The sequence below is a fragment of the Pongo pygmaeus genome, chromosome 4, assembly GCF_028885625.2.
Source record: "Pongo pygmaeus isolate AG05252 chromosome 4, NHGRI_mPonPyg2-v2.0_pri, whole genome shotgun sequence".
NCBI classification, from domain to species: domain Eukaryota; kingdom Metazoa; phylum Chordata; class Mammalia; order Primates; family Hominidae; genus Pongo; species Pongo pygmaeus.
The window spans coordinates 6576991-6698886 of NC_072377.2; the positions used below are offsets into that span (position 1 = coordinate 6576991).

Genomic DNA, 121896 nt, shown 5'->3' on the forward strand with positions numbered 1-121896 from the left:
TCCAGGGCTGCACAGGGCAGAGTCAACCTTCTGGGATGCCAACGTGGAGCAGGGTTCTCTGGGCATCAGCATTGGTCTTTGGGCATCAGCGGTTTTCATGACCTCTGATCAGTGTCACCACCCAGGGAACTTATGAGCATTCCCTATCCCAGAGAACCCGGCTCCATGGGCCTGGGCATCAGCATGTAAAGGCTCCCTGGTGTGCAGTCAGGGTTAGAGGCCACAGGCTGGATGGGCTCTCCCGCTCCCCTAACTCCACAGTTGCAACGCTTCTACATTTTCTATCCAGAAAAATGAACACAATTCCCAAATAGCTGCTCTTGTCTGGCAAGGGAGAGAAGTCAATAAACGTATTCAATATTTATCCGCCATCTTCTGTGCGCAGAGCCCTGTGCCACCGTGGCGTGGGGACAGCAGGGAACTGGGCAGAGTGACAGGGCCAGTCCCAAGCAGCCACGGGCCGTGAATACCTGCACAGCTCTCCACTGCTACCCCGCCAGTAAATGACAGTTCGTAAATAAACATTAAGAAAAGTGTCATTCCAGAGGACTTGCCAAAAACGGAGAGAAGGCACTCATCTTCCCGAGACTCAAACCCTCCAGCACCTTTGGGCTGAGTGATGCTGTCATCCTGCGAGGGTCGAGGGAGGGAGACGGGGAGGGAAAGGAAAAGGATGAGAGCAGAAAGGGGATAAGAAGGGAGGCAGGAAGTCAGTAAGGGAGGGAATGAAGGAAACAGAGGGAGGGAGAGAGGCAGGGATCTTATGAATGTTGGTTGCGTTCATACCGACCGTGGATGCCGGTTGGCACTGGGGAGGGAGAAGGGGAGAGAAGCCAAGCTGAAAGGGAGATTTTTTTTTTTTGAGACAGTCTCCCTCTGTCACTCAGCATGGAGTTCAGTGGCACAATCTCAGCTCGCTGCAACCTCCGCCTCCCAGATTCCAGTGATTCTCATGCCTCGGCCTCCCCAGTATGCAGGATTACAGGCATGCGCCACCACACCTCGCTAATTGTTTGTATTTTTAGTGGAGATGAGGTTTTGCCATGTTGGCCAGGCTAGTCTTGAACTCCTGGCCTCCCAAAGTGTGAAAGGGAGATTTTGTGCACACACACACACACACTCCGATAAGTATAATGTGATCACGTTTATAAATCGGTATAGTATCACACAAACCTGTGTGCACATGTTAAAATAAGAATTCCAAGAAGGATGAGGGAGGGAGGTAACGAGATCAGGCCTGCTGGAAGGGTCCCCACAGGGACACCTGGCCTCACACAGCTCACAAGGAAGGACTGGGGTCTCTTCAAGGCTGAAGGAGGAGATGGCATGTCTGCATCCCACACCAGTGAGCAGAGCAGAGCTGCACGCTTAGATCTGCAGACGCTCCTGGCAGCCGGGCAAGACCCACCCCAGCCCAGTCCGGCGCCTGTCCTCCTCTCTGGCTGGGAAGCTTAGTGCTGTGAATGAATTAGACTATCCAGCTTCCCCAGGAGCGCTCCTCCGCTAGAAACTTGGGCGCCCACAAGTTCTGCTTCAGTTACAGATGCCCAACAGGTACCAGATGTTTTTCCCGCTTCCAGGGTGGGACCAGGGCCCACTTGGGGAGAGCTTGGCTGCTTTTCAGATCCAGGGGGTGGGAGAGGAGCCCAGGAACGCCAGATCTCCTAGGGGCAGCCGGGTCATACTGCCCCCCAGAGAACATCAGACGTGGAAAGCATGAATATACAAATTTCCATGGAAGAGATTGGGCTGTACTGAAAAAAGCCCCACCCAGCTTTCGGAATTGTCTTTCTCATTCTCCATTTCATTCATTTAAGTTTTATATTAATCCGGCCAGACGCGGTGGCTCACGCCTGTAATCCCAGCACTTTGGGAGGCCAAGTGGGGCGGATCACGAGGTCAGGAGATCGAGACCATCCTGGCTAACACGATGAAACCCCGTCTCTACTAAAAATACAAAAATTAGCTGGGCGTGGTGGCGGGCGCCTGTAGTCCCAGCTACTCGGGAGGCTGAGGCAGGAGAATGGCGTGAACCTGGGAGGCGGAGCTTGCAGTGAGCCGACATCTCACCACTGCACTCCAGCCTGGGCAACAGAGCGAGACTCTGTCTCAAAAAAAAAAAAAAAAAAAAAAAAGGTTTTATATTAATCCTCTCTCTTTCAATTTCTTAAGGTTTGCATTGTTATTTTGCAAAATTTGTGAAAAGAATTCTAAGTATTCTTATTTTTCCTCTTTCTTCTTTAATCATGAAGGCATTAGAGATGACACATTTCCTGAAAGTGTTATTCTCTCTGACTCACTGATTTTAGCAAGAATTTTTCTCTTTTTATAGTTTCTACATAGTAATTTTCCTTTTAATTCTTTTTTGACCTAAGCGGTATCAAGAAACGTGTTTCTTATTTCCAACTATCTTAAGTTATTTATCACTACCTATTTCCAGCTTCACTGGCTTATGATCAGAGACTGCAGCCTGTACGCTTTAATTTTTGGAATGTATTACAATCTTCTTTCTGGCAAAACACTGTTTTTATAAGTGTTCCTTGGACCTAGGGTGAGAAAATGTACATTGCCTTTCAACAGATCTGTGGCTCTTTTTTACTTAATACGTCAAGTTTACTAATTGCGTTCTTCAAATCCTTAGTATCCTGCTTATTTTTGGTATTAATTAGATGTAATTCTGAGAAAGGTAAATGGAAATTCTTCACTCTCCATTGTATTTTTTCATCAGGTTCTTTCTGCATCTTTAAGCATTTTTGCTTTATGTATTTCTGCCCTACTGTTCAGTATATGCAAATACATTATTATATCATTTCATGAGCTAAACCTTTTATCTTTATGTAACATTTAGTGTTTATCTTTGCATGTGTAGCACTTTTAACCTTAAATTTGATATTTTGGATTATCCATTGGTTATTAATGTTATCACTTCTGATTCCTTTCAGCTGGAATTCCCTAGTATTTTTTTGCTCATCTTTTTATCTCAAAACTTCCTCATTCTGTTTCGTTTTTTTTTTTTTTTTTTTTTTTTTGACAGGATCTCACTCTGTCACCCATGTGGGAGTGTGGTGATGTGATCACAGCCCACCACAGCCTCAAATTCCTGGGCTCAAGCAATCCTACCACCTGGAACCACAGGTGCATGCCACCACAACCAGTTAATTTTTGTATTTTTTTGTAGAGATGGGGTTTCACCATGTTGCCCAAGCTGGCCTTAAACTCCTGAGCTCAAGCGATCCTCCTGCCTTGGCCTCCCAGAGTGCACAGCATGAGCCACCATGTCTGGTCAAAACTTTATCATTCTAACTGTGTTTCTTGGGTTTTGTTTTTTAACTCAATCACATAATCTGTCCTCTAATGGCACCTTTAATGGTAGAAACCGCTCCACTCTCATTAATCGTAAAGGCTAATGTTCTTGATTTCATTACTTCAATCTTATTTCCTTAGTACTTACTTAGATTGTTGTTTTCCCTACCTGGGGAGTTTGGGGAGTGAGTCAGCACCTAGACCAGCTCCCTAAGCCTTCCAACCTGCATCTGCCATCTCCCTCTCATGCGCTGCAGGCTCTGGGTCTTGGCAAGCTGGCTGTCTAGACACTAGGGCTTTGGCCAAGATGAGCCTTTCAGAAACTGTTTTTCCAAAAGAGCTTGTGGTATTCTTGGCAAAGATGAAAAAGAATGGCCTTTCTGCAGCACAGCTCAGACATGCTCCGAAGAGCAATTGACATTGCAAACTCACTTCCAAGGGCTTCCCTCCAGCAGTCTTCAGAAGCTGGGTTTCCCTGGGAACCGTGCCTTGGCCTAGACAGTCCATGATGGCAACATATTGAAGAAGTGAAACCTACCTGGCTGCCAAACTTCCTCCACGACTGGTGCTGCACAAATAGACAGGGATGTTCTCAGGGGGCATCAGCTGCTTCACGGACCTTGGGCTGAAGCTCCCAACCTACGATAGCTTGGGTAGGCACCTGGTGGCATTCATGGTGGAACATGGCAAGCCTTGTTGCTCCTCCAAGGGGCTGCTCACGATGGAGTCAGCACCTCTCCCTCCCAGCTGCAGGGGCACTGGAAACACTCACTTTTTCACAGGACATTGTGTTGCCTCCGATGAAGTTGGGTGTCCATTTGTAAGGAAGGTGAGTGCATGCTGCACAGGCTTGTGGCAGTGTCTGCCCTGCCCATGAAGAGGCCCCCTCAGAAGGAGATGGGGACCCTTGATACTGCAATGGGGGCCAGGGGCGCTGGGCTGCATGAGCTAAGGAGTGAATGTGGCCAGGAAGGGTGGGTGGAAAAGTGGGTGATGCTCTCATGTTGCCAGGGGAAGAAGAGCAAGAGCTCGAGGACAGGGAGAAGCATTTTTCTTCTTAGGATGGTGAGGAGTGGGCACTGTAACTTGGTGAGGGGAGGAAGCTGGGGGAAGATACTTCAAAAGGGTTTGGGGACGTGGAACATTGATGAGTAAAATCCTGAGTACAGCGGGGCTGTTAAGCCCACACCCCAGAAGACAACGGGTGGCTGGGGAGGACCGAGGGTGTGGCCCACCTGCCTTCAGTTCCTGCCTGAGGAAGGGGTGAGTGCTGCTGAGTCACCTGGAGCTGGCGCCCCTTCCCGGTCTGTCCTCTGCAACCTCAGCTTGGTGGGGCTTGTTCTGGGCCCTGAGGAGTCCAGCTTCAGGTCAAAACCCTACGTGTGCTCTTACAGGCCCAACCACAGGCAGTGAAAAGGCTTCACCAGGAGCCTCCTGGGGGCAGCTGCCCTCTGCTTGTGGAGCTTGGTGCACAGTGAGTGCATTGCATTCTCCTGGGGGTCACTGCAGCCAAGGATTCAAGACCCCGGGGCCAGATGCACTCACACACAGACCCAAATTCCAAATTCCTCGACCGAACTCCTCCACCCAAAACCTCCTCCTAAGAGACCTCAGCTGAGGCACTTTCTCCAGGCTGACTCAGAACTTTTCCACTCCTAGCCCCTTCCCTTCCCTTCATCGGACACCAGGTCCATAAAGAGAGAGGAGTCCTTAGTGTGGGGTCCCTGGGCCGTGAGAAAATTTCCCCATCTGTGCTGGTCCCCCTGACCCTCACCTGGTGCATTTCTTTGGGGAAAAAAATGAACCCCAGGAGCCGGTGACTGTCAGAGTAAGTGCATAAAGGATTGGTGGTCACTTTCAGTGTAGCTCCTTGTCTTAACTGACCTCCTCAACACCCAATTGCATGACAGTCTCCTTGTTCCTACTGTCAACTAGGGGCCTCTGACCTCTCAGCAAGAGACAGGTGAGAGAGCTGGAGAGAAGGTGACTAGGAACCAGCCTCAAAAGGGGCAGGTGTGGCAGCTGACCCCCATGTCAGGCATTCAAGTCACTCAGCAGACAGAAGCAGAGGCCCCCTCACTGCCCACTTAAAAGCCACTTCCCACCTGAGACCTCATGGAAATGCTCATTCCCTGGAGTGCACTTGTTTCCTTCCTTCTGTGTTCACTGCCTGTCAAGGGAGCCATGGCATGACCTCTAGGGCCAGTTTTTAAGCCCAGGCCTTAAAAAAAAACAGGATTCCATTTCCTATACCTTGGGACCCAGCAGCCATTCTGTGAAAAAGACCAGGCTACATAGAGAGGCCACGCGGAAGTTCTCTGGACAACAGCCTCAGCTGAGGTCCTAACTAACAGCCAGCACCAGCCACCAGACGTGCAAGTGAGGACGCCTTTGAGACGGTGATTGCCCCTAATTATCATGTGACTGTAATCATGGAAGAGACCCCAAGCAGGGCCCAGCCAGCTGAGCTCAGTAAACTCCCTAAAAGAGGAAGAGGGGGAATAATATGAGTAAAAATAATGATAAAATTACTGTTTTGCTTTAAGACACTAAGTTTGGGGTGATGAGATATTCAGCAATAAGAAGTAGTATAAATGGTAGACTAATAAGCATTGTTGAAACTGAAATAGAGTTCATCACTTGTCCCTCTTTGAATAAGACTACTCAGGCATTCCACTTTCATACAAATAGGTTGTACCTGTTCTTAGGAAAACCACTATACTCTTTATAAAAAATCATTTTGAATCTCTTTTGAGAGATACCACTAGGTATCACCAATATTGTGTGCTAGAGTGGAAAGAAGTTAGACCATTTAAAAAGTCTTTAAATTTTAAAATGTCCATTTGCAAATACGCCCTAAAGGCCACTCATAATAAATATCTAATTGAGTCCATTCACTTTGTTCATTAATACAGTATTTTCCACCAGATTCTTTCTTTGAGCAACATAAAACTGTTTGCTCGAGGACCCAATATTTGAGCATGAACAGGGTTGCTTTAATAATTAATCATTAATTAACTTCAATATAGAATGTAAGTCAGAGTGAAACATACACAAATACAAACGAACTAGGTTAATAGCATCACTGTGGAAAAGACCTCCTGATGCTAAGAAGGTTACTGCTTGCATGGCAAGAAGTCAGTCACCTCAAAAACCCTTAAAGAGGGCCAAAACGTGTCACCCAATACCACGGAACAGGCAAAGGGCAGCTTAATTTTATGGAAAGGAACTTTTTTGCACGTCAGCAGTCTCTTGCTCAAACGGTGAGCATTTACAGAGCAAGAGCACTGGGCCTCAACTATACCAAGTTCTTGAGAATGCAATGTTCCTTCTTGTTGCCAGAAAGATAAAATTACAAGAGTTTCAAGGAAGTTGTTGACAGCTGCATGCTTTGTCTAGATTCTCTATCTAAACTTAGGAGTAGCATGGAACAAAAGATGTATTTGCTTGGGGTGGGGATAATCAAGATTGTTTAAAAGACTTACATAGCATTATATTGTAAGACCTTTAAAGCTTTTGTCATACATCCCATGAATCAAGAGTGGCTGTCAATCTTGGAAGATGGATTTTGAAAGTAAAGCCAGTTCACCAGATTAATAAACATTGCATCATTTACTGCTAAACTTCTTGACAGCTCTATTAAAATGAGGGGCTTTTTTTCTCTTTTATCTTCTTTTTTTTTAATTGGACCTCAGATGCACAGAATTGGGTAGACATAATCCTTAATTCAGGTTATGATATCATCATTGGTTCATTATTATTCTCTTTGGTATGTGCATCTGTCTGTCTGTATTATATAATGAATATTCTTGAACCCACCAGCCAATCCAAGAATGAGAACATTGCAGATAATTCACACCTATGTGCATTTTTCCCGTTGATCACTTAACCTCTTTACCCAGAGGCAACCACTATCTTGAATTAGGGGATTATTATTTCTTTTCTTTTTATAAAAGAAAGCATTATGATATACATATATATGCTTAAGCATATTTTGCTTATTAGCTGTGCATTTTCAAAAACATATATCCTAGCCAGAGCATTTAGGCAAGAAAAGGAAATTAAAGGCATCCACATCAGAAAGAAAGAAGTAATCTGTTTTTGCAAATGACACAATCTTATATGAAGAAAACCCTAATGACTGTGTGCACACACACACACACAAACTGCTAGTACTAATAAACAAATTTATTACAGAATACATAATCAACATACAAAAATCAGTTGAATGTCTGTACATTTACAGTAAACTATCTGAAAAGGAAATTTAGAAAATTCCGTTTACAATAGCACCAAAAAAGAATACAATACTTGAAATAAACATAACCAAGAAGGTAAAAGACTTGTATATTAGGCTAGGCGCAGTGGCTCATGCCTGTAATCCCAGCACTTTGGGAGGCCGAGGCAGGTGGATCATGAGGTCAGGAGATCGAGACCATCCTGGCTAACATGGTGAAATCCCGTCTCTACTAAAAATACAAAAAATTAGCCAGGCATGTTGATGGGCAACTGTAGTCCCAGCTACTCAGGAGGCTGAGGCAGGAGAATGGCATGAACCTGGGAGGCAGAGCTTGCAGTGAGCCGAGATTGCACCACTGCACTCCAGCCTGGGCAACAGAGTGAGACTCTGTCTCAAAAAAAAAAAAAAAAAAAACTTGTACATTGAAAACTACAAAACACTGATGAAAGAAATTAAAGACCAAATAAATGGGCGGGAATTTCATGTTCATGGGTTGAAAGGTTTAATATTGCTAAAACATGTATCCTACCCAAAATGATCTGCAAATTCAGTGCAACCCTATGGACACACCAATGGTATTTTTTACAGAAATAGAAAAAAAACTATAAATTCATTTGGAACAACAAGGGATCTTGAATAGCCAAAACAATCTTGAGAAAGAACAAAGTTGGCATCACACTTCCTAATTTCAAAATATGTTACAAAGTTACAGTAGTTCAAACAGTATAGTACTGGCATAAAGACAGACATATAAATCAATGGAACAGAGTAGAGAACCCCAAATAAACTCCACCTATACAGTCAACTGATCTTTGTCAAGAGTGTCCAAACTATACAATGGAGAAAGAATAGTCTCTTCAACAAATATGCTGGGAAAACTGCATAACTCAATGAAGAAGAATGAAATTAAACCATTGTCTTACTCCATTAAAAAAATCAATTCAAAATGAACTTAAGACTTAAATGTAAGACATGGAATTATAAAACTCCTAGAAGAAAACAGAGAAAAATTAGCTGGGCATGGTGGCATGTGTCTGTAGTCCCAGCTACTCTAGAGGCTGAGGCAGGAGAATCACTTGAACCTGGGAGGTGGAGATTGCAGTGAGCTTAGATCACGCCACTGCACTCCAGCCTGGCGACAGAGTGCAGTGCTTAAAACTTTATTACATGTGTCTTGGCAATAATTTCATGGGTATGACACCAAAAGTACAAGCAATGAAAGCAAAAATAGACAAATGGGACTACATCAAACTAGAAGTTTCTGCACAGCTAAGGAAACAACAAGTAAGAATGCAGCCTATGGAATTGGAGAACGTATTTGTAAACAGTTATATATGATAAAGATTAACATCCAAAATATATAAGAAACTCCTTCAACTCAATAGCAAAAACACAAATAATCCAATTTAAAACTGGGCAAAGGACTTGAATAGACATTTCTGCAAAGAAGATATACAAATGGCCAAGAGGCATATGAAAAGATGCTTAATGTCATTAATCATCAGGAAAATACAAATCAAAACCAGAATGAGATATCACCTCACACCTGTTTGAATGGCTGTTTTTTTTTTAATGAAAGATTACAAGTGTTGATGAGAATGTGGAGAAATTTGAACTTTTGTGTACTGCTGATGGGAATGTAAAATGGTGCAGCCACTATGGGAAACAGCATGGAGGCTTCTCAAAAAGTTAAAAACAGAAAAACAGAAATGCCATATGAAATCCCTTGATTGAGTATGTATCCAGAAGAATTGAAATCAAGATCTCAGAGAGATATTTACATTTTCACGTTCACTGCAGCATTACTCACAATAGCCATGATGTAGAAGCAACCTAAATGTTTATCAAAAAGAAATTATATGTATACACATACACACAATGGAATATTAGTCAGCCTTTTGAAAAACAAATCTTATCATATGAGACAACATGAAAGAAAGTTGATGTCTTTAAGCTAAGTGAAATAAGCCAGTCACAGAAGGACAAAAATTCCATGATTCTATTTATTTGAGGTATCTAAAATAGTCAAACACGTAGATGATTATAGCAGAATGGTGCTATGGTTTGAATATCCCCTCCAAAACTCATGCTGAAACTTAATACTGAGAGGTGGGGCCTTTAAAGGTAATTGGATCATGAGGGCTTGGCCCTCATGAAGGATTAACCCATTCATGATGAATGGATTTATGGGTTAATGAGTTACCATGTGAGGGAAACTGGTAGCTTTAAAACAAGAAGAAGAAAGACCTGAGATAGCACACTCAGCCCCTCGCCATGGGATTCTCTGTGCTGCCTCGGGACCCTGCAGAGCCCCCACCAGCAAGAAGCTCTTACCAGATATGACCCCTCGACCTTGGACTTCTCAGCCTCCATAACTCTGAGAAGTAAATTTTTTTCGTTATAAATTACCCAGTTTCAGGTATTCTGTTATAAGCAACAGAAAATATTCTAAGATAAATGGCAACCCCCAGGGGCTGGGGGAAGAGGGAAATGGGAAGTTGTTATTTGATGGTTATGAAGTTTGAGTTATACATGATGCCTAAGTTCTAGAGATCTGCAGTATGGAATTGTGCCTATAGTTAACAACATTGTATTGTACATTTAAGAATTTGTTAAGAGGATAGATCTCATTTTAAGTGTTCTTATCACAATTTTTGAAACTATATAAAAGAATATCATATTAAATAAGTCTTTTGAGACCTGCTTTCTCATGCAACGTTATGTTACTATGATGCATCCGTGTGTTGAATCTGGCTGTAGTTCATTCCTTTTCAATTCTGTATAATAGTTTATTGTATGAATAGGTTCAAATCTGTATGGGCCTTTGGGATGTTTCCAGGTTTTTGCTATTAAAATCAGAGCTGCTACAAGCATTCTTCTTCATAACTTACATGCATTTGCAAGCATTTCTCTTAGGTACATATACCTACAAATGGAATTGCCAGATTGCAGGGTATGCTAATATTCAAATTTACAAGATTAATTTGCAAAATGGTTGTACTAATTGAAGTTCCCACCAATAAAGTATAAAATATACTCTTGATCCATTCTTCTCTAATACTTGGTACTATCAGATTTCTTGGTTTTGCCAATCAAAATTTGGTATGCAATGCTATGTTAGTGTGTGACTAGAATGTCCCTGATTACTAATGATATGTATCATCTCTTCATAGCTTATTGGCTCCCTGTATTTTTTCTTCTTGGAAATGCTTGTTCATGTTTTTTACCCAATTTTTAAAAATTCGGTTGTCTTTTTTTGTTAATTTTTAGAAGTTTGTTTCATATAGTTTGTGTTGGTACTTTCTGCAGGAAATGTGTTTTCTTTAACTTGCAAAATTCATCAATGTTTCAGAGTTTAGGCTTTTTGTGCCTCTTTTAAGAAATATTTTCCTATCCCAGGGTCAGGAAAATAACCACCTATATTTTCCTCTAAAAATTTTATGCTTTTGCTTTTGATATTTCAAGTTTTTATCGTATATGTTGTGAGGTAGAGATCCAGTTTACTTTTTTCTACATAAGCAATGGAAAACTAGCTTTTCCCACACCATTGACTACACAGTCTCCCTTTCAGCCAGTGATCGATCTTTCATCCCACTGATGTCATATATCAAGTAGTCCTACTCTGTGGTTCTGTTTCTGGTATTCTATTCTGAGTCATTGCTCAATTTGTTATCCTTATACCAACACCACACTGTCTTAACTACTGCAGCTTAATAAATAGGTCTTAACTTTGATAGGCAAATCCTCCTTCTCCATATTTCATTTTTAGAAGATTGAAGGCTATTCTTATCCCTTTGATCTTCTCTAGACATGTTAAAATCCAGGTTTATGAGAACCCTGTTGTGATTTTTATTGGCACTGCATTAAATCTAGAGATTTATTGGAAGAGAATTATCTTTATGATACATAAAGTTTCCCTACTCATAAGCACAGGATATATATCCATTTATTTGGTACTTCTTTAAAGTCTTCGTGTATGCAGATTTTCTGTGTGGGTCTTACAAATGATTTCTTAGATTTATTGCAAGACAATCTGCAGCACTTTATTCTATAATTTTTTCTATAACTTTTTTGCTATTGACTTTTGTATATTGATTTTATATCCAGCCACCTTGCTAAACTATTTTTTTTTTTTTTTTTTTTTTTTTTTTTTTTTTTTTTTGAGATGGAGTCTTGCTCTGTCACCCAGGCTGGAGTGCAGCAGAGCAATCTCGGCTCACTGCAAGCTCCGCCTCCCAGGTTCACGCCATTCTCCTGCCTCAGCCTCCCGAGTAGCTAGGACTACAGGCGCCCGCCACCATGCCCGGCTTTTATTGTATTTTTAGGAGAGATGGGATTTCACCGTATTAGCCAGGATGGTCTCGATCTCCTGACCTCGTGATCCGCCCACCTCAGCCTCCCAAAGTGCTGGGATTACAAGCTTGAGCCACTGCGCCCAGCCTAAACATATTTTATTTATAATAATTTATAGAATTTTGGCTAATCTCTATAAATAATCATATCACCTGCAAATAATGACAAATTTCTCTGTTTTTCTATCATATGCTATTAATTCGTGTTCCTATATCATGTCAAAGAGAAGCATAGTAGTATAGGATATCCTTGTCTTGCTATTAAACTAGGTGCTTCCAATATTTTATCTTTATAATGATTATTTTTGTATATCTTTAGATAATTCTTTATCAGGTTAGGAACATTTACTGGTTGTTACTCCTAGTTTTAAAAGAAGGTTTTTATTTCTCATTTTGAATGGGTAATTTTATCAAACGCTTTTTCTATATCTACTGAGATGATTTCCTCTTTCAAAACAGTAATGATTTTTACATTTTCCAATATTAAATCATCTGAGTTCCTAGGCAATTTCTAGATATTAATTTTCATTTTTCTACACTGTGGGGTGCGGCTTGCTATTTTGTTAGGATCCTTCCATCCATCTTCATAAGTGAGATGGGCTTACAATTTGGTTTTCTTGTACTGTCCTTGTTCAGTTTTGGTTTTAAGGTCAGACCTGGCTCATCAAATGAGGGAGGAAAATTCTCTCAAATAAACTAACTTTTCTAAATCAGCTTATTGGCCTCCTCAAACAAACCTGTTCATCCCAGTGAGCAAGATGGGAAGGAATTCAAAATGGGACAAGAGGGGCATTTTGTAGTCATTAATATACACACAAGCAAGTATTTTTTGGAGACTGAGTATGTCAGTGTTCCTCAGCCGGGACACAAATTAAAATCACTTGGGGATCTTTTATAAAAATGCTTACAAGGGACCCACCAGCCCAATTAAATTTGAATCTCAGAGGGGTTGGGCCAAGCCGTTGTAATTATGAAGAGCCCCCTTGAGTAAGTCTAATCTGCAGCTAGGGTTAGAAATGTTTTTCCACGTAGCAATCTCACATGCTGTCTGTCATCTTATAGTGAACCAGTCCATCAGTTTATCAACAAACGAGCATTTGCCAACTGCTGGCATATTTCTGGAAACACAACAGGCTTAATTGAATTGGTATAATATGGTTCTTTTCTCCACGTACAGGCCCACTGGGAAGAAAGAGTGACCACCTTGGTTTCAGTTAGAAAACGATCGATTAAAACAATCTGTGTGTTAACAATGATGCTGATCACAGCATAAACACAGACAGTTGATAATATGCTATTGAATAAATTATGGCTCATTTATTCAATGAAACCTAGTCAACTACAAAAAGATGTTAATGATCTAGTGTTCATGCAGATGACAAAACTGTAGGTGCTAACATCACATTTTGTAACATATCTTGATATAGAAAAAAGTTAAATGAATAAAGAACAAATAACAGTATTAATTGCCATGTGTTAAAAAAGAAGAATTGTTCAAAGGGTACAAAGTTTTAGGCAGGTGGAATAAGTTTTAGTGATCTATTAATAATAATATATTGCATATTTCAAAATCGCTAAATGTTCTCACCACAAAAAAAGGTAAGTATGTGAGGTGATAGATATGTTAATTAGCTTGATTTATTTACTCCACAATGTATACATATATTTTAACATCACACTGAATCCCATAAATATATACAATTATTATTTGTCAATTTAAAATAAAATAAGAAAATAAGAATTATTTCATTTTGCTTTTATTTTTTCCCAGCCTCTTTGCAATGCATTGGAATTTCTTATGCAATAAAAAAATGCAAAATATAACAAGAGAGAGTTACACAGTGGTTTATTTTATTTAAGTCATTTTTGTTACAGAAAAAATTTTGCTCCTTTTGGCTCTAGCACAGAGGAGCAGGGGTTTTGTAGGGAACTTTCACATTAAGAACTGAGCAAGGTCCAGTTAGCCTAGAACTAGAACCCAGAAATTCAGGTGTAGTGCCTTCTCTGGGCTCCTCTCTTCAATAGCCTGCTCCTTCCTCAGTCTCCCTAGAAGTCTAGTTAGCTTGAGAGTGTAACTTGCCATGGAGTGACACAGACCATAGCCATGGCAACGTGATCTTTTGAATACAGTGCCCATCCCTTTAGGCAAGTTGCTCCATCTTCCCAAGCCTTAGTTTGTCATGTGCAAATAAAGACATAATAGAACAACATCCAACATATGTTTGAGAATGATATTTCTAGCAAAGTGCCTGTTGCATCAAAAACTTTCCCCAAATGTTCACTATAAAATGTTTGTGTCCTTTCTTGTTGAAGATGTGCAACCAAGCTTCAGCATGTCCATGTTATGAGGGCACAGGGAGCCCAGGACCAGGGCCCACCTGGGCATGAATGATGCCTGTGGACTTGCAGAGTCATTCTGGGTCAAGGGCAGCATGCAATAGAATATTACCTAGCCATAAAAAGAAATCAAATTCCAACACATGCGACAACATGAATGAACCTTGAGGACATTATGCTAAATGAAATAAGCCAATCACACAAACAAAAAACAAATATGGTGACTCCACTTATATAAGAGACCTAGAATAGGCAAATTCATGGAGACAGGAAGTAGAATAGCAGTGACCAGGGCTGGGCAGAGAGGGGAATGGGGAGTTATTGTTTAATAGCCTAGAGTTTCCGTTTAGGATGAGGAAAATATTTTGAAACGGTAATGATAGTTGCACATCATGAATGTACTTAACCCCACAGAATTGTACACTTAAAATGATTAAACAGCTCTGGGCATGGTGGCTCACGCCTGTAATCCAAGTACTTTGGGAGGCTGAGACAGGCAGGTCAGGAGGTCAGGAGGACCTGAGGTCAGGGGTTCAATACCAGACTGGCCAACATGGCAAAACCCCATCTCTACTAAAACTACAGCTACTCAGGAGGCTGAGACAGGAGAATCACTTGAACCCGGGAGGTGGAGATTGCAGTGAGTTGAGATTGTGCCACTGCATTCCAGCCTATGTGGGACAGAGTGAAATTCTGTCTCAAAAAAAAAAAAAGATTAAACTGATAAATTTTATATAATACGTGTGTGTGTATATATGTATAAAACTACAATAATAAAGCTAAAACAAACAAAAAAATCCCACAAATTTATTATCTCATGGTGTCTGTGGAGCCTGGGACTCAGGGGCTCACCAGGCTGAAATGAAGATTTCAATAAACTGTCCTTGTCTGGAGGCTTCCCTGGGGAAAGACCCACCTCCTATCTCTTTGGGATTACAGGGAATTTAGCAGGACTGAGGTCTCTGTTGTCTTTCTAGCTGCCAGCCAGGGACCACTCTCAGCTTCTAAAGGCCACCCGCAGGCCCCTGCCATATGGCCCCTGGCAAGGGTCCCTCACATGTGCCATCTCTTGCTCCAGGAAGGGATTGTCCCTTGTAAGCATTCACCTGATCAGGTCAGGCTTACCGGGGTAATCTCGCTTTTGATAACTCAGAGTCAACTGATTGGCAGCCTTCTCATGTGCATGATGTCCCATCACATTCTGAGGGGCTGCCTGCCAACCAGGGAAGGGGATTACCCAGGGCATACCCACCAGGGAACAGGAATCCTGAAGGCCATCTTAGAACTCTGCCCATCACACCTTCCCAAGCCCATTAGACGTTTCACTGCATCTCATTTACCCGAAAGTACCCAGGTGATAACAGGTGCACACTGAGGTTCTCCACTTTGTTTGTGGAGCCTCGGGGGAAAGAAGGTTTTAGTCTGGGCTGTTGAAGGAATAAAGATGAGTCTTGACTTTTCCGAAGGGCCCTGCCTGTGTGTAACACCTGGGGAGCATCACTTGTAAGACACGCGCATTTGGAAAGGCCAGCACGAGCTGCTCCATCTCACTGGACAATGAGGCCCCTAGTGGTTTCCAATTAGGCTGAGCTCATTGGCTTAATAGTCAGGCCCCAGCTGTTGCCTGGGCTTGAAAGAAAACTGGGTCAAGCAAATGATTTCAGGCATCCAGAGCAGTTATTTCCACTAACCAGCCTGTCTGCCCTCTGGATACTGTCAGTGCTTTGAGAATGGGCTGGGCTATAGTTTCTCCACCGTGGCTGCCCATCAAGACCACCCAGGGACCCACCTACCGAGACCTGTCATCTCAGGTTTTCTAAGGTGGGCCCAGGGTTTTCTCAAAGCCACTCGGGTGATTCTAACGGCCAGCCAGGGTGGAGAACCACTAGATTGGATAATCATTTGGGAAACAACTTCTCACAAGATGAAAATTAAAATACCAGTTGACTTTGTTGAAGGAGATTCAGTTTATTAGAGCAAGAAGTAGAGCCCTGCAGGGAGTGGAAATGCATTTTGGAAAGAAATTGGTTTCGTGCAAATGGGGAGGAAATGGCTTGTTTCAGGACATCCAGATGCATTCTATGAGTGCGCATCGAGTACTCCCTAGTGCAGGGTGCTAAGACACAGACAGTTGTGCACAAGATCAACAGGGGCCTTGCCTCCTGGAGCTGATAGTCTCCTGGAAATGTACAGTAGCAACACAATGTGTCCTTAAAGCTGCTAAGATTCTGAACTTGTTTTTAAACTGGAGCACAGCAGAATTCAGCTCTGCCTTGCACTTTCCTTTAGGTGAGAAAAATCACATCACATTTGTGTTAAGAGAAAACACATCCTGAAAATTTATGAATGAAATGATAGTGTCTCGTGTGTGTGTGTGTGTGTGTATGTGTGCATCAGGGGACCAGTCTGCATAGATATAACTAGATTAGACAAAGGTTGTCACTTGTTGGAGCTGGGTGACAGCTGTATGAGGAAGGGTCATTGTGCCATTCTCCCCACTTTTGTATGATTGAAATTTTCCATAACGGAAACTTAACTAAATTAAATTAATAAATCAAGAGACAAAAGAATCACATATTGTGATGGTTAATAAAGTGTCAACTTGATTGGACTGAAGGATGTAAAGTATTGATCCTGGGTGTGTCTGTGAGGGTGTTGCCAAAAGAGATTAACATTTGACTCAGTGGGCTGGGAAAGGCAGACCCACCCTTAATCTGGGTGGGCACCATCTAATCAGCTGGCAGTGTGGCTAGAATATAAAGCAGGCAGTAAAATATGAAAAGACTAGACTGGCCTAGCCTCCCAGCCTACATCTTTCTCTCATGCCAGATGCTTCCTGCCCTCGAACATTGGACTCCAAGTTCTTCAGTTTGGGGACTCAGACTGGCTCTCCTTGCTCCTCAACTTGCAGAGGGCCTGTTGTGGGACCTTGTGGTCATGTGGGTTAATACTTAATGAACTCCCCTTTATATGTGTGTGTGTGTGTGTGTGTGTGTGTGTATATACACATACATATATATACATATATATACATATATATGTATATATATATATATAAAGGAAACAGGGGATGAGCCATGTTACAGATGCACTGAAGACCCCTGCTGATATATATATACACACACACATATATCCTATTATATATATGTATCCTATTTTATATAGATACATATATATCCTATTATATATACATACATATCCCATTATATATAATATATAATATATATATATATCCTATTAGTTCTGTCCCTCTAGAGAACCCTAACACACATATCAATTAAAATTTTAAAGGTATATTTTTTTAAAAAAAGCTAAGAGTTCAAAGTGGAGCAGAGAACTGTTGTATAAAACCCTTAGCAATACTGAACTTTATAAAACCCTTAGCAATACTGAACTTTTCAAACTCTGCACATTACTACCTGGCACACGTGTAAGTCTAGAAAGCAGACTTCTGCAAAACCCCATGTCAAGCTGCAAGCCCTGCCACAGCCTGTTGGCTGATGACATGGAGATTGTCTGTTGTGGCGTGTGCCTCCCTTAGACAGAGCATGAGTGGGGAGCAGCCTCAGGGTCCACAGGCCTGAACCCCCAGCACTGGGTACAGTGTGCAGCCCAGAGAGGGCCTGAAAAATCAATGGCTATTTACAGAACAGAAATGAATTAACACAAGCACTCATTTTCTCCCCATACCAAGTCCGGTCAAGCCCTTGTGGAAAACGTTTCCTGTTTGGGGATCCACATTTCCAAAGAACACATTGGACAGAGTCGAGAAGAAAGTCCTTAGCCAAGGCTAACAGCAGAGGCACAGGCCGGGGAAGGGGAACAGTACAGGGCCGCGCTGCTTCTCCACAGCACACCCAAGGGAGGACAAGTGGGTTTCTCTTCTGGAAACAGGGGATAAACCACGTTAGAGATGCACTGAAGACCCCTGCTGAGTGACATCTTCACAGGCCCAGGTCCTGCCTGTTTTCTCACCAGCCGTCCTGAGCACACATCACAGTGCTAGGCTCACAAGGGTGAGTGGTGGAGGAAAGGAAGAGAGGGAGGAGGGAAGGAGGAAGGGAGGAAGGGAGGGAGGAGAGAAAGAGGGAGGGAAGAAGAGAGGGAGGAGAGAAGGAGGGAGGGAGGAAGAGAGGGAAGAGAGAAGGAAGGAGGGAGGAAGAGAGGGAGGAGGGAAGGAGGGAGGGAGGAAGGGAGGGAGGGAGGACAGAAGGAGGGAGGGAGGAGAGAAGGAGGGAGGGAGGAGGAAAGGAGGGAGGAGAGAAGGAGGGAGGAAGGAAGGGAAAGGGAGGAGGGAAGGAGGGTGGGAAGGAGGGAGGGAGGGAGAGAGGGAGGAAAAAGGCAGAGAAGGGGAAGGCAGAGAAGGGAGAGAGGGGAGAGGGAGAAAAAAAGGGAGCTGTCTGTCATTAAGGGAGGTTATGGCATATTCTCCATGGGAGAACTTTTATTCTTTTATTTTTGTACCTTTTTAATCTTTTTTTTTTTTTTTTTTTTTTTAGAGACAGGGGCAGAGTCTTCCTATGTTGCCTATGCTGGTCTCGAACTCCTGAGCTCAAGAGATCATCACAGGAGACTTTTTAAAGAAAACACAAAGCCTTTTGGGATTTGGACAATTGAATTGCAATATTGAAAATGCAGTACTCAGATCAGCGGGGAAGACCTGAGCCTTGAAGGGGGACGCCAAGACCCCAAGTTGGCAGTTCCAGGCTTCACGACTGGGTTATACACAGCGCCGGTTTCCTGGTCTCACAGGGAAACAGGTCTCGGCCTCCATCAGTCCCCAGGGTGTGCAGGGCGATCCCACACAGGAGAAGCCTGGGGTGATGGGTCTGTGGCCAGCAAGCTGGCTGGGCTGAACTACACTGCCCAAAATTCTGTCTCGTGTGGTCCTCGTGGAGCGGACAGCAAGGGATATGCTCTCCTGAGAGTTTTAGGAGAGGGAGTCAACCTCTTTGCAGCTTGTCTGCCTGGAGGGTCTGCTGCGTGAAACAGCAGCCGGATCTGCATCTGCTCCATCCTCGGCGCCCCTCCCCAGCGGCCTTCGGCTCTCCCACACCCGCGGCAGGCTGTGTGAGCCCCGGGATGAAGGCGCAGCCTCTGCAGGACACCCTCTCACCGAGGTCAGAGGCAGTGAGGACGGATGCGGGTCCCAGTCCATCCTCAGGAGGTCCTGGCTTGCGGGGCCCCAGCTCATCCTCGCGGAGTCTCACCGCGTGTTTAGGGGGTTCCCTTCCTGACGGCCTCCCTGTGGGCTTTATCACCAGCCTCTCAATGGCGTAGGCTCAGTCCCTGCGGCAAATTCCTACTCATGGTCGGCTTCTCTGGTGGAAGTCTGACTGAGAGCCACTAAATCAGGGGATCCCTGGGCCTAAGCTGACGTCAGTGGCTGAGGTCCTGGGTCGCCACACTCACCTGTCACTCCTGCGCTCCACCAAGGTCTGCCAGACTCAGTTGAGTAAGTGTGGGCAGCGTCCCCGGCTCAGGGCAGGTGGCCGTCCCAGAGTCTTTTTATTTAGCGATGCTCATCGCAATCCTAGTTTGCTGCACACCGCTTCTGCTCATAAGGGCTCCAAAGGCCTTGGAGAAACAGCTTGGATGGCTGGTTAAGGGTGTCACATTTTGAGATGGGGCATGAGTGGAGCCAGGATTCCCAATTCCTGACCTCCGAGCAGGTCTCTCACCCTGGGCACTGCTGCCACAGGTCCACTCTGCGCACTGGAGGACATTTAGAGGCATCCCTGGCCCTTGCCCACCTGATACCAAGAGTACCCTCCCCCACAAGTTGTAGCAACCAAAATGTCTCCAGACATTACCCTATCCCATGGGGCAAAATCGCCCCCAGTGGAGAACCACCGCCTTCGATGTGGACCAGATAAATAAAGACCGAGATACTTGAAGAGGAGGGCTGCACCCTGTCCTTCTTGGGGGAAGGTCTGCCCTGCATTTCCAGGTTAAGTACTTCTTACTCTCTTGGTGTTAAATGGCCCCTTCTCTCTTGAAGATCTTGATGGTACAGAAAAGCTGTGTTTCACGATCCTTCTTGGCAATCACATTTTGGTCCCCATGATTGCCTTTGAGAACTGTGTCGGTCTATGAAATCTGAATGCCTGAGATAGCTGCATGTGTCTCCACCCTGGCTGGTGGGCTTCTCTGCTGGTGTCCCCAGCGGGCCCCACAATGCCTCGTGTGTCACGTGCGATGCAGAGCGAGATGTGAGTCCACAGCATCCCTGGCGTGTCTGCTAAAACACAGGTGGTGGTGGCTGAGCCCTATCAACAGCGAGCTCTGCATCAGTAGCCTGAGCTCCTCTCTTGTGGTTGGTCTTCATTTATTTCCACAACTCTGCACCCTGGACTGCTCTCCTCCAGCCTTGCACATGCCAGTGGATGGCCCTGGCTGGCACTGCTCTGTCCTGCCCTCCTTGCTGCTCCTCCGAAGGTCACAGTGTCCTTTGACCCTGTGCCCCACGTCCCCACCCTGGGGAATCCTCTCAAAGCGCTTCTGTCCCTTTCTTTCTTCCCTGCTCCGGGGCTCTGGTCCCCTTTCTGCCCTTTTGTTCTGCAGGTGGGGATGTCAGATAAGATACAGCCTGGGCATTACATTTGGATTTCAGATAATGAATACTTTTTTAGCAAAATTGTACCCAGAATATTGCATGGGACATATTGTGCTCTAAAGCTATATTTGCATTGCCGATCTGCCAGTCACATGGAACTGGGGACCCTGTATTTGTATTTGCTAAATTTGACAACCCCTGTCTTCCTCAGCTGAACGTTTGCCACATCCAGACTCCTCTTGTCGGCGTCTCTGGCCCAGCCTTCTCTGCGCTTCACTCACAGTTACTCCTCCCGGCCCTGCTCTGGTTTCCTCATAGGCATGTTAAGAGCCACTGTTCACCCACAGGCCAGGGATGATGAAAGAATAGCTCCTGGCAGCAGGGCCACTATCCCCAAGATGTCAAAGCGGGAGCGGAGGGTCAGGGAGCTGCTGCAGTGCTCAGAGCGCACACGCACCACGAGCCACCAAAGGAGGGGCTGCAAGGGAAACCCAGCTCAAGAAGCTGGCAGGAAATGTGGACCACATCTGTGCTCTCCAAAAGCCACCGCAGCTGGAGACAGGTGTCCTGACCACTGCTTAAGGGTCCCACAGTCACATATGTCTCATGAATCAGATCTTCATAGCAATATCATGTGCTCCCCTTTCCTCCTCATTCCAGATGGGGAAGCTGAGGACACACAGCCGGGCTGGACCCACGCTCTTGCCACATCATTTGGTTGGGTGCTCCCCTTGTATGGCAGACTGAGTAAATTACAGACAGCAAGTGACTCTCTCCCCTCTCCTGTCCTGAGGCATCAAGGGCTGTGAGCTGAGAAGTCAGGGAGGGACATGCTGAGAATGACTCCAAGCTGGAAAACGCTGAATGTTGTTCGGCACACCTGCCAAGGGTGGTCTTTTGTGCTCAAGGAATGGTTTTGACTTGATCAGAGCCCACACTCTGTGATGACAGCTATTAACTTGATAAAGTGCAAATACATTTGTCCAGGAGAAAAGATGACCCCAGAGGCCACGCTGTTACTCTCGATAGGCGATGGCCCAATTTTGCATGTCTGTGGCCAAGATATCCCAGCGTCTCTTTTCTGATGGGCTGCATGAATCAAATGCCCATTAAACCAGCTCCACCATCCTGCTACTCCCCTCATTGCTGAGTGAAATGAATCTTCAACGAATCATTGGCCACACTTCACTATATTTTAAAATTATACTCAGGCCCCATAATAGCATGCTTGTGTTTACCATGTTCTGCAAACACTGCAAATCAAGCCATGTTTTAAAAAAAAAATTATTCAGTAAAAGTCTGGCATTATGATTTATCTATAGACTAGTATGTGCCTTGTCCTCTAATACCAACATTATGTCTTAAAAAAGAAAGTAGGCTGAGCGTGGTGGTTCATGCCTGTAATCCCAGCACTTTGGGAGGCCGAAGCAGGCAATCATGAGGTCAGGAGTTCGAGATCAGCCTGGCAAGCATGGTGAAACCCCGTCTGTACTAAAAATACAAAATATTAGCCATGTATGGTGGTGGGCGCCTGTAATCTCAGCTACTCGGGAGGCTGAGGCAGGAGAATTGCTTGAACCTGGGAGGCAAAGGTTGCAGTGAGCTGAGATTGTACCACTGTACTCCAGCCTGGGTGACAGAGCAAGATTCCATCTCAAAAAAAAAAAAAAAAAAGAGGCTGGGTGTGGTGGCTCAGGCCTGCAATCCCAGCACTTTGGGAGGCTGAGGCAGGCAGATCACGAGGTCAGGAGATCAAGACCGTCCTGGCTAACATGGTGAAACCCCGTCTCTACTAAAAATACAAAATAGCCGGGTGTGGTGGCGGGTGCCTGTAGTCCCAGCTACTTAGGAGGCTGAGGCAGGAGAATGGCGTGAACCTGGGAGGCCGAGCTGTCAGTGAGCTGAGATCGCGCCACTGCACTCCAGCCTGGGTGACAGAGCAAGACTCCATCTCAAAAAGAAAAAAGAAAAGAAAAGAAAGAAAAAAAACAAGGAAACAGCTTGTTGCAACAGGATTGAGGCAGCAGCTGGCTGGAACCCTGCCCTCTGGGAAGGCTGCCACCAACTTTGGTGTCCTGAGCGACACCACCAGGCTGACTGGGGGTATGTTTCACATTTCAAGTCCAGTGACAGTGCCATTTCCACATCTATAAAACCCAGAGGAGTCAGCGCTATTCTGGGGAGTAGCTGTGGCAGCAGGTCCTCTCAGGTAACCCTAATTTGGATGGGAAAGGAGGCAGCCCACAGGAGTGTCTCCAGGGAGGACCCGATGTGAGGGGAAGCCAGGCAGTCATCTCATGGAGAGTGCAGGGGACCTGGGCTCCGGCCTCACCTCAGCCCTCCCCCAACAGCAAAGCAGGTGGATAGAGGACCTGTAAGACCCAGCTGTGGGGGAGAGTCTACTGCAAAATTCCTAGAAGCAAAGCCATGTTGTCCCTCAAAACCATTAGTCAAAGAGCCCAACAGTGTTCCAAGAAAGTCCTGGTTTCTCACAGATCTTAGCCACCTGACATTCAATAGTAAAATTTCTTCCCAAAACCTCACCCAGTCGCTCCATCCTTTCCAGCCCTGGCATCCTTCAAGGGCCAGCATGCCCTGCAATGTTTCCTTTTCTCTACAATCACTTCCTCCTTGAGCAAAGTTTCTTCTGATTCATGGCAACAAGAAAAGAAAAGACATTTGCCCTTCCTATATCTCTCTCCACCTAAATGATGCCAAATGCTACACAAAGAAAAAAAAAGAAAGAAAAGAAATAAACAGGATGTGCCTTAAATTACAAGTGGATATTGAATGCTCATCAGTTTGGGAACACTCTATGATCCAGGGTTGCAGTGGAGAAACACAGGAAAGAACCCTTAAGACATGTAGAGAGAGAGAGACAGACAGAGAAACAGGGACAGAGAGGTTTGTTTAAAGGCATTGGTTTACTAGATTATCAAGGCTGGCAAGTTCAAATCCATAGGGCAGGCCATCCGGAATGCAGGCTGGAAACTCTGGAGCAGGAGCTGTTGCTGCCACCTTGAGGCAGAATTTCTTCTTTCTCTGGGAAAGTGTTTTGTTCGTAAGGTCTTCCATTGACGAGATCAGACCCACCCACATTTTTGAGGGTAGGCTTCCTGACTTAAAACCAATTGATTGCAGATGTTAACTGCAGCTACAAAATACCTTCAAGGCAACCCCTGAATTAGTGTTTGATTAAATAAGTGGATATGAGAACTTAGCCAAGTTGACCCATGAAACTGATGATCACAAAATACAGAATTAAACTTCCAGCACGGTGGTGCGCACCTGTAATCCCAGCTACTTGGGAGGCTGAGTGGGGAGGATTGCTTGCACCGAGGAGGTCAAGGCTGCAGTGAACTGTGACTGCACCATGGCACTCCAGCCTGGGCAACAGAGTGAGAACCTGTCTCAAAAAATAGAAAAGGAAAAATTAACCCTCCAACTAGAGTATGCATCATTCTCCCTGCCATTTTGGGCTGCCTAGACAAGCAACGCTGACTGGCATCTCAAGAGGCACAGGGCAGTAGTGTTTGAATCATCCCCAGACAGCAAGACACACACAGTGAGCTCTCAGCCCCTGCCCCATGGGCCCTCTGAATATGCATGGACAAAAAGGAAAACACTGTTTTCCAAGACTCCCAAACAAAGTAAGAGACCATAGGTTTAGAACTTCGACGGTTTCAGCTCTTCTCGCTCCTTGTCCAACCCCATGTATGGCTGCGAAATGGAGGCCTGAGCAGGAGTCCATGTTACTCTCCCAAGTAGCGGCGGATGCAGGACTGGCCGTCAGGCCCACATCATGTATTCTATTTGAAAATGCTGCTGTCCACATGACTACAAACCCCACGTGACTAGAGCCACTGGTTCCTCTTTACCCTGGTTCAGTTTGAAAAAAAAGGATTATTCAAATAACCCCCCAACTCCCTTCACCTCAAAACCTATCCATATCAAATCAAGAAAAAAGATCCATTGAACATCTCTCATGTGTTATAGCAGGGTATTGATTTCAGAGAAGTTGGGATTTGCAGTCCTCAGGAATGATGTCTCTGTGCACAGGTGGGGTGTACAGGGGAGTGACACAAGAGCCCCCAGATCTGCTGCGCCCCACCCTTCACTGGGGAGCCAGGTACCATGAGCTTTGGAAGGCGACCCAAGCGCGGGCTGCTGCCCTGCAGTCCCAGCTCTGTGACTCAGGATGAATGCCCTTCCCCATCCATAGTCTAAAATGAATACGGAGGGCTAATTGAGCCCTAAAATTCTGTGTGTTGGCAGATAATGATATTCTTCTGTGATTACAGAAATTTATAGTTGTTATATTTTTCTGTCCATGACATCTCTTTGGTTTTAGCCATGACTTATTTGCTGCCACGTCCTCAGTGTGACAGGCAATCCCCAATCACTTTATACCATCCATTACTTCCATTGTTCCTTTGGGAAAATGCTGCCTGCTTTCCAAAGCAGTTTCTAGAAATGTGTTGCACAATGCCTGCGGTGTCTGTGCCCTCATCCGTCCTGGTCGCCTGGTGAAAGAGCTTCTGTGACTGTCGGGAGGATCATCTGAGAGCTCTCTGCCGCCCGTAGTTCCCCACAGCAATGGTCCTGAATGTGCAGAGGTATGGAAGGGCTGGAGAAAGAAAGGTCCCGAAGTTACACTGCCTCCGAGTCACCTCCATGTCACCACAGATGCCATGGTGGGGAGGTGGGGGTGACCAAAGGGAGCATTCCAAATATTTGCAAGCACATCTCATAAACCACTGCACTCGCTTCCAAAGAAATCAGTCCTCTTGGTAGTTCCCGCGTGTCTTGGAAGCTTTTGGAATGTTGGAACGTGTTCATTCTTTGGAGAAATGCAAATTCCAGCCAAACAAAAAGTTACCTCCCACCATACAAAGGAAAGTCTCCTGAAAGTACTGGGCACATGGCACAAGCAGAGATCTTATGCAAGGGCAGGCAGCGACCATCGACAGGAGGATTGTGGGAATCACCTAAGTGGGCTGAAGCGGGGGCCGTGCCTTTGGAATGTGCAGGCTCTAGTCTCTCCAGTGGCATCCATCCACACTTTTCTCTTCAGGACAGTGTGTTACCAGTCTACAGTCTCACTGCGCAGGCGCCACCTCCACTTTTTGTGGATGACACCTCCTGCCGGGGCTGTGCAGGGAACTCAGAGGAGCCCTGAGGCATGTGGATAAATTTAGGCAGCTGTATTAGTCCGTTTTCATGCTGCTGATAAAGACGTACCCATAACTGGGCAATTTACAAAAGAAAGAGGTTTAATGGACTCACAGTTTCAAGTGGCTGGGGAGGCCTCACAATCATGGCAGAAGGTGAAAGGCACATCTCACATGGTGGCAGACAAGAGAAGAGAATGAGAATCAAGCAAAAGGGGTTTCCCCCCTATAAAACCATCAGGTCTCATGAGATTTATTCCTTACCATGAGAACAGTATGAGGGAAACCACCCCATGATTCAATTATCTCCCACTGGGTCCTTCCCACAACTCTTGGTAATTATGGGAACTACAGTTCAAGATGAGATTTGGGTGGGGACACAGCCAAACCATATGAGCAGCTCTGCTGCAAGCCAGGCCCAGGTGGCCAGAAGGTTGGTTCTTCAGGCGAGCTTGGTGAGGCCCAGATGGCATCATAGACACACACAACATGAATTTGACATGTACATTCAACATCCCTCTAAAAGGCATGGGAACCAGTTCCACAGCGCAGGCAATTCCCTCTACCATGGGACTCATGAGCAGGCCTCCATGGTGAGCGTGGCATAGGCAGCCTCAGCTGCTGTGCACGGGCCGTCTCGGTTCCCAGCCAGAGTTTGAGGACGGGTTTCCTCATTGCAAGCCACTCCTTCATCAGAGGCTAACATGGAGAAGGAGATCCACTCCAATTCCAGTGCAAAAGCCACCACACTTTCATTCTGACCACACAAATGTTCTCCCATAAGAGTTAACTTTACTGTTTTTAAGTGCCCTATTTATTTTTAACAAGTAATACACAGATGTGGAACAAAATTTAAAGGTACACAATGTGTTCACCTCTAATTGCCATCCACGAGGCACTCAGTCTCCTCTTGAGAGATGAGCCCTGGATCAGGCTCCCTGCATGTCTTTCCAGAGAGATCCATGTAAAGTAGACAGACGCCAGAGATTCTTCCCATCCACACCTTGCTTTTCTGCATTCACCAAGATATATTAGAAACACGCATTGGCAAATACAGAGCCGCCTGACTCTTTCAGCAAGTGCGCGATGCCATTCCCTTTTGTGGATACGTGGTAATTTATTCAATCAGTTCCCTATTAGCAGGTGGTTTCCCATCCTTCACTCTTGCGATGCTGTGTGATTAACTTTGCACGTCTGCCTCGAACACTTACCAAAAGATGTGTTGGATAAATTCTTGGAAGTACAATTCCTAAGTCAAAAGGTATGAGTGTTTTTAATTTGATAATTATTGCCAGCCAGTAGGTTTAATCAATGTATACCCTCATCTGCAATATATGAGGGTACCTGGTAAATACAGCTATGGGAGAAAGCTCATTGTTCAGCTTTGCACCTCCTAATGAAATGGGGCATATTTCAACATGTTTATTGGCCATTAGTGTATCTATAGAGAGATATATATTTTTGCCTCTTTCTCTGTTGATCTTTTTCTGTTTGATTTGGAGGCACTCTTTGTTTATTAAAGAATAAATTAGTCCCTTGATTTGGGATGCCTTTCCTTTTGTTTGTTTGTTTGTTTGTTTGTTTTTTGTCATGACTATTTTATGGGTCTTTTTTCATTCAGAAGATTTTTGTGTAGTTTTTTTTTTTTTTTTTAATGTATCTGGGTTTAGGGTCAAAATTTTAAAAGCCTTCCCCACTCCAAGACTGCAAGTCTGCTGACTTGAAATCCCCACACTTCCCCCTCACACATACACTGTATAAAATTTAACTCTATTGCAGCTGAACTGCTAAATACTGTCAGCCAAAATTAAGGCTATTGAGGCAGAAATAATTTGAGGAAGGTTTACTGCAAGCCAAATGTGAGGATTGTTCCAGGGTCGGAATAGTTCTATGAGAAAGTTTAGGAGCAGGCAGGGGAGGGCACTCCTTACATTGGAGTTGTCCTTTCCATCAGAGGGTACCAGGGTGTCCCAAAGAGGTTACAATCATTAGCTTCAGATTACAACACAAACACATGCTAAAGCATTCTATCTGCAAGACAACTGGCAAAACTTCGTGATTCAGAGACAAATCAGGGCCTGGTGCACTGGTTCATGCCTGTAATCCCAGAGATTTTCGAGGCTGAGGTGGGGGATCCCTTGAGGCCAGAAGTTTGAGGTTACAGTGAGCTATGATGGTGCCACTGCATTCCAACCTGGGCCACAGATCAAAGCCCCGTTTCCAAAAAATAAATAAGTAAAATAGAAATAAATCAGTGTCCTTTTTCACATTGATCTGTATGTTGACAGTTGGAGGAGGTTATGAGAAGATTTGAGGGATTCACGAGAAGACCCTTTACTCAGGGGACAGGACGAAAACCATGCATCACGAAACCTTCCCCAAGCAGGTAACTCGGAAGGCTGCCAAGTGGGACCTGTAGGCTCTCAGCACCTACCTGTGGAATGACAGATCCAAGCTGGAAGGGATTTGGACAATCCATAGGTCCTACCCGGCTGTTTGAGCAGTGAGAGAATTGAGACACCGTCGGGTGTCTCCTGAGGTCACCCAGCCAACTGGCCCCAAGGAGCACAGGCCCCAGGAGGCCCACCCTTTGTCTCCCCCAGATTCTGACCAACCCCCACATCATCTGCTTGCCTGGTTTTTCTGGGGGAACCAGGAAAAGAGCTGAAGAGTAGCTTCTGCTTTATAATGTTCACATTCCATTTCTAGTTGAAAATCAGTTGATTTTTAAGTAATGCATTGCCTTAGATTGTGAGTTTTGGCAGGAATTTCAAGATACAGATAAAATTCCAGAGAGTAAAAAAGAGAAACACGTTTACTGCCAATTCCTTTTGAGGGGAATAGAAAAACATATTTTTGAATAAGCTCATCCTGGGTTCAGCTTCCCCTGTGAGAAGGACACATATAACAATAAGAAATTAAGGGCTCGGGAAGGAGAGGGGCCACCCGGTGCTCACCCCCACGCAGCCCTGCAGGAAAACCCAGTGAAAGGTGCCCGGGTGCCTGGCTGACTCCTGGGCCGGGAGGGGACATGGAGGGACAGTGGCCATCAGGCTCTTTGTGGACACTGGGGATTAACTACTGCTCGTTCTCAGCTCACTGGTGTCCAGCCCATCAATAACCTCATCAATAACCTAACTTTGGTCAATTAGGTTGGAGTCCAAAGGTGACTGATTTGCTGGCAAGGTTTTCTTTCTTCCTCTGTAAAGTGGAGTCCTTCATCATCCATCGCAAGGAGACAACTCACTTCCTAATGCCTCTGCATCAAGGAGCCATGCGCTGTAGCTTTTTGGTACCTGATCTCAAATAGATTCATGCGTCCTTCTGCTGACAGGGTGGGTACCTCCTGGAATCCAGGACTCAGAGCATGGACACACCCTAACTCCAGCTAGGGGAGGGCCAAGCCACCTGCACCTGGGAGGCTGGCGCTGCCTAAGCGGGTCAGGCAAGTCCTCACCTTGGAGGGGAGAGTCGTTAGTGATTTTCCCTGGCTCTGCTCCCACCAACGGGACGGACTCAGGAGGGGCGAACGGTATGTGGGATGGGGACAGTTTGTTCAGATGGCGTCATCAACCCCAGGTCCGTCTAGTCCTTTTTTTTTTTTTTTAATTATTATTATACTTTAAGTTTTAGGGTACATGTGCACAATGTGCAGGTTAGTTACATATGTATACATGTGCCATGCTGGTGTGCTGCACCCATTAACTCGTCATTTAGCATTAGGTATATCTCCTAATGCTATCCCTCCCCACTCTCCACAACAGTCCCCAGAGTGCGATGTTCCCCTTCCTGTGTCCATGTGTTCTCATTGTTCAATTCCCATCTATGAGTGAGAATATGTGGTGTTTGGTTTTTTTGTCCTTGCCATAGTTTACTGAGAATGATGACTTCCAGTTTCATCCATGTCCCTACAAAGGACATGAACTCATCATTTTTTATGGCTGCATAGTATTCCATGGTGTATATATGCGTCTGGTCTTTTTTATTCAATGCATATTAAGGTGCATGCGGCCTGTGGCTGGTGCCTGTCCTGCACACCTGTATGGCCTGGACTAGGCCTGAGTGCCTCAAGGGCCGAGCTGGGTCCTCCCCACCCGCCGGATTCCCCAGCGCCCAGGCTGTCTCCAAAGAATCCCCCCGAGAGCAGGTCCCCGCTTCTCGGGCGTCGGGGCTCGCCGCAGTCACGCTGCACACCCTCCCGGCCTACGGCGGCGCCGGCCCGGGACTCACGTGTCTCCCCGCGGCACCGCGCAGGACCCGGGCCTCGGAGCCCGGCAGCATCCCCTGCTGGCCGCTGGGCTGAGGAGCCGCGGGAGGCGGGGAACGCGGGGCCCCGGCGGGCCGGAGTGCGCGGTAGAGGGGGCGGAGCTGCCGGGGTGCGCAGTAGAGATGGGGCAGCGCGGCCCGGGCTCGCCAGCACCAGCCCTGGAACCCCGCGGGGTCCTCGACAACAGCGCCTTGCGGCGTGTGCCCCATTTCTGCAGCTCCTCCACCGGCGCGCTGTCGGCTCCGGGGCACTGGGGCTTTGAAGGGCGCCAGTTCCCAGCCGCACTTGCACGCCTGGGAGGGCGCAGGCCGCGTGTCCCTGTGGGAGGAAAGCCCCGGCAACCTGCAAAGACCTCACGTCACAGAAACTTGCGGCGTTTGCCCTCGATGCGCGCGTCAGGTGCTCCGTCCCTTCCAGGTGGCAGAGAAGAGGGAAGGGTCCCGCCTGGTGGGGGCCTGAGAGCCACCGGGCTGCGGTGCGCGAGTGTGGACGCCGCCCCAGCCTTCTGCGTCTACAGCCCTGGGTTCTGGGACCTTTGGAAACCGCTTTGGACCAAGCTGAGCATCTCTCTCCCCACGCTCACCTCCCCCATAGACTCCGGATGGGGGTAAATGAGGGTCAGGGTGCCGTCACCGCAGGAGGTGGATTTTCTATGCTCCACAAGACAAAAAATCTGTTAAGTTTAATTTTCTGCAGTTTGTTATTTTTTCTAAGTTTGTAGTTTCCTCTTCCAAACGTAGAATTTATATTCATAATGCTAGAATTTATACTCATAATGCTAAATACATATGCTTTTAAACTCTACCCCCTAATAAAAGCACAAGGCAGTCTCTCCCCTGAGGAATTCGACCCCGCCGCACAGCCCCCACTCCTGAGGTCACATCGCAGCTAAAAATTTCAGCAGGGAGTGAGGGACTTGTCTTTCCGTGATATCATTGGATGTTACCTAACACATATACATATACATCACATACGTCATATGTGGTATAGTATGCACATGATACATGACATATTGATTTGAGAATTATTTTGATTACCCAGGGAGCCACTCCAGGGCAAGGCCTGTATTTAAGAATGTCGCCAGTATCCAGACTGTGTGTGCGGCAAGGGGGGGCTGTGGTAGACTAGAGGGAAGGACTGAGGGAGAGAAGAAGGGGGAAAGGGAAGAGGGAGGGAGTTTTTCCACGAAGCTGTTTCCCTGCAGTTCCCCTTGGTTGGTGAGCCCTTGGGGGGCTATGGCCGGTACCCCGGAACATGCTCGGTCAGCTGCTTCTTTCCAGGCCCAATTCTCTCTATGCTCTCCCTGGAAGGGGAAGATGAGAAGATGAGCTGGGGCTTTAATTTTTTCCTAATTATCAAATCTTTAGTCCAAACCACTCTGCCCAGCCTTAGTGATGGGAAGGCCAAGGGTATGGCAACAGTGAGTGTCTCTGTTTCCAGGTTGCAGTGAGGACCTGGAAGGTCAAGAGACAAGGTAGCCCAGCACCTGGCCCTCATGATATGCAATTTCTGCTTCGGGATGGTGAAAAAAAAAATCCCTGGCTCAGTTCCTTCTTGAGGTGCTGGGCTCATAGCTAACCTTGTCTTTTCCCCTCACTGCCGTCACCCAGCCTCCTGTGATCAAAGCATCACAACGGTCAGCATCACAAACCTCCATCAGCCCCGTGCAGTTGCAGTTGTGCTGGACCAGAGCCCATCAGCCTGGCCTTCAGGCTGTCCTCCACAGCGCCCCGCCCAGCTGCTCAGGATGGCCATGTCCATCTTCCATCTGACGCTGTGTGCTCCCTGCACCCGGCCCCAGGATGTGTGCAATGGGCTAAACTGTGTCCCTCTTGAAATACATGTGCTAAAGTCCTAATCCTGAGTACCTCAGAATGGGAGCTTATGTGGAGGGAGGGTCTTTACCAAGTTAAATCGAGTCATCAGGATGAGGCATCAGCCCATGTGACTGGTGTCCCTACAGAAAAAGGGAAATGTGGCAACAGACACACACACACACACAAGGAGAACACAGTGTGACCATGAACATGGCCATGGACAAGCCAAGGAGAGAGGCCTGGAACCTGTCCTCCCCACACAGCCCTCAGAGACGACCAGCCCTTCCCACACCTTGACTTTGGGCTTCCCACCTCAGGAACAGAGAAACAATCCATCTCGGTTCTTTAAGCCTCTAATTTGTGCTACTTTGTGATGGCAGCCCCAGGAAACCGAAACAATGGGCTAGCAGGCAATGAAAAGGGCAGGCCCACCCCAGGCCAGCTTCAAAGTGAGTCATCTTCCCCTCTCCTTTCCTGAGAGGTGGCCACCTTCGCCTGCTGCCCCAGCACACATGGGACACCGTGCCCAAACACTGGCCAGTCCCCAAAGGGCATGGGAGAAAAGTCATCCATCCCTGAAATTCACAGGGAAGGCAACCACATGGCACCCACTTCTCTTAGGAGCATTCTGAAAGGGGGTGCAATTAAGCCAGTTCAATTTGGAATTGCTTAAAAATGTGGACTTAAAGCAGAATGTAAAAAGGAATAATTTCCGACAGTGCTAGTGAGGTTTTATTTTTTTACTTTTTACAGCTCCTGGGAAATCCAGAAACTTCACTCTAGAGAAGCTTGTTTGCCAAACCTTGCTTTGGGCGGTGGAGACTGAATATCATGTCCCGGATCAGCGTGTGATGACTTTGGAGGCATTTACACACAGCGCACTCCAGCTCTGCCACTGGGCCGGCTGAAGTGGCTGCGGTACACGGTGCCCATCCTGAGCCCCAGGTTCCTCACATGTCAACAGCATGAAAAGTGCCTCTAAGACATCCACAGGTGTGCAGTGTTAGAGCGGGTGAGTGTCCTAGTGTAGACTCAGCAGAGTGGGTCTAGGGCTGTGGGTAGTGGATGTTCCGCCCCCGGCTTTCTACCCAGCGCTCCCTGTCCCTCAGACCTGGCCCCAACCCTCAGGCAGACCCGTGTCTTCTCTTCCACCCCCTCCCTCCTCCTCCCTGGCACTCAGCCTTGCTCCTCTACTCTCTACCCTCCCTCCCCAGGCAGTGCCTCAGCTTGGTCAGCTCCCTTAAGGACTGTGGCTCCCTTAGGACAAGGCTGTGTCCCTCAGAGCACTGAGTGCGATCTAATGCTGGCATCTTAGAGACATTGTATTCACCAGGTAAGATGGATTCACATCTGCTGGGCGCACGAACACTTCCTCCTTCCTTGCCACCAGCCAGCATCACAACCAGCCTGGCCAGGCTCCCGTCCCAGCCCAGCCTAGCAGCTAACCCCAGCTCCATCCCTGAGCAAGCCCCTCTGCCTGTGCCTCAGCTTCTTCATGGAAGACGAGTCAGGTCATGATGCCACCAGGGAGCATGTTTCCATGTTGAACTGAGACACTAAGCCCTTGACAAATGTTGGCCAAGAAAAAAAGGGGCTCCAAGAGGGGACCTGTGGCTCAGGTAGAAGGCGGTGAACGAGCATTGCCTGAATCAGAGTTAGCTACTCTGGTTACGCAGGTGTCCCCGGCGGGTTGGTCAAAAGCCCTTCCCTGAGTCCTGTGACAAGTGGGGGGAGGAGGCAAATCAAAGACCCCCACACACCTCCTGCATGGATGGCCAGAGCGCTGGTCCCACCTCCTTCCTTCCAAACTGCAACCCCCATCAGCACAGCAGAGAAGTCTCCTGTGGCAGGGACCAGTAATTCAGTGCTTCCCCTGGAGAGTCTGGGATCGCACAGAACACCAGAGGCTGGGGATTTATTTGTTCACCAACATTCATTCAACAAACACTTACTGAGGCCAACACTGGGAATGGAGACGAACTTCCCTGTCCTCATGGAGCTTGCTTTCAAAAGGGAAGGAGGCAGATAGTAAACAAAACAAGCAAGTCAATATAGAGCATGATGCAGAAAAGGTGTGATGCCACCCTCTTGCCTGAGTTTATAACAAGCAGATGATGTTGTCCTAAGAATTAATTTCAGCCGGTGAAAGAGTGCAGGCAAAAAACGTGGTCTCGGACTTTCCGGTGATGCTTAAGAACATAGTTGCAGTTTTTGTTCTGATTCTTTGTGCATCTCGTGCTAGTGAAGGATTCTGCCATGATTGCCACCTCTGGAGATGTCACAGCCAGCACAGCCATGACCAGGGATGAACTTGGCCATCGTCCAGCAGCACCATGGGAGGACCAGCTGCTGTAAGTGAAGGTCATCATCCATCTGATTTGCTGGCTTTTTGCCACTACTGAGGTGGATGTCTTAAGAGTAGCCACCTTCTCTGTACTCAGACCTTCACTTCGCCCGGATGTCAGCACAGCAGTGTCAGCAGCTTCGTCAAACACAAACACCACCACCTCTCTGGATCAGAAGCACATGGAAAGCCCACCTTCCAAGAAGACCCAGCTAATCCAAAAGTACCCATATCCCTGTAGCATCCTCTTAGCTGAATGTCTCTACTCCTTAAACTTGTACCACTTTGAAGAGTAAAACTTTAAATTCACTCATATTATCATTTTTTAGTTTTTAGTATAAGTGGAGCTGTTTATTGGCCATCTGTTTTTTTTGGTTTTTTTTTTTTTTGCAAATTACTCCCTTGCCAAATTTTCTCTCAAATGACTCATCTTTTTCTTATTGATTTGCAGAAGCTATTTACATATTATGGATGTGGGGTGTCTAACATACACAGCAAATACTTTCTCCCAGTGTGTCACTTTTTAAAAAAATTCTTATAATGTCTTTCATCCTTAAAAAATTATTAAGCTACTGTGAGCTTTTATGCCTTTTCAGTTTATTTTCTTATGTAAATAATTATCTGAAGTGCAAATAGGGGCAGTGTTAGTCTCATCTTCCCAAGGCTGCACCTCAGATGTGGGATGTTGACAGCAATATCTGTTACCTTGTTCCTGTTTTTAAGATTTTAGTGTTAAGGCCAGGCATAATGGCTCACGCCTGTAATTCCAGCACTTTGGGAGGCCAAGGTGGGTGGATCACTTGAAGCCAGGAGTTCAAGACCAGCCTGGCCAACATGGAGAAACTCTGTCTCTATTTTTAAATATATTTAAAATGTTAACAATTAAAACAAAATATTTTACCGTTAGTATGATGCTTGATACAGGATTTCTGGTACATACTCTTTATCAAATTAAATAAGTTTCCTTTTACTCTTGTTTATTGTTATTTTTAAAAATAAGGAATGAATCTTGGATTTTAGTGTATCAATAATTATATTTTATTCTTTAACTTCATAATATTCCTTATAATTCCTTATGTCATATTAAAGATGTAACTTCATATATATTTTATCATATAAATGATTCACAAATGTATAAGCATGTCATTATATGAGAGTATATTTCCTTATGTTTCATGAATGCATCGTGACAGGCTCATTTTTTTAATCACTGCTCAATTTGTGCCACTGATGTTTTATGAGGCCTGTTTATGTCGGCGATGGTAAGGGTGTTAGTGTTTCCTCTGTGGGTACCTTCATCTCCGTGAGTCTTCTGAATATGCTAGCATGACAGAATGGCAGGCGGAAATTTCCAGCTTTTCCTATAGAATGAGTTTAACACAGAAAATAGATCTTTCTTGAAAATGTGGTAACACTTACCTGGAAACCTCCCTGGCCTAGTGCCTCTTTTCTTGGGGATCAAGGGTATGAAAATGGGTAGATCTCCAAATGCCTTTTCCGTTTTTCTATGATTATTATTCCTACTCAGGCTTTTCTCTTCTTGGAACAATGCTGCTAACTTGTGCCTACTTGGATATTTCTACTTCTTGTAGATTTTCAAATCCATTGCTGTGCAAGTGGACTTAGTATGTTCTTGCAAGCGTAAGAGTCTCTCCATTAGTGTAATCACCTTCTCTCTTTCTTTTCATTTTCCTTGAGCAATTAACAAATATTTGTCTATTTTATTGGTCTTTTCAAAAGGATACTCTTTTGAGTTATTGATCACCTCTACTATGTGTTCTATCTCATTATTCTGTGTTTATTCAAGCTTGTTAATTGATACTCAAATCCCTGTATTTTGTCAATTTCTGTTAGATGCTAGTATTAAAATTTTTTTATATAATCGTAGATTTGTCTATTTCTTATATTGGTAATAGTTTTTGCTTTACCCAATATTTTGTTCTAAGGCGCTTTTTAAAGTTCTTTTTGAATTATTTAGTTTTTTTGTTATTGTTGTAAGGTGCTTTTTTAAGTTCTTTTTGAATTATTTAGGTTTTTTTGTTATTGTTGTAAGGTGTTTTTTAAGTTCTTTTTGAATTATTTAGTATTTTTTGGTTATTGTTGTAAGGTGCTTGTTTAAGCTCTTTTTGAATTATTTTGTATTTGTGGTGATTGTTGTAAGGTGCTTAAGTTCTTTTTGAATTATTTTGTATTTGTGGTGATTGTTGTAAGGTGCTTTTTTAAGTTCTTTTTGAATTATTTTGTATTTGTGGTGATTGCTATAAGATGCTTGTTTAAGTTCTTTTTGAATTATTTTGTATTTATGGTGATTGTTGTAAGATGCTTAAGTTCTTTTTGAATTATTTTGTGTTCGTGGTGATTGTTGTATGGTGCTTGTTTAAGTTCTTTTTGAATTATTTAGTATTTTTTGGTTATTGTTGTAAGGTGCTTGTTTAAGTTCTTTTCGAATTATTTTGTATTTGTGGTGATTGTTGTAAGGTTCTTAAGTTCTTTTTGAATTATTTTGTGTTTGTGGTGATTGTTGTAAGGTGCTTAAGTTCTTTTTGAATTATTTTGTGTTTGTGGTGATTGTTGTAAGGTGCTTAAGTTCTTTTTGAATTATTTTGTGTTTGTGGTGATTGTTGTAAGGTCCTTTAAAGTTAAGTGCTGTCACGTGTTCTTGACAGGTTATTCCTTTTATAAATGTCAAATGTAGAAAGTTTCCCTGTTCCCCCATTTACTGTGCCTTGCCATGAACTGTGTTTTTTGATATATTGACATACCTGATACCTATCATAATTTAAAACACACATACTCCTTGACCAATAAATATAACTCCTAGGAATTTATTCTAATGCACATACTTGTGCAATATTTGAAATGAAAGGTACAACGTTATTCATTGCAGGCTTTGTAGGTAATAACAAAGGATTGGAAGTAATCCACATATGTATTCACAGGGGTCTGGATAAACAAGGGACCCTCTGCCACTCTGGAAAGAATGACGCTCTTTATGTACTGATAGGAAATGATCTGTCAGACCTGTGATTAAACAAAAACAAATCCTAGGAATAAAACATTCTGAATAGATGTCAATATTTGTGTAACACGGCTGGGCAAGGTGGATCATGCCTATAATATCAGCACTTTGGGAGGCCAATGCAGGCAGATCATTTGAGGTCAGGAGTTTGAGAGCAGACTGGCCAACATGGTGAAACCCCATGTCTATGAAAAATACAAAATTAGCTGGGTGTCGTGGTGCATACCTGTAATCCCAGTTACTGGGGAGGCTGAGGCAGGATAATCACTTGAACTTGGGAGGTGGAGGTTGCAGTGAGCCAAGATCATGCCACTGCACTCCAGCCTGGGCGACAGAGTGACAACCTGTCTCAAAAAAAAAAAAAAAAAATGTTTAACAGGGGAAAATCGTATCTACCTATCTGCACAGAATGTCTCGAGGGATGGACAGGAAACTGTTACTGCTGGCTGCCCACAGAGGATGGCGCTGGGCAAGGGGAGGGGAGGGAGCATTTCACAGAGCTGAATCTCTCAAATATTGAACTCAGTGTTTAACTATTCAAAACATAATTAAAATTAAGTATCCACATCTGCATCTTGCATAAGCATTTGCCTATGTATGTCAGTCTTATTTCCATTTCATGAGCTATTTTGCATTTTCTGGTTAGTATGTTTTCTTGCTATTTCTATCTTTTTTTTTTTTTTTTTTTTTTGAAATGGAGTCTCGGTCTGTCGCCCAGGCTGGAGTGCAGTGGTGCGATCTTGGCTCACTGCAAGCTCCGCCTCCTGGGTTCACGCCATTCTCCTGCCTCAGCCTCCCTAGTAGCTGGGACTACAGGCACCAGCTAATGTTTTTTGTATTTTTAGTAGAGACGGGATTTCACCGTGTTAGCCAGGATGGTCTCATCTTGATCTCCTGACCTCGTGATCTGCCCGCCTTGGCCTCCCAAAGTGCTGGGATTACAGGCGTGAGCCACTGCACCCAATCTTCTATCCTTTTTTCTTCCTTTCTTCTCTTTCCTTAGACTGATGCAATTTTGTGACTTTTCTTTTCTAGTGATTTGGAGGTTATACTTCCTATTGCTGTCTTTATAATCGTTACTCAACCATGTGAACAGACGTATTGAAGTGGTGGAGCAGATAAGGAGGTATTCACGTCTGGAGCTGTCCAGGAGCTGAGACAGTCTCAGCTGGTAGCTGGGACATTCTTGGGGAGTTCCCCCAGCTGAAGAAAGTCTCACTGCCTAAGGTTGTGATCTTTCCCAGGGCAGCCCACACTCCACATCTAATGGCTGGTTGATGTTGGAGGTGCGGTGTCAACTCTCACCCCAACTCTGCCACGTCATGCAGCTCCAGAGCACCCCGTGGGACCCACTGGGGCCTGTCATGCCTGCAACACAGCCCCATGTCTCCTTGAGCCCCATCCACCCAACCCTGCTTCTTTCACTCAGCTGCAGGGAATGATCCAAACTTCCTGCACACAGATCTCTAGCGCAGAGTGTTTCCCAGGGAACCTGGCTTCCAAAGATTGATTTGTCTAACAAGTTCTAACACACACCGTAATACACATATGGGCAGGGCCGATTGTGAAAGGTGATCAGTCTTATGAAGAGGCTTATCTGTGTGTTGGTTCTGGTAATATCCCATTAGTACATTCTCTGGGCCCTTCATATTGTAGTTGTTTAAAATGGGTTGAAATTTTAGAGATGTTGATACTGGAAAATGTCATTTGTTGTAACCAAAATCCACCTGGAAAAGCACACCACAGATATTTCCATTTTAATTGTAAAAAGTGAAGTCATTCTCTTGATACCAACCATTATCTTATAAATAACCTAATGACCTAATTAGAACACAAATTTGCATCAGTTGCCAGGTGCTTGGATACTTGGAGTGCAGGGCCAATGTTTTCTAGTTTTTATTAGTTTTTCATAAGGTACTTTAAAATAATCTTTGATGCTGAAGCTTGGCATTGAGGATGTGAGAGGCAGGTAGCAGAAATTCGTGTTTGACATTAAAAAGCAGTCAGTTATGCAACTCTGTGTTTCCTGCTGCAACCAGCTCCAGGGTGCCCTGCCACTGACAGCTCAGCAGAAGGGCATGAGGCACCTCCTCCCCAGACCAATAAAAGGAAATTACAACAAGAATACATGAACTATGTGTTGCTCCTCGGTTCTCAGGGCTGTGATTCAGTGACTATGTTAGTTTCTGCTAGTACTGAAGATTTTGCAGCAGCCAAATATGTGAGCAAAGACGACATTTAAGTTCTATATGCTTCACCCACCTCATCTTTGTATCCCCCGGTCAAAAAGTTTTATTCACTAGCAAATAGATAAATAAATAATTATCAGTAAATGTGCTGTCTTAGCACCTCGCACCCCAACCAGTCCCCATCTTGAAACACTAGCTGTCAGGTGCTGTTCTCAGTGCACTGCACATATGTGGGGGTGATCAGACCCAACACCAGGTCATGGGGGCGATGAAGTCTGGCAGAGTCAAAGGATTGAGAAAAAGTTTGAGAAGTAAAGTGGGACCAGGGGACCATCGCGATTGTGGAGGCTGCAAAGGCCCCGAGCTCTGGGAGCCCACGCTATTTATTGGAAATCCAACAGAGAAAGAGGTGGCGAGAATGTGGGGGTCAAAAGGGCGTGTTGCATCAAGCACATGATTTATAGCTGTGATGGTTTAGCATTTGCTCTGCTACTTGAGATAATGGAGAGCAGGTTCTTTTAACTCAAGATACAATCGATCCTGGGAGAGCAAGGAGCAAGGAGTCAGCAAGCTTAGACACATTCCGGAGCCACAAGCCCTGGATTCTGTCCGAGCCACGAGGGATTTTATGCCCTGGGCTTAGATTAGGTGCGTCAGGGTAGGCTTCCACTCTTTAGCACAGAGCTTGGTGTGCCAGAGGCCACAAGGGGTTTTAGACCCTGGACCCCGGACATGTTCCAAGACTCTTCTACATTATGTCAGACATGCAAGCCCTGCCTCAGCTTCTTCCCAACACTCAGCTTTTTCCCAACACACATATTCACTAACTCAGGCCTCAGCACACCTTATTGGGTAGGTGCTACCATCTGCCCATTTTATAGATGAGGAAATAAAGGCCCAGAGATGTTAAGAAACTTGCCCAGGGTCATATAGTCAAGAAGTAAGTGACTGTATCAGTCATCTATGGGTTTGTAACAAATTACCCCAGGATGTAATGGCTTGAAACAATATTTAATCTCTCACAACTTCTGTAGGTCACAAATGCTGGCAGGGCTTAACTGGGTCTTCTGCTTCAAAGTCTCTGTAAACTAAAATAAACTTCTAAGCCCCCTGCTGACTGAATGGACTCCTTGTGGTCAAGAGGACCCCAGAAAAACCTTAAAACTAAGCTCCCAGCCATAGTGGGATGTGAGGTCAGACACACCTGTTTTTACCCCGTCCCTTTTGTGGTTTAGACACAACTGACCGACATTAATGTTAAAATAGAGATCATAAGACTGGCAAATAGACTCTCTGTGGCAGTAAGATACCAGATTGTAAACAGGACCCAAGGCCATGTCAGGCAAGGGTTACATCACACATCCCTAACCTTTCCTCTAACGGCCAAAGGTTTTTTTCTCTAGCAACTAAACAAGCACTGGCCTCGAGATACGTTAAACAATTCCAGCTCATCCAGCTCAGAGACGTTAACTAACTGACCCCGTTCCACCAGCCATAACTGCAGCTTTGACTTGAACTTACTGAAATCTCTTTGTAGTACTACAAAGAGTTGTTGTACAAAGCGATTGATTCCAGTAACTTTCTCCTGACCATGAACTGGTCCTGGCTGGCTGTACACTTGGACACCTTCATGTCCTGAAGACGTTTTGACATACAGGGTCTAACTGTAGTACATTTATATGTTAAGTCTCCATCCCAAAGTGAACATGGGTGGTATGTTACACGAACATTTGTTCCATACACATGTGCCAGGACCATCATGAATATTCATAGCTCCTGTCACCTGTTGAAAATGCACGTTTAGCCAACCAGTTCAGCATAAAGCTCCTGTCCCAGCTTCTCTTCCTCCATGGTGTTTGTCTCTGGTCTTGGCTGGAGGCTGTGCTTCCCAGGCTGCAGGGTGGCCTCCTTGCAGGCTGAAACCTTTACAGAAATAAAGTCTCCTCTGCTTTCTAAATGTATTAATTGTGGTTGATATGATATCTGATCTTGAATTGTAGCTCTCATCATTCCCATGTATTGTGGGCGGGACTTGGTGGGAGGTAATTGAATCATGGGGGTGGTGATTTCTCATACTGGTCTCATGGTAGTGAATAAGTCTCACAAGATCTGATGGTTTTGTAAGTGGGAGTTCCCCTGAACAAGCTCTCTTGCCTGCCACCATGTAAGACGTGACTTTGCTCCTCATTCACCTTCCACCATGATTGTGAGGCCTCTCCAGTCATGCGGAACCATGGGTCAATTAAACCTCTTTCCTTTATAAATTACCCAGTCTCAGGTATGTCTTTATTAGCAGCATGAGAACAGACTAATACAGTGCTTTTGTATTTTTAAAGTTAACATCTCTCAAGAAGTGGGTTGACTCAAGCCTCAACTAGGGCAGGATCTGTTTCCAAGCTCATATATGGGGTTGTTGGCTGGATTAGGGTCCAAGGCAGTTGCTGGACTAAGGGCCTCCGTTTCTTGCTTTTCCAATGCTGCACTTAATTCATTGCAGTAAGGCAGGTGTGAGGACTTTACCCAGCAGGCCCAAGGCCACGCTCCCTAAAAAGGCCTGAATGCAAGACTGGCCCTTAGTTGGCCTCTGGGAACCTGGATTTTGGGAGTGTTCCCAACATCCCAACGGGTAAGAGTGGTTCAATGTGCCTAAACTGTTTATGCAAACAATACACTGAGTGCCTGCTTTCCCTGCGAGAGTCTGGAATGTTGGAGGTGCCAGACAGGTGCCCACATGACTCCTGTAAGCTCCCTGAGCACTGAGTCTTTAATGAGCTTCCCTAAAAGACAACATTTTGCATGTGTAATCACAACTCACTGGGTCAATCAAGTCTGTCCTGTTTGATTCCTCTGGGAGAGGACTCTCGGAAGCCTGCACCTGTTTTTTTCTAGATGTTACCCCATGTGCTTTTCCCTCTGCTGCAGTCACAAGTCTTTTGTGTAATAAATCATAGCAGAGTAGGACTACGTGCTGAGTCCTGGAGTCCTCACCAAACCCAGGGGTGGGTCTTGGGAACCCTGACACAGCACAGGAGTATCACCAATAAGATGGAAGTCACAGTCTTCTATATAATCTTATTTGAAGTTTTGCCCCATCGTCATTCTATGCATCAGAAGCAAGTCACAAGGTGCAGCCCACACACACAGGAGAATGCACCAGGACATGAACCCCAGAGGTGGGGGTCAAAGGGCCTGTTGTGGAGGCACGCAGGCCACCACGGCAGAGCCAGGAGTCAAGCCCCTCACCCTCCACCCCAGGCTGCTCAGCAATCGTTGAAGTGAGAACAGAGACGTCCCAAACTCACTTCCTGAGAAGTGCTCTGGAAATGGAGTGCCATTTGCTAGAGTGAAGCGTGTCTATACAGAATCCCAGACTTGCAGATGACCATTAAGAATTTTGTCCTCTGGGCTCAGAGAGACACAAATATATCTTTCGCAGCACTTATTCACTACTCACTTGTTAACTGAATAGATGTAAGATTACCATGTTTTAATAGAGAGGGCCCCTGACTTACAATTCTCAACTCATGATTTTTTGGCTTTATGATGGTAGGAAAGCAACACATATTCAATAGAAACTGTACTTTGGATTTTGATCTCTACCTGGGCTGGTGATCTGTAGTCGATATCCTTGTGATGTTGGGCAATGGCCGAGTTGCTCCATCAGCCATGCGATCACAAAGGTAAACAGCCAACCCTCTGCAGGGGACTGTGTTGCCAGATGATTTTCCCAACTGTAGCATGGAAGTGTTCTGAGCATGCTGAAGGTAGTCTAGGTGTACTTAATGCACTTTGAGGTAGGACATTTTCAACTTATGCTGGGCTTATCAAGACATAATCCCATCCTAAGTTGAAGAGCATCTGTATTTAAAATCTTGTTAACACTGGCCGGCCCACATAGATGCCCTCCTCAGAGGCAACCAATACTGTCAATTCCTTCTGTATCCTTCCAGTTACTTTACATAAATTCAAAAGCACATGTCTGTCTCCAAGCCTGTGTATTTTCCCCCTTTACACAATGGCAGCAGAATGCACATTCTTCTCTACACCTTGCGTTTCTTTCTTGGTGGTCAATGGACTCCAGGACACAGCAAGCTGCTTCAGCCCCTTTGCTAGCCACAGTGTCCACTTGGGGGCTCTGCACCATTTGTGTCCCAGTGCCTCCTCATCGATGCTGAGGGCTTCCAGGTTTCTGCTATTAACAACATTGCATCAAATGACTGCAGACACATTTGACTCATCTGTGGGCCTGTGAAGTGGACTCCCTGGCTCAAAGTTGTCCTTTTTTTTAGGAAATTTATTTTATTCATCTACTCAACAGGTACGTCAAAGTTCAAAGGAAACAAAGAGTTTTCAGTAAAAAATTTTTCTCCCATTTAAGCACCCCCACCAGAAGGCAACCACTATTCCCAGCCTATGGGGCTGGCTACTTCAGAGAGGCCCTCATCAGAGACAACCCTGCTGGGTGGAAGCGAAAAATCCTTCTTCAGCCGATGTCCTTTCTTCTGCAGTGCATTCTTTGGGAATCGGAAGACCCTTACCAAAATGCTGATTAAAGTTAGAGAAAGAAAATCTTTCATGTCAGGAACGGTCTTCTCTTGAATGTTTCCTCAGGCTTATCCATACACCATAATAACTGTCCACCTTATCAATTTTTAAGTTTTCTTCTCCCTGTGTGGTCTGTACTTGCTAGTTGCTGTTCTGTTGTCTTTGACTCCTACATCCATCCAATGCTGGAGGCTGCTCTCAGTGTCTGGTTACCCGGGGTTGCCTATTCTGACAAGGCAAGGTGCTCACAGGCAGTGCTGAGTGCGGGAGCGACTCCTCGCTTTCAGCCTCGCTACAGGGTGATAAGAGTGGGCTACTTCCCAGGAACCCTAAGGCCGCTATCTTTACGGCTTCTTTGGAGCTAGACAGTTTCCCCAGAGAAGCATCTTTCAACAATCCCCTTCTGTAGACCAAGATCTCACTGCCCTAAAAGTTCTGGGGGCTGAGGGAGGAGAAAGATGCTGAGAGCACTAACCCCATCCCCACACACCTGTGTGGCCCCCAGGTCCCCACCATGCCCGGTGTCCCCAGCATGGACCAGCAAGTAGGATAAAGCACTGAAAGTGACTGGAAACAGTTCCCATTGGCCAATGCCAGGACAATCTGAGAACCAAAATAAATGACAGTAGAAATAAATAACTGAATAAAACAGAATCCTTGAATCCACACTGATAATGAATCAAGAAGTAAACAAAGGAGAGAGGAGTGCTTATTCTATGTAGAATGAAAACTAATAATGTAGAAGTGATGAAAATGGGGAAAAATCATTTGTAGCTATCACAGTAAAAACTGGCTCAGGCAAATTATCAAGAAATACTAAAGCTGGCAGTTAAAAGTTTGATGAGAGGAATATAGTCTTGAAATATCTCCTTGCAAAATACTTACAAATTTTTCAGTGGAGAAACTTGGCAGGCAGATACCATATTAATAATAATAAAAAAAACTTCACCACCACCGTAAAGAGAAAACCCAACATCGTCAGCCTCCTGACATGATGCAGTGAAAAGAACACAGCGCCACCTCTGTGGTGCTCCTGTCAAAAACGCCACAACACAGGGACACTTCAGACCAACCACAACTGAAGCACATTCAGACTACCTGAGCGGTACCCTGCAAGACTGTCTCAATCAGAAAAGACAGACTGGGAACTGTTTCTGACTGGAGTGAACTCGAGACAAGACAGCCAAAGGCAACTGGTGTCACCCCAGACAAAACTGGACATTGTGACTGCAAAGGACATTAATCGGGCGCTGGAGCGAGCTTGCTGATTAGCGGGTGACCTGCATCCGCGTTTCTGACGCCTATGCTGCGAGCTGTAAAGAGGGCCTCTGTTTTTAGGAAACACCATAGGAGCAAGGGGGTAACGGAACACGTCTGTAACTTACTGTCAAAGGGTTCAGAAAACAATGAGTGACATGCAAGCACACCAGAAGATGCAAATGCAAATGTAGAGAAATGTTCAGTGGAGAATGTGGGCGAAAGGGAAACAGGAGCTCTTCACGCCACAGAGCTTGAAAGTATTTCAGAGTGGAGACTCCACAGACAAATCCACCAAAGGCAGTGTGTGGTCGGTGTTTGTACAGACCAACACACAAAATGAGGTAGACAGGGAGACAGCAGCCTTCACAGTAAAACTGCTTTCACTGGAGAAAATAACGATGTATTCTAACACTGCCATTTAGCCAAAAGTAAGTTTGTTCTTTCTGCTTCCTAAGAGCAAAAACAAGAATCACACATGTATATATTTTATCAACTTTATTTAAATATTCCAAGGATCCCAACCCCATTTAAAAATAAAAATTGTAAAGCACTCCATTCAATAAAAGCACATAAGTCCCCCTCAATAATTAGTATGACAATTCACGATACAGCTCTTACTCTGGGAGAGTTTATTTTACCCTTTATTCCAAAAGGCACAAAGTCACCTGAGGCCTCAGATATTAACCCCACTGCATGTTAATGTCACACATGTGCAACTCAATGTAATTATTAAAGCTTATAACACACTTCCCCAAGAATTTATAGATTCTTTCTATAAATAATAATTTAAAAAATACTGGACCTTAAGACCAATACAGGCTTAACAAAAGACCTGAAATTTCTGCAAGGGCAATTTTGTTTCTTGATAGAAGTATGACTTTTGAAAGTCTATTCCCAGCAAAAGAAACACTAGACCCAGCTTGGCCAAAGAAACAAAATAAAACGAGTGATTTCTAACACGCTAAAAGAATACGTTTTCATCAGCTCCAAAGAAAGCAGTCCTGGTCATTCTGAAGGCTCCTATGATCCCAGCAGTCTGCAGTTGTTACAAATATATGCTTTACAGGCCACAGGCTGCTCTGGATTTGGTTTCAGTGACCAGAAGAAGCCAGTTTTGCGTGTGAGGGGTGTGGGCCCCCACTGCCTTGGGCCTGCTCACCGGGGTGGGTGGACCCCCGCTGGGTCACAGCCTGCTGTCACGTCTGGACTGTTGGCCTCTTCTGCGTCCGGGCTGTTGGGCTCTCCTGCTCTCTGTCCCTCAGTCACCTCATTCTCTGGCTGTCCGGTGCTGGCTGCACTCTCATTTGTGAGGATAACCCCTTCCTTCTTCTTTTCTCCCAATACCTCCAGCCCCATCATCCTGAGATAATGAAGCCGTTCATTCTTGGGCACAAAAGTTCGAATGGAGGCCTTTCCCCGCCATCCGCATAAGACGATGGGACACTGCAAAGCGTCTGGATTCCTACAAGTGGAAGTGGCTTCATGTAAACATTAAACATTCCCATAACTAAATCGAATGAGATATAATATGCAACTACTTAAAAAAGAAAACCACAGAAAACCCACACCCACAAAACCCCCAAAACCACTGGGAGGACATTTCATCTGTGATCCGAGGGGTAGGTTTTCTCAAAGGACTTCCTTCTTCATGTCCCGGTTAAAATTCTCACCCTCACTTTTGCCTTGCCTCTTGAAGTTCACAATAGAGGAGACCCCAAATCTACAGATTTCACACACTTTCTACATACTTCCTTCTCAAACTTAACTTACCGTCCCCGCCGCCCCATGTCACCTCACCCCACTAAATGAGAAGCGTTTCTCCACAGGCTCCTTGCAGCTCACCTCAAGTTTCCTAAGTGGACTGAAGCTCCTGAGAGGCTGGGAGACTCTGCCCTTAGCAGACCTGCCAGAGCAGGACCCAGGACCACCAGGAGACTCTGCCCTTAGCAGGGCTGCCAGAGCAGGATCCAGGACCACCCATCCTTTTGATACTCAGTGTTTTGCGTGATTTATTCTCTAGGGACCCCACATGGCAGTCTGAGCCCTGCTGGGCACACAGTGCTCATTTCCGTTCCCAGCATGCAGTGTTACCCACAGACAAAAACATCCCTGCCTCTCTGAACATGCTCCGAGCCTCCCTACCTTCCAGGCTCCACCTGTCCAGCCAGGTGGCATCGACATCCCAGCAGAGATGGACGCCACCATTTCCAACCTGCACACGCCCTCTCTCAACTTATCTAATTTCTTTCATATGGGACTCTGACCTAGATTTTAGGCTCCTAACGGCCATGTTTAATCACCTTTCCATTTTTCCTAATGTAAAGCAGGGGCACTAACGTGGTTTTAAGAAGTGAGAGGAAAATATAAGAAATTCCCAACTCCCATCTTCTTAAAAAAAAAAAAAATCATTATTCCTGAAGTTGACTTATCACCTGTGTATTTCACCAAGTAGAAACAAGTGTTTAAATATGGAAAAGTGAATCCACACCTTAAAATATCCCAATATTTTCTATGTGGGCCACATGGGACTGTTACTTTAAAAACCATTTCTGAGTCTTTATTCAAACTCTCGTAAAAACACCCAGAAGCCATCAATCATTAGACGCTCCTGCCCGTTCACCGTCCAGACACCATCAGCCTCCAGCAGGTCCCCAGGGTGCCCATGCGCTCAGCCTCGCTGACCTCCCCAGCCCATCCATCTGTTGTTCCCTCACCAAGTGCCTGCCCCTCCCACCTCAGCCCCCACCTGTCCTCTCTCCACATGGCAGCCGGACAGCCTGAACCCTGAGGATATGCGGCCCCTCGGCCTCCCTGCCAACCTCTTACCTGTCCCCACTCCTTCCCTACTTGGCTGGGCCCGCCCCAACCCCCAGCTTGCACCTGCCTCAGGATCTGCGCTTTGGTGGTTCCTTCAAGTTAGCACTGGATCCCTGGTCCAACACTAACTTCCTAAAGAAATCTGTACAGTGGTTCTACCTATTCACTCCCCCAAATCCCAGTCAGCCGTGGACCCCATTCTATTTCCTCCTCTCAGAAATGGTGTTCCATGTCACCAAGATGGAGCTGTTGCAGGTGAGATCCAAATTCTGCCACTCGTGAGCTGAGGAGCTCTGGGCAAGCCACGTAACTTTCTGTCTCGGCTTCCTCCTCTGGCAAGTGCTGCCAAAACCAGCACCTGCTACCCCAAGGCCCCCCACGAGGATGCAGTATGAATACATGCAAGCAGCGTGGAGCAGTGGTCCCGTGGGGACCGTGAGGGCAAGTGTGAGCAAATCCCATGCTCCGGCCCTAGCACTCCTGATGCAATAACATGTCAGCAACACACATGGCTGAACCAGCCATGAGGACAAAGAACGGAACCTCACTCAACTGTCCAATCTTTACACTTACTCTGTACAAGACAGAAATTTTCATTGGTTTCTAATGCTTAAAAAATAAGTACTATGCATTTTATTCTCTGTCAGTAAAAATTCACTTAGCCTGAGCTGAGTGTTCTATGAAACAGTACCTTCATGATGACCTACAGGAGTATTTTGGTTCTGAAGTTTTCACAAGGCTACTTCTGAGGAACAATCACAAAAGGCCTGAAGAAGGTTCCCACCTTCCCAAGTCACTTTCCTCACCAACGAGAACACTGTAGCTAATGACAAGGCATGTGCATCTAAGGGCAGGGCGTGTACTGACTTACGCAGAATCTGGTTCATACTTCAGCACAATGCTTCCCTTTGCTGGAAAAGAAACAGACACACATTTGCCAAGTTTTCCAGGTAGTGGATGCATGCGCTGAGCACATTTCTGCACCTAGTGATGTGTTAAGTATTCTGAAGAGAACAACAAATAATCTACATTCTTGGCTTCAAGGATCTAGATGGTGAAAAGACGTCGTCTGGATACATGAACAAAGTCCAAATGACGCAGTAGGGACGATCTGGAAGAGGACCCAGGCAAAAGCCATTCAGGGACTTCAAGGGATGTCACCTGACAATCCACTCTGAGAAGCAAGGAGGCTGGGGATTAACTGCTGGTTAATTCTTCAAAATTCAAGATTAAATAAACTATAACACCAACTCCCAGAATGGCATGAAATACATAAAAATTGTCTAAAACAATACTGCAATCATCTAAGTGCAGGACTAAAAGAAAACCAGTATAAACAGTTCCTTTATCCTTTACAAGAATCTCTACTTTTAAATTGTGGTTCTTGCCTGGAGACGGCAGTGGGAGACAGACTCCATAGAGCATATTTTATATCCCGAAGGAACACACAAGCAAGTTTTAAATGCAAGTAAGAAACATAACTGCAAGAAGTGATTCATGTACTTTTGATCAAATTGAGCCAAAAATATTAAACAGCAAGTTATTTAAAAAAATAAACAAGAATGAAGACAACAGAAAAAAAATTAGAACAGCTTGGAGAAATGATTTTTATGCTTAGGGGAAAACGTCACTGGAGTGATGTGAAGTGGAAGTTGATGAAATATAAAAGCAGCAATATGACCAATAATCTACTCCAGGTGGCTAGCAGAAAAGTCAGAACTGCTGGCAAGACTCTTATTTTGCTCTAACACAGGTGATTAAAATCTGCATGCTAGCCAGTCTCGTGAGGCTGCGTACCTTAAAAAACAAATTTACTGGCTGTGCGCGGTGGCTCACGCCTGTAATCCCAGCACTTTGGGAGGCTGAGACGGGCAGATCACGAGGTCAAGAGATCGAGACCATCCTGGCTAACACGGTGAAACCCCGACTCTACTAAAAATACAAAAAATTATCTGGGCATGGTGGCAGGCACTTGTAGTCCCAGCTACTCAGGAGGCTGAAGCAGGAGAATGGCTGAACCTGGGAGGCGGAGCTTGCAGTGAGCCGAGATCGCGCCACTGCACTCCAGCCTGGGTGACAGAGCGAGACTCCGTCTCAAAACAAAAAAAGAAAAAAACAAATTTGCCCATGCACAGAGACCTGCTTCCACCCACCCCCAACCTGCTGACAGGCAAGTGGGTCAAGAGCTCTGGCTGGGGGGCTTGCCAGGGCTGCTCACAGGCTGACCCCTCCTCTCCCCGGACTCTCTGGCCCAGCAAGGTGAGCAAAGGCCAGCCCTGCACGCCACACAGACACACCACAGACTGCTGGGCAGCAGCGGGGCACCACCAGAGCCTGGGGAAGTACAGCAACCCCAAGATGCCTTTGACCCTTAGCATTCTGAACTGTCAATCAGGGATCTACAGAGCCCTCTGGAAATTGATGTAGCCATAAATAAACTGAAAACTATGATGGATAAATATGCCCCAACGCACACCACCTGCATTTCTGCCGTCCTTGTAAAGGGAATACAAGTTATGTCTCTATGCATTTCCAACTACTCACCCAGGTCCTTCGCTTGACTGTAGGTCTCACTGCTGAGTTTTCTAAAAAAGGGATTTTCCTGGGTCAACAGTATCTTAACATCTTCCATTGATACAGTAATAATTCTTGAGTTAATAAATGGATACAATGTATATATTCCCTGTGTGAATAAAGAGAATGAGAGAACGGATACCATGATGTCATTCATGAACGACAACAGCCTGCTCTCAGGGGCTATGCTCTTAGCGGCTATGGTGGTCAAGCCCTCACTATGGCCCCTCCCCTTGGACAGGTGTGGAACCCACCCCCCTAGGAGGGGAAACCAGCACCCTGGGAGAGCTCTAGAACTTGTGAGGGTCAAGTGGCTGGTAGGTGCCAGCCAAGCCCTGAGCCACTCAGACCATGTGGCTGACCAGAAAGCCCATCTACTCCCGACTGCTTCAGTCATTTGTGGCTACTGCTGTTCAAATCCACTTCCAAAATTACCTCCTGTGCCAGCCGGAAAGCACAGTCAAACTCTTCACCGCTGTTATTTCTACACCAGACTTTGATCCCCGTGTTAATAACCTGTAAGTAAAAAAATAAGATGAAACACACAGAGATGAACACAGGACCATCTCCTGTAAGGACGCCAGGCCACATGGAGCAACCGCCACGGAGTAGGAAAGGAGAGGAGAAGCAGAAACCCACCAAGAAACCCCGCTAAGAACCAACTGATACTCACAACTTGTGTTTACGTCGTTTGGAGGACAGTAAAGCAAATGAAAGAAGGGCCCCCAAATGTCCAAATTCTAAGGGAAGTATCTCAAAGGACAAATCCCAAGGGTCGGGGCAGCAGTACTTGCAGCCTCTACACCCTTAGTACCTTCTCTGCCCAGGAGGGCGAGCTGTGAGAACTATACCACGGCTCACCCAGCTGCGGGAATGGGGCACAGAAAAGACACAGGCCACCAGATACGGGACTCTGGCAGGAACCACTCAGCCCCATGCCCGTCAACAGCTCTGAAATCAAAGGGCAGGCTCAGGGGCCCGCAGCCAACGCTACAGGTGGGGAGGGCAGATGCCACGGTCTGCTCCAAATGAAATCTAAGCCGCTGTGAAAAGCCACACGCATCCCGAATCACACAGCACTCAGGGTCTGTGCGGCTGGCACCTTCATCTTCTCGCTGTTATTCAGCAGCACATTCCGCAACTCCTTAGAAACCATGTAGAGCTGCCTTTTCTTCCCTTCTGTAGTCCGAGTTAACAAATTCATCCTTGGGAATGAAGGATCCAAAGCATAAAATTTCCTGTATATAAAAACAGTGTTGTTTATACACAGTGAGTTCAAAATCTGGTAGACTGTTTCTAAACATCTTATTCTCCTCCTCCAGAATTCAATCCCTAAAACTGCAGTGTGGTTCAAGGGCACTGGGCTCTGTTCTGGACTCCAGCTTCTAAACTTCATCCACTTCCACCTGAAACCTCCACGCAACATTTATTTGGGGCACAACTCCATCAGAAACGTAAATTAACAAGTGCAGCTTCTCTCCCTCAGCTGCTACTCCAATGATAATGACCTGTTAACACTACTTTTGAGACTTTTTTTTTTTTTGATATGGAGTCTTGCTCTGTCGCCCAAGCTGGAGTGCAGTGGCGCAGTCTCAGCTCACTGCAACCTCTGCCTCCTGGGTTGAAGCGGTTCTCCTGCCTCAGCCTGAGTAGCTGTGATTATAGGTGCACACCACCACACCTGACTAATTTTTGTTTGTATTTTTAGTAAAGACGGGGTTTCACCACATTGGTCAGGCTGGTCTCAAACTCCTGACCTCATGATCTGCCTGCCTCAGCCTCCCCAAGTGCTGGGATGTGCCCGGCTGAGACTTTAGACTTTTACAAATGTATGCAAAGGACCAGTTATTAAAAAAAGACAGTAACTGACCGCCCTGGTACATAGATTCTAAAATTCAATGAATAAGAAACAGATGAATGTCAGACTTGTCCTAAACCCTTTTCCTCTATGTTCTGTCTATGTCGTCCCTAATCAGCCCTCACACACACTGCTCTTCATTTCTTCTACAGAAACTGAACTAAGACAACCTTGGCCACTGGTCTATATACTCAATTGAGTAATTTAGGTTCAGGATCACAACTGAGTAATTAATTTAGATTCATAATCACAGTCCAGCTTTTTTTTTTTTTTTTGAGGAGTCTCACTCTGTCGCCCAGGCTGGAGTGCAGTGGCGCGATCTCGGCTCACTGCAAGCTCCGCCTCCCAGGTTCACGCCATTCTCCTGCCTCAGCCTCCCGAGTAGCTGGGACTACAGGTGCCCGCCACCACGCCCAGCTAATTTTTTTGTATTTTTAGTAGAGACGGGGTTTCACCGTGCCAGCCAGGAGGGTCTCAATCTCCTGACCTGGTGATCTGCCCATCTCGGCCTCCCAAAGTGCTGGGATTACAGGCGTGAGCCACCGTGCCCGGTCCAGTTTTTTTTAATTTATCATGTTCACAAAGTAAAAGTTTACTTTCTCCTTAAATTAAAAGATTGAGTAACCTCTAAAGTTTCATCCTGCTCTAACATGCAGTTAAAAAGGTTAAAAAAAAAAAACTAGACAGAACTACACACAAAACAATGGTTACATGTGATCAGTTGTACATTTGATACTCTATAGTAAATTTCTTTAAATGAATAATTAAAAAGGCTGAATCCTTACTCAATAGGTGGAAATAATGGGTCATCTTCAGGAATAAACACAAATGGGTCTTCTTTAAATCCAAATAACTTCATTTTCTTTGATGGAGGAGGACTAAAAAGGGAATCAGGATGAGACAAATCAATCTGTAACGTGTGGTAACCTTCAATACCAAAAGCACATTCTTCCTTTCTCTCAGTTCCGTGCAACATGGTGTTCGCGGCAGATGTGGAAACCTTCCAGCTTCCACAGAGTCCAGCCCTCACACTGCATGTGCCTGATACCACACATGTACTGCCCCCTCAAACCGACCAAGAAGTGGCTCTGGGATCCCATTTAATCCAAAAGGACTGTGAAGACACCAGAGTGTTAGAGCAAGACATAACCCCTTTTCTTACCCACACACGCCATCTTTCTTACTGCCATTATTCTCTAAATCCTCAGTTGCATGAGCTATTTCTGTGTCACCAGTTCCTGTGAATGATGGACTTTCCAGCTTGGAGGGATCTGTGGGCTTCCCTTCTGTGGGATCTGCAGGACTCAGCTGTGTGCTTTCTCTGGTCTCCGCAGATTTACCCTGAAGCTGTCATAGAGAACAATTTCATTGACACACAAAGAGGAGCATTCTTTGTGCTGCTACGAAAAGTTAAAAATACCAAGTTCACAAAATCCATCAGTTATATTTTTCTACAGCATTACATGTAGAGAAAGACAACAGAATTTTTTTAAAGTGTCATTTTAAATCTACTTGCTATTATAAACAAAATTCATGGACAGTTTCTTTGGAGTTAAAGCTGATTCTACCTTAATCCCACAAAGAGAAGATACAGCCTGTTCCTTAGCAGAGGCCTACACCACCAGCTTGTTCTCATGTAAAAATGCTTATCGTGCATCTGCTCTGGGTAAGGCACACTGAAGGACACAAAGTGCACCAAGCACGATTTCTACAATACCCAGCAGGGGCAAAAAGACAAGTATATAAATAACAAGAAAGGAGGGTACGAACTGTTCCTGGGCACCTGGACAAACTGCCACAGCAACTGGGAGAAAGAGAGAGTGCCCCAGGCACCAAGGAAACACCTGCCAAAGAATGAACTTCTGAATTAGGGCCACGGTATAATTTAAATTTGGCTTTGGGAATGAGCAAAATGTTTTACTTAAAGATCTTTAAAAAATACATGTCCTTTTTAATAAGTCACAAAATTGATAAAAGTCGTAATTCCTCAGTCCCTATGAAGTAAGTTTAAAAATTAGGATATTTCAGCACAGGCAAGTTCATTTTATTCAGAGCCACAAAGCTACTGAGCAGAGAAGCCAGGAGCATCCCAGGGAACACATTTTATTTCCATGTTAATATAACGTAAAAAAGCAAAAAACAGAACAGATAAACCCCAAGCCTGTGAGCAGGCAGTGAGGGCACACGCCCTTCCTGTCCAACCTCAGCTTCTCCCAGAGGGGCCTTCTTGTTGAGTCCAGCTCCACGGGCACGTTCTCCCATCTCTGTTCTACCTCAACAACCTCATTCTGTGTCCTTCAAATACCAAGGTCAGTGTGAGCTTCCCTGGCCTAACTTCTAGCCGAGTGCTTACAGGCCTCAGCACCACAACAGATCACGGCATCCTGACCATGGAGACTCTACCTGCGTTCCCAGCAGGACCAACAGCAGCACAGGCCATGCTAGCACTAGATCTGTTGAACTAAATGAATAAGACACTGACATAGTAACAGAAAGAGAAGTATTCATATTATTTAAACGAGAAAATGACAATAAGTTGTTCTAAAAAGTAAGACTATACATAACGGGCTAACTGAAAAGATGTCAAAACCTTTCTACGTAAGTATTAACACGTCAGAAACATCAATGTAAGCCCCAATGCAGGCCAACCTAAAGCACACGTCTCTAAGACAGGCCCCTCTGTGACTGCACTGTGCTGTGCAGCTGGGCAGCCACGAGCCTGTGGCCACTGACCACTTAAAATGTGACAAGTGCAAAGTCTAAAACACAAGCTACTGAAACCTAGTATGAATGAATGCAAAGTATCTAATACTTTACAATATAATTTCTTATACTGATTCCATGAAAATAACATTCCATCAGAGTTAAGATACCTTGTGAGACTTTTAGCCTCAAAGTGAAACACTTTCTAACCTGACAGAAAAATGCTGGTGGCGGCAGAAGTGCAGTCGCCCCCTTTGCCTGTCTGAGGCTGTACATTCCAATGTTAATCTGCACAAACCGTGCCCCAGAAAAAGGCTGGAGCTCTTTGCGGAACTGTTTCCTTTTTGTTCCTCCAAAGCTAAGCGGTTTTTGTTCTAATTTTCAAGCATGGATCTTAAAGAAATAGAGACTTCCAGACTTTGATTCCAGGCCAGGTTCTATCATCATGGAAGGCTGATTTATGAACTAATAAATAATGCTGGCGTGATACAGGTGAGACAGCACACATTACAAAGGACTGCGTGTTAGGATGAAGGCAACACTCCTTCACCACTCTGTTTCCTGGCCCGCCTTGGAAAGGAACCAGCAGGCAGTTTAGATCCATCGCAAACAGGCCAGGCTGCATCTTTCTAGCCAGGTCTGGACAAGGCTGTCATCATTCCTCGCAGCCAAGGTGAACCCGGGCTGGCTTGGGGTCAGCAGAGCTCTGCTATCTGTAATCGATGAAATGAACCACTCACAAGGAACTAGAGCACAGAAACCTGGGGCTTCTGATTGAGAGCCACAGAGCAATCTTTCGTGTCTTTTCAATTTTTATTAAATAACTGGATTTACGGTGTGGCAGGAATACATTCCCCCAAACACTGACTTCTCCACTTACCTATCACCTATGAGAAATTTCTGCTTTTTGGAAAACTTGGTATTTAAATGAAATTCCCCCTCATTCAGGGTCAGCTCTCCTGCTGCCCACAGCAAGAAGCTCCTCTTTCCTCTGTACTTCTACTAAACTCCAGTTAGTTTTTGTCTTAAATGTACAAGATCAAATGTTATGTCATTTTGGAAAAAGAAAAACTCACCTTTGGCTGACGTTTATTCCACGGCATTGAAGATTTTTTCACCAATACTGCCACAAAAAACCCTCCAGTATTCTGATGATGGGGTAATATCCTAAGGCTAAATATATATATATATATAATTCACACCTCTGAACTAATCGAAAATGCATTCTTGTACTATTAAGACAAATACTGCAAAGATGACACAAGAGAAAAATCATGTCTTCAACCCTCACTCATAGAATGGCCATAGAATGGCCAATATGTAAACTTAATTTTTTTTTTTTTTTTGAGACAAGGTCTGGCTCTGTTGCCTAGGCTGGAGTGCAGTGGCGTGATCTCAGCTCACTGTAGACTCTACCTCCTGGGCTCAGGCAATCCTCCTGCCTCGGCCTCCCAAGGAGCTGGGACTACAGACATGCAACACTCTGCCTGGCCAGTTTTTGTATTTTTCTTTTTTTTTTTTTCTGTAGAGATGGGGTCTTGCCACGTCGCCCAGGCTGGTCTCAAACTTTTGAGCTCAAGTGATCCATCAGCCTTGGCCTCCCAAAGTGCTAGGGATTATAAGATTGGGCCACTGCACCTGGCCCACTTTGTAATCTTTAAAAAGTTCATGAAGGCTGGGCACAGTGGCTCATGCCTCAAACCCAGCACTTTGGGAGGCCAAGGTGGGCAGATAACCTGAGGTTGGGAGTTCAATACCAGCCTGGCCCACGTGGTGAAACCCCGTCTCTACTAATAAAAAGACAAAAATTAGCCAGGCATGCACCTGTAATCCCAGCTACTTGGGAGGCTGAGGCACGAGAATTGCTTGAACCCAGGAGGCAGACGTTGCAGTGAGCCGAGATCGAGCTATTGCACTCCAGCCCAGGTGACACAGTGAGACTCTCTCAAAAAAAAAAAAAAAAAAAAAAAAAAAAGTTCATGAAGTACCCTAAGCATTACCATTTAGATTCTAGCCAATTTCACTATTAATAAATGCTCAATGCCAGCAACTAACAGGCACAAGAGTCATACTGGCTGGGAAGTTCACACACATGGGGCTGACCCTGGCATAACCCAAGCCTCACAGCAATGTCACCTGCTGCCTCCAACTCACCCCAACAAGACTCACCAGCTCACCAGGGACGGGGCTTAACCTTCCCCCCTCCCCACACCTGGAGGCCCCACCAGCTCACCATCGCTCCAGGTGCATGGCCTGCAGCTTTTCTGGGTCCTTCAGAGGGAACATGGTGGGTCGGATCTGGGTGTGTCTGCTGTGAGGAACAGCATCCCAGTCTGTAAACCACTGCCCATCTTTCGTCATTACCTGCAGAACCACAGGGTACATTCCAGATTACTAGCACTATCCAATAACAACAGAAATCACAGGGCGGGAGTATCCATTCTCTCAAAGGTGACAAATGGTGATTCTCATTCACTCCAAAGATAGGAAGATTATTTGCCAAGACAAAACAAAACAATCTTTACAGAAAATCCCCAAATTATTAATACATAAATTCTGCTAAAAACAAAGATGAAATACATTTATTCTAAAAACCAGGACAAGCATTATAAAATAACATTTTCCATCTAGTTTTTTTCTTTTTAAACAAGCCTCAGGCTGTTTCTGGCCTAAAATTGTAATGAATTACTTCATATTGGAAACAAGGCTTGAATCCCAGCCCAATTAAAAGAAAAAAAAAAAAAAAAAAAGCAAAGCTACCCTTACAGGGATAAGGGTAAAAGAGTTTATTTCTGTACGTGGAGAAAAAAAAACTTTTCCACTGCCAGGAATAAACATGCCACTTGTCATGAAATGTGTCATGAAATAACACTCCAAAACTGATTCTACTTGGCATAACCAGATGTAGTATTTTTTCAAGTTACCCACACGTGAATGCTTTGAAACTTGACTCTACTTCAGTGATGCTGCACCTACTCTTTAGAATGAAACTTCTCGAGGAAAGGTTACCTTCCACTGTGTGATTCCAGGCATCCACTTCAGCCCTGGCAGTTCATTAGACACATCAGCAAGCTCCAAAGCACCTGTGCAGCAAAAGCATGGACGTCTTTTGTTTTTCAAAAAAGTATAACACACTATGCTCAGTGAAAAAAACCAGACACAGATCACATATTATATGATTCCATGTACAGAAAATGTCCAGGGAAGGCAAACCCATCGACAGAAAGTGGATGAGTGGCTGACGGGGCTCAGCTGGAATGGGGAGCAAGTGCTGTTGGGCAGGAAGGGTCTGCTAGGGTGATGGGAATGGCCTAAAGCTGGACTGTGGTAAGGGGCTGCCAACTGGGTGAACTTACTAAAAATCACTGAACTGTGCACTTAAAATGAGCAAACGTTAACAATATATAAATGACAGCTCAATAAAGTTGTTCCAATGACAGGGCATTGAGGAGTCCTGCCACGGACGTGAGACTAACTCCGCAAGAAGACAACCAGGAGGCTGGGCTGCAGGATGCCTGCTCCACCTCCCCATTCCAATGCACAGCAGGGCGATGCTGCAGGTCTTCACGCAGGCATGTCTAACAAACATCCCAGAACAATGCTGAAAATGAACTGTGGGAATTTTTAAACCTCAAGTTTGTGGTCCCAGGAAGTTTCCTAAAATTGCCCATCGGGACACAGTCAGCCCAAGTTTAAAAACAATGCGATAAGAGCTGTGAAAACACACTGGCCTTAAGTGTCCATACCAGTGACACAATAAGAAGCTATAAGGTGAGGCCATTACAGGAAACCGGTGAGACCAGCCACTAGCACAGATAGTGATGTGACAGCCTCTCAGCAGAGGAAAATTCAACAAATCTCCCAGAAAACATGAAAATGGGACAATTACAAAAACAAAGGAAAAGAATCCCCAAGGTGGAGGAATGGCAGTAAGAAACCTTTGAAGCAAGCATCGTACTGACTTCTGCCATCATTTCTGAATCCTCTTCCTTTTAAAAGCTAACACTAAATGACAGTGCAGGCAAACATGACGGGCTTCTCCATCAAACACTGTCCAGGGGCCTCACAGATGAGCAGGGCAGGCATCAGGTGTTACCTCCACACCCCAGCACCTGGACTGGAAGCTGCCAATGCTACCCCATGTTGCCCTTTCTCCAGTAAAGTTGTTGAGCACTTTCAGGTGGGGAACGCACACCCCTTCCAGTCAAAATCACCAGCAACCACCCACTCTAAGGCTCAGCCAAGGTCTGCTCCTTCCTGGATAGAGCCATATCCATGCACACCGCCTCTGACAGAGGAAAGGGAGGAAGCATCTACAATATGGTCTGAAGCCACCCACATGCAAAAAGTTGGCTATGACATCATACTGTACACAGGTCCATGCTGGAAACCCACCTGTCCAGTAAGAAAATGACTAAAGAATAGGAGACTCACCGAACGAATTAATTCATTTTTGACACTTGCTAATGGGAAAAACTACTATGACATATTGGAATGTCAGAGGTGAAAAAGCAGGGTATTTAAGATAGGCACAACACAATCAAAACTATTCAACACAGTGAAGACTAGAGGAAAAGTTGCAAAAAGCAATGCAGTTACTTGAAGGAAAAGAATCCATGTACTTTTTTTCTAAATATGAATGCCCTTATACATAAAACCCACTGACTAAATGGTGCTGGCTGTTCTTTGAAATCTCCTATGTGGAGGCAGAAGCCAGCCCCTGACCAAGAACGCCCTCCACCCTCAAGGTATCTCCCCTGGCATCTCAGAAAGCTAAAATGATTCCAAAATTTGAATAAAGAACCTGAGCACACTTTCTCCTTTCTTGCCGTGCAGTAAAGCTTGCCCTTAGAATGAAGTTCAACTGTATGCCACGGTCTAACACCTTCTGTGACCCGTGACAATGAGGAGATCAGCCTCATTTTAAAGGTAAATATTTGAAAGCATATCATCTGCTCTACTGGTAATAAAGGTGCGATTCTGGCCTTGGTCTGCCTTGCTCCATTACCTTATTTGTCAATTGGCTCAGAACCTGGACAGGGAAAGAGGGCGTTATTTACTGGGCTTTCAAAAGAAAGCCTGCTAGGCCGGGCATGGTGGCTCACACCTGTAATCCCAGCACTTTGGGAGGCCGAGGTGGGCAGACTGCCTGAGGTCAGGAGTTTGAGACCAGCCTGGCCAACATGGTGAAACTCCGTCTCTACTAAAAATACAAAAATTGGCTGGGCGTGGTGGCACATGCCTGTAGTCCCAGCTACTTGGGAGGCTGAGGCAGAAGAATCACTTAACCCGGGAGATGGAGGTTGCAGTGAGCCAAGATGGCGCCACTGCACTCCAGCCTGGGGAACAGAGCAAGACTGTCTCAAAAAAAAAAAAAAAAAAAAAAAAAAAAAAAAAAAGCCTCCCACCTCACAAACACACATATAGACAGACATAAAGCCAGCTAGAGCCACAAATTTGGTGAAGTCTGAAAAGATTTGCAAGCGTTCACTCAGAAAACCAGCAGTAACATTCTAAATACAAGAAAAAGAACCAGCCAGCCAGTCTGAAAATCAGAAAGACCAATGAAAATCCACAATCAAGAAAGGTTTCAGACCGGATAAAGACGAACCCATCAGTACCCTAGGACAATCCCACATCTGCTCGTCCCTCCTCACAATCCTGATCACCAGCATTCCCGTTTTCTTTTTCACCCTGCAGCTCTTCCTCACTCCCCCATGCCTGGGTCACGCTTGCTCATTCTTAACTTTCAAACACGGTGCACTGTGTGTGAGGTTCTGTCCACTCTTCCCCTAGAGATCAGTGGGTTTTCAGGGGAATGATGTTTCCCCACTGCTGCTGTAAAGAGAGACCCATGGGAATGAGAACTAGAACTTGGATTCAACCTGCTTTCGGATGACAATCCCTCACGAAGCCACTCCTTCAAACGTTGGCACGTTCAGGAAATGGGTGAGGGTGGCAGAAAGCATCCAGAGCTCCAGGCAAGTAACCCGGTCTGACAGCACAGCCAGCCCACAGAGCACACAGCATGTTCTCTGAGCAGGGACAATTTTGTGGTAATGAGACAGGCAAACGGCAAGTATCTCCAATGTGAGGAAAGAAAGCCCGGTGGACTCAGGTCAGAAGTCCTGCCTGCAAAGGATGACTCCAGCCACGAGTGAGGACAGGCTTGTGCGGACAAGAGCATCTCTCACCTGAGAACTCAGGAGACCTGGCTTTTGGTCCCAGCCACAAGCTTACAATAGAAAAAGGAGCAAAATTAACCACCTAGAGTACTTAACTAGGCAACACAGACTTAGGAGAGTAGCAAATGCTTAAAGAATCTACAAACATTTTAAGCTAAGCAGCACAAGATGGGGCTGTTACCACTCACGCCAAGTTAAGAAAGCTGCTCACCAAGAAACCGGGGGAAGCTGTCTTTACAAAAGACAAAGAACACCAGCCAAGAATGCAGTGAGCGCGCCCAGGAACTGGGGCTCACCCTCAAGTCTGAGTCGTAAATGGCAACTAGGCATGCAAATTAATAAATGCAGTCCCTTTTCTTTCTCAGGGATCTGAAAGCAGACTGTGGCAAGGGAAACAGGAGGTGTTTGTGCTGCGCAAGCTGCCTGGAATCATGGTTTCCTAAATTCCTAGCTAATGAACACAAAAATCTGAGCAGGATTCAACAGTCCTAACAACTGACCCCAAATCACACTTGAAGGTGTAATTTCACTACAACTAAACAATTATGTCCCCCATACTCCCCCTCACACACCTTTTGGAATAAAGTATCACCAACACCATGGCAATTATGACCATGCAAGAAAACATCATCCAGAAATGACATCTTTACAGAGGTCTACATAAGCACAGGAAAATCAACACAACATTACATTCCAGCTTCAAGGACTGTGAAGGCATCAACAACCGCAGGGCTGAGGGTACAACCCAGACCAGCCAGTCGCCAAGGGGAGCCTCACTGGAAGGACAGCAGTGGGTGGGCACTGCCCAGGAAATGCCTCTCTCACTGGCTACGCACCAACTGACTTCACACACGTGGGTGCAGGAAACATGTTAAGTTTGAAATTTCTCATTATTGGCTCTAAGGAAAATATGATGGGAAAAGTTAACATTTTGGCAAAACATAAAAGGAGAAATATTTTATATCAATACACTGTAGAAATACATTGCTGTTTCAGAATATTCTGTACTATCTGTCAGTTCCTCAGTATAAAACTGCATGAGGTGACCTCACACCCATTAGGATGGCTACTAACAACAATGAGCTCCAGATAATAAGTGTCCCTGAATGTGTAGAGAAATTGGAACCCTTGTGCACTGGGGGTAGAAATATAAAATGACACAGCCACTGTGAAAAAGAGCATGGTGGGGTCCCCCCAAAATTAAACACAGAATTACTATATGATCGTATGATCCAGCCATTCGACTTCTGAGTGTATATCCAAAGAATCGTAACCAGGGTCTTGGAGAGGTATTTGTAGACCATGCTCACAGCAGCATTGCTCACAACAGCCAAAAAGTGGAAGAAACCCAGATGTCCACCAACAGATGGATGGGTAAACAAAATGCGGTTTATATGAACAACAGAATAGTGTTCAGCCTTAATAAGAAATGCAATTTTGACACAGACAACAACACAAGTGAGCCTCGAGGACACTGCAGTAAGTTAAATAAGCCAGACACAAAAAGACAAATACAGTATGATTCCACTTCTGTGAGATCTAGAGTAGTCAAATTCATATAAACAAAAAATAGAATGGTGGTGTGAGGCGCAGGGAAGAGAGAGAGATGGGAGCTACTGTTTAAAGGAGTTCAGAGTTTCAGTTTTGCAAGGTGAAGATTTCTGGAGATGGATGGTGGTGGTGATTAACATGGGAATATACCTAACGGGACTGAACTGCAGGCTCAAAAATGATTAAGATGGTAAGCCTCATGTTATGTGTATTGTACCACAATTAAAAATTTTAAAAAACAGTGATAAGGATCTGACAATCTTTCAAACTTAGAAAAAAAATAGCCAAAGCTCCTTTTGTTTCCAAACCTCCAAATACCAATCAATTCACAAAACACAGCAAATCCACATATCCACATGTTTTTAACTAGGACATCTCCTTAACCCATAACCCTAAGTTATAGGCTCATCATATAAACAAATTCCCAGGAAGAGGTCTACATGAATACAAAACACAAAGAAAAACAGTGTTTCTGAAAAGCATATGCTGTTCATAAAAGATCCATCAAGCGTGCTTACCTTCACTCTTTTCCAGTAAAGATGCTATGACTGCTTCATCCTCAATAGGGTTTAGTGAACACGTGGAATACACCATCCTTCCACCTTCAGCCAGCTGCTCAGCCCCGCGTGTTGCAATCCGCAGCTGTAAGCTAAGGGGAGATATCAGACGACTGTGAGGCCAAACGTATCCATGAAGCGCACATATCAGAAGCACCTACTTATGTCACATATTCATTACAAGTTTTTATAACACAATTATACTTAAAAAAAAAACCTTCTAGGAATCTAAGTGAAGTTAGAGTAAACTTATATAAAGTGTTTCATGTTAATAAAAAAAAGTATTATATAAATATTCTTACTGCTCTGTTAACCTTTCCCAATATGTCAACTAGCAGAGCATAAAGTTCAGTAACAACAGAATTCAACATATCAGATGAAATTTCTCTATTTAAAAAACCTCCATACTTCCTAAATATGTGGTTTTTCTATGAAAAATTGGTATCATACATTCCAGTCCTAACTTTTGTCTCTGTGTCACAAAACAGTAGACAGTATTTTATGGAGACGAGGCCTCCTGCTATAGTTGGTTGTGGTGGATGCTAATTAGTATTCTTTGGCTCAGGCACAGTACACAGTCCTGCATGCAAGACTATGGCATTTGTCATGTCAAATGAAAAAAAGAATACACAGCTCTGCAGACAGCATAATCAAAAGTATTTGGAAAAAGTACTTAAAAAATCCCTATAAACAGAAAAACAATACAATACACCAAACATCAACAGACGTGATCATCATGTTGTGAGATTTGTCTTTAAGAATTTTTCAATTGTTCTTTAATGAATAGTTCCCCATCATAAAAAGCCAACCGAAAAATATTTCTAAGAGATCAAAATGTCTCTTAGCAAAACAATGATACAAAAGAACAAAAACAGAGAGAAAAGATTAGTAATGCATACATCAAGAGGTAAACGGTCATTTCATGAAAAAATACATATTTGAAGTGTTGCAAGAAATTTTTATAGAAGGCATTTTTAATAAATGTGTTATCTGAAATGTATACAATTTGCAGTTATTGCTCTTGAAAAGTTTTCAAATAACTTCTGATAAAACTGTTGAAGTTGGCCACTGACCATCCTCTGATGCTTACAGCTCTCTAATTAAAGATCGGATGCTCAGTTGCATAACAATAAATCTCTGCTAATCTACTTGTCACACAGTGTTAGCAGTGATGAAGTTTTACTTACCCATGTAGCTGCAAGCTATTTAAGGTGGTCCACTTTTTCCAAACATCAATGTTTTTTCTCATAGTGCCGTCTCCACTGGAAAAAAAGATATTTATGAGTGTAAAGCTCCCTACAGGTGGATGACCGCACTTTAACAGATATGTCACATGCAAGCTAAGTTACAAAACAAGTGTTACAAATATCAGTTAGGAAACAATCTCCATTTTCACCAACTACAATCAACTTTCGGTTTTCGTTTTAGGGATTTTCTAACGTATTATACTTTTAAATTATACTTCAATTTTCAAGCAGAAAATGATGGATTTGAACAGGAAATCCATTCACTATCTAAGGAGATATTAATGTGCTTCCATTTGGAAAAAACACTAGTAAGACTAATTTGCAGACCTAGGACACAGAACCTAAAATACTGCTGAAAATCTCATGTTAATCAACAATGACACTTTAATCAGAATTACGTGAATAATGACTAATAAGAAATTTTCCACAGTTAAGCTAATATATTAGCTAAATTTTTCCTACAATCACAGTTAAACATTTCTTTCTACTTTTATTTAATGAAAGTCATTTTCATGTTTTTCAGAACCTAAAATACTATTGAAAAACTCAGTTAATCAACAATGGCATTTTAATCAGAATTACATGAATAATGACTAATAAATTTTCCACAGTAATTTCAATTAAGCTAACATAGTAGCTAAATTTTTCTTACAATCACGGGTTAAATTTCTGACTTTCTACTTTTATTTAATGGAAGTTATTTTCATGTTTTTGCTAATGGAAGCTCTTTCCATGTATATTTTATAATAAAGACTGGATTTGTTACTTTCTGTGTCTAATTTTATCTACCCTGTTTTCCCAGAAGGTAACGCCTGTTTTTGTTGGCTTTCTCTGTAAATGCTGATTTTCCTTGGTGGTCTAGCCGCGTGTACAGGAGGGACCAGGTCTGCAGGATGGAAGTATCCCATGAGGTGTAATCCCCACTTTGCAATGGCATTCCTGGCTGTACACTAGTTGCTTGCATGGTAGAAATCTCACCACAATTTCAGAAATTTCCCCAGCTTGCAACCTCTTGCTCGTAAGGTCACTGTGTTCTCAGATCTCAGAATATGATACAAGGAACGAGTTATCTCTCTGATCAAAAAACAGGGGTGGGAAAACATGAGACCCCAAGGAATACTGAAAAACTGCAACCTAGAGGAAAAAAAAACTTCAGTTCATGACCTATTTTAAATTTGACTTGAAAGAGGGCTTTTTCCAGATTATTTTAACACTCAGCTATATTCAGAGCCACCAGCTGCAAGTTTCATACTGAGTTCTGCCATGAGCAGTAACTCTGCCACTTACTGAAACAAAATGGCATTCTTCCATAATGTGGTATCATATCTAAAGCTTGCATTCTGTGCTAACAAGTTTTGTGGCAGCTTTTGAATTCTGGTCTTGACAAACTTATGTCATTCAGAAGTCATTATCACCTGGGATCATCATCCTTGTGCCTCCTATGGGAACGGAACAGATGATGTCTTTAGTTTTGTTTCCTTCCTTTTAAAAAAACTTGTTACTCAGTTATACCATGACTATTATTTTCTATCTAAACTCTAAATATCTAAAATGTTGACGTATTATCTCAAGAAAGGTATAAAAACACAAGTAAAACGAATTTCTTAAGGGCTTGAACTCCGAAATTTCTTTCATTCAACTAAATAACATAAAATCCAATGTGATTACCTATTATTTTACGACAAAGTTTTTTATATACTGTACTCACTGGAAGAACTAATACAAAATAGTTGGGGTGCACAAATTGTTCCAAGCAATAACATCCTAAAACACACCACAATGAGAGTCTACGATTCTATTTTCCTCTTACGTATTTTCTGTTTTGTATTTTTTTCTCTTTATCTTTCTGCAGGCTATCACAACCACCCCTTCCTGTTCTTTATCCAACATCTGCTGTGCTGCTTCTCATTAAGACTCCACGTGTCCATCTTTTGGTTTAGGCTCACGCTATCTTTCTCCGCACCTCAAGACTTATGTACAATTGTGTCATATTCATGCACAACTTCCATTTTAGTCTCTATTTGACTTGATTTCTTTAGTGGATTTGGGCTTTCTGGCCAATAAGATAAATACCTGCAAGGGACATCACATAAAATTCGATCATAGAAGAGGATCTCTTTCCTGCCGTCCACATCTATCTGGAGCCTGGGTATGCTGGAGGCATCATGGTTGACCACCATGATGCAGGGGCTGCTCAGCCTCTTGGCTTGATGGACGAGCAGGTAGCAGCGCTTGTTGTCCACATCATTCGCAATAACAAATCCCTCTGAAGGCACAGAATTGCAGCGTCAGGTGAAATGGAGCCTAAGTGGAGTCACATCCTGAAATATGCGACCTCCAAAGGTCAGCCAGTGAGAAGCAGCAATCCACCAAACTTAAGACCCACAGTCAAGCTTTTCTAGAATTACGTTAAGTGGTTCAAAAAAAAGGAACCAGGTGGCTCTGGATGGATTTTATGGACACTCGAATTTTGAAAGCCTCAGAAGTCATCTATTCAACAATTATTCACTTTGTGCCAATTACCACGCCAAAAATGTCTATTATTAGTAAAGATTAACTACAATTAAAAAGGTGAGGAGAAAGGTACAGAAACAACAAAATCACCTTACAAATGTTTCAAAATCCTGAACACAAGCCGGGACCCTGCTCTGACTGTGAGTCAGGCTTCTAGGGTGGGGACCCAAGCACCTGAATGCAGAAGCTCTTCCGGGGAGGCTCTGCGGGCTGGGAATTCTACTGGGTGTGCCTCTGCTCACTTCTGGTTCTTCTCACACCCCCAGCAAAAAGGCAAATATACTGACAACATTTATGATCAAAGCCACTCTTCAAAACAGTATGAAAAAATGCAAAACATCCACAATACAAAGAGGAGAACCTGCTGCTGCTGGGACACCAAGGCTCTTTACTGCCAATGTGGAGAAAATAACTAAAAACAGGGAAAAGTGAAGCAGGCTTTTTAGCCAAGGCATTATCTTTAAACAATGTAAAAAAGAGGACTTAAAAAACAGACCTAACAAACATGCCTATTAAAACAGAACTAGAGAAGTCTGCCTGAACAAAGGTAGGACGAGATGAAAAGCTGACTCTAAAACATCACGAGAGGTATTTGTTTCCACTTAAGAGAAAGGGGCATGGTGTCACTATAACAGCTGCCATTTCCTGAGCACCTCGCAAGCTACATACTGATGCGTCCCATTTGATATGGGATGTCTAACACTGTAAGTAACTTGCCGATTAGGATTTGAACCCAGGGAGTCTGACAGCAGCTTTTAACTACACACTATTACCCTTCATGTAAGGCAGTAAGTAAGAATAATAATAATAATAATAATAATAATAATAATAGTAATAATAATGAACAAAGGTGGGGGAAAGGGGAAATTGTTACTAAAAATTCAAACAGTGAATTCTATCTTCTGTAAGTAGGCTTGATAAAGAAACACCATCTGCGGCCGGGCGTAGTGGCTCACGACTGTAATCCCAGCACTTTGGAAGGCCAAGGCGGGCGGATCATGAGGTCAGGAGATCGAGACCATCCTGGCTAACATGGTGAAACCCCGTCTCTACTAAAAATACAAAAAATTAGCAGGGCATGGTGGCGGGCACCTGTAGTCCCAGCTACTTGGGAGGCTGAGGCAGGAGAATGGCGTGAACCCGGGAGGCAGAGCTTGCAGTGAGCCAACATCACGCCACTGCACTCCAGCCTGGGTAACAGAGCGAGACTCTGTCTCAAAAAAAAAAAAAAAAAGAAACACCATTCGTTTTTATAGAAAACACACATAATTCTAAAATAAAGCTCCCCCAAGGTATGAGTGTGTTGGTTTGAGTACTACTGACGGTGGTAGGCAAGATGTCCAGTTCTACTTCCGGTAGACAGAAAACCCATCTGCTTGTCACAGGAGACTTTAGAGCCAAATTATCAGGCAAAGTTAGAGTCTTTTCCTTGTCTACAATCTGCCAAAGTGGCATTCCTACCCTTCTGAACACAAGTCCAATGCATACCTGGAAAGGGGACATTCATGTCGGCATGTAGCATTTCAATTAACTGTGTGGTCTTTGAGCCAGGTGCTGCACACATATCTAAGATCTATTAACAAAGCAAGAAACTGTTTCATGTTTTTAAAAAACCAAATATTCTACATTTAATTTAAAGCAATTCTAGTTTTTCAATTTCTAGTCCAAGATCTAAATATACTTCTTTACAGAGTCTATAACATGACATAGTTTACTTTTAGGGATTCCACACTGCCCCAAAATCACAGAATGATATAGGTACAGTCTCCAAAGAGGATGGGAGGAGAATGAAACTGGAAGCCAGTGAGACTAAATATAGAGATGAACGAGTAAGAATCATGAGAACATAATGCTAAGGAACGAGCTACCTAGGCTCAAATCTCAGCTCAGCCACTTATCAGCTCCATAACCTCAGGTCAATTACTTCTCCTTGCTTCCTTTTCTTCATCTGGAAAAATGGAGATGGTGACAGTATCCGCCCTTAGAGGGCTGTGTGAATGATAAAGCCAACTAATTCACCTAAAAAACACAGAGCAAGGCCAGGCGCAGTGGCTCACGCCTGTAATCCCAGCACTTTGGAAGGCCAAGGCAGGCGGATCGCCTGAGGTCGGGAGTTCGAGACCAGCCTGACCAACATGGAGAAACCCCGTCTCTACCAAAAATACAAAATTAGCCGGGTGTGGTGGTGCGCACCTGTTATCCCGGCTACTCGGGAGACTGAGGCAGGAGAATTGCCTGAACTCGGGAGGCAGAGGTTGCAGTGAGCCAAGATCGCGCCACTGCCCTCCAGCCTGGACAACGAGAGTGAAACTCCGTCTCAAAAAAAAAAGGAAAGAAAAGAAAAAAGAGCACAGAGCAATGCTTGCCATACAATGAGCTCTCAATACATGTTCAATATCATTTTCAACCTTATTTAGCCAATCACCATCACTGAAGACAATCCATACAGTAAACAAATCAGTAAAACTAAAGGGGAGAAAATAGTTTTCTAAACCATAAAAATTAAGTAGGACAAAAATAAAAAAAAAAAAGAAACTAAGATATGTATGTATCACTCTCTATCTAAAGTGAAAAGAAGAAAAAAAGTACTAATTATATTAAGAAAAAATGGTTTCATCAAAACAAACAGGCACGACACTGGTAACAAGCTGCCCACCCACACGTTTCTAGCTGCTCTATGCTACCTTATGATGAGGCCGGACGTTGAGGAGCAGTGGTGGGATCATGCTAACAGCTTCTTGACGACTGATATTTCCCTTGAGGAAAAAAAAATCAGCAACAATTACAAAAAAAAAAAAAAAAAAAAAGCAGAGAATTTCAATCTTTGGCATTGTTTCAAAGGCAACAGGAAAACAGCACATAATCTTACACAGAACAAGAGAACTCGTACTATTACACAGAACACTAAATGAGATGGATCTGTACACTAGCAGACAAATGGTTGCTATACCATTCAAATATTAGAAATTCAGGTATAATACCAACTTTCATGAAAGAAAAGGAACTTGAAGCTTACAGAGCCCCAACTCCCCGTCGCAGTAGAGCACAGAAGCTAGAGGGGCAGCTCTCAAAGACAGAAATGCTATTAAATATTTAAACAAATACCTTCAACAGACAGCATCAACTTAGGACAGAAAGTGACTGTCAGATGGTTTTTCCTTCTTGCCTAAAATTCTATTTCTTAGTCCTCCACTATTTTCAGACATAGCCCACGTCCACTTTCTATTTCTCAAAACTAGCTTTCAAAGAGATGAATACATCAACCACTGGTTCCATCTTTCCATCTTTAGACCATCAATATCTAAAATCCCTCACCACACTCCCTGCCCTCTGTCTTCTCTAGTGGGCCAGGACATCTGTTACAAGGCAGAACTATTCAGGTGCAGACAAAATCCTCCTGCCTTGGCCCAGCACTAGCCTCAACCACACCTCTATTTTAACCGCCTTGAAGCTGAGGCTTCTGCTCCAACACAACCCTACAAAAGCTGGGACTTCTGGAAATGAACAGCCACCCAGGCATCCATCATTCACCTTAAACTCAGGCACGTGACTGTCAAGAGCCTTAAATACAGGCTTTTACACTGATGGCTGCTAATTTTCACCTCATGGGTTTCTGGCCAGCATGAGTCTGTGGTGATTCACTCACTAGGCACACTGATTCCAAGCTTTTGACTTATACATGTGATCCTAATATGCCTGCCTTCTGTATCCATCCAAGGTTTTGATTAAAGCATTAAGTAAGATGGGGACATCCCGGCAGACAGTCACCAGATTCATGATCACCCTGTGTAGATGTTTTGTGGCCAGCTTTCCATAACCCAGAGGTTATTGCCATTCATCTCAAGAGCTCTCATCACGCTGACTCCTAATCAAAAACCTATACTAGTTCCCTACAACATTTGCTACCCACCCTAAACTCCCATCTCCTCCATCTTCCAAACATGCCAAAACCTGGCTCTTCCAACCTATCCATGTGTATCACACCCCACAAACCCCATGCTTTCTTCCAAGTGCAAACCTTAGCTGTTCTCTAGCAGCTTACTGATCTTTATTTGGCCTTCCATCTAGATTAAAAGTTGAGCAAGAGAATCCTTTCCTGCACTGGTCTCAAGTACGAAATTGGGTATGTGGCAGCACTTAGTTCCTGGTTCTTGTTACTATTCAGGAAGGAAAAGCCAGGCAGACACAAGCCTAGTTCAGTCGGTTACTTAGATGACAGAAGGCCAAAGTGAAAAAGAACCATAATCTGGTGACACACAGATTTACTAGAAAGTACTAGTTTAGAAAATAGGAAGGACGAAACCTCTGATTTTAAATGTGAGACTAAGAATTCCAAAAAAAAAAAAAAACAAATACCCAAACTTTATGGGCATTCATTGAATTATTTAGTACATAAGCAAATAGCTATTTTGCTGGGGATGGTCTGATGCTAAAGGTAAAAAGCTCAGCACCTGAACTGCACTCAAGGAATGTGGGTGGCAACAGAGAATGTGAAGACAGATGCCGTCCTGTGAGGACCAAAGCTGTGCTTAGGGGTTTTGTGGTTCTTAGGTGTTTTGTGGTTACCAAGAGCAATGTGTGGTAAGAAAAAAAAATACAGGAAAAAGTAAAATCAAAAGCTTCATTTTTAGTAAAATAAATCGATTTTAAAAAACAAAACCAAAAACCTATTCGCCACCAAGATGGCCTTAAAAACATATTACTTTTTATGTACAACAGGCATCTGAAATGTGTACCTAAGAAGGAAATGAGAGTGCAGTGCTCACCCCAACCCTATAGCCATCCAAATACACGAGCAAGAGGAAACAAGAAATTAACTAGCTGGCATTGATATCCTTACTAAATGTCATGACTAGATAAACCAAACAAGGCAACGGATATACAAATAATCAAAATCACAGGTGGTGCACACACTGCGCTTATCTTTACTGTGTGTGATGTCCACCTATTGCTTCTAGTGACAAGAACCTAAAAACAGAACTACACTACATCTATGCATTTACAGCTTTAAGGAAACTAGCAAATCTAAAGAAATCAACTTACAGATTCAGTTTCACTAACTAGAAACTGATGAAACTTTTCCAACTGTGGTGATTTTCTCAAGATTTTTCGACTTAAATTTGTGTGCCAGGCAAGTTCTTCAGGATACCTGACCAAAAAGAAAGCAAAACATTTATGGATTATAAATACTAAAGTCCTCTGTTGACAACTTTGTGCTTCTATCAATCAGTCATATGCCAAATGAGACTTCGAATGTTGTTCTCCCTGTTCCTATTCACAATCCTCTACGGACAGTCAGCAACACTCAGAGATGTCACTGTAGACTTAGGGAACATGGCTCTAGCTACACCGTGGCCCAATCAGAAACAGAAGAGCCATGGGGGGGTTATAAGATTATGCAAATTACTGTAAAATTATAATGATGAAACGTTCGAGATCAGATGAAAAAGTGGACACTCCTCGGCTCTTCACCATTATAAGGTAACAATGGTAAGGTCATCAGCAAAAAAAGATACAAGATGACTTACTTAATTTGCAGATCGCACAGAATCAAAATAATGCAGTGTCAGAGTGTCCCACAAATACCTGATTAGTTTTTTTAAAAATATATTTTTCATTATTTCTAACACCAGTTCAATAATGCACTAAAATATTTTACATACCAAAAAAATCCTACCTTGGAAACCACTAATGCATTAATTTGAGCTCCTAGGCTGTTACCTATATATAACTAAGAATAAAGCATTTCCTGCCATCATTTCTGTGAATATATTTGAACTTTCTATAAATGATGACATCAATGTTATTTTTTTTTTTTAATTAGGGGAGAAATGGGTGATACTAACAACACTGCCTTTTTTTTTTTTTTTTGAGACAGTCTCACTGTCACCTAGGCTGGATTGTAGTGGTGTAATATCAGCTCACTGCAACTTCTGCCTCCCGGATTCAAGCAATTCTCATGCCTCAGTCAGTCACCTGAGTAGCTGGGATTACAGACGTCTATTTTCAGTAGAGATGGGGTTTCGCCGTTTTGGCCAGGCTGGTCTCGAACTCCCGGCCTCGAGTGATCTGCCCGCATCAGTCTCCCAAAGTGTTGGGATTACAGGCATGAGCCACTGTACCCAACCCAGGATGTGCTTTTAAACTTGGCCTGCACCTATATAGGCATCTGCACCATACAAATGAGCACACTGATGTCACACGGCACCATGCTCAATCCAATGCCAAACCAAGTGTAACATGTCACGTGGCCATAAATCTTACTGTAGTTTCAGCAATTCTCACTAAACCTGAGATGCAGTAATACACTCAATTTAACAATGCAGGCTCACAATGGTTCCATGTGTCAAATTGTAGCTAGAGTGAAAACCATGAAAATAAAACTGGAATGTTTGGAAAACACAAACATATTTGACTGCTTTTAAACTCTGATTTTTGATGGAAACAAACTCGGGACTTAAAAGCCTGACACTGCTCAAGTCATAATATTACAAGATATATCTGAAAAGCATTTCTACCAAATAATGAAGATGAAACTGGCTGAATCTGTCCATGGCCACCCTCCAAAGGTCCCCAGTGCTTTGATTCTATCTCATACGGCCCAGTTCCCTCCTCGACATTTAATGTGTTCAAAAATATAAAGCCAAAATAAAATCATATTCATAAGGCAATTTAAAAAAGAATTGTTTTAAATATCTTTTGGACTCATTAGAGGAGAAATAGTAGGTTACATGCAAATTTGGCATTTGCTATAGTATTGGGCAAATATCTGCTGTGCCACTGTAACCTCTACTTGCAAACAGCCAAATGCCAGCTCACATAGTATCTGGTCTTCCTGAACTTGTCTGTCTCAAAGCTAGTACGATCATGTAAGTTACTACCTTACCAAATCACTAAAACATCAATATGAACACCACATGCCATTTAGACTTATTGTAAAGAGCTGAATTTTCATTTTCAAATATAGATAAGCAGTCTAGATATACTTTGAACAAATACAGTCTTATATGTCTTATTCGTCAAATTTCTGATAGTCAAAATGTAAACGTACTATTACAAGATGAAAATTCTACAGTATTTATAATTGTGAAGGCTGTTGATCTCATGTAAAGAAACATTTAGGAATTCTGAAATATTTGAATACAAACAGAAACTAACAGATAAATGCTTATTTCCTCTGGGTACTGAGAACAGCCTGGGCAACAAAGCAAGGCCCTGTTTCTACAAGAAATGTTTTTAAATTATGTTTCTTATATAGCTTTAGGAATAGCATCATCTTTTTATGAACCAAAAAATGTTTATTGAATCTTTGTAGATTTTAACATCAAACAAAATGAGAGGTATATTTAATTTTTAGTTACTTAATTCCAATTTAGCTTGTGTCTTTTAAGAAAAAATCCTATTTGGGCTTTTTAGAGGATAAGTTAAAAGGACTACTGTCATCTTGGCATATCAAAAATTCTCAAGTGGTAAGAACTCTGTAAATATATACAACATCTATGACAAACCATCCTCAATCTAGACACTAAAAAGCAGGTAAATACGCGAGGTGCAGTGGCTCATGCCTGTAACACCAGCACTTTGGGAGACCAAGGTAGGCGGATCACTTGAGGTCAGGAGTTCAAGATTAGCCTGTCCAACATGGCAAAACCCCATCTATACAAAAAATACAAAAAATAGCTGGGTATGGTGATGGGGGCATGTAATCCCAGCTATCTGGGACGCTGAGGTGGATCACCTTAGCCCAGGAGGTGGAGGTTGCAGTGAGCTGAGATCATGCCACTGCACTCCAACCTGGGCAACAGAGACCTTGTCTCAAAAAAAATAAGTAAACAGTACATAAATAGAATGACAATAAGGCGCACTCTGAACAACTGGTTGTCAAAACAATGCTTTTATAAGAATGTTTTAGGATAATTTCTCATTGTTCTGAGTCTATGGAAAGTAAGAAAAAAATGAAATTGGCCCAAGCTATGGTCCTATACATAACTTTCCTTCTAGAAAATGTAGTTCCAAAAAACGTTTTCCTAAATTATATTTCACTATGTACCAGAGGATTGGGAAAAATATTACATGATCTATTTCTGCATCTTGAGCAATACAGAAAACTACCAGAAGTCCTGGAAAGCTTCTGCTTTACTTGCTTGCTGAGAGATTTAGTATCCTAAAACTGACAGATGAATTTGAATAAATAAATGTTTAGAGAATACAGCTGCCAAGAAACTAGCATTGGCCAGGAATGGTGGTTCATGTCTGTAATCCCAGCAGTTTGGGAAACCAAGGCAGGAGGATCGCTTGAGCCCTGGAATGCAAGACCAGCCTGGGTAACAAGGTGAAACTCCATCTCTACAAAAAATAAAAAAAATTAGCCAGGCGTGGTGGCATGCAGCTGTAGTCCGAGCTACTCACGAGGCTGAGATGGGAGGATCACTTGGGCCTGGGATGTCAAGGCTGCAGTGAACCGTCATGACATCACTGCACTCCAGCCTGGGTGACAGAGTGAGACCCTGTCTCAAAATACAATAGAGAAACCATCATTGATAATGGAAAAAGCCAAGTATTAGAAACCCAGATCTACAATGTTTTGTTCATACCCTTCAGCTGTGTGTTCAGAAAATTAAAGCAAACAAAAACATAGCTGGCTGTTGGCAGAGAGCAATTCACTTTCATTCTTCAACTATAGACAACCTGCAGATTCTAAGAGTTTGGTAATTACCTTGTCATATACCCAGACACGTTGTTACACAAGGTGGAAAAGCAGCTATTAAATGTTAAAAGGGCTGATCAAATCAAAGTGTAACTGTAGTTTGCAGAGAATAAAAAAAAACTAGCAAGTCTTATTAACATCGTATGGTTTCTCCTAGTTTGTTGGAGCCTGCAGAAGAAAATGCCCACGTTGACGTGCCTTAAGAGCACACCTCTTCCCTACAGACGCATGCTGAAACGTTCCTCCTGGACAGCAACTTCTTCATCTTAAAAGCACTTCTTATCCCATCTCTGTGCTTCTAAACACAAGGTTTTAGAAACAAATGTTTCCAGGTGATTGTGTGAAGCAGCACATACATGCATCACTGCTAAAAATACAAACGTGCCCTAGGAGAATCGTAATCCTGTCTTCTTAAAACATTTTAGATGGTTTGGCTCCGTGTTCCCACCCCAATTTCACCTCGAATTGTAATATTCCCCACGTGTCAAGGACAGGACCAAGTGGAGATAATTAAATCCCAGGGCCGTTTCCCTCATGTTATTCCCACGATGGTGAGTTCGTTCTCAGGGGGAGATCTGATGGTTTATAAGGGGCTTCTTCCTTTGCTCAGCACTCATTCTCTCTCCTGCCACCCTGTGCAGAGAGATCAATCTTCCGCCATGATTTTAAGCTTCCTGAGGCCTCCCGGGCCACGTGGAAATGTGAGTCAATTAAGCCTCTTTCCTTTATCTATACATTACTCGGGTATGTCCTTATAACAGCGTGAAAACGGAACACTACAGTATCAGACCTCTACTTCAAGTAGAACACAATCAGTGTTGTCAATCAAATCTTCAAACCAAACGACTTGAGGAAAGTCTACAACCTAGTTATTGGGAGGAAAAAAGCTTGATCTCATGAAGGCTACCTCATCTCAGCAATGCCACAACCAGAGGCTGAAAAACATCTACCTTTTCCACTGACCTCACTACAGTGGACAATTAGTGACCACTAACAGCAACCTAGCACGCGTATCATTTTCCTATACTGTACCCTTCAAGATTTTAAAAATCTAAGATTTGGCATATCTATTCTTTTTTTTCTTTTTTGAGACGGGGTCTCGCTCTGTGGCCCAGGCTGGAGTGCAATGGCATGATCTTGGCTCACTGCAACCTCCACCTCCTGGGTTCAAGCGATTCTCATGCCTCAGCTCCCAGTGGCTGGGATTATAGGTGTGTGCCACCATGCCTGTCTAATTTTTGTATTTTTAGTAGAGATGGGGTTTCACGACGTTGGTCATATTTATTCCTATATACCAGCAACACATTCCATGATGGTGATATTCGGTCTTGATACTGGTTGAATATTGACTTAATGTTTGGCCAGTCAGCATTCATTGTGATTGTATATGCTTATCTGTGATACGGACAATGAAAATCCAAATAGCCAATGAAAGAAAAACAAGCAAATCTGTACCCCATGATTAATGAAAATCTGACCTCGATTTGCAAACACTAAAGGTTATCCAAAAAGGAAAGATAACACTATATACTGGAATAGTCAAAACCTCAAAAGTTGATGCAAAACGCTTTATTCGGCAGGGCGCAGTGGCTCACACCTGTAATCCCAGCACTTTGGGAGGCCGAGGTGGGCGGATCATGAGGTCAGGAGATGAGACCATCCTGGCTAAAACGGTGAAACCCTGTCTCTACTAAAAATACAAAAAATTGGCCGGCCGTGGTGGCGGGCGCCTGTAGTCCCAGCTACTCGGGCAGCTGAGGCGAGAGAATGGCGTGAACCAGGGAGGTGGAGCTTGCAGTGAGCCAAGATCGTGCCACTGCACTCCAGCCTGAGCGACGGAGTGAGACTCCATCTCAAAACAAACAGACAAAAAACGGCTTAATTCATCTTTTCATGCATTACTTTTCTTTTCTGAGAACTCAATACCTCAAAGTTTATAATAACGACTTTTCCACTTATAAGTTAACTGAAGGACTGGCGCCTCTGGAGTTGTCCAAGCATCTTTACAAGATGCTGTCAGCACAAGGGATCACCTTCACACAACTGAGACTAGAACTGAGCCATGAGGAATAGGTAACCCAGAGGGCACCTCCAGGACAGGTCAACAAAGAGGTAGCTCCCAGAGTAGTAGTACGCTTGGGTGCTGAGACTCGGAAATGCTCCACTGGCTGGTGCAGTCTGTACTGGGAAGTACCAGGAGACAACCTGACAGCAAACAGTGGTAACCTGTCTGTAATGGAAAATACTAGGAGACCACCTACCAGGAGACTGTTGTCAAGCTAAGTCCGTCCTTTTTCTGAAGGCAAAGAAGCCACTCTGCAACAGTTTTGATGTGAGAAAACAAGGGCTGTAACATGGAGCTGGCGGAAGAGTGACATAAAGAGGCTGGATGTACTAGGAAGAGCTGGCTGAACTCAGTGACTCAGAAAGCTGCAAATCGCAAATCGCATGAAAACTTGCATAGCAATGTAATGTTGATAAAAGCACCAGGTACTAGAACACTAGGATGTTTGCAAAGTATACCCAGGCTCTTTCATGTTAACAGCAAATGCAGTACCAAGAAATATAATTCAAGTGATAGAGATTAATATCCCAAATAAATATTCAGCATGAAGCACTGTGGTACCTACCAACTCAGTGGCTGTGGAACTTCAACTTTCTGACCGTCCACCTCCAGGTCCTCCAATTCCTTGAAATATTTGTTCTTTAAGCAATGGAGAATCTCTTTTGCGTGGCTATTGAAAAATAAGAAAGTTTCAAACTGATCTAAAAAGTTAAGTTAATACATTGTATCTTCTTAAATTTAAGACTACAAGTGTTTTAAAACTAAAACCAAATTTTGCATAGAGAGTAAACATTCTTTGGTCACCACTTTTACACTGTATGCCTTCAAAATTTAAGCAATCCACACTGAGCCCTAAGAGCAGCACTGCATTCCTTCTCTTCTAAGCATACCTACAGTTATAGTTTTATTTGCGACTCATTTAGAAAGATGTAACTACAAAAATGGGGGGGCGGGGCGCGGAGGGGGGAGGACCAAGGGGTTTTATACATTCTCTATAAATTCTCTTACGTTCCAAAAGGTAAGACCCTCAGCTTCCCTCCTGGAAGATTCCCCAGGAGCCGAATCTTCCTCAGATCTCATTTTCATTTCCTCTTCTAACCTTGCACCTCCAATACCTCCGCGACCATTTCATTGGACCCTGTGCTCCCCACTTCAATGCTTCCTGAATCCAAACCGCTGAAACGCCACGGTTCTCTGGCACTGTAACACTAGTCGGAAAAAACACCGTCGCCTTTAACCTCCAACATCCTGGCCCCCACTCCCAAAAAATCAGGCACTGCCTCCCTACCTTTTGTAACCAGTAATTCTTAAAGTGGCCGGGAGCGGCTCCCTGAGAGCGTCCATGAACTGGCCCCACTCGCCCTCGGGCACGATCTTCAGCTCCTGGTAGTAGTGCTCGAACAGCTTGTTCTCCTTGACGATCTCGGGGTAGCCTCCTTCCCAGCCCTGAGGAAGGAAAGAGACGTCTACCCCGAGGCCCGAGGAGCCGCCCCCTCGCCGCCGCCTCGCAGGCCTCGGGGTCCGGGAAGCCCAGGAGGAGCCCCTGGCCCGCCCGCCGCGTCCCGGCTCCTACCGCCTCGCCGCGCTTTCCACCGCCCTCGGCGCCATCCTCCGCGTCCTCCGGCCGCTGCTGTTGCTGGAGCCGCCGGCCCCGCGACCGCCGCCCCATAGCCCACGCGACCGCGCACGCAGCACGCAGAAACCGGCCCGCCACGGCTAGAACTCGTAGCCCTACAGCTCCCGGGACTTCCGGCCGGAAACCAAGGCCCCACGTGTCCGGGCCTGGTCCTTTCGGGGACCTTTGGGGACCGTCCAGGAATAAGCCCAAAGCGCACAACCCGTCTTCCAGAAAAGCAACGTGAGAGGGAAAACCGCGGACAGCTCTAAGGGGAAAAAACGCTCCAGGAAGCAGCCACAGAGGCGTCTCCGCGCGAAGCGCCCGGGTTTCCCACGCGGGCTCAGGAAGCTCCGTGGACAGCCTGAAGCCGCGCGTGCGCAGAGCGGCGCGGGGTTACGGCGGCCCGGCGTGGGCGGGGCGTTTGCAGGTCCCTCCCCGCGCAGGTGCTCGCCCCGCCCCCGGGGCCGTGCCCACAGCCCCGGCAGCCTTGGAGAAGCCTGAATTAAGAACCCTTTCTGCAGTGTCCCGGCAGTGTAGGACTCCGGTAGCCGCCCCTCCGGTAGCCGCCCCTCCTGCCCCCGCGCCGCCGCCCTATATGTTGCCCGCCGCGGCCTCTGGGGCATGGAGCACGCTGCCCAGCCCTGGCGATGGCAACGGCGACGGGGGTGGCGGAGGAGCGCCTGCTGGCCGCGCTCGCCTACCTGCAGTGCGCCGCGGGCTGCGCGGTCTTCGCGCGGAATCGTCAGACGAACTCGGTGTACGGCCGCCACGCGCTGCCCAGCCACAGGCTCCGAGTGCCGGCGCGGGCCGCCTGGGTGGTGCAGGAGCTGCCCTCGCTGGCCCTGCCGCTCTACCAGTACGCCAGCGAGTCCGCCCCGCGCCTCCGCAGCGCGCCCAACTGCATCCTCCTGGCCATGTTCCTCGTCCACTACGGGCATCGGTAACGTCCCCGGCCCCCGGCCCCCGGCCCCCTACCCTACCCCCGGCCCGGCGTCCTCTCCGACCCTCCCCTCACTGCCCGGTGCCCTCTCCCCGAAGCCTCCCGTACCCAGATGCCCTCTCCCTGCCAGATCCCCCGGGGCGTCCCCCATCTGCACGGGCCCCCTTCCCCTGCCGCCCCTGGGGTCCCCTCCCCGAGTCTCCCGGCCCCGGGAGTTTGGAAACCAGAAGGGATTCGTCTAGAAAGGGCGGGAAACAAAGGAGTGGAAGGGAGTGATGGAAAAAAAACATGATGAAACTATCTGGAAAGAGCCACTCAGTGGTCCTAGGTTTGGTTTCCTTAGCCGGGCGCGGTGGCGCCTGTCTGTAATCCCAGTTACTCGGGGTCTGAGATGGGAGAATCGCTTGAACCGGAGAGGCGGAGGTTACAGTGAGCCGAGATCTCGCCACTGCCCTCCAGCCTGGGTGACAGAAGGAGACTGTGTCTCAAAATTAAATAAATAAAAATAAAGAATTAAAAAGTAAAAATGTAAAATAAAAATGAAGACTAGATTTTGTTCCCTTAGATCACGACTGTGGGGGCGGGGGAGGGGGGTGGCCTAGAGTCTAATGCTGATGGTCTTCTGTCTTGAGGGCACTGGTTTCTACTCCTTTCTGCCGGTTCCCCTTTTGGTATCTTTGGTGATGGTGGAGCTGTTTTCTCCCAGCCAAGTGATCAGCTGCAACTGGAAACTTGGTGTCCTAAAACTGCGTAGCAGTTTCTCCATGTAGACTTGATCACTTTCAGAGACTTTCATGTCCACCTTATGCAAGGGACCCCAGGATTGTGGGGGTGGCTTTCCAGGCAGCAACCTTAAACCTTAAACAAACAAAGTCTTAAAGATGACTTCTAAATCTTTCAAAGTTTTTGTTTTTTTGAATATTTGAAAACTGGCTGTGTCTGAAATCTTCAAGTCTTCTAATAAGTTGGGGTTCTCTCCAGGTCTTATCTTTTGGCTTTTACACAGCCAAAGCAAACCGCAGGTCCAAAGTTCAAAATCAAATTTTAAACGTTTTCATTCAGGCTTCACAGTTAAAAAGGATGTCTCTACACCCAAGGAAGTTGAACTCACTGGCTGTGTGACTATGGGCAGTTTACCCAACCTTTCTGATTTGGGGTCCCACCTTAAAACACCCACTTCCCAGAGAGACAGGAAGAACTCAGTATGTGTTTATAAGCCTCTCTTCTTTCTCCTGGTGTCATGCATTCCAGCGAAGAGAAAGTACACAGCTCCACTGCTTGGAACCAGTGTTGTACCCAGCACAGTTTTTGGTACCTGAGTTCCCTGAAAACCAGCACCTTACCCTGTAACTGGTGCAGTCTGTGTCCTCAGTGTGCTTTGATGACTTGCACTTTAAACAGGGGCAAATCAACATTCATCAGAGGCTTAGTAAGTACTGTATGCCTGAAACTCTTTGCCATTAGACAAAGTTGCCTAATTTTTGGGGGGGGGGGAATGGGATCAACCATTGCTACAATTCGAATATTAGTCAGACTTTGCTGTTTGTATATACTTTTCCATAAATATACCAGAAGCTGTATGTCTGTTTCTTTATGGCTAAAAGCAATCTCAGGTCAGAGTATTCGGTGCTATCCTAGACCCATCACTCATGACCCCGGATGAGTTACCCCGGAAACCTTGCCCCACAGCAAGGTTTCCCCACCTGTAGAATGGGCATAGTGATGGAACCCCCCTGTGGGATCCCGTGAATTTTAAGCAAAGGCAACTCCCTAAAATGCTTGCATGGTGCTGGCGCATCTGAGTGCTCAGTACACGATACCTAGCACTATTTTGCATTGCTGTGAATGCATATCCAGATATGTACTCTGTGTGTCATTCATGTGCACTGCTGCCAGCCTCATGTGCCAGCAAAACTGTGGTGTTGGAAATCAAGGGAACACTTTACAAAGTTTTGCCTGACATCCCAAGTGGAAGCTTTTTAACTTGAGACATCATGTTTCATTGTAGCTACATTCACTCAAGCAGAGAAATGAATGCAGCCTCCCAAAGGGCCAGAGTCACCTTGAATGATAGAACTTGAACAGCTCATTCACACAGAGTAGAACACGGAGACACAGCATGCTGCTATCTTCCCTGAGGCTGTTGGATGAGGAGCTGCTGGGACGAAAGCCCACTTCCTATACTAATAGTTTAAAAGCTGCTCCAGGAGGATTGGCTGGGTCAGGTATAGTTTTTTTTAAACTGCTAGGCTATTTTTTTTTTTTGAGTTGTACGTGTTATTGTGTACATAGTCTATGTGGTTTGGGGACATTTACGTTTTCCAAATAGAAAAGATAAACATTTTCCATTCTACCCAAGCAACTAATTTATTAAACAGTCACTTGATCTAAGTCATGAGCACTTGGAAGAGAACCAGAGTGGAAACAGCATTTAGCACTGAACACAAACCATCCCAGCAGCCCCTGGAAGCGTCCTGGACCCCTTATTTGCACAGGGCCCTGCAGAGAACAGAGAACACCACACCCAGTGAGAGGAGGCTGTGGGTACAAGGATGACTCTTATGAAAGGCAGGAGAAAAGTGAGCCTGAGGAGGAGCTGGCCAGGCACAGCGAGTAGCACCTTACACATCCTGACAGGTGTGCACACAGGCCCTGTGCTGACCTGTGAGGTTTCGCTGGAGTGAGGTTGGGCCCTGCCTTGGGGAGCTAGAGCCTCTTTTGGGAGTGGCAAGGACCAGAGCCAGGTCCAGGGACTTTCCACAGTCCGTGAGGCCTGAAGGCAGCAGCAGAGCTACAGCTCTTCCCAGAGCAACTGACAGTTCTGGGAACAATGAGTACAGGACAGTCAGGTCAAGCAGGGAGGAAAGGTGAAGGAAGGGATAGAGGGAATGGTGCGCTTTCATGTATTTATTCAGCAAACACTTACGGAAGACTTAATGTGCCAGTGAGGATTTCTGGACCTGGCGTTGTGCTGGGGATATAGTGACAAGACATTCCCTTTGAGTTGAGGAGTAAAAGACAGGTTATGGAGAATCTATGGGGTCTTTTGGACACAAACACCAGGGAGGGAAGGACAGGCTGCCTGGAAGGGGACAGGGCTGGGGTGGAGGGATAGCCGTGACTCAGGACAAGCTGTGGTCCTGACCAGTTCCCCCAGGAGGGCAAAGGACATTTTCAGGAACATCTTTAGGGCTCGCGGTAGCGACAAGGATTGCCTGCCTCCTATCTGTGCTGAAGCCTCCTTCTGATCCCAGGGCGCTTGGGTTCTCGGGTGCAGGGGAGGCAGCGTCTCACTAGGGCCCTAGTCATGTAGAGCATGGAGTGGCGTCTGGCAAGGTGGCAGCCCCTGGAGGCAGGTGCCTTCCCCAGCCTCCTGGCAGGCCTCCCTAGGGCCCTCCGAAGCCTGTGCCTATTCCTATCACCTTTGTCCTCCACTCTGTGGCTACAGTGACGCCCCGCTGCATTTACCCTGTTCTCTGGCCCTCTATTTTGTCTCCCTGGGCTGGTGCTGTAACTCAGGTCCTCATCACCTGTGTTGGTTCTTGCTGGGCTTCTTCACTCTTCCCCACTGGTCTTTCTCTACCCTCATTTGTAAATCCTGCTTTGCTAGACACAGCAAAAGTCTCCCGGAGTCAAGGGCATTAGCTCTGAACTGTGTCGGAGTCGCTGAGGGGCTTTGTAGACTGTGCCTGACCTCAGGCTCTTTCTCTCCACCCACGCAGCTTTGTTCAGTATTCCCTGAACCCAGGCTGCTTTGCTCATGGATTTTCCTTCCCTGCTATTAGCAGTGAATTAGTCAGGGGATTGTCTCTTCATTGCACATTCATTTAACAAATAACTCCGAGGAGCCTGAGCAGGAGGTGCTGCTTGCCACAGGAGTCCTCAGTGACTGCCTTTGTTAGGACTGGTGGCCAAATGGTGCCCAGAGTGCACACAGTCAGATGCCCTGAGGCCTCCTCTTTCTGACACCTGTCCCAGGTTTGTACTCAGCCAGGTCCATGACCTTGTGGGACTTTGATTCTGTCTTTTTCTCTGACAATGGTGCCTTAAAAAATTGCACCTACTTTGATTCCTTGTTTCTCTCATGTAATTCTATTAATGGGCTCTTGTGGGGAGCCTAGCCCAGCTTCACTTTTAAATGTGTCATGGGTAATGTTAAAACACAGCAGGGAACTTTGAGGGTGAAGTATGTTAAAAGATAAACTCAGGTGCATTAAAATTATAGTTTTTTAGGCTGGGCGCAGTGGCTCATGCCTGTAATCCCAGCACGTTGGGAGGCCGAGGAAGGTGGATCACACGAGGTCAGGAGTTCGAGACCATCCTGACCAACATGCTGAAACCCTGTCTCTACTAAAAATACAAAATTTAGCTGGGTGTGGTGGCGCATGCCTGTAATCCCAGCTACTTGGGAGGCTGAGGCAGGAGACTCTCTTGAACCCAGAGGTGGAGGTGCAATCCAGCCTGGGCAACAAGCGCTAAACTCCATCTTAAAAAAAAAAAAAAAAAAAAAGAAGTCATAGCGTTTTTTGGAGCAGACCAATTCATGAATCAGCACCAAACCACAAGCAGTATGAGCTCCACCTAGAAGGTGTGTGGGAAAGCAATTTTGTAAGACGTGTTTGCACAAGCAAGACAAAGGAAGCATTTGATTGGTCAGAGTGGAAAGTTCCAGAGGTTAGTGGGTGGTTTCTGCTTGGCACAATCTCTCATTAGAAGTCACTTGGCAGTTTCTGATTGGTTTAAGTTTCCTTCCACTGTTGGGTTTCCGTGTGCTTATGTAAGACACAAGACACCATCTCAGCCTAATGGCCTTCTAAATAATTTGTTTTAATAAGGGCATACTGAATCCTTGGCCCTTGCCTCATAGATTGGAATAATCTGAGAAAAGAAAAACTTCTATTCAAAAGTGTAGAATGATGAAAAGTGAAATAATGATAGCCAAGCGCTTATTTTAAGCATGCTTTGTTGGCAGCTGTGCAATTTGGCCATCATTTCAAAAGGCTTTTACAGAAGGAAAGGCTAGGCGAAAGGAACAGACCCAAATCTAGGAAGTGCTATAGATTTCAATGGTCTCAAGTTGTTAGGGGAAAAAAGCAATAAAGTCAATTATTAAAATTAACCACTCTCAGTTTTAAACATTTAAAAATGATTAAATCCACCATGGCCTAAATTACTCCCATATAACCAAATTCTCTATTTCATTGTTCCCAAACTTGGGGGTACAACATTATAGATTGTCCTGAAAGATGATGTCCAGTTGCTTTGAGAGTCAAATCGTATGCTCAATAAATGTCTTGTTGTTATAAGTAAACCAAGGGATTATTATTCCAGTTTGTTGGGAAAATATTTCAAGGCATACTTCTTTAGTTCACTGTGTGAATTAAACAGGCATAGAACTTGCTTGTAAGACAACAAAACCCAAAAATCTTACTTTAAACGCTTTAAAAAACAGTTATTCCAAGTAGTTGCTTGCATTTTCATCCACTGGAATGCATACTGTATTATATTTTGAGTCTTTCCCCTTTGGAGCAGATCACGTCGAGCAGATGAGTATGAACTGTATGGGTAATTCTGCTGGTTTGAATAGCTGGATAAATCACTCAAGTGCTGCTTAGGAGCAGACGTTTGAGAAGCTCGGAGTTCTCAGTGCCCTTGTGTGGGTGCCACCCCACAGCCCTCGCAGACAGTAAGAATGGACACGGAGGCAGCCCCGATGATTTTGTTCTTTTCAATAATCCATTTTTCTTCCTGGGTACTTATAGGGTACTTTCTTTTTCCTTAGATGGATAATCTGTGTTTGCTTGTTTATTAATTTTGCCTGATTTTCTCCGAGCCTTTTTAGGAAATTGAATTTAGCCCAGGAAATTGAATTTCTCCATGTCTCTCATTCTGTCTGTTCTGAATGTTAGGTGCCAGGACTTAAGATACTTGTCAATATGGTATGTGAACAAACTTACAGGTGAAATACATGCTTGTTATGGAAAACTTAGAAAATAATTCAAGGAAAGAAATAAAAGCCGCCTATAATTTCATCTTAGAGATAAAGCTGACAGTATTGTGGTATTATCTTTTTCCCATATCTTTCATTGTTTTTAATAAGTTTTTTTCTAAGCAGTAGAGATACGCACATACAAACACATACAACATCTTGTAACCTACTTTTAGCAGTTGGTAAGTATTTCTTCTGACTTAACAGATTTATGACACATAACGTTCTTTTTAATCCAAGTGCTTCATAGTTTCTCTTAAAAATGGTTTCCATCTTAAGAGACTTACCTTAAGGGACTCACCTTCCTGTTCAATCCTTTATTTTCTCAAAGAGAGGGAATAGTTGTTTCCCATTGTTCCTCTATGGAAGGGTGATTTTGTGTGCAAATGGGATGGTGTAGGAGAAGGGGCTGTGAGTACCCAAGCCTGTCCTAACTGGGGTAGTCTGGGCCGCAGACTGATGTGCTGTGAGTTCCATGAGTAATTTATGTCCAGGCAGGTGCACCCACCTTCCTTGCTATCTGAAATTGGCCCCATGGCCCTAAGTAGGACCCTGTCATTTATGTCTGGGGTCCGCTGCGCTCTCTCAAGTGCTGTTGTCCCTCTAGAGTCTAGACAAGACTCAGGTAAAAGCCATGCCCAGACGCCTTCTTCCCGACCCCACCCCACGCGAGTTCCAAATTGGCCACAGTCAAAGGAAAATCTTTGCCGACAACAATGGATTTCCAAGGAAGAAAACTGAATAAAGCTAAAGGGAATGGCCCGCAAGAAGAAAAGCCTTCCAGGAGGTGCTGAGAGGGGCAGAGCGCTTCCTTGGAGCAGAGTCCCTAGGTCCAAGTCAGAGCTCTCTAGAGGAAGGGAAGTCAGGGAGGAAGATCTCACCTTCTCCTAGCGGTTGGAGGCAGAGGCAGCATTCCCCTCCTCTCCCCTACCACTCTGTTGACTTTAGCGGTTTTATGACAGGCCTATAGGCATCAGAGTTACTGGTGTCCCCTTCCAGGGCAGGAATCAGAGAACACCAGAAGAGACTGGTGTCGATCTTTGTGAGGCTCGGTTTCCAGTCCTTGCAGTTCTCAGACATTCACATGAGACAAAAAAGAGGGACAAATCTTATCCTGAGGTTCTTTGTGAATGTCTTATCCAGGGCATGTGCTAGAGCAGAAGTCATTCAAAAATGCAGATACACAGAAGCACATCCTCACTCCCAGAGCACAGCCAAACCTAGACCGCAGCAGCTGCAGCCATGTAGCACCAGTGCCCTGAGCAAAAGTACTTTCTAAGGAAGTCAAGTTGATGTCTCCAAAATATAACACACTTGTGCTAATTCAGACTAATCGTCAGCAGGCTTTTCTGGAAAGAGCCAGGTAGTGCATATCTTAGGCTTTGTGGGCCAAGATACTGGGTAGGTATTTACGATGAGAGAAAACACATTTTCACAAAAGTTTCAGTGGTAAATTCAAAATATATTATCTTAGTGCATTTTTTGTAATATATGTCTAATGAGAAGAATGGAATTCTTTTCTTGGTGAGGGATAACATTTCACTTATTGGGATTCAAAGTTAGTGTTTCCTATTATCAACATCTGTTGTAAATGTTCCTCTCTTAGTGTTGATCTGTCATGAGATTTTACGTATTTTATCTCTGTAAATGGAAGCGTTGACCTCAGTCCACATGTGTATGATTTTAATTGTGCATGATCATCACTTGGAAGGCACTCATGGAATCCTGTTAGATTCTTCCCTTGATGTTTGCCTTTCCGTATGGTATTACATTGCAGATTCATATCTTCCTATGGAGGATTAGATGGCAACTCTTCCACTGCACAGCTAAATGGATTTTGAAATATGGAAATCCAGGTTCACAAACACACTGTATTTAAACTTAGAATTTATATCCACTGCAAACTTATGTGAGCATGGAGAGCTCACTTCTTTTAATTTTAATAGCATGAAAAGTACAGAACGCAGTTTGATTGGAACAATGTCAGTTGTCATCAAAATGACTTTAACACAGGATGAGTTTTGCACACGAGTGCTGTTTTGCCTTGCAGCTTTAGGTTGAATTTATTATCAAGTCTGCAGTCAAAGCACTTAAGCCCTTCAGAACTCAATAATGGTGGTGAGGGTAGTTCTTGCTCAGAAAAGTTTCAGTCCCAGCTCTGAGCTCAAAATAATGTGATGAAACTTTATTAAGCCATCAAACTGGCGTATTGACCTGGGACAAATCGGCCTAGTCAGCTTATTTGTGACAAAAAGAGAACTGATGATGGTTGAGTCCATGAGAGGGATTGTCATTCGCTGTTAACACTATGGGCTCAATCACACACAATAGATTTTCTGCAAAAGACCTGCTGATACAAAGAATAGCATGAAACACCTTACATTTTTAGAAGCTTTGTAAGTTTGTAATTTGTTTGTTTTTTTTGTCCCATACGTTTTTATCACCATCAGTTGTAACAGCTTAGCAGATTCCACTTTGGATTCTACTAAATTCGTGTTTTCTCAACATCTTTGAAAATATTCTCACCGGTAGTTGTTCTACACAGACTGTATAAAGAGCTTAAACCTTCATTCACTTCGGCCTTGATGTGAACTCCTCAAATAAACAACTGAGCCATATCAGTAACATCCGTAGACTCACCCAGAGCCGACAAAGACTGCTCATCATCTGCCTTGCTTTTTTGTTTTTAATTATTATTTTGAGACAGGATCTCACTCTGTCACCCAAGCTGGAGTGCAGTGGCATGATTCTCAGCTCACTGCAGCCTCCACCTCCCAGGCTCCGATGATCCTCCCACCTCAGTCTCCCGAGTAGCTGGGACTACAGGCATGTACCACCACACCCAGCTAATTTTTGTATTTTTTGTAGAGAGGGGGTTTCGCCATGTTGCCCAGGCTAGTCACAGCAATCTACCTGCCTCAGCCTCCTGAAGTGCTGGGATTACAGGCATGAGCCACTGCATCCGGTCCTGCCTTGTTTAAATTGACTGTCAAGGTTGCTCCCAGTGTCCTTAACTCCTCTAGCAAGCGTTCTCCCCGAAAGGCTAATTGTGAGAAACAAGTGTGTATTCTCTGGACATGCCTCTTTGGCTGCCGCTGTTGATTAACTCACCATTGATGCGCAGCTTTCCTTGCTTCACTAACCAATGAGCTGCCCGATAACCTAGTTTGGTTGCAGCCTCGTTTTCCTTTGTTTTGTGAAAAAATCGTGCTGCCTCGGCCTCCCTGTCTTAAATGTTCTAATTCTCTGACCGGTGCTTTTCTGTGAGTTGGGAATAGGCTGGTGAGTGCAGAGTCTGGTAATATTATCCTCTATTATATTCTTTTGACACAGTTCTAGTGTCATTGCCAGCTGACGTTTTTCAGGTCAGAATTCAACCCACAACTTGGATGCAAATTGGGAGAAATGGATTGAGGTTCGCTGGATGTGATTCTCACATCCCAGAGGGAACGTCCACCCCATATGCAGAATGTTTCCTGGGAGTTGCTTCTCTCACACTGCATTTGTCCATTGTTTAAATGGGTGACATCCAATGCAGAAGTGTCTTAGACCATTTTCAATTCTGTGTATTTCAAGCTTGCTAATATTTTCCCTTCCTGTTTTTCACCTTGCCTTCCTGTTATCCAGTATTGAATTTAGGATGGATTTTTTTCAGGTCCAGGGCCCGACCTCTTATGAACTGAGTCCTTTCTATTTTAATAGACATCTTTCTAAACCAAATCCAGGCCTTGTATTCTCCTTTTTATGTCTTGCTCTTTTTTTGTGTATTTCTTCAAACTTAGAATTTGAACACTTTCTCACCTCTATCCTGCAGTTTGCCTACTGGGAAATAACTTGAGGCTGTAACTGTCAGGGAAGTTTTCTCTCAACTTTCTCATACCGGTGTCCCTTTTGCTCTTTGCCACATTGAGAATCTCCTAAGCTGACTTCAGAAGTGGGCTGCCTGCTCTTGGTGCTTCTCAACTTGGTACACTGAGGGGTAGAGTGAGAGCCACTCTGTCTTCTGTCATTAATTCTGTCCATCCGGGTCTAACACAAGGCCTCCTATTCTGGTTGACAAATGGGCCGAGGCAGGAAGGATGTCTGATCACAAGTCAAGATTGCCTCCTATTTTTAAGGGAGCCTATGACAGTCCAAGAAGCACACACTTATCTCCATCAAAACCAAATTCTGCTTGTTCCACAGGAAATGTTGGTATGCAAGCACTTGCAGTGTGCTTACATCCCAAATGCCAGCCCATGGTACCCATTGTCTGTCCAGATCTGAATCATGATTCCAAGACGCAGAGAGAAATTGCTGGGATTCCCTGTTCTTATTCATTGCTTGGCAACACTACAGCTTCCAGGAGAATACCCACCTCACCGATGACACAACATTTGAATGCACACTTACTGGCCAACACGTGCGTTGCCGTAAATCAGTATGAAGTCTTCCTAGGGGTCCTGGCCTGAATGAAATGAGAACCTTGGAGGCTGCTTTTGACTCACATGAATGTCTTCCCCAGGAGTTAAGTGGGAGTGCTGGGGAGAGAGTGGCTTGAGGATGCACAGCCAGCATGACACTACTATTATGTGATTACTGTCGATGTTCATAACCATAACTAATGACTAATTATGACTTTACCCTGGCGCAAATGGTCAGAATGGAAACAAATAACAAGCTTTAAAGTTTTTCCTGCTCTATTAAGGTATAATTTACAAATAATAAAATTCACCCATTTTAAGTCTGTAATTTGGGCTGGGCGCAGTGGCTCAGGCCTGTAATTCCAACACTTTGGGAGGTAGAGGCGGGTGGATCACCTGAGGTCAGGAATTCGACACCAGCCTGACCAACATGGAGAAACCCCATCTCTACTAAAAATACAAAATTAGCTGGGTGTGGTAACACATGCCTGTAATCCCAGCTACTCGGGAGGCTGAGGCAGGAGAATCGCTTCAACCCAGGAGGTGGAGGTTGCGGTGAACCGAGATCACGCCACTGCACTCCAGCCTAGACCACAAGAGCGAAACTCCATCTCAAAAAAAAAAGAAGAGTCTGTAGTTTGATGAATTTTGGCGATTGCATATAGTTGTGTAATCATCACTGCAAATCAAGAGGTAGAGCAGTTGTATTCCTCTAAAAAGTTCCCTTTGTGTCTTTGCAGCCAGTCTCCACCCTGACTCTATTTTTGTCTTGTCTGGATTTCATAAGTCTAAACTCAGTTTCACAGTCTATTTTTTTAAATTTTTTTTTGTTATTATACTTGAAGTTCTAGGGTATATATGCAGAACGTGCAGGTTTGTTACATAGGTATACGCATGCCATGGTGGTTTGCTGCACCCATTAACCCGTGATTACATTAGGTATTTCTCCTAATGCTATCCCTCCCCCCATCCCCCACCCCCCAACAGGCCCCAGTGTGTGATGTCCCCCTCCCTGTGTCCATGTGTTCTCATTGTTCAACTCCCACTTATGAGTGAGAACATGCGGTATTTGGTTTTCTGTTCTTGTGTTAGTTTGCTGAGAATGATAGTTTCGAGCATCATCCATGTCCCTGCAAAGGATATGAACTCATCATTTTTTATGGCTTCATAGTATTCCATGGTGTATATTTGCCACATTTTCTTTATCCAGACTATCATTGATGGGCATTTGGGTTGGTTCCAAGTCTTTGCTATTGTGAACAGTGCCACAATAAACTTACGTGTACATGTGTCTTTATGGTAGAATGATTTATAATCCTTTGGGTATATACCCAGTAATGGGATTGCTGAGGCAAATGGTATTTCTAGTTCTAGATGCTTGAGGAATTGCCACACTGTCTTCCACAATGGTTGAACTAATTTACAGTCCCACCAACAGTGTAAAAGCGTTCCTATTTCTCCACATCTTCTCCAGCATCTGTTGTTTCCTGACTTTTTAATGATCACCATTCTACCTGGCATGACATGGTATGTCATTGTGGTTTTGATTTGCATTTCTCTAATTACCAGTGATGATGAGCATTTTTTCATATGTTTGTTGGCTGCATAAATGTCTTCTTTTCAGAAGTGTCTGTTCATATCCGTTGCCCACTTTTTGATGGGTTTTTTTTTTCTTGTAAATTTGTTTAAGTTCTTTGTAGATTCTGGATATTAGCCCTTTGTCAGATGGATACATTGTAAAAATTTTCTCCCATTCTGTAGGTTGCCTGTTCATTCTGATGATCGTTTCTTTTTCTGTGCAGAAGCTCTTTAGTTTAATTAGATCCCATTTGTCAATTTTGGCTTTTGTTGCCATTGCTTTTGGTGTTTTAGTCATGAAGTCTTTGCCCATGCCTATGTCCTGAATGGTATTACCTAGGATTTCTTCTAGGGTTTTTATGGTTTTAGGTCTTATATTTAAGTCTTTAATCCATCTTGAGTTAATTTTTGTAGAAGGTGTAAGGAGGGGATCCAGTTTCAGCTTTCTACATATGGCTAGCCAATTTTCCCACCACCATTTATTAAATAGAGAATCCTTTCCCCTTTGCTTGTTTTTGTCAGGTTCGTCAAAGATTAGATGGTTGTAGATGTGTGGTGTTATTTCTGAGGCCTCTGCTCTGTTCCATTGGTTTGTATATCTGTTTTGGTACCAGTACCATGCTGTTTTGGTTACTGTAGCCTTGTAGTATAGTTTAAAGTCAGGTAGCATGATGCCTCCAGGTTTGTTCTTTTTGCTTAGGATTGTCTTGGCTATGCGGGCTCTTTTTTGGTTCCATATGACCAAGTAGTTTTTTCCAATTCTGTGAAGAAAGTCAATGGTAACTTGATGGGGATAGCATTGAATTTATAAATTACTTTGGGCAGTATGGCCATTTTCACAATATTGATTCTTCCTATTCATGAGCATGGAATGTTTTTCCATTTGTTTGTGTCTCTCTGACTTCCTTTAGCAGTGGTTTGTAGTTCTCCTTGAAGAGGTCTTTCACATCCCTTGTAAGTTGTATTCCTAGGTATTTTATTCTCTTTGAAGCAATTGTGAATGGGAATTCACTCATGATTTGGCTGTTTGTCTGTTATTGGTGTATAGGAATGCTTGTGATTTTTGCACATTGATTTTGTATCCTGAGACTGCTGAATTTGCTTATCAGCTTAAGGATATTTTGGGCTGAGACAATGGGGTTTTCTAAGTATGCAGTCATGTCATCTGCAAACAGAGACAATTTGACTTCCTCTTTTCCTAATTCAATGCCCTTTATTTCTTTCTCTTGCCTGACTGCCCTGGCCAGAACTTCCAATACTATGTTGAGTAGGAGTGGTGAGAGAGGGCATCTTTGTCTTGTGCCAGTTTTCAAAGGGAATGCTTCCAGTTTTTGTTCATTCAGTATGATATTGGCTGTGGGTTTGTCATAAATAGCTGTTATTATTTTGAGATGCGTTCCATCAATACCTAGTTTATTGAGAGTTTTTAGCATGAAGGGCTGTTGAATTTTGTTGAAGGCCTTTTCTGCATCTATTGAGATAATCATGTGGTTTTTGTCATTGGTTCTGTTGATGTGATGGATTACATTTATTGATTTGCATATGCTGAACCAGACTTGCATCCCAGGGATGAAACAGACTTGATTGTGGTGGATAAGCTTTTTGATGTGCTGCTGGGTTCGGTTTGCCAGTATTTATTGAGGATTTTCCCATCAAGGTTCATCAGGGATATTGCCCTGGAATTTTCTTTGTTTGTTGTTTCTCTGCCAGGTTTTGGTATCAGGATGATGCTTGCCTCATAAAATGAGTTAGGGAGGATTCCCTCTTTTTCTATTGTTTGGAATAGTTTCACAAGGAATGGTAACAGCTCCTCTTTGTACCTCTGGTAGAATTCGGCTATGAATCCATCTGGTCCTGGATGTTTTTTGGTTGGTAGGCTATTAATTACTGCCTCAATTTCAGAATTTGTTATTGGTGTATTCAGGTATTCGACTTCTTCCTGGTTTAGCCTTGGGAGGGTGTATGTGTCCAGGAATTTATTTATTTCTTCTAGATTTTCTAGTTTATTTGCATAGAGGTGTTTATAGTATTCTCTGATGGTGGTTTGTATTTCTGTGGGACTGGTGGTGATATCCTCTTTATCATTTTTTTATTGCGTCTATTTGATTCTTCTCTCTTTTCTTCTTTATTAGTCTGGCTAGCAGTCTATCTATTTGTTGATCTTTCCAAAAAACCAACTCCTGGATTCACTGATTTTTTTGAAGGGTTTTTCATGTCTCTCTCTCCTTCAGTTCTGCTCTGATCTTAGTTATTTCTTGTCTTCTGTTAGCTTTTGAATTTGTTTGTTCTTGCTTCTCTAGTTCTTTTAATTGTGATGTTAGGGTGTCGATTTTAGATCTTTCCTGCTTTCTCTTGCGGGCATTTAGTGCTATAAATTTCCCTCTACACACTGCTTTAAATTTGTCCCAAAGATTCTGGTATGTTGTATCTTTGTTCTTATTAGTTTTAAAGAACATCTTTATTTCTGCTTTCATTTTGTTATTTACCCAGTAGTCATTCAGGAGCAGGTTGTTCAGTTTCCATGTAGTTGTGTGGTTTTGAGTGAGTTTCTTAATCTTTAGTTCTAATTTGATTCCACTGTGATCTAAGAGACTGTTTGTTATGATTTCCATTCTTTTGCATTTGTTGAGGAGTGTTTTACTTCCAACTATGTGGTCAGTTTTAGAATAAGTGCGATGTGGTGCTGAGAAGAATGTATATTCTGTTGATTTGGGGTGGAGAGTTCTGTAGATGTCTACTAGGTCCTCTTGATCCAGAGCTGAGTTCAAGTCCTGGATATCCTTGTTAATTTTCTGTCTCATTGATCTAATATTGACAGTGGGGTGTTAAAGTCTCCCACTATTATTGTGTGGGAGTCTAAGTCTCTTTGTAGGTCTTTAAGAACTTGCTTTATGAATCTGGGTGCTCCTGTATTGGATGCATGTATATTTAAGATAGTTACCTCTGCTTGTTGCATTGATCACTTTACCATTATGCCCTTCTTTGTCTCTTTTGACCTTTTTGGTTTAAAATCTGTTTTCTCAGAGACTAGGATTGCAACCCATGCTTTTTGCTTTCCCTTTGCTTGGTAAATATTCCTCCATCCCTTTATTTTGAGCCTATGTGTGTCTTTGCACGTGAGATGGGTCTCCTGAATACAGCACACTGATGGGTCTTGTCTCTTTATCCAATTTGCCAGTCTGTTTCTTTCAATTGGGGCATTTAGCCTGTTTACATTTAAGGTTAGTATTGCTATCTGTGAATTTGATCCTTTCATTATGATGCTAGCTGGTTATTTTGCCCGTTTATGCAGTTTCTTCACAGTGTCGATGATCTTTACAATTTGGTATATTTTTGCAGTGGCTGGTACCGGTTGTTCCTTTCCATGTTTAGCGCTTCCTTCAGGAGCTCTTGTAAGGCAGGCTCCTGATGGTGACAAAATCTCTCAGCATTTGCTTGTCTGTAAAAGATTTAATTTCTCCTTCACTTATGAAGCTTAGTTTGGCTGGATATGAAATTCCAGATATGAAAGAAAAGAAAATTATTTTCTTTCAGAATGTTGAATATTGGCCCCCACTCTCTTCTGGCTTGTAAGGTTTCTGCCAAGAGATCTGCCGTTAGTCTGATGGGCTTCCCTTTGTGGGTAACCAGACCTTTCTCTCTGGCTGCCCGTAACATTTTTTCCTTCATTTCAACCTGTGTCTTGGGGTTGCTCTCCTCGAGGAGTATCTTTGTGGTGTTCTCTGTATTTCCTGAATTTGAATGTTGGCCTCCCTTGCTACGTTGGGGAAGTTCTCCTGGATAATATTCTGAAGAGTGTTTTCCAACTTGGTTCCATTCTTCCCATCACTTTCGGGTACAAGAGTCAAACGTAGATTTGGTCTTTTCACATAGTCCCCTATTTCTTGGAGGCTTTGTTCCTTTTCACTCTAATCTTGTCTTCTTGTTTTATTTCATTGAGTTGATCTTCAATGACTGATATCCTTTTTCCACTTGATCGATTTGGCTATTGATACTTGTGTATGCTTCACGAAGTTTTTGTGCTGTGTTTTTCAGCTGCATCAGGTCATTTATGTTCTTTTCTAAGCAGGTTATTCTAGTTAGCAATTCGTCTAAGCTTTTTTCCAGGTTCTTATCTTCTTGCATTGGGTTAGAACATGCTCCTTTGGCTCAGAGGAGTTTGTTATTACCCACCTTCTGAAGCCTACTTCTGTCAGTTTGTCAAACTGATTCTCTGTCCAGTTTTGTTCCCTTGCTGGCAAGGAATTGTGATCCTTTGGAGGAGAAGAGGCATTCTGGTTTTTTGAATTTTCAGCCTTTTTGCACTGGTTTTTCCCCATCTTTGTGGATTTATCTCCCTTTGGTCTTTGATGTTGGTGATATTGATACTATTTTTTTTCTGTTTGTTAGTTTTCCTTCTAACAGGCCACTCTGCTGCAAGTCTGCCTGAGTTTGCTGGAGGTCCACTCCAGACCCTGTTTGCCTGGGTATCACCAGTGGAGGCTGCAGAACAGCAAACATTGCTGCCTGTTCCTACCTCTGGAAGCTTCATCCCAGAGGGGCACCCACCAGATGCCAGCCAGAGCTCTCCAGTATGAGGTGTCTATTGGCCCCTACTGGGAGGAGTCTTCCAGTGTGGATACACGGGGGGTCAGGACACACTTGAGGAGGTTGTCCCTTATCAGAGCTCCAGCTCTGTGCTGGGAGAACCACTGCTCTCTTCAGAGCTGTCAGGCAGAGATGTTTAAGTCTGCTGAAGCCGCGTCCAGAGCCGCCCCCTCTCCCAGGTGCTCTGTCCCAGGGAGCTGCGGTTGGCTCTGCCCAGTTCAAACTTCCTGGGGCTTTGTTTACACTGTGAGGGTAAAACCGTCTACTTAAGCCTCAGCAATGGCAGATGCCCATCCCCCCACCAAGCTCTAGCATCCCAGGTCAACCTCAAACTGGTCTGGAGCAGCGAGAATTTCAAGCCAGTGGATCTTAGCTTGCTGGGCTCCATCGGCGTGGGACCCACTGAGCCAGGCACTGGAGAGAATCTCCTGGTCTGCTGGTTGCGAAGACTATGGGAAAAGCATAATGTCTGGGCCAGAATGCACCGTTCCTCCTGGTACAGTCTCTCACGGCTTCCCTTGGCTAGGAAAGGGAAATCCCTCGACCCCTTGCACTTCCTGGGTGAGGCGATGCCCCACCCTGCTTCGGCTCGACCTCCGTGGGCTGCACCCACTGTCCAACCAGTCCCAGTGAGATAAGCCAGTTACCTCAGTTGGAAATGCAGGAATCACCCACCTTCTGTGTCGATCTCGCTGGGAGCTGCAAGACCGAAGCTGTTCCTATTCAGCCATCTTGCCCGCCCACCCGTCACAATCTATTAATATATAGAGAGCAGTAATATTGCCCAAAAAGGGAAAGTTAATCTTTGTGGTTAATCCTCTCCCCTGAGTCTCATTTTGCCTTTTCTATAATTACATAAGTCTAAATTGGATTTATTTCATTGGTAACAGTGCTATTCATGTTGTCTTTCTTTCTTCTTGGGTCAGTTTTGGTCATATGTGTCTTTTAAGGACTTTGTCTATTTCATCAAGTTGTTAAATTTATTGGTATAAGGTTGTTCATAATAGTTCCTTATTGTCTGGGTGGATCACGTGAGCCCAGGAGTTCAAGACCAGAACTAGAGATCAGACATAGAGAGACCCCGTCTCTACAAAAAAAAGTTTTGAAATTAGCCAGGTGTGGTGGTGTGTGCCTGAGGTCCCAGCTACTCAGGAAGCTGAGGCAGGAGGATCACTTGAGCCTAGGATGTTGAGGCTGCAGTGAGCCATGATTGCCGCACTGCACTCTAGCCTGGGTGACAGAGCAAGACCCTGTCTTGAAAAAAAAAAGAGTTCCTTATTATCCTCTTAAGGTCTGTAGGATATGTAGTGATGTCCCCTCTTTCAATGTGTTATACACTTATATTAAAAAGAAAATTCAAACAGCGAATAACATTTTGCATTCTCTTTATAATTTTCTAATTTCTTGTCCTTTTATTTTCACTCATTAAACCTTTAGTAAAGTTCACCTAAGCCAGTGTAGTACAACAGAACATGATCTTTCAATTGCCCTGATTTACATTTAAGCTCAGCCACTCACTAGCCCATGGCCTTGAGCAGCTTACTTAACCACTCTGAGTCTTAATTTTATCCTCTATCAAATGTGGATAAGAGTGCCTCTGCCTAGTTAGCTGAGGGGGGGGCCGGGAGTCGTGGGGGGAGTTGGGGGTAGGGCTAGCAGGTGAAAGTGCTCAGTGAATGGGAGCCATTGCAATGGTGATGGATGATGTGATGATGTGTTCCAAATCTTATTGCTTAGACTAGGACTAGTTAATGGTTTTAGGATAGTGGAAATCTTGAGAGCCTCTTGAAGCCCCTAGTTTTCTCAAATTCAGCGTATTCTGTTTTATATTGTATGTAAGTAGAATCTGGAGTTTGTACACTGTGGTAAACATGATTGAAACGTGGTAATGCTTTATGTAAAAATCTGCTTTTTGGCTGGATACAGTGACTCACACCTATAATCCCAACATTTTGGGAGGACAAGGCAAGAAGATCACTTGAGGCCGAAGTTTGAGACCAGCCTGAGCAACAGAGTGATACCTGGTCTTTACAAAATAATAATAATAATAATAATAACAAGTGTGGTGGCACATGCTTGTAGTCCCAGCTACTCGAGAGGCTGGGACAGGAAGATCGCTTAAGCCCTGGAACTCAAGGCTGCAGTGAGCCATGATCATGCCACTGCACTGCAGCCTGGGCAACACAGCAAGAACCTGTCTCGAAAAATAAAATTAAAATCAAAATCCACTTTTAGCTTAGAAATAATAAATCAGTATGAATGTTACTGAGGATGACATTTGTACAAGAAAGTAAGATTTAAAAGCCAAATCATTTAAGATAGGATTACGGAAATTATCATCTTTAATTTTTTAAAAAGTTTTGCCTGTTTCTTGTTTCCTAAGGTGCTTAATTTACCCATTTCTGATGCGAGGAGGAAAGCCTATGCCACTGTTGGCATGTACAATGGCGATTATGTTCTGTACCTGTAACGGCTATTTGCAAAGCAGATACTTGAGCCATTGTGCAGTGTATGCTGATGACTGGGTAACAGATCCCCGTTTTCTAATAGGTGAGTGTCCACAGCAGTGAACTCCGCCTTGTTCACATCATTGCTTTTATGTTGATGTCCCAGTGGTTTCCAATGAGAAAGTCCAAGCTTCCTGTGAGAACAAAGACTCACAACAGAGAGAGCAGCAGGACCCCGGAGTCCCCATGGGAGAGCCCAGCTGTCTCAGCACAGCTGGAGGCAGGGAGGTGATACAGGTGCTGGGTGCCTTCCCCCGCACGGGCAGGCGCTGAAGCACAGGTGCCTGGTCAGGCCAAGAACCCAAAAATAGCAGCGTGCCGTAGCAGAATGAGCAGGGACTAAAGATTGAGACCCTTTGGCCACTCACTGACCACATAATCTCCTGCGGTTCCTTCCTACAGTGCAGACTGTAGGAGGACTGGGTTATCTTCCTACAGTGCAGCTTCTGTGATTCTATGAACTTGAATCAACTTTTAGGTTTATGAAGTTGTTGAATTTTTTTATTTGTATCAGTTAATGTGAATTAATGTACATTTTCAACCTCTAATTATAACTTTATAAGTTCTAAGCAAGAATGAAAATAAAACAGCCATCAAAAATATTTGCAAGAGCATTAAAAATTAACAATCTGGCTGGGTGCAGTGGCTCACACTGTAATCCTAGCAGTTTGGGAGGCTGAGGTGGGCAGATTACTTGAATCCAGGAGTTCAAGACCAGCCTGGGTAACATGGCGAAACTCCAGCTCTACAAAAAATACAAAAATGTAGCTGGGCATGGTGACATGCACCTGTGGTCCCAGCTTACTCAGAGGTACTAAGGTGGGAGGATCACCTGAGGCCAGGACATCAAGGCTGCAGTGAGCCATAATTGTGCCACTGCGTTCCAGCCCAGGTGACAGAGTGAGACTCTGTCTAAAGAAGAAAAAAAAAAAACAACTCAGGAATCTTATATATAAGAAAGGTTCTTCTATATATTTGTTTAGTCTATCCTAACATTTAGATATTAAACCATACTGAGGTGTAGCTTACAACGGTAGCATGCTAAAAGTCTGAAGTCAGTCTGTCAGATTTGCAAACTACCCTGCAGTACTTCACCTTAAGCTACATAAAGTGACCTTACATTGCATTTTGCTTTTTCTCCATGTGTATTAATTTATAATCATAGAAATAAACTAACACTTGGATAGTACTTTGTTGCTGAGAGATCATTTTTACATTTCTCAGCCATGTTTTCTCATCAGTGAATTAGAATTTTATTCCAAGGTTTCATCGTGCCTGAGGATCGTTACAGTGAGACACCCGTCCCTCCTCTACAAAAGGAGGGTTGGCTGAGAAGGCGTTTCAAGATCCTTTTCTAGCCCCAGAAATCTGTGCCTCCATGAACTGCTAGACTAAATTGTCTGGTACTAAATTGTTGTACAGTATCCCCAAATATCTTCTTGGTTTACCTGCTTTTTGACTACTTTATTTTCTTCTGCCCTACCTGTCAAAAGGAAGAACAGGCTTTTGAGTTCCTGTGCAGATGACACGATTTATGCCTCCCCATGTTCTCTGAGGCAGAAAGGATGCCCATAAGACGTGAAAGGTCAGAAGAGTTACACAGCTGGCCCAAGACATCTACACGCAGTGAATGGCAGAGCGGTGATTTCCACCGCCTCACCAAGCTGAGTGTCCACAAGTGGCAACAAGGAATAAGAGGAAGGGGAATTTCTTTCTTTTTCCTTTTTAACTAAAGATATAGGTTTTAAATGTTTGCTAGAGAGTCTCATGGGACTCACTTCTATGATGAACAACAACAAAAGAACCCTCCTATTTAAAGTAGCTCCGCAGATGGTTCGCATCACGTAGAGGTGACCGTGAAGCTGGTCAGAGATTCCAGACACCAATCAATTGTAGACAGACCTCTTGACTTCTCTGCAATTAAACAGGATTTGAAAAGGAAAAAATATGCCAATTGGAAGACAATCTAGGTTACCTTTTGTGTGTTATATTTATTGCCTAGAGTTTATTGTTTTGTGAGGAAACAGACATGAAATTACATAAATAAGTAATTATGCCTACTGTAGTTACCATGAAGTAATAAGCGAATAATAATAATAAATTTTTTTTTGAGATGGACTCTCACTCTATCACCTAGGCTGGAGTGCAGAGGTGCAATCTCGGCTCACTGCAACCTCTGCCTCCTGGGTTCAAGAGATTCTCCTGCCTCAGCCTCCCAAGTAGCTGGGACTATAGGTGCATGCCACTATGCCCAGCTAATTTTTCTATTTTTTTTAGTAAAGACAGGGTTTCATCATGTTGGCCCGACTGGTCTTGGACTCCTGACCTCAGGTGATTCACCCGCCTCAGCCTCCCAAAGTGGTTGGATTACAGGTGTGAGCCACTGTGCCCAGCAAATTTCTAACAAAAGGTTTTCCAAAACAGCAAAAGTGGTTAATCTAAAATATTTTTATAGAAAGATTTTAAGTTTTTTTGTTTGTTTGTTTGTTTTTTAGGCAGCCTATCATCCAGGCTGGAGTGCAGTGGTGCGATCTTGGCTCATGGCAACATGTGCCTCCCAGGTTCAAGCAATTCTTATGCCTCAGCCTCAGAGTAGCTGGGATTACGGGTGTGCGCCATCTTACCTGGTTAATTTTTGTATTTTCAGTAGAGATGGGGTTTCACCATGTTGGCCAGGCCAGTCTTGAACTCCTAGCCTGAAGTGATCTGCCCATCTTGGCCTCCCAAAGTGCTGGGATTATAGGTGTGAGCCACTGTGCCCAGCCAGATTTTAAGATTCTTATAAATGGAATTAAATATTTAGCTTAGATGAACACAAGTACTAGTTTTCTTCCAATCTAAGCAATAAAGGGAGCTTGTCTCCTAGAAGAAACATAAAGTAGCTATGTTATTTAAACAACATGATTTCTTTCTAGAACCTCATATTGGAAGCCAAATTACCTAGGAGTGAAATACTAAAATCCCAAAAAGGTAGCAAATCAACTATAAATGTATGGATCCAATAAATGACTTATAAAACCTATTATAAAACTTGGTATGAACTGCTTTGCTTAGAAAAAAAAAAAAAAAAAGCTGATTACAGTGGCAAAATCAGAAGGAAGAAATCTTGAAACCCTTGCTATAGACCAGAAGGTTTTCCATGTCCTTTTTCTAACTGTGAAAAAGTATTCAATTTCACTGATGTGATGACTCAAATAATAATGATACCCCACGTGTACATTGATTTAATATTGAACTGAGAGTCAGCATTAAGCAGCATCTGTCTTTCACATTTTAAAAAAGTATATCAAAACCATCAGGTTAACCTCTTTTTATCAATATTTCTTTTATAAAACACTGTTTTGGCCTTTTGCCTTTTCTTGATGGAATTAATTGATGTGATACTAACAACTCTCCTTTAAGCGATGAAAAAATCCCTGCAGATTTGTAAGAATAGGAGAGAAAACTGGGGATACCGTGGGATTCTGGGGAGAACTGTGCAGCCGGCCACGGGAGACTCTTGTCAAGAACCGAAGAGGAAGGACTGACCGAGGAATGCTGATTGATGAGCCTGCAGGAATTCTGCAGTGGGGGAAATGTAGATGTGCATTAATTTGTTTAAATGAGGTTGTAAATAAGAGCAGAAGACCAGAGATCTGCTCCTAGGAACTGCCACCCCTCAAGGGGTGGCATACAGCCAGTGGTGACAGAGCAGCACAGGAGCATCACCCCTCCTGGTTCATGTGGTGGAGATGGTAGCATTGCCTCATGCAGATTTTGTGAGAAATAATTGGGGTGAGTCTGTCTGGTGGGCTGACTCCCTGATGCTCCCTGGAAAGGAGCCGTGTGCCCAAGTCAGATTTCGGTCCATACTTGTCATCCTGAAAATGTAGATTGTGATGATCAGGTCAAAGTATTTTGAGTATATTAGAAGATGTATTTGTATTATTAGAAAAACAAAGCCCTGCTTGGCATACCTGACAACAGTGCTTAGTGGTTTTTACTACCAGTTACGGCTAATATGTTACACTAACAATGGTAATATGAAGGGTTGCAATAATACTGTTCAGTCAGGCTGGGGCTCGTAGTGAAATTTTATGGTTTATTAGCCATAATCATATTGCAATGTTTTTCCTTTAGGTTTTGGCTTGTGGTTAACGGGCATGTTGATAAACATCCATTCAGATCATATCCTAAGGAATCTCAGAAAACCAGGAGACACTGGATACAAAATACCAAGGGGTACGTACTGAAAGTGAAGAATTTCTGTGAAAGTTGTGTGCCATGGTTCCTGGCTATTTTAGTGTTGCCAGCTCTAAGAAGTAGTAGCATAGTATTAGCTACAAGTTTTCAGTGTAAGTCATCATTAATAACAAGTGCTATTGTTATTGTCTTATTAGAACAACAAAAGAATCAAATCTGGCTAACTGAACAGTTATTAAAGCAGAAACTCCAGTTATATCTGTGCTTGGAAAGAGAGGATGAGGAAGAATTTATGATTTATGAGGAGTGTCTGACACTTCTGTTTCTAGCAGTATAATGGAATAGATACTTTGACCCTCCTCTGAAAGCAGTTTAAAATGTTGGAATATTGTGAAAATCTTCTTAAATGCATCAGTATACTATCAAGAAAGGAAGTAATCATCAGAGGACAAGATCTAGGTGAATGGTGGAATCTGGAGCATGTCTTTTGAGAATTTGTGACGAGGCGCCGACCCTCATGCTGGTTTATAGCCCAGATTCGCACTACTTGTATAGTATGAAAAATCTCAAGCCATAAATTAATTTCCATAGCCTAGGGTGGTGGTGGACTCTCCTGGCCAGCAAAAGCCCAGATGCCCAAGGGGATCTGCATTCAACCTGAGTCTCAAAGAACCCAATGTGCCACGTTCCACAGAGTAAGAGGCACGGTCACAAGGTACAGAACCCACAAGGAAGTACAGCACCATGAGGGAGAGCGTAATTCAACATGAAAGATTTCAGATGTTAGAATTAATGGAAACACTATAAAGTGAGTATTTGAAATGCTTTTTAAAAGGAGTAGATTACAATTAGGAGTAAAGAAGCAATGTACCATAAAAAGGACTAGAAACCAATAGAGCTTCAGAAAAAATTTTTTAAAGTACATAAATCTAAAACTTTAATAGAGAAAGGGTGTGACATCACTTAGTTTGAACTTCTTCCACTTAAGTTCCTAGAAACCATATGACAATAGCAACAAAAACAAACAATGCTACAAATCTCAAATTACTTAAACTGTGACCCTGAGAACCTGGAATCAGCAAAGCCAGCTCCAAACGTGATGGTAGTGTGATAAAAGTGGCAGAGAAGAGAAAACATGACAGAGTCCTAGACAGGCTGCTGATCACCCATTCAGCCCCTGGGTGGATTGGGAAAGAATCCCCTGTTTGGTGTTGGGCTTATGAGCAAACTGCACCCTCATGGGGTCATCCCAAGGAGCCGCTTCCTCTGGCAGGTACAGTGGCTGGGAGAGCACAATGTAAGCTGGATGCTGGCCCCCTCGCTTCCTGCCCAGCACCCTTGCATGGGGAACAGCAAGATTCCAAATTCATCGGCAAGTGTTCATCCCCTGAAGGAGAGGGCCCTGTCCTGAGGAGGGGCTGCCATGAGCCACACTAAGAAGGGACAGGACACAGTCCTGGGGGAGGCAGAATGAAAAGGTGCAGAAGATGCCAGAAGCCACAGACTGGCAGATTTGAGAAACACCACTTCCAAAAGAAAGGGTATCCCCAGAGACGGCAGGATCCCATGCGAGGGCCCTCCTGGGCCGGGTTGGTTACGGAAAGGCCTGAGGTGCCTCATACAGAGGGTCCTGTCTGCTGTCCCACAGTAGTTGAGATGCCACAAAAACTTTTCAGCCACTCTCCCTCCATTTCCTACTCTCAGTGTCTGGTCCTTCTTCTAATCCAACATATTCAGACCTGAAGAACAAAAAAGGTACGATCCCCAAATCTGTGCAGTTATAACATTGGGACAGCCAAAAAGCAGCAAAACTTACCTGAGCAGAAACATGTTTCACAAAGCAGGGGAAAATTGTAATCAAAATTCCAACATGAATTTTAAAATGTGAATGGAGGCCAGGCGTGGTGGCTGACACCTGTAATCCCCGCACGTTGAGAAGCCGAGGTGGGCAGATCACATGAGGTCCAGAGTTCAAGACCAACCTGGCCAACATGGTAAAACCCCATCCCTACTAAAAACACAAAAATTAGCTGGGCGTGGTGGCACGTGCCTGTAATCCCAGCTACTTTGGAGGCTGAGACACGAGAATCACTTGAGCCTGGGAGGCAGAGGGTGCAGTTAGCCGAGATCATGCCACTCACTCCAGCCTGGGTGACAGAGTCAGACTCTGTCTCGAAAAAATAAAAAATAAAAATAAAATGTGAATGGAGCAGTTCCTTGGTCTATACCTATCAGCTAAAGAATACCTGCAACAAATCCGTAATCTACAAACTTAATCTACAAACTTAGCTTATTACCTGTCACAGTAAAGGGAGACCCCTCCCTGCCATGTTTCCCGACAGTGCGTAGCCTCCTTCCTGCAGCTAGTAATCAACCCAGCTTCCTGACGGCCTGTGGCCATCAATGGCATCTCTGTGAACAGACAGGCCAAAGGAAATGCAGAAGCTTGGCTGCAACTCTCAGGCAGCAGGAGGTGACACCAGACATCGGTGCAGATGACATGGGACACATGAGACTTAGGGAAGAAAATGCTTCTAAAATTCTTAATTCCTCCTATCCAAGTACTAACCAGGCTCGACCTTGCTTAGCTTCCAAGATCAGACAAGATCAAAATTCTTTATTTCTAATCATTAAAAAAAAAAAAAAAAACACAGAAGCATGTTAGAAGATAGAAATGGAAAAGCAAAGAATATGAAACCTAGACTGGGTGCAGTGGCTCACACCTGTAATCCCAGCACTTTGGGAGGCTGAGGCAGGAGGATCACTTGAGGCCAGGAGTTCGAGACCAGCCTAGGCAAAATAGCCAGACCCCCATCTCCACAAAAAAATTGAAAGAAAATTAGCCAGGCATGGTGGTGCACACCTGTAGTCCCAGCCACTCAGGAGGCTGAGATGGGAGGATCACTTGAACCCAGGAGTTTGTGGCTGCAGTGAGCCTCGATCATACCACTGCACTCCAGAGGGAGACCCTGTCTCAAAAAAAACAAAATCTTTTTTTTTTTTTTTTTTGAGACAGGGTCTCACTCTGTCCTCCAGGCTGGAGTGCAGTGGCTCAATCTCAGCTCACCACAAGCTCTGCCTCCCAGGTTCACGCCATTCTCCTGCCTCAGCCCCCCGAGTAGCTGGGACTACAGGCGCCCGCCACCACGCCTGGCTAATTTTTTGTATTTTTAGTAAGAGATGGGGTTTAACTGTGTTAGCCAGGATGGACTCGATCTCCTGACCTCGTGATCTGCCCGCCTCGGCCTCCCAACATGCTGGGATTACAGGCGTGAGCCACCGCGCCCGGCCAAAAAAGGTCGTTCTTATTGTGAATGACGTTTTTGGTGATAGCTGGAGAAGGTAGGGAAAATATATCCATCCTAGGCACATTGAAGTCCATGAAGAAGAAATCCAAGGCATTGGAACAGAATATATTTTAAAAACTAATTCAAGAAAGCTTTTGTGAAGTAAAACAAGACACAAGAGCATCTGCCGTTTGCAAGTGCACACCCTATACTGGAGGAAGTTGACAGGAAACAGTGATGATCATCTGCACGTGCCATGAGTGGCTTGTAAGGGAAAGTTTGTTAGATTCTTCAGGGCAACATTCCATGCCAAGGCCTTAGAGGCAGCACCATGAGGGGCCCGAGGAACGTGGAAGCCAAAATATTATCCTAGCTTTGGAGACCCTCATGTAAAATCTGTCAGGTTTTGAAGACTCAGGTGTAGGGAGTCTGAGTGCTGTGCCCCATGAGGACGCCACTATGGTCGGCTTTGTGACCGGCGCCCTTCACTGCAGACTCTTAATTTTGCGGGGTGTTTTCATGTGACACATTGATGGTTTCTAATACACAGGTGTGCCGTCTACATCCAGTGACTAAGTGAGGTCTTTCAGAAACGCTTCGCAGGACTCTGTTAATAATGGTGCCATAACTGGTTAGGGTCAAAGGAGCAAGTGACAAAATGAACAAATAAAGAGATAAAGAGAGGTGCACAGGTGTGACGTCCATAGTCAGTACATACAGGCTGAACTAGGGCTTAGGACAAGTGCTGTGGGCAGTGTGTGACAACCAGTTTGTGGTTTTGTAATGCGGTACCTGTAAGCAGCCTGTGTCTCAAGAGGACATTTTTTAGCAGATTGACATTTATAGGTTTTCCAGTCTAATTACATGCTTACCAGTCCACTCATACGGTTCCACCAAATAGTGTGCCCCACATCGGACACTTAGAGAGAAGGTTCACTGAGCAGGCTGCACGCAGGAAGGCATCATGGCCCCAGCCCTGCCCACAGGCTGTCTGCCCTTTGGGTGACTGGCATCTGCAGGGTGGGGTGCAAAGATCCTTCCACGTCTGGGATTCAGCTGCCCAGGGCTCTGATGAAATACAGATGATCATTAATGTAATCTTGTAGAAAGTTGAAGCAGTTACAGAAATGGGTGAATAAGAAAGTGAAAGTGACTAAGCTCCATGGCTCAGAGGAAACAGCGCTGTGAATGCTTTGGGTCCATTCTTGCAGGCACTTCTGCAGGTGCACATGCCCACACATGGTGAATGACATTCTATTTATTGGGCATTAAGTTTGATATTTTTATGTTTTATATTGTCATTAAAAAGTTTACTTGTCAATGAATATTGATATTTGTATTAGTCTGTTTTCATTCTGCTATAAAGAACTACCTGAGACTGGGTAATTTATGAAGAAAAAAGGTTTAATTGACTCACAATTCCACATGGCTGGGGAGGACTCAGGAGACTTACAATCATGGCAGAATGTGAAGAGGAAGCAAAAACCTTCACATGGCAGCAGGAGAGAGAGCGAGTGAGGGGGGACCTGCTTCACCCTTTCAAACCATTACATCTCATGAGAATTCGCTATCACAAGAAACCGTCCCCATGATCCAGTCACCTCCCGCTGGGTCCCTCCCTTGTCCTGTTCAAGATGAGATTGGGTGGGGACACAAAATTAAACCATATCAGTATTATTTTACAATTATGAATTATTTCAAGCTTACAGAAAAGTAGTAGAGAGCTCAATATTGCAAACATCTACACACCCCACCTTCCTTAAATAAGGAAAAGAAAAGCACTTTGCTGTCTTGGGCTCAGCAAAACCATTTTCTTTCTTTTTAAAAAATAGACCATCTCAGGCCGGGCACCGTGGCTCACGCCTGTAATCCCAGCACTTTGGGAGGCCGAGACAGGTGGATCACCTGAGGTCAGGAATTCCACACCAGCCTAGCCAGCATAGTGAAACCCCGTCCCTACTAAAAATACAAAACTCCAAAAAAAAAAAAAGTAGACCATCTCAGCTCCGGCCAAAGCCCTCATGCATGTAAGTTGCAGTGTGCTCAGAGATGTAGTCTCTACCCTATGCTGCAGTATTTGTTGAAATTGATGACTTAGGGTGTAATCGGTTTGTCTCTTTTTTTTTTTTTTTTTTTTTTTTTTGGAGACAGAGTCTAGCTCTGTCACCCAGGCTGGAGTGCAGTGGCACGATCTTGGCTCATTGCAACCTCTGCCTCCTGGGTTCAAGTGATTCTCATGCATCAGCCTCCCGAGTAGCCAGGACTACAGGTGTGTGCCATCACACCTGGCTGATTTTTGTATTTTCAGTATAGACAAGGTTTCATCATGTTGGCCAGGCTGGTCTCGAACTTCTGACCTCACATGATCCACCTGCCTCAGCCTCCCAAAGTTCTGGGATTAGAGGCGTGAGCCACTGCGCCCAACCTAATTTTTTTAAAAAAATGCTCTGTCCTTATATGCCTTCAGAAGTTTCTCAGCTCTGCAGACATAGTGTCCAGTTGGAACCTGGGGCAGATCACACCAGGCCTCTCTCTAGACACACTTGAGTAACCACAAAGCTACAGCCTAAGGATGAGTCCCAAGTCCCAAGGAGGGGCCTCCTGCCCTCCCTCTCTGCTGGGACCCCTCTCCCCGCCCCTCATCTGGTCCTTGGAGTGTGCCAGCCATTGCTCTCCGCCTCAGGGCCTTTGCTGCATCTCTTCTCCTGCCTGGAGCACTCCTGAGAGCACTCCAGCACCTGCCAGGCTGGCCCTCACCTGCAAGCCTTGAATTGACCCTCACCTTCCCTGTGAGGCCTGTTCCCAGCCACTCTGTGATGGTGACCTCCTCCACCCCGTCCCAGCTCCGGGGCCCCCTCACTCTGCCCTGCCCCTCGCTACTCCTCCCCCTCCATGTGCTGTGTGCTCTCCTTGTTAATGACACTGGAGTTTATGGTTCTAGATGTGGGGAGGGGGTCTGTCCAAGTACCTGGGCAGGGCATGGCCCATAATACTGACTCAGTGCATTTGTGAAGATGTGATGAATGAATGAATCTGTGCTTGAAAATGAATATCTTTGTTACTCATTGCTCTAGGGTTCTATCTAGATCCATTTTACATGGTTTACTCTGTATTCTCTGCTTGCATGATCCATCAACAGGTGCACTGGTTTATTGGTGTCTTCCACTGTAACTGTATGTGTGTGTATTCACATAGACAGGTATTGATATACATATGTAGTTGACGATGAGAAGTTGTGATGTGAATTAGTAAGCCATGTAACGCTGGATATGTCTTATTGATTAGCATTCTGTAAGGGCAATATTTTTCCGTTCTTGAATTTGTGTTCTCCAGGTAAGTATTCAATAGCATCTCTGAAGTCCGTATTTCATTTTGTAGTAAATGCACTACTTTGGTCTGTGTTTTCTTTTAGGAGGCTTATTTGAATACGTAACTGCAGCCAACTATTTTGGAGAAATCATGGAGTGGTGTGGCTATGCCCTGGCCAGCTGGTCTGTCCAAGGCGCAGCTTTTGCTTTCTTCACGTTTTGTTTTTTATCTGGTAGAGCAAAAGAGCATCATGAGTAAGTTTTAAAACTCTTTTACCATTTGTAATTTGTTCTTTGACTATATTATTACCATTTTTCAGGCTAGATTTTTGAAGTGTTAATTTAAATTGCTGAATTCCAGTTTATTCTGTGCCTTGGCCAAATAAGTACAAAACCAAATAGCTGTAGAATCACCCAGCTCTAGGGAATAATCAGATCCACATCAGCACAGTTGTTCTCTATGCCACATCCTTAGCCTCTCTGAACTGACATTGCTGAATTCAGTGGTCAAGTTAGACACCAAGCAGGGGATTCAGGGCTCTGAATGGGAAATACTGATTAAAACAGATCCCTGATGGAGCAATAGCCAATGGCCAGCTTGTGAATGCTGTAGGTTGAGGAAGTCCTGAAGAAGGTGAATCTCAGAGCCCAGCGACACTGGCAGAACTCATGCACACAAGAGCTCTCCAGCTATGTGGTGGCTTAGGCCATGGCTCTGAACCTGGGGTCCTTGATGGGCTACAGAAGCTCTGCATGCCCCCTAAAATGACATCATTTTCCAGAGACCGGGTCCTTAGCTTTTATCTGATCCCCCAAAGGGCTTGCGAGCCATTTGACCAACACACTCTTAAAGAAATCAAAGGGACTGGGCGCGGTGGCTCCCGCCTGTAATTCAAGACTTTGGGAGGCCAAGGCTGGTGGATCATTTGAGGTCAGGAGTTCAAGACTAGCCTGGCCAACATGGTGAAACCCCATCTCTACTAAAAATACAAAAATTAGCCAGGCATGGTGGCGGGCACCTGTAATCCCAGCTACTCGGGAGGCTGAGGCACAAGAATCACTTGAACCTGGGAAGTGGAGGCTGCAGTGAGCCGATATCGCACCACTGCACTCCAGCCTGGTTGATAGAGTGAGACTCAGTCTCAAAAAAGAAAAAAAAAAAAAGAAAGAAAAAAAAGGAAAAGAAATTGAAGAATGTCAAGGCTGAAGTGAATTTAGAGAACATCTTTCTAATCCAATGGATGAGGAAACTGAGGTTCAAGGATCAGAGTCTGAGGCCAGCCAGGAGCCCCATCTCATTGACAGGAAGAGATCTCAGCAGCAGCGTGGGATCTTTACCTGCCCTGACATTGGCGCGTGTCCCTGACAATAAATGATGGAGACTGGGCTTAGCAAGCGGCCAGCCTGGTATGCAGATTTACTGTGTCCCCTGAGCCACCCACTTCATCCACTCAAAACATCTAATCGAAATCTCCAATGCTGCTGATGCTATGAGGTGTGCAAAAATGTATAACTCTGTCCTACTTCATGGAGTTTATCATCTTTTTTGGGACTAAGGACAGAGAGAAAAAGCTAAAAGAAGAATATATTGATATCATGGTATAGTGGGAAGAGTACCTAGGTGTACTTCCCAGCGTCACCACGTGTTTGCAGATGCAAAGGATGATTATTGGAGATAAGAAGAAGAAAGGTCATATCTGAAGTATCTCTTTGTCTAATTTCTTTTTTTAAGACAGCGTCTCGCTCTGTCACCCAGGCTGGAGTGTGGTGGCACAATCTCAGCTCACTGCCACCTCTGCCTCCCAGGCTCAAGTGATCCTCCCACCTCAGCCTCCCGAGTAGCTGGGATTACAGGCACGCACCACCAGGCCTGGCTAATTTTTTATATTTTTTGTAGAGTTGTGGTCTCACTATATTGCCCAAGCTGGTCTTGAACTCCTGGACTCAAGTAATCCTCGCACCTCAGCCTCCCGAAGTGCTAGGATTTGAGGCGTGAGCCAGCGTGGCTGGCCTCTTTGTCTAATACTTGAAGAAGTGATAGCATACATGTGAGAGCTGATGAGAGCTCTAAGAGCAGCGCCCTGCATTCTTCGAGACACTCCATCGTGCCAGTGGCCTGGTATTTTCACACATAGACAGTGAGGAGAGAGCGAGATCAGAGAGCCATGACCTACCTAAATCCCAGAGCTGCTGAGAAAAACAGAGGGGTCTGCGGAAAGTTGAGTGAGTGCCAAAGGCAGAGAGGGTTTGAGAAGGAGGCTCGATGCCAGGCATGGCAGAAGGCAGAAAACACTGTGGGCCAGGAATGGGCCTTCTGTGCTGGGAACTGTGTCTGCCAAAAGGTCATATGAGAGTCCTAAACCCTGGTACCTGTGAAAGCGACCTTACTGGGGAACATAATTAGTTGAGATGAGAAGGGGAAATGTGGATAGACATACACCAGGTGATCACACAGAGTGGGAAGGCCATGCAAAGATGGACACAGAGGCGGGGGTGATGCAGCCACGAGCCCAGGAACACGTGGCATCACCAGAGCTGGGGGAGATGGGACTGGAACCTTCCCTGAACCTTCAGAGGGAGCGTAGCCCTGCTGCCACCTTGATTTCCAACTTCTGGCCTCCAGAACTGGGAGAGAATCAATGGCCATTATTATAAGCCACCCAGTGTGTGGTTAACTTTGTTCTAGCAGCCACAGGGAACTGATATGCCAGCCTTCCAGCCATTTAAAATTGACTGGGAAAGTAAGGGCAGGAGTATGATTGGTGAACCCCTCTGTTTTCTCCTCCGCCAGATGACTTTGTTGTCACAGGTTTGGTTGAAATACAACGTTATCACTCTAAATATACATTCTAGAATCTGACTTCCTCCCCTCTGCCCCCGCTGCTCCCAGCACTGCACCCAGCCTGGGCCACACTTCCCGGTGAAGATGCCATCCTTTTACATTCCTAATATTTGATGTGAAGAAGCGAGTAATGGCTCATTTCTCATTAAAAAAAGCAAATGAGGTAACACTGACGTTTAAAAAAACATGGATCAGAGTAAGATTGAACATGGGCACGCCAAGTCAGTGGCAAAGATGTTTTCTCAAATGAAATCAGGAAACAGGAAAGCCCCTCTCAGTATTTGAATATGAAACATATAGAAATGGAAAATAAATATTTCAGTTGTCTAAATGAAAGTCTTTGCTAATGAAAACCCAAAGATATTCTTTGCAGAAGAATTCATGAGTTGAAAGAGCTCTTTGTCATTCATTTGCTGCTTAAATTGGTGTCAGTGTGAAACCAGTTTTAAGCCCTGAAGAATTAATCAATTCAGTTTTGCAGAAGTATGTTCAGAAATGTAGGACTTACAAGCTGAGAATAAAATAAAAACTCCTTTTTAAAAAATGTTTTCATAAACCCAACTAATTAAGCCATCAAATAAATGTATTCCAAAAGAAAACATGCCGAGGATCTATTCCTTGCACTCCATTTGATGGATTATAATGTTCTTTTTTTTTTTTTTTTTTTTTTTTGCGACAGAGTCTCGCTCTGTCACCCAGGCTGGAGTGCAGTGGCGCCATCTCGGCTCACTGCAAGCTCCGCCTCCCAGGTTCACGCCATTCTCCTGCCTCAGCCTCCCAAGTAGCTGGGACTACAGGTGCCCGCCACCACGCTAATTTTTTTGTATTTTTAGTAGAGACGGGGTTTCACCATGTTAGCCAGAATGGTCTTGATCTCCTGACTTCATGATCCGCCCGCCTCGGCCTCCCAAAGTGCTGGGATTACAGGCGTGAGCCACCACGCCCGGCCAGATTATAATGTTCTAAAAACAAAATTGTATTCAATGAAATCTTTCTGTAATAATTAGTATTTAAATTCATAAATGATTGCATTGATAGTTAAACTCTAGGTCAGAAACAGTCAACTGTGCTGGGTTGCTAACAAATATTCTCTTTAAGGGCAAAATTTAAAGGTATTCTAAGGAGTAAGAAAACTTTAATCATTTAACAGTAAATATTTTATTTCTATATAATGGTTTCTGTGAAATACACTTAACCTCTTCAGCCAATATCCCTTCATTGTGTGAGAATACCCTGACCTCACACATGTTCTTTCTGATGTCACGGAGCCCAGCCTTGCTGCCCAGCCTGGTGGGTGTGGGGGCGCGTTTTCTCGGCGTCCTGCGGCAGTCCTGTGTTTCCCATCTCCCGCCTGCCCTCTCGTGTTTGCCCATTTCAGGCTCTCCTGCTGTCATGTACTCTGCCCTTGCCTTTTCGGGCCAGGGTGCCCATCTTCCCACAGGCAGTTTCTGGGAGAGAGGAGCTCACCCGCTATGTCCCTGTGCCAGTGCCGCTGGCCCATGGGGAAGCTCTTCAGCACTTGCAAGTGCTGGATGGCCTGGATCCCAGCAGGCCTGTGAAAACCTTCAGCCTCTAACCAGCAAACATGTTTGCAATGCACTTTCGCGGGTTTGACACCGGCTGGTAGGCTTGGCCACGTTGTGTGTTGGGCACTTGTGGGTCCATGCACCACCACTGAGCCACACAGCTGGAAAGGCTGCAGTCTCAAGGCCTCATGCCAGGGGAAGTGACACTTGACCCAGAAGTCCTGACCGACTTCTTAGAATTGTTCTTATTACATGCCTTTTTGGGGACACAGAACATATGAAAGTAAACGTGGCCGCCCAGTATGTTTGAATTCTCTATTTGTGGATTCCGGTGTTAAACTTAACTAAGACCAGCAGGGTTTTGCCAGCTCCCTCTCAGTTTCTCATCCTCATATGTTTCTACCACATTAATAATGAGCTAATTGCTTTCTATCATGATTTTTAGTCTGTTGTTTAATCTTTCTGTGTGTGTTTATAAAACTCCCTTTTTATGACTATTTCTCCATCTTGTCAAATTATTTCTAATTTTTACTCCATCCACTTAGTTGCCACCTTTCCCAACTGGCTATTACCCCCAAAACAAATGAGCATGCCTTCATTGATACAATTTATATCAAAACCGAAAATAATGTTTGTTTCGAGCACAAGGCTGAATTGTGGACAATGCCATATTGCATTTCCCCAGATTTCACTGAATCCTCACTAAGAGGTGTTCATGAGCCTCCTGGTATGCAGCTGGGTGCCCACTCTACACACCCTGGGCTAGGCCAGTAGTTCTCAACTGCAGGCTGGAGAAAACTGCTGGAGTCACCAGCAGATATTCAGGAAGCACCTACTTGGTCCTGCCCCTCCGCCAGCCTGCATGCTTTCCCCAGGGGCTGAAAAGACAGCTCCACAATGTGCTGATCAGTATTTTCATCAAATGTCAGTAATTTTCCTTCCAGATAGAAAGGTGAATTCTATGGGCTACTTCTTCTGAATCACACTTTATGATTAGATATATTTAATTCTTCATGATAATAGGCAAAATTAAACTGTAAGTATGAAATGCCAAAGTTTTTGTTACTACATTTAAAAAACTGAGTATTCTTTTGTAATGAAAAATATTGTCACTTTTGTTAGCATCTGTTAAATGTCTAAGTGACAGAATTATTTCCTTTTTTAATTTTTTTTTCTTAGGTGGTACCTCCGGAAATTTGAAGAGTATCCAAAGTTCAGAAAAATTATAATTCCATTTTTGTTTTAAGTGCATTTTCCATGAAATTATCTTCAACTTGAAGCTTTCCAATAGCACTTCTCTATGGACTTTGTAAATAAGTTATATCTTTGTAATTTTCCTGCTACTTCATCATTTTCAAGATGTCCTCTAGGAATTTTTTTTCTAGTAATTTTGCAAGCTACCTAATAAGTACCTAAATACACTGAAATGGAGGTTCAATATCCTACTGTAACAGGTCAGAATTTCAAGTTCTGGGTAATAACTGCTGACATTTTTTCTAATTTCGAATTTACCTCTTTTGGCTATGTCTTGCCAAGTGTGTATAAGACTAGACTTTACAACTGTCTTTGATGGCATTTTCGAACAGTAAATGTCACAATCCCTTCTGTAGCCCCCTACAGTGATCCCTTCAAGGTCAACGGCAGTGTTGCTTCCCTCCCCCTGTAGGGCTGGGATCTGTCTTGGAGCCCTCTCTCGGAGGCCACAGAGGCTAGGGGTAGCCATTGTGCAGTCATGGCCTGGGAGAAACTTGCCAACCTTCGTGTCAGGTGCTGTGCGTAAGTGGAGAACTTGGGGATAGAAGAGGAAGCTCCTCGTGGCCCTTCCGAGGCGAGGCAAAGGCATCTGGACTTGTTCCAGCCCAGCCCACCAGGTGACATCACCGGGCAGGGAGGGGTGCTGGTGGTGGTTCATACGGAGTAAGCTGCTCTGCCTGTGCGAGGGGCTCCTGGGCCCTAAACAGGCACCTTTAGGCCATGGGTCACTCACCATGAGCCATCAATCTGCTCTGGTCTGACATGATTTCTCCCTGTCTTCTAGTCTAGACCTAGTTTTTTTGTTCTGTTCCCCATGTATGGATATAGTAGAGATTGTTGTCTGTGAAATTTCTCCTTTGTAGATTTCAAGTTTTCCCTTGTAGTGTAAAGAATGATCACTTTCTGTAACAATAATAAGACCACTTTTTAAGATTTATCCTGTTTGTTCTTTGTTGTTTGAAACATAATAATTATATTGTTAAAATTCTCCACAGCCTTCTTTTTCTTCCATAGCTAATCTTCCTTCTAATAGTTTTTGCTTTCTGTTTTGCTGTTGTTGCTTTGCAAAGCTTTCCCCTCATAGCCTGTACCTGTTATCAATATAAAATAATCTTCCTGTTGAATGCTTCATGACTTGAATTCTACTTTGATAAAAACATTGCCATACTGCTTTTTATCTTGATGAATTCATCTGGCATTGCTTTGCCTTATCATCTCATCTGGAGTTTTTAAATGCCATTTGTTTCAGTTGTCTTTAACAACATAATAAATAGACTTTGCCATTTAGCAAGGTAGCTCAAATTCTTTTACTAATTGTCACGTCGAAACATTCTTTCATCATGTTTCCTGTTTTTATCTGGTTTTTTCAACTTCTTCTGTTTACTATCTACAGTGATTTGGAAAGGAGATTTCCTTTAAAACAAACAAGCTTATTGGGAATGGCTTTTATGATTTTTAAAGTAGTCTGGAGAGCTTCCAGTTAAATCTGATGAGCTGAACATACACCTTTCCTTCTCCCCTCTCTATCCTGACCCCAGTTGAAATCACCTCAAAGGAATTTAAGTGGGGGAGTGGCCCCATAAAGAGAGTGAGAGAGAGTCATCACTGCAGATGGACCACAGCACGGGTGGAGATGGGCCTGATGTGGCAGAGCAGAGAGGCCATGACAGTGTGCGCCCTGCGGAGACCCTGGGTCCTCACACCTGGGCTGACAGAGGGCAGAGGGAAATGAGCATCTCAAAGTGAGACCAACTAAACATGGCGCCTGCAGCAGAAAGCAGTGTCCTCTGCACCCCCACTCCCCAGGGAGAGCACAGAGAGCCCAGAAATGAGCCATGTGCCCATTGCCGGGGAAGAGAAGGTAGGCTGAGGAGCTGGCCTTTCCTAACACAAAAATTAACTAAGTGGGGAAAACCAGAGAACTAGGTGTTGGCATCCCAGGAAAAAAATAAAGTCTCCACATTTTGGTCTGTAGGGATCCTGCCCCATAATGGCTGGTTACCTCCTGCCTCAAGCTGCAGGGAAGCCAGGGGGTGGCATGGCCATGGCTTCTCCCTCAGAGAGGCCTCTGTGCACGACTTCAGTCACCCAACACTGACAGAACTTAGAACCCAAAAGCCCATTTCTCTCCTTCTGTCCAGACCCTGTCTGCTGTTATCTGTAGGAAGACCACAGCCAACTGCTATCATGACCAAAGCTAAAATCCAATGAGGCAGAGAACAATAGTTGTACCCATCTCCTCCTCAATCTCCAAGGCCAGCGGTGCATGCATTTGTGCATTCAACAATATTTGCCAAGCACTTACTATATGTCAAGCACAGCAGTGGGTGCTGAGGACAAATGGGTAGAAAAAACAGTCCTGGCCCAGGTGGAGTGACAGGTAAGAAACAAGTAAGTAGCTAAAATAATGTTAGGTAGAAAAAAATAACAAGAATAAAAGCAAGGAAAAGGGAAGGGACCCTCACTTGTGTCTGATACAGCCATAATCTTCTCCATCAGCCATTGCTGTAACCAAAGCTTGCCCACCTTTCTTAAGATATTGATCAACCAGGTCATTGCAAATACTGTTAATTGATTCCTTTTTATGGCTGAGTAGTATTCCATTGTATATATATATATACCACTTGTTGACTGATGGGCACTTGGGTTGGTTCCACGATTTTGCAATTGTGAATTGTGCTGCTATAAACATGTGCGTGCAAGTATCTTTTTTTGAATAATGACTTCTTTTCCTCTGGGTAGATACCCAGTAATGGGATTGCTGGATCAAATGTTAGTTCTACTTTTAGTTCTCAGGAACTTCCACACTGTTTTCCATGGTGGCTGTAATAGTTTACATTCCCACCAGCAGTATAGAAGTGTTCCCTGACTGCCGCATGCATGCCAACATCTACTGTTTTTTCATTTTTTTGATTATGGCCATTCTTGCAGGAGTAAGGGGGTATCGCACTGTGGTTTTTATTTGCATTTCCCTGATCATTAGTGATGTTGAGCATTTTTTCATACTTTGTTGGCCATTTGTATATCTTCTTTTGAGAATTGTCTATTCATGTCCTTAACCCACTTTTTGATGGGATTGTTTGTTTTTTTCTTACTGATTTGTTTGAGTTTGTTGTAGATTCTGGATATTAGTCCTTTGTCTGATGTATAGATTGTGAAGATTTTCTCCCACTCTGTGCGTTGTCTGTTTACTCTGCTGACTGTTGCTTTTACCATGCAAAAGCTCTTTAGTTTAATTAAGTCCCATCTATTTATCTTTGTTTTTATTGTTGGAAACTATTATTCTAAGTTAAGTAACTCAGGAATGGGAAACCAAATAACGTATGTTCTCATTGATATGTGGGAGCTAAGCTATGAGGACACAAAGGCATAAGAATGGTACAGTGGACTTTGGGGACTTGGGGGGAAGGGTAAGGGGGGATGAGGAATAGAAGACAACATATATGGTATAGTATATACTACTCAGGAGATGGGTGCACCAGGATCTCACAAATCACCACTAGAGAATTTACTCGTGTAACCAAATACACCTGTACCCCCAATAACTTACGGAAAAAAAAGATATTGATCAACCTATTCCAGGCCCTCTCTCCACCACTGAGCCTCTTGGGGAAATAAAGAGCTGCCTGCCCTCCCCTGTTCCCTTTGCCTTTTTGCAGCAGGATTCCTGAAAATGTTGACTTATAGAGACATTTTTGAGATATTAACATTCGTTATTTCCTGGTGCTTAGGGAAGAAAATAATTGATGTTGTGAGTTGGGCGGGACTTTAGGGACTGTGCTGAACAATCCACTGACCACTGCAGGCTCCCATTTAGGATCTTGGGCCAACAGCCACCAGCCTCTGTTCATGCAGTCTCACTGAGGGCAGTTACTTCTTTGGAGTGGCATGCCTCTGAGCAGATAATTCCAATAATCAATGTCAAACTAGATATTGAAACAGCCCAAGTGTCCTGGTCAAGCTAGCTGTTGATACTCCTGACTGTTGCATTATTTTGTTTTTTGTTTGTTTTGTTTTGTTTTGAGACGGAGTCTTGCTCTGTCACCCAGGCTGGAGTGCAATGGTGCGATCTTGGCTCACTGCAAGCTCTGCCTCCCGGGTTCAAGCAATTCTTCTGCCTCAGCCTCCCAAGTAGCTGGGATTACAGGTGCACGCCACCATGCCCAGCTAATTTTGTATTTTTAGTAGAGACGGGGTTTCACCATGTTGTCCAGGCTGGTCTTGAACTCCTGACCTCAAGTGATCCGCCCACCTTGGCCTCCCAAGGTGCTGGGATTACAGGTGCGAGCCACAGCTCCCGACCCAACTGTTGCATTATTATTTGCAGATGTTGACTATCCCTGCTGTTGTCTATATATCAATTTTGTCTACCCAACGCAGCTGTAAACTTCTCAAGGTGAGGAGTGAGCCATCACTCCTTGCACCTCTTGCTGTGATTGACGTGGTATACCTTAAGATATATGTTAATTCCTATGTCTTAATAAATATTGACTTATGGAGAATTTGTTGGAGCAAGTACAGACCCTATGTTTAACTTCTTTTATTCAACAGAATTAAAAAACTAGCTAGTTCTCTCAATAAAATAATACTTTCTTTTCTTTCTTAAAATCTAGCTGATCTGGTCTGAAATACACATATGGGAGGCGGGATTATAGAAATATCTCAAATTAATTAGCGTCTAGCTCTTTGTAAGGTAATTGACAGTCTGAGTTAGTTGCTTCCCCCACTGCAAAGCAGCAAAATCTGCTCTCAAAGGCTTCACGTAGCTGGGAAAACTCCGTTCCCAATTCAGATCCTCTGGGGAGGGCATCAATTATTTCTATTGTTTTTAGCACCGATTGTTCTGTCTAATTTGAAAGGATCCAAAAAAGGAAATGATACTTGGCATTAGTATCATTCTCCATCACTTTTGAAAGATATATGAAGGGAATGTTGGCGCAATCAGTCTAGAAACATATTTCTCCCATAACAATAAGCCAGTCCTTTTTGCTTTGAATCAGAAATAGCTCCATTAGGCCCATGAAGGAAAGGGAAACAAAACTGAGTGCCAAGCATATGATAACATGCTCAGCATCATATCACATTAGGGGATTGCAAATTGAAACAACAATACCACTATACACCTATCAGAATGGCCAAAATCCAGAAGACTGACGTCACCAATGGTAGCGAGAATGTAGAGCAACAGGAACTCTCATTCACTGCTGGTGGGGATGCAAAGTGGTGGAGCCACTTGGGAAGACAGTCTGGCAGATTCCTAAAAAGCTAAACATACTCTTCTTACTATACAATCTAGTAGATTTGCTCCTAGGTGTTTACCCAAAGGAGTTGAAAACATGTCCACACAAAAAACCTGCACATGAATGTTTATAGCAGCTTTACTCAAAATTGCCAAAAATTGGAAGCAACCAAGATGTCCTTCAATAGGTGGGTGGATAAAGAAATTGTATCCAATTCTATTTCTATGAGGAAAATCTATTCATACAATAGAATATTAGTGTCAGAGATTTTTTTTAACAAAGAGCTATCAAGCCGTGAAAAGATAAGGAAGAACTTTAATGCATATTGGTAAGTGAAAAAAGCCAGTTTGCAAAGGCTACATACTATATGATCCCAACTGTATGACATTCGGAAAAAGGCACAACTATAGAGACAATAAAAAGATCAGAGTTTTGGATGAAGGGAGGGATGAACAGG

The 121896-nt window shown here is 44.2% G+C and overlaps 2 protein-coding genes across 5 annotated transcripts; one reads left to right on the top strand and one right to left on the bottom strand.

Moving 5' to 3' along the window:
• Positions 1-45880: 45880 nt before the first annotated feature.
• Positions 45881-80178, bottom strand: NSUN2 (NOP2/Sun RNA methyltransferase 2). Of its 3 annotated transcripts, XM_054488019.2 has the most exons (19): positions 79752-80178; positions 79467-79624; positions 78744-78848; positions 72450-72555; positions 70091-70162; positions 68895-68979; positions 66966-67158; positions 64833-64907; positions 63607-63737; positions 58362-58435; positions 57586-57716; positions 56429-56525; positions 53812-53996; positions 53435-53527; positions 51894-52029; positions 51227-51307; positions 50762-50900; positions 49089-49128; positions 45881-46862 (listed from the first exon to the last, which is right to left on the bottom strand). In XM_054488019.2, exons 1-19 carry the CDS (start codon positions 79845-79847, stop codon positions 46556-46558), a joined length of 2304 nt encoding a protein of 767 aa, XP_054343994.1. In that variant the 5' UTR covers positions 79848-80178; the 3' UTR covers positions 45881-46555. The 3 variants fall into 3 exon arrangements, with proteins under 3 accessions (XP_054343994.1, XP_054343995.1, XP_063520718.1); XM_054488020.2 differs by lacking the exon at positions 49089-49128; XM_063664648.1 differs by lacking the exons at positions 78744-78848; positions 79467-79624; positions 79752-80178 and adding an exon at positions 75816-75917.
• A 3-nt stretch (positions 80179-80181) lies between these two features.
• On the top strand, positions 80182-117501 carry SRD5A1 (steroid 5 alpha-reductase 1). 2 transcript variants are annotated; one of them, XM_054488021.2, is made up of 5 exons: positions 80182-80736; positions 99677-99843; positions 103920-104021; positions 110682-110832; positions 116125-117501. In XM_054488021.2, the coding sequence occupies exons 1-5, from the start codon at positions 80444-80446 to the stop codon at positions 116189-116191; spliced, it is 780 nt and encodes a 259-aa protein (XP_054343996.1). In that variant the 5' UTR covers positions 80182-80443; the 3' UTR covers positions 116192-117501. The 2 variants fall into 2 exon arrangements, with proteins under 2 accessions (XP_054343996.1, XP_054343997.1); XM_054488022.2 differs by lacking the exon at positions 99677-99843 and having other exon boundaries at positions 80251-80736.
• Positions 117502-121896: the final 4395 nt, after the last annotated feature.

Excerpts from the sequence above, each read along its gene's own strand:
- NSUN2 (XM_054488019.2), bottom strand. The coding sequence starts at position 79,847 with ATGGGGCGGCGGTCGCGGGGCCGGCGGCTCCAGCAACAGCAGCGGCCG. Across the intron at positions 67,159-68,894 it reads CATGAATGTCCCCTTTCCAG|AGGGATTTGTTATTGCGAAT; the intron begins GTATGCATTGGA and ends CTGTGCCTTCAG. Across the intron at positions 49,129-50,761 it reads CAGTCAAGCGAAGGACCTGG|CAAAGGGAAGCATTGTGCTG; the intron begins GTGAGTAGTTGG and ends TTTCTTTTCCAG.
- SRD5A1 (XM_054488021.2), top strand. The coding sequence starts at position 80,444 with ATGGCAACGGCGACGGGGGTGGCGGAGGAGCGCCTGCTGGCCGCGCTC. Across the intron at positions 80,737-99,676 it reads CTCGTCCACTACGGGCATCG|GTGCTTAATTTACCCATTTC; the intron begins GTAACGTCCCCG and ends TTGTTTCCTAAG. Across the intron at positions 104,022-110,681 it reads TGGATACAAAATACCAAGGG|GAGGCTTATTTGAATACGTA; the intron begins GTACGTACTGAA and ends GTTTTCTTTTAG.